Genomic DNA, 144,179 nt, shown 5'->3' with positions numbered 1-144,179 from the left:
AAACTATTTGAAAACTGTGAATACATCAGACTTCTTCTTTAACATGTAGACCCACACTTTTCTAGAGAAATCATCAATAAAAGATACAAAATATGACGATCCTCCATATGAGGTTGTAGGAGATGGACCCCAAACATCAGAATGGATATAATCAAGGATTCCCTTACTAGTATGTTTTCCATTTTTAAACTTTTGCTTGCTTTGTTTCCCAAATAGACAATGTTTGCAGAAATCTAACTTAACAGACTTTAAATTAGGAAGTAACTTACGATCAGATAAAATCTTTAAATCTCTTTCGCTCATATGGCCCAACCTTTGATGCCATAAACGAATAGAATTATTGTCGTTTTCAGATACTGTAGAAACATGATCTGACTGTGTTCTTCCTTCTAACTGAAAAAGATTTCCAACCTTCTTTGCTTTCATTACTAGTAAAATTCCTTTATCAACTTTCATTACTCCACCTTGAATAAAAGTTTTATATCCATTAGTGTCTAGTACTCCTAATGAAATGAGGTTTTTTCTTAGTTCAGGTACATGTCTTACATCAGTTAGAATTTTATTTGTCCCATCAAACATTTTAAGCTGGATGCTTCCAATTCCCACAATGTTACATGTGACATCATTTCCCATGTAAACTACTCCATCATTGATTGATTTATAAGTTTTAAACCATTCTCTATGAATGCACATGTGATTTGATGCACCAGAATCTAACAGCCAACGTTGATCATGATTAGAAAAACTAACTAATAACACTTCATCACTCATACCTGAAATGGATGCTGAACCTATATCTGTCATGTTTGCTTCTTTCTTCTCTGTCGAAGAGTCTTCTTTGGATGTTTGCTGTCTCTTCCAACAGTCCTTCTTCAAATGTCTCGATTTGCCACAAAACCAGCACTTTACCTTACTCTTCTTCCCTTTCGATTTTGAACGCGAGTTGTTGTGCTTACTGAAGCGTCTTTCTTTAGAACGACCTCTGACCATCATTGCTTCTAATGTAGAGGTTTCTGAATTTGACCTCTTCCTTGTTTCTTCGGACAACAAAGCTCCAACAACATCATCAAATTCAAGGGTTTCTGATGAACTAAGACTTATAGAAGTAACAAAATGATCCCATGACTCGGGCAACGAGCATAATAAAGTTATAGCTTTATCTTCTGATTCAAATTTTACTTCTATACTTTCTAACTGCACCAGGAGAGTATTAAAGGTATTCAAATGATCAGTAATAGATGTACCTTCCTTCATGCGCAAATTGTATAACTGTCGCTTCAGAAGAATCCTATTGGTTAAGGATTTTGTCATGTACAACTTTTCAAGCTTTGTCCACAAACCAGTAGTAGTTTTCTCTGACACGATGTTAAACAAAACATCATCCGCCAAACACAGTCGAATGCCGCTCAGTGCTCTTTCATCCAAGTCACTCCATTCATCATCTGTCATGGTGTAAGGCTGTTTTTCTTTTCCCAACAATGCCTTCGCCACGCCTTGTTGCACGAGTAGATCATACATCTTCACTTTCCAGATCTCGAAGTTGTTTTTGCCATTGAACTTCTCGATCTCAAATCGAGCACTTTGAGTTTTTGCCATGTTGTGTCACGCAGAATCTCCAATTGAAACCTTTAATAAATGAGGTTTGTATTTTAAAAAAAACTTCCTTTCATCAATACAATGCCTTTGCCTTCAAAATATCATGGCATATTACCATTTAAAAAAAAAAACAAAATCTGATATAGATATAATATCATATCTAATACAAATCCCCCCCCCTTTTTTTTTTTTTGTTTCAAACATAAAAAACAAAAACATTTCATGATAGCTGTATCAAAACTTTCAAATCGACTTTTTGTTGTAATGTTCCACGGCGACCCATGTGTAAACATTTTTTTCCCTTTTTAAAGACCAATTTCCAAACAAAAAACATTTCAAACGCTGCGCTCCTAGGTTATTATTTGGCTGTTTCAAATGACCATTTGTGTAGCCAATAGACACAGTCTCGCGTGTGACACGATTTGAGCTACTGACCAATTAGATCTTCATTCCAACTACCGATTTTTAGAAGGCCAACTAACCATGACCACATGTGGACTCACTATGCAGATTTACCATTCAACGCTGCAAAACAAACAGTGTCCACGTGAATGGTCACCAATCACGCCACAGCAGACTATTCACGCCACAATGGACTATTCACGCCACAGCAGATCGATGACAGATCTGGCCACGCAGATTGATAACAACTCTGGTCTCTTCTACCAGCGCATGGCGCAGTGTATCGAGCACATTCATGTTGGAGTAACTTGTACTCCGGAGGAGATTCAGCATTATACTAGACTTCTTCGCGAATTTCGTGATGTGTTCGCTTGGTCTTACGAAGAGATGCCCGACATTGATCCTAGTATCGTGGTGCATGAAATACCTACATATCCGGGAGCCAAACCTGTTCGGCAACGTCTATGCCCTGTGCACCCCCAAAAGGATGCAGCTATTAAAGCGGAAGTCGAAAAGCTTCTTAAGGCTAGCTTTATTTACCCTATCCCGCTCATAGATTGGTTTCCAATATTGTCCCTGTGACTAAAAAACAGGGCACTATTAGGGTATGTGTTGATTATCGCGACATTAATCGTGCCTGTCCCAAAGATAACTACCCTACACCTTTCATTGACCAGCTCATTGATGAGTGTGTTGGGAGTGAGATATATTCATTCATGGATAGCTTTTCTGGTTATAACCAGATTAATATCTCGCCTACGGATCAACACAAGACCACTTTTATCTGTCTGTGGGGTACTTTTGCTTATAAAAAGATCCCTTTCGGTTTAAAAAATGTCGGTGCTACCTTCCAGCGCGCAATGTCTTATGCGTTTCATGATATTCGACACATTGTGTAGCCTTACCTCGATGAATTTCCGTCTCATTCAGCGAAACGCCAAGACCATCCAAACCACCTTCGCAAAATTTTTCTTCACTGTCGACACTATCGTATCCGTCTTAATCTGCATAAGTGTGTCTTCTGCGTGGAATCTGGCAGACTTCTCGGGTTTATCGTCTCCCAGGAGGGTATCCATCTGGATCCCCTTAAAGTTGAAGCTTTCCTAAATCTCCCTCCCCGTGCTTCTTTGCAGCAATTGCAGAGTCTGCAGGGTAAAGCAAATTTTCTACGTCGTTTCATTCCGAATTATGCTGAAGTGGCCAAAGGCTATATGCAGTTATTAAAGCGGGACATCCATTTTCTTTGGGATACCGCTGCATAAGAGTCATTCGAGCACCTCAAGGCCCTCCTTGTTTCTGCTCCGTTGTTACGTCCGCCTGATTATCACCGCGACTACACTCTTTATTTAGCCGCCGCCGATAGCACCAATAGAATGGTTTTGGTCCAAGACGATGATGATGGTACTGAGCATGTCGTTTATTATCTCAGTCGCAATTTACTTGACATGGAAACTCGATACGCCTATGTCGAGAAGTTGGCATTCGCTGCCGTTTGCGTCGTCCAATGTTTCCGCCACTATATATTATTGCGCACCATGAAGGTGATTTCTAATTGCAACCCAATGATGTACATCTTGTCACATCAGTTACTGAGGGGCAAATATTTAAAATGGATTGTCATCCTTTAAGAGTTTGACTTGGAGTTTACTACAACCAAGTCTAAGAAGTCCCTTGTCTTCGCTGAGCTGCTTTGCTCCCTACCATCTGTTACCGTGCCCTCTCGGTTAGAGGACCATATTCTGGATGAATCTTTGTTCTTGATTAGCACCCTCGATCCTTGGTATGGGGATATTATTGTCTATCTTCAGACGTCCTCTTTTTGTCCAGATTTGTCCAAGGATGCTTGGCGACGGATTCGCCATCATTCTCAACCTTATCACATTATTGGGGACACCCTGTACCGTCTCGGCGCCGACTCTGTTCTCCGCCGATGTTTGATGTTCGAGGAAGCCGAATGAGTTCTAAATGACTGCCACTCTGGTGCCTATGGTGGTCATATGTTCGGATATGCTACTGCTCAGAAGATCCTTCGTGCTGGTCATTTTTGGCCGTCTATTTTTAAGGACTGCATTCTTATCGTCCGCTCTTGTCATGAGTGCCAAATCTACCAACGGAAGATGTGCGCGCCTCCTGCTCCTTTGCACCCTGTTGTTACTGTCAGCCCTTTTGCCAAGTGGGGCATTGATTATATGACCTGTAACCCTCACTCGCTAGGGGGCATGGGTATATCATCATTGCCGTCGATTATTTCAAAAAATGGGCCGAGGCGATTCCGACACTATCCGATGACGTTCAGACAGTGGCATAATTTTTATTCAATCATGTCATTTCACAATTCGGAGTCCCTCAGGCTATCATCACTGATCACAACAAATATTTTCATAATCACATGATGATTAAGTTAACAACCCAGCTGGTCTTGCGGCATGATAGCTCAACACCGTACTATCCTTAGGCCAATGGCCAAGTGGAAGCCGTCAGCAAAGTTTTGGTCATGATGCTTCAACGCACCATTGGCATGCACAAGTCCAACTGGCATTTGATGTTGTTTTCCACCTTATGGGCCTACCGAACTCCAGTGACAGATGCCACTGGATTCACCCCATTCCAATTGGTTTACGATCTGGAGGCTACCCTTTCGATTGAGTGTGAGATCCCTTCTCTTAAATTAGCTGTCGAATTGCTCCCAAACACTACTTTGGTAGAAGAACGTCTTCTTTACCTAGAGAAGTTAAATGAGACCCATCGACTAGCCTCTCTAGCCATTGAGGCGTAGAAGAAGAGAGTGAAGGCTCACTTCGACCAAGCCGTCAATCCTCGTTGTTTCGTTGAAGGAGACTTAGTCCTATTCTATGATCAAGCAAATGATAAGCTGGGGGCAGACAAATTTGAGCCTATGTGGCATGGGCCTTATATTGTAAAACGTGTTTTGCAAAAAGGGGCCTATGAGTTGATCGATTACGAAGGGAATCCTCTAGATAAGCCCCAAAATGGGCTTTATCTGAAAAAATATTATGCATGAATCTCATGCATCTGATTTGTACATACGTGTGTTTTCAGCAGGTGTGTTGTCAATGTGTGTTTTCATGTTTGGCTTGGTGTGTAGGCATAATTGCCGTTTATTATATCTTTTGCTTCTTCTGCAGATGTCTGGTACACCTTACATTGGTTTCGTTGATGGTGCTTGCCGCAGTACCCAGAACCTTTCTTCTACGGCATGGGTGATCTACGATCCTCATGGTGAGTTAGTAGACCTTCAAGGTGTTTGTCTGGGTTGCACCACAAATAATGTCACTGAATATAGCACTGTCATTGAATTACTGACCGAGGCTGTCAACCTCGATATTCATGCATTGGTTGTGAATCTGGATTCTCAACTTGTTGTCCACTAGCTTAACGGGCGTTATTTCGTCAGAGATCATCAGATTTTAAGGTTGTATTTACGTGTTAAATTATTGGAAAGGAATTTTGATTTTATTACATATCAACACATTCCAAGAAGATTAAACACATTAACTTATGCATTAGCAAATCATGTATTAGACAGACATTTACGCAACATGTAATCAAAACAATGTATAGAAGCATTCAAAACACAATAATGAATCATTCATATATATATATATATATGTATATATATATATATCTCGTGTGGCACACCGAGGTGCCCAAAAAATAAGTGTATATGTCAAAAATAGAGTCTGTGCTCTCCATACATCTGAGACACATGTCTCTCAAAAAATAAACAGAAAGTGAAACCTAGGTATCTACTGCGGTGGGTTCTGCTCCATATAGCAGACCACTGCTCGTGCGACTCGTCTCAAGAGTCTATGCATCCTAGGTGGCACTCCAACTGTATGTCTTTGGTACTCTACAGGGACCTCCTCGATCCCCCTGTGATCCGGGATCCCGTCTGTCAGGCCCTCAAGGTTACGGGCTACCTCCTCCACTGCATTGCCACCAGGGCAAACTAGGGCCAGCTCCATGTTGCCCTGCGGGTCCCTCCGTGCCTTGGGAGCTAGTCCTACCAGCCTCTCTGGTCCCACATCTGTAAGTAACATAAGAGACATTATTAAGACATATGCATGATAAAATCCAAAAACATCATAAAAAATCAAAACATAAATAGTGTGGTGTTTCGATCAAGTGTTTACCTCCCTCATCCCACTGCTCGCCCATAGGAAGCTGCATGTCGGGGTCTCCACGAAAATCTGTGCCTGCATATGGCTAGTCCTTGACTATGACCTTTTGCCGGTCTAGCCACTCTCGGAACAGCATCCCCCATGATACCGGTCGGCCACCACCCCCTCGTGGCATGACATGTGCCCAGCGAGTGATGTGGGTCTCTCGTGGCCCAGGTACGTATAAGTCCATGTCCTGTAGCTGGAGAATTGGTACCCACTCCAGCATGAGCGGGATCAGGATAGATCCATACCCGAACTGTTTCGCCTCCTCGCGCCGGCACCTTGTTAGCTGTCTCTTCATGTTGACAGCCACTGCCTCCGCCCAGTTATACATGGTCGGATTGAGGCACTCGAGCGCTAACCGGAGATGGGTCTTTGTGGCCTCATCTTGGGCTTGGGAGCCCACTGTCCTCGTCACTATGAACAGTACGGAGCGAAGAGTCAAGTCTTCCACTGTCAGGATTTGTAGTTTCCCTCTAGTGGATGATTTGTGTGCCCCTGGGCACACCTGTGCTATCAACGTGTCTAAAGTCTCGCCCTACACTCATTGGCTCTCTAAGATCGGCCTCTCACCACGGCGAGACAATACAGTAAGAAAATATATGTCTGTGGCATCAAATTCAATGTCTTTACCCCGAATGACGAACTTCTTGTCCGTTGGGTTCCAGGAGCGAATTATCAGCTCTAGTAGGTCAAGTTGTGCCCAGCGATGAGGAGTGAGGAAGAATCTTAGTAATCCGCACTCGAGAAAGGCTCTTCGGCACCCGACATCATTAAAAGCATGTTCATCATTGTCATCATGAGTTCTCTCTTGCCACACAAAAGCCATTTTGTCCTGCGTCAGAGGAAAAGTTGATTAGGACACTTTTCATAAGCTTAAACATACAAATTATAAAAAAATTAGACTTTATGGCGTCGTCGCTGCTGTTTTAAAAATAGCAGCGACGACTCGAGGTCAGTCGTTGTTTTTTTCGGTGACTATCGCGGGAGTACATCTATCTCCTGTAACGATCCCGATTATAGCCAGTGTTAACAATCGTGGTCGTCGCAAACCGGAGCGGATCTCGGCGACGACCGCGAGGTGAATTTGGGTTTCAAAATTCGCCCAAAAACCACCTATATACCACCAAATTGCATGAAAAAATCTTTGAAACGGAGCACAGGGGAGAGATTAATTACTTGGTGAAGACCTCGGGTGAAGTGTTGACCATCGGTGCTGGAATCGAACTCAGAAATTCACTCAGTTTTGCACTCCAAATGCCAAGGTAAAACTCACCAAGGTAAATGGTAAAAATAAACTTAGCATACCTCCTTTTGTAGTGTTTCTCTTCAAAAAATTAAAAAATTACACTATATGGTTTGGGTTTTTCCTTTTCTTTTAGGGTTTTGGTTAAAGTTTTGAGTTTGCCCTTGTATCTACACATATACTTTTTTTTATGTCGAATGGGTCTTATGTTTGAAATGTTTTGTGCAGAGCCACGGGTGGTAGGATTATGTCATACTTTGTGTATACACTTGGTCCACATTTTGTAAAAAGTCTTCTTTAATGTTCTTTTACAACTTAAAAGACGAAAATATTTCCGAGTCTTCCCTTTTGACTCGTTAAACGAAATAAAAGGCGGTCCACTTTGAGCTCTTTTCCGACCGTATAAATGTGAAAAGATCGCCGAACCTTTATCGTTTCGGGTTCGATACTGGTTACGAAATGATGTGTCTTCGATCGCTTTTCTACTTTTTCGGATCGAGGCCACTAATTACGAAAAGTACTCCTTGATCATAATGGTCAAGCGGTTCTCTCGAGTATTATTTTATATTTTTTCGGGCTCAAGAGACACAAATTTACAAAAAAGGACCCCCCTGGAGTTTTCTTTTTCGTGTCTTTTTCAAACTCTCTAAACATGAAAAAGACTCTGAGTTTTGCCTGTGTCATACTCATTAAATCCTGACAACATTGGACTCATCACCATGATGAGACTCGAGCTTCTCCTCCCTAGGGCTCGTTAAACTATCACTAGGTTGGATTCGTCCGAAGGAGGAACTTATATCATAAGCATATGCTATCCCCTTCAATCTTGTTTTCAAAAATAATTGGGGTAATCTCCAGCAATGGTGGGGGAAAATTTGGAAGTCATCATTGGTTACCTGCGGCAGCTAGTCACTCTTGAACATCGACACTTCTGATTCTTGTCGGGTTGGGTTATCCATACATCGTCATTTGGCCTTCTGGGGTTTTGGGTTGCCATTTTGCCTCATTCCATTTGATCCATGTTGTCTCCATCAAGCCTATGATCCCTTGGTACCAAAATGCTGCCACATTCCGAAGTCGTGTCGCCGATATGTTTAAGAGTATAATCCTTCTGTAGTTTACACCCTTACCTCCTCCTCTGATACTCTGTTTCACCACCTACCACTTGTTCCTTATCTCGTGTTGTTGATGTGGGAAACATTATGGCCCTCTTGCGACAGATCGTCTCCTGTCGACACCAGCTCATTATCCAGGAGATTGATCTAGAGATCCCTTTCGGTACCTTGGAGCTTGCATACCTCAATGGCAAGTTCTTTGCGCCTGACGACAGACTTTCATCATTGGTCTTTGATTAGGTGATTCCGTGAGTGTTCGACTTCAGCTCATTTTTCGCACTTAGTGGATTGTACTGGACAGTACCTTGAGAGCCATTGGCATTATTGATGGTTTCTCTTGCGCTTGTTAACGGTTTTCATCATTGACCAGTAGTCAAGTGACTTTCTATCATGCTCGACTTCAGCACATTTGTTCGCATGCTAGAATTTGTACTATGATCGGTTGGGTTTCAAGACCCCGAACTAAGATTACATATGTTTGGGCTACGTGGATTGGTTCGTGATTACATACATGACTCTTTGATGGATGGCTGCGACCATACCTGAGTCTTCATGGATGGCTGCGACCATACCTTTATCATTATCATGGTCTTATTAGCTGGGTGGCTGCGTCCATACCACAGACCAAGTTCGTATGTCTTTTGGATGGCTGTGCCCATGCCTAGACTACATGTATTTCACTATCAGAGATATCAGTTGTACTTGCGCCTGCAGGTTCTTCCAGGTGGTGTTCCAGTTGAGACAGTTTTGTAAAGCACCTAACCCCTCCCACTCTCTCGGGCTTCATGCTTTAGGGGCCATTTGTTACATAGTAGTTTGTCACTGCCTTCACCCCAGTCCTTCTACTGTGTCATGTGTCCAATAAAACATGCTCATATTAAACAAATGCTCTCTTATGTTGCCAATTGACCCTCATTTCCTAAGTTTTCTACCTCGTCGCAAGAATACATTTAATACACGCGACGGACCCTTGTCATAAACAATCCTATCGCGACCCCGTTGCGGGAGTACACCTGTTTCCCGCGACGGTCGGATTTCAAGCCCCGGCGCGAGGCTATTAGCTATCTTTAGTGATGGTCGGTCTGCATACATTGCTTCCTAGCGATGTCGGTGCTAAAGCTTAGTTAATGACTAGCGACGATCCAGATTGGGCGAATTTGTTCCAACAGTCGGCCTTTTGGATGTCTCTAGACCTGGTTGTTGGGTCAGTTTGGGTCGCCCTTCCCCCTCTGGCATGGTAGTTCTATCTTTTGTGCTACTTGCCCTGAGGATAAGCTCCCTCTCCCTCATTTCATGGAGACTCCTCCTATAAAATCACTCACCATTGCTATCATTTGCTAGTTCTTTTGGTTGTATAGTGTTGCTGCTACTTTTGAGTTTGGTAGATAGTTTTGGTGTGAGTGTGACAAGTGTGGGATTGCTACATAGTTTGCGAGAAGGTTGGGAGTTCCCTTAACCTTGTGTTAAAGCTTGTGAATGAGAGAAAGATATATATTGTTGTTTGGGAGACCCATCTTTGAGAGTGAATGCTTGAAGAAACATACTGGTTGGATTCTCTGAGAAGGCTTGCGACTTCAAGACTTGGTTGTAAGTTTTGCTCTTGTTTATCATTAATATAATCAATGATGATTTCCTATGTCTTTTATGTAATTTACTTGATATCTCATGACTTCTTGACTTTATGAGTAAATAGATCATTGTTGTTTCTCGGTTACGTGCTTTGTTGTTTCCTTGTGGTGTTTCAGGTTGATTGCTCCTTAAGGAGAAGGAAGAGAAAGTTGGGGCAGCGCAACGGAACTTCATCAACCACCGGTTTGAGGTAGGCCTCCACCGATGACTATTTAAGGGAATTAATTGTTGTTTTTTCCTTGCTGTGACTAGACCCACTCTAGGGCTAGAGGGGTTCCCTCTGTCCGCAGAGGGAACACTTTCCTGCTTCACAGGCTCTCTAGGAAAGATAAAAGTTATAGTCATGATGTCGTTGCACAATCCATATTTTTATGCCAGTAAAATTTATATTGCCATATATTTTTGAATACGACAATTACAACATTATTGTCAATATGTTATTTTTAGCATATAAAGTTTACATGATTACAATACGCTCATTCATAAATATTTGCTTTTTCTTGCTATCATATTGACAATGTTGGTGACTTCTTGAAATTAATGGCTACAATCTTATTATGCTTTGGCCTCATTTTTATGATCAATCTTTACTATGCAATAGCTATGGGCACTCACTCCCTCGTGCAATCATGTTCATGTTTACGGAGACATTACAAAGATACAAAGTGTATATATAGATGTGGTTATAAAATTTAACAACTGTGCCATAGCCCACAAAGGACACAAGGGCATGATGATTCAAATGTCACAAAGCTATTAAAATACCTACCACTTTACCAACACTCATTGTGTATTTGAGAAGGCAGCATAATTGTGCATGTGGAGCATGGAACTCATGAGCATAATGACACGGTGGGATTAAAAAGGTGATTCAACTCAATTCTAATGTTGCATATGCGAGTTGCCCAACTTTGGTTGTTCCAAACACAAAGTCGTTAGAAATTTATAACTTCATGGTTGTGTGTTCCTACATCCATAGCATGAATATGACTCGTACTCAATGTTGTCAACTTAAGATATGTTATTACAAAGACCATCGTGGCATGTATATAGCACGAAGGATTGTACGAATATCTATTAGCCATGATATAACCCTGCCAATGCTTTAATGTATATGCGAAGGTTGTTAATGATCCAATCAATTGTATGTCAAGGGCATTCCAGCAAGCCCTAGCCAACATAATTGTGACCCACTCATACAACATTACTCGCCATATATGCAAAAATAAGTTAACCAATTGTGATGTCCAAAATGAAGTTAATGCATTCGATCACATCAATATTCATAACATAAATGTTAACCAATTGTGATGTCCTCTGCCTCAAGGTTGTAAGGGGTTTTGAGAAATTATACTTCTAATCGAAAATATACAATGAATTGGAAAGTAAAGAGACTCTATGCACGTTTACTCCACCGTTCCTCAAAGAACATGATGACGTTCACAACTGAAGAAGATAGTTGAACCCATTGATCTGTCATTATGTGCCCCAAATCCCACGGAAAGGTTTAGCTTTGGAAACCATTGGAAATATTGGCCCCATGATCACAACATCTAAGTGAAACCATTGGAAACTAACGAAGTGGATTAATTATGTGGTCATAGGCATGGAGATTTTATCTGTACATTCCAGTTAATCACTTGACATGCAAATTTTAGACTTGTTGGATATGTTCTTGATCTAGGTCCAGGTGTGACAAAGGACCCTTCCAAGACCTTTTACTTTCGTGATGTGTTAAATTGAATTTTTAAAAGAACATAAATGAATACATCTGCATGTTGTAAATAAGAGGAACATGACATTCATCAACACATGAAAACATAAGCCATTGATGACGGAGTTTGTCCAGGAGGGACTACATCTTCGGGTGCCTGTGTCAAGATGGTGTAGGCTGCTGCATTAAGTGCTGTAAATAGTGATGATGTACATAAGAGTTGATGTTGCTATCATACAAGGAAAATGCCCTCACGCAGGAGTGGCTCCAAGAGATGTTTCGCTACAGGAACTCTTAGTCAAAAAGGACTCCTATCAGTATGACACAAAATCATGCATGACGATGAGAATCTCGTGAACATGGCATAAAAGGGATCTCAATGCAAACATACATGGCGACAACATGAGTATCCCATCAACATAACAACAAAGGGATCTCAAACAAAACATGACGAATCATGACAACAAGTACATCCCATAAATGATTCCATATCACATCAAGCAGGAATCATGAAAACAAGTAAGAAACCAGATCCCACATCAAACATTAAACAAGGATCTGTGCAACATAATGCATAGCAAAAGAAGTATAAGAACACACTGCATATACCTCTCATCCTGAGGCCATCTGAAGAAAAGGATGTCAAACTGCTGAACCTGATCTTACCATCAATCTCGCAGCGTCGAATCTCATGAAATGACTGCTTGCACATGAGTGCTGACACCTGCAATCCACTTTGAAAAGTGCTCAAAAAATGAAATGAGCAAATGGAAAATCTGAATGCACCATCAGATTTGTGGCGTCGAATAGTGAAAAATCGACTATCAAATTTTTGAATTATGAGAAAATGAAAATCTGGGGCTCAAGGAATCTTTTAGATTCCCCTAGATTCCTTAAATATTCCCTCCTCCAGCGCCTTTGCAAATCTGCTGCTCAAATCAGGAAATTGACTCCGCCATCAGGTTCGTGTCGCCAAGAGGTGTAAGATCAACATAAAATTTGTCCAATTTGGATACTGCAAAAATTTCACCCTTCTGAGAATTTTACCCAATCATGGTTCCACCTGCAATAACTTAATTAAAAAAATTTACATCTCGATTTCCATTCTTGCTCCTAGTTCCTTCATGCCTGGGTGCACTGATGAAAAATAAAGGTTTATATAAATTTTTTGGGCGGATTTTACCGCATGCGTTGGTTGGTGTAGTGGTAAAAATCCCGCATTATAATGAGGAGGTCGAGTGGTCAAATCCCGACCCCTCCATATTTAAATGCATTTGAGTTTTTAAGAATAATCGCATTTGTTTTTGGGGTCAGGTCCACATTGGGTGGCCTGCCCCATCATCCTCTGTAGAATTTGAATTAACATTGAATTGGCTGTTGTATTTTTGGAATGGTCATTGGCACATTAATTGGTGGATGCCGTTGCATGTTAAGTGGGATGGTTGGGCCGGCCACATGGCTAGGCGGGTTTGATTCTCGCCAGCCCAAAGTTTTCATGGCATATGTTTTAATATGGTTTGGGTGTGATGGGGGTGGCGGGGGTCATGGCCCGCCACCACTATATATATATATATATATATATATATATATATATATATATATATATATATATATATATATATATTGTTCTTGTTATAAAAGTCATTAGGAATTTTGTAGACTCAGAAAATTAATCGTAGGAGTGTTTTTATCTATTCAACAATTTCGCCCATAATCCAGCCCAGGTTGGCTAGAATCTGGTGGCCGGGTTTCGGCGAAATTGTTCCCTCCTTAAGCATGCATAGTCACCCAAGTCAACCCTGAACTTTGACTGCCTCTAACTTTCGCATACGAGCTAGGTTTGATGAACTGTTGCGATCAGGAAGATGAGATATATGCTCTAGTATTGGTTCAACATCATTCCGATCACTTTGATTTTTGACCCTTTCTGCGTCCTCTGGGACTTCTACCTATGTTTGGAGCCACCTGGATTAGTTCTACAATATGTAAGAGTTGGGCCCACCCATGGATTTCACTTTTAGTTTTCCCCTGCATCTATTTTCTTTGTCATTCTATATGCATAAGAGTTAGTGTCTAGTTTTCTTTAAAAATGTATGTAAATAGCTTATTCACTTTTACTCCTCATCGTGTAAAGGTTGGTACCTGTAGCTAGCATGGCTTTGTGGTTCCATAAGTGGTCGTTTCAAATTAGGTTCAACTATATTGATGAGTATATTCTAGCACTATGCTCGCTTTGAATGCCAATCCTTTTCTCACCCACTACATAACTCAAAATGGATTTAACCAACGTGTCTTCAAAAAATACCATTGGCTACGATACCCATTAGTCACACTCTCCTTTATGTTCACCCCACATATTGTTGATACAAAGCACTTGCATAGCTCACATGCTAAAATCCTTGGTCAAGGTAACAAATGACATGAGTCAACACAATTCTCCTTGTTTCATTACCTTTGTTGCATTATAATGCTCTACTATGACATAGAAAGCTTGGCCTAATCCCAGCTAGAACGCTTTGGTTTCACTCACCAATTTTCAAGTCACTCTATGAATTGTGTTTGATGATAAACCATATCCCAAATCATGCATAATTTTTGTAGCCATATTGTGTTGAGAAATCTAGGGAATTAGTGTTAGTTAATTTCTTGTCCATTAATGACTGCTTTTGAATGCTTTTTACTTCTTTAGATTATGATCTTCTTCACATTATATTATTAGTGCTCTTCTTCGTCAAATAGTAACCAATGCATGAACATAAATACACAAGAGACACATCATGTAGGCATGAGCCAAGGCCAAAACCTCTCACTCTTTGAGAGGAAAACCCGTACAAATTCTTCTTATAGAGATTACAATTGATGAATACCAAGACCAAGACCCTTGACCTATTAGCCACTCCAAGACCAAGACACAAGTGCTCTTTGACAGTCATATTTGTTCTTCGATTCTCTTCCACTTCAATCTTCTTCGTAAATATTGAGACCTTGCTTCTTGTGATGGCATCGAGTCCTTCTTGAGATAGCACCGAAACCGAACTGTAGTTTCCTTTTACACTAAACTATAGTATATCTATACTTGTCTAAACTGTGTAACACAAAAATTCTTATTGTCACTATCTTTGCAAATAATTCAGAATTCCCTTGACTACACCGAACTGACCGTTCTTTTCATATGACAGACCTTCACTATCCATATTCGATTTGCCTTCCTTTATGTGATCTGAATCTAGGCTTAATTGATTGTAATGAAGTCAGATTAATCTAAGCTCTAAACTCTCTTTTCTGAACTGAAACTCAAATTATTTCACTGTAATATATTCGACCTTCCTGTCTGAGGTATCCGACAGATGTTCTTTGTAATCTGGTCTAAGTTCTGATCACTGTAATTACCCACCAAAAATTGCAGAGGATCTGAATTCTTGAATTGTTCTTATGCTAAGATCTAGCAGGGTATATATAGTAGTTGGTCCGAATAAATAAGCCGACATGAGATAATGAACCGTTTTGTCTCATTAGGTGAGCCGACATGTGTTATTCCATACAGTTTGGAGGTCGACTTCAAGAGAGGACCGTGCTTGTCTTTTGGAGGGCCATTAGACACTTTGATAGACTTCATATATATATGGCACATGCTCAAGAAGAGCTCTTCCTACATGACATTGATTATTTTGACTCTAATGATAAAATCCTAAGGCTCTCAATGGGAGCCACTAATAAAATAAAATCTCTTGCTCATGAAACCCATGAAGCAAGGCATGCAAAAATAATTTTATTTCCTTTTATTTCATCATTTACAAAGATCATAATTACATGTCATTATGAAGGCCAAACCAAGTCAAATTTTACAACACTCCCTCTTAACTAGGGAGGTATTCATAATGGTACTTGGTCATTCTCAATCTGAAGAATTTCTCATAAAAAGAATTCAGATTTGTAACTCATTTGTATAACATCATACCAACCAACATTTATATAGCAAGGCCTTGACTAACAACTCTATCTCTCCATAACATCAGAGCAAAATGCTAACGAGACACATGATTTATAGACATCCTCATCATTGTCCCTCTCAAAACATACCCCACTCGGGTTATCTCAGGATATGCTCCATCAGGACTATTCTTTTCCTAGACTTCCCAATCACCAAAAGAATATTGGTCCCCCACGACTACTCTTCCATGGGATTCCTGATCTCATCCCAAAAGAGCATCGTATGCCAAATGATTACACAATCCTCCATTATGTCTTCTCAAGTGAAGCATAGAACAACATGTTTATCACTCCTTATATCAAGAGGTTTTATTCCTTTGATGTGCCCATTCTTATCACACAGGGATGTACCTAAGCTTTCGGCTTAGAAATTTCCGAGTTTCCCCCAAGTAAGAAACTTCTTCTTAGGCTCCCTCTTAACTAGGGACCTATAGAGGCTCTAGAACACTTCGCTCCATGAAGAGCTCCTTTCTTCAATGTCATGAATTTCTTTAAGGAGTCTTCAACTTTTGGGTACTTATATATATTGGGCACATATCATCCATCACTTTTTTCCATGAGTTAGGCATGTCCCTAACTCATTAGAAATAGTCTAAGAGTGTTAGCTTTCATGTCAGAAAGAAGTCCTATTATGGGACTCAACCCACGCGGAAAAAGGGAAACACTCAAACTTTCAAAAACTATGGATAGGTCCCTTCCCAATCATGAATAAAATTGGATATAATTCTTATATACTCAAGGATGATAATGATCACTTATTCTCTTCCACCACCAATGGGTCACATATCAAGGCTTATATTGAGATGGACAAAGGATGATATGTATTTTTCATTAGTCTTCTTTGTCTTTCCTTTTGACATTTTCTGTTATTGTTGTTTTTAATTTTATTTTCAACATTGTTTGGTTTCTCGGTTTCTTTCACTTTTAATTTTTTATTTTCTATCTATCAATGTTATTGAGTACAATACTATTTTCCCTGCTCAAACCTAGGCCATTTCAGATAAGATTGACAAAAGTAGCTAGTTCTAAAAATTTCATGCTAATAACTTCTTATCAGCTATATATATCATAAAGCAAGCAAAGCAATGATTTCTTATTAGTTTACAAAGTTGGCGCTATTGAACTTGATGCTTTCTCATCATCCTTTATGCTTGAAAATATAACATGTGATGTTTTGTCCCATCTTCTTGCATCCCATGCTTCTTTCCCCTATATGACAACATGCCTACCCTCTGTCGCTACTCAAAGCTCTATTTTATGTCTAACAATCATGGAAATTATGAATTATGGCTTGTATATACAACCCTGCGTGTGGAGTCGCTAGATGTGGAGACAGTTACATAAAACAAGTTTTGTGCAAATCATTGCGTTATTACTATGATTCTCCCTTCTAAAAAGAATGAATAATAAACCTAAAACAATTAAAACTTAATCTTAATAAGTAGGGTTTGTTACACAGTAATTTGTCACTGCCTTCCCCCCAGTCCTCCTACTGTGTCATGTGTCCAATAAAACATGCTCATATTAAACAAATGCTCTCTTATGTTGCCAACTGACCCTCATTTCGTAAGTTTTCTACCTCGTCGCGAGAATATATTTGATACACGCGATAGACCCCTGTCATAAACAATCATGTTGCGACCCCGTCATCAGAGTACACCTGTTTCCCGCGACGGTTGGATTTCAAGCCCCGGTGTGAGGCTATTAACTATCTTTAGTGACGGTCGGTCTGCATACATTGCTTCCTAGCGATATCGGCGCTAAAGCTTAGTTAATGAACAGTGACGATCCAGATTGGGCGAATTTGTTCCAACAATCAGCCTTTTAGATGTCTCTAGACCTGGTTGTTGGGTCAGTTTGGGTCGTCCTTCCCCCTTTGGCATGGTAGTTCCGTCTTTTGTGCTGCTTGCCCTGAGGATAAGCTCTCTCTCCCTCATTTCATGGAGACTCCTCCTATAAAATCACTCACCATTGCTATCATCTGCTAGTTATTTTGGTTGTACAGTGTTTCTGCTGCTTTTGAGTTTGGTAGATAGTTTTGGAGTGCATGTGACAAGTGTGGGATTGCTACATAGTTTGCAAGAAGGTGTGGAGTGCCCTTAACCTTGTGTTAAAGCTTGTGAATGAGATATATATATATATATTGTTGTTTGGGAGACCCATCTTTGAGAGTGAATGCTTGAAGAAACATACTGGTTGGACCCTTTGAGAAGGCTTGCGACATCAAGACTTGGTTGTAAGTTTTGCTCTTGCTTATCATTAATACAATCAATGATGATTTCCTATGTCTTGTATGTAATTTACTTGATAGCTCATGACTTCTTGACTTTATGAGTAAATAGATCATTGTTGTTTCTCGGTTACGTGCTCTGTTGTTTCCTTATGGTGTTTCAGGTTGATTGCTCGTTAAGGAGAAGGAAGAGGAAGCTGGGGCAGTGCAACGGAACTTCATCAACCACCAGTTTGAGGTAGGCCTCCAACGATGACTATTTAAGGGAATTAATTGTTGTTTTTTCGTTGCTGTGACTAGACCCACTTTAGGGCTAGAGGGGTTGCCTCTGTCCGTAGTGGGAACACTTCCTGTTTCACAAGTTGGCGACTCGGTTGGGGATCGAACCCAGAATCTCTAGTTTCCTCTATGCTATAATGCTTTGGCTGATGAGGTAGGTCTCCCCTTACAAGTTCCATGTGGTCTTGTACTGTCACTCCGACTTCGGGACCTTTTACTCCCCAGATTCACAATGTAACTGTCACGTCTGTCCCGACTATTCCAACAGTTTGTGTGGCTTCCTCAGCCCCCATTGTTAGTGCCGTCACTGCATCTTCAGTTGTGACCACTGTTGCCAGACCTTCAATAGGTCCTTCAAATAGTGGCCCTTCAGCATCCATATCTAGGGTTGTTGACCCTAGCCTTAGTGCCCCACCTTCTTCTGGTTCCATTCCAGCAGGGGGGGCATATGATCAATATCTTCAAGCTCTTTAGAATCCGGATCCACAAAATCCATTTCATTATTATGATTCTCGAGGAGCCCATATTTACCACCTTGGAACCATAGCATCTCAGCCTGTGGTTGAGGTCTCGGTTCCGTTATCTGTTGCTTGGGGTACCACGACTTATCATGGTGGCCAAGCACAGTCTTCAAATTTTCATGGTCCACCCTATCAAGGCCAATCGTCTTATGGATAACAGTCTTACGGAAAACCATACTATGGGCAACCTTATTTGGGGCAACCTGGTAGCCCACAAGGACAACCCATTCAGGGAAAACCTTCGTCCTTCAGTGGGTCTTCTTTCACATACTTTGGGCAACCTTTTAGTAACCCAGGACAACCTTACATTCAACAAGGCCAACCTGGTACCCAACAAGGCGACCCTTTTGGACAAGTTGGTCAGCGTCAAATTCAACAAGGCCAACCAATTGTTCAGCCTACTCAACCATCTGGCCAGTCTGGACAACCTTCGGTTGCGCAAGGTCAACCCAATACCCAGCAAGTTCAAACTTCTGGGCAGATGGGCCAACCTCAACCTCAACCGGGCCAACCTTCTAGCCAGATGGCTCAGCCTCAGTTTTCTCAAGGACATCTGTATGGGCCTGCTCAACCGGGCACTCAAACGCTCATTGCTTCTCAAGCTCCACCCGGTTTTCAGCCCTAGTCTGGGCTCCAGACCCAATCTGGTCTCCAAACCCAGGTTGGATCCCAAACCCAACCTGCTTATCAATGTAGCCTGGTCCCCAGGCTCAGTTTGGAGCCCAGCCACCTTATGGTTTTCAGCAATCCCAAGGGCAAACTCAATTTGTCCCATACCAAAATTATCAACAGCTGCAGGTTAATCCTTATTAGAATTTCCAACAACCATATGTTGCTCTTGCAGGCCCAGTTGGTAATCAGTGGAATGCTGGGGGTCAAATCCAGGGTCAACCGTCCAGTTACAGTTATAATCCCTATGGAAAAAATCCTTACGGACAAAACCCTTATGGGCCAAATCTGTCCGGACAAAATCAATGGGGGCAATAAGCGACTGGATGGAACTCTGGTGCTACTTCTTACCGACGTCCTCAAATGTCCTTCAACCCTCAATTACCCTTTTTGGCGACGTTGGAATTACCGAATGTGTCCAAACTGAAAAATGATCCCATTCTTCATAATCCGTACTGGCCACCGGTTCCAACCAAAATTCCAGGTGATTGTCCCAAATTTGATGGTAAAGCTAGAGAAGATCCCCAAGCTCATTTCATGACTTATCATCTATGGTGTTTGTCAAATTCATGGCTTGATGATTCAATCCGGATCCGCCTTTTTCAACGGACTCTCACTGGCTCTGCTGCAAAATGGTATATTGAGCTAGCTCGCGGATCTTTTCAGGACTTTAACTCGCTAGCTATGGCATTTTTAACTCATTTTCAGTTGCCAATTCGATATGAAACAGGCACACATCTCCTGACATCCTTAAAGCAGAACACAGCCACGCATATCTCCGATCATATCCATGAATGGAGGAGACGTCGCCATTTGATTAAGTTCTGGATTCCTGATCAACTTCTGACTGACTGGTTCACAACCTCATTTGTCAGTCCGATAGCCCAGGACATTGCTATGGGGGCATGTGTAACTAAAGAGCAAGCTATTGTGCGTGCTCAGTACCTTGACTTGGTTTACTCCCAGTCTGGTACATTATATGATTATTTGCCTGATGCTCCGCGACCTGGAACTTCTAAAGCCCCGTCAACACCATCTATTGACGGTGTCATCGGTTCTGTCAATGCGTCCTCTAAGAAATCTTCCACGAACCCTGGGAAGCAAAATCCGAACGCTTCGAATGAAAATGCTTCTCAGGCTGTATCCAATTTTGGTAACACTTTCGAATTTAACGCCGTTTAGTACACCATGGCAAAAAAAACTTCAAAAGGAAAGAAGAAGGGAAAAGGAAAGAATAAAGCTGATCAACCGAAGCAAGATTCCCCTAAACCTCCACCCGAGGAAGGTGCCAAGTGCAAGCCTAAGTATCCTTGCCTTATTTGCGACGAGGATCACTATACTAAAGACTGCCCGAGGCGGTCTGAAGTTAGTCATTTGTTAAAAGGTGCCTCTGGGACTCCTGTCGTGCTCAAAGAGCCTTTTCCCTCGTAGTAAACTCAAATGGTGGCTGATCCATCTCAATCCTCCTCTCCCTTTGGTTCTCAGGTATTTATGGCTGGGACAATTCCCATCCATATCAGTACTCGGTCAAAAGAGTATCCTTCGCCTACTGAGAAGGAAACTGAGGTCCCCTCTAGTGCTCCTTCGTCCAGCTCTGGTCCGCTCCATATCGAGTGACCTAGTACTGAGTCAGTCATCCGACCTCCTCCTAAAGGGGTACTCCGGAAGTCTTCTTACAACCCCAATGCTCGTGTTGTGCAGCACTACAACATCGTTGAGGACTTAGCTCAGGCTCCGTCAGCTATGTCCGCATTAGAAGTCCTCTAGAGATGCCCCTCTTAGAGGAAGTCATTGCTATCGGCCATTAGTGGCATTGACCCAGCCAACTTGGATTTGATCACTTTTTACGTAGACAATCATGTACCGAGGCTGCCTCACCAAATTGCCTTCCTTATTCAAGTCATCATCAATTCTAAAACTATCCACTGCACGGTCATTGATGAAGGCGCTTCTACTTGCATTATGTCTATTTCTTGTTGGAAGGCTATCGGTTCTCTGACTCTGAGCCAGTCTCCCATTACCTTGGAAGCCTTTGATGGGAGAGAGTCTCGTCCTTACGGTATACTCTCGCGTCTACCTATTACCTTGGAAGGGAAGACGGTCAAAGTAGAGGTGGAAGTTGTCGATGCCAATTTAACGTACAACCTCCTTTTAGGATGAAGCTAGACATATGCCATGCGAGCCGTGGCTTCATCCCTATTTCGTGTCATTCATTTTCCTCATCAAGGGAAGATTGTCATGGTAGACTAGTTGTCCTTCTTCACCTCTTCCTCCTCTGATGGAAATGTTCCTTTCATGGAGCATACCTCCATTCCATATGAGAGTGTGGGTGCTGGACTCTTTAAAGATCTTGCCCTTATGGGTGTTTTTTCACTCCCACCTCCCAACATCGCTCCTGTTAATATGATTTCTGTTCGCTCTGATCCATGGGTTCTTCGTCCTGTTGATCAGATAGAATCCTAGGGCGATGTGATGTTGTTGAGTCCTGCCGAGCTCAACTACGTCGAAATTGTTTCTATGTTAGCTCGGAGATGGTGCTTCTTGAGACCCTTTATAGGAAATTTTTCCTTCTGATGAAGCGATTATTGAGACTATGTCTTTTGAGGAACCCCCTTGGTCTGATCATCACCATCGTTCCTCGTTTCTCCCTACCCATCGGGAAATGCTTACTTGTCTTGAGTAGTTTGCTCCTTGTCTCCCCTCCCAACCCCTTCAGACACCCATCCAAATTCATCAAGTTTTTCTGAAGGGAACATGGGGAACATTACGCAAACTCAACCAATTGACATCTCTGTTAAACCAGGGATTGTCGAGCACATTCATGTTGGAGTAACTTGTACTCCGGAGGAGATTCAACTTTATACTAATCTTTTTTACGAATTTCGTGATGTGTTCGCTTGGTCTTACGAAGAGATGCCCGGCATCGATCCTAGCATCGTGGTGCATGAAATACCTACATATCCAGGTGCCAAACCTGTTCGACAGCATCTACACCCCGTGCACCCCTGAAAGGCTGCAGCTATTAAAGCGGAAGTCGAAAAGCTTCTTAAGGCTAGCTTTATTTACCCTATCCTGCTCACAAATTGGTTTCTAATATTGTCCCTGTGACTAAAAAACAGGGCACTATTAGGGTATGTGTTGATTATCGCGACATTAATCGTGCCTGTCCCAAAGACAACTACCCTACACCTTTCATTGACCAGCTCATTAATGAGTGTGTTGGGAGTGAGATATATTCATTCATGGATAGCTTTTCTGGTTATAACCAGATTAATATCTCACCTACGGATCAACACAAGACCGCTTTTATCTGTCCGTGGGGTACTTTCGCTTATAAAAAGCTCCCTTTCGGTTTAAAAAATGCCGGTGCTACCTTCCAGCGTGCAATGTCTTATGTGTTTCATGATATTCGACACATTGTGCAGCCTTACCTAGATGACCTTCTGGCTCATTCAGCGAAACGCCAAGACCATCCAAACCACCTTTGCAAAATTTTTCTTCGCTGTCGACACTATCGTATCCGTCTTAATCCGCATAAGTGTGTCTTCTGCGTGGAATCTGGCAGACTTCTCGGGTTTATCGTCTCCCGGGAGGGTATCCATCTGGATCCCCTTAAAGTTGAAGCCATCCTGAATCTCCCTCCCCCTGCTTCTTTGCAGCAATTGTAGAGTCTGCAGGGTAAAGCAAATTTTCTACGTTGTTTCATTCCAAATTATGCTAAAGTGGCCAAAGGCTATATGCGGTTATTAATGCGAGACATCCATTTTATTTGGGATACCGCTGCATAAGAGTCATTTAAGCACTTCAAGGCCCTCCTTGTTTCTGCTCTGTTGTTACGTCCACCTGATTATCACCGCGACTACACTCTTTATTTAGCCGCTGCTGATAGCACCATCGGCATGGTTCTGGTCCAAGACGATGATGATGGTACTGAGCATGTCGTTTGTTATCTTAGTTGATACAAAAACTTAATATGCCTATGTAGAGAAGTTGGCATTGGCTGCCGTTTGTGTCATCCAATGTTTCCGCCACTATATATTATTGCGTACCACGACGGTGATTTCTAATTGCAACCTAATGATGTACATCTTGTCACGTCAGTTACTGGGGGGAAAATATTCAAAATCGATTGTCATCCTTCAAGAGTTTGACTTGGAGTTTACTACAGCCAAGTCTAAGAAGTCCCTCGTCTTCGCTGAGCTGCTTTGCTCCCTACCATCTGTTACCGCGCCCTCTCAGTTAGAGGACCATATTCCGGATGAATCTCTGTTCTTGATTAACTCCCTCGATCCTTGGTATGGGGATATTATTGTCTATCTTCATACATCCTCTTTTCATCCAGATTTGTTCAAGGATGCTCGACGACAGATTTGCCATCATTCTCAACCTTATCGCATTATTAGGGACACCCTGTACCGTCTCAGTGGCGACGCTATTCTCCACCGATGTTTGATGTTCGAGGAAGCCGAATGAGTTCTAAATGACTGCCACTCTGGTGCTTGTGGTGGTCATATGTCTAGATATCTACTGCTCAGAAGATCCTTCGTGCTGGTTATTTTTGGCCGTCTATTTTTAAGGACTTCATTCTTGTCGTCCGCTTTTGTCATGAGTGCCAAATCTACCAACAAAAGATGTGCGCGCCACCTGCTCCTTTGCACCCTGTCGTTACTGTTGGCCCTTTTGCCAAGTGGGGCATTGATTATATAACCTGTAACCCTCGCTCGGCTAGGGGGCATGGGTATATCATCGTTGCCATCTATTATTTCATGAAATGGGCCGAGGCGATGCCGACACTATCTGATGACGATTAGACAACGACGTAATTTTTATTCAATCATGTCATTTCATGATTCAGAGTCCCTCAGGCTATCGTCACTGATCACAACAAACATTTCCATAATCACATGATGATTGAGTTAACAACCCAGCTGGGCTTGCGGCATGATAGCTCAACACTGTACTATCCTTAGGCCAATGGCCAAGTGGAAGCCGTCAGCAAAGTTTTGGTCACGATGCTTCAATGCACCATTGGCATGCACAAGTCCAACTGGCATTTGATGTTGTTTTCCGCCTTATGGGCCTACTGAACTTCAGTGATGGATGCCATCGGATTCACCCCATTCCAATTGGTTTACGGTTTGGAGGCTACCCTTCCGATTGAGTGTGAGATCCCTTCTCTTAAATTAGCCGTCGAATTTCTCCCAAACACTACTCTGGTAGAAGAACGTCTTCTTTACCTAGAGCAGTTAGACGAGACCCATCGACTAGCCTCTCTAGCCATTGAGGCGCAGAAGAAGAGAGTGAAGACTCACTTCGACCAAGCCGTCAATCCTCATTCTTTCATTGAAGGAGACTTAGTCCTATGCTATGATCAAGCAAATGATAAGCTGGGGGCAGACAAATTTGAGCCTATGTGGCATGGGCCTTATATTGTAAAACGTGTTTTGCAAAAAGGGGCCTATGAGCTGATCGATTACGAAGGGAATCCTCTAGATAAGCCCCGAAATGGGCTTTATCTGAAAAAATATTATGCATGAATCTCGTGCATCTGATTTGTACATATGTGTGTTTTCAGCAGGTGTGTTGTGAGTGTGTGTTTTCATGTTTGTCTTGGTGTGTAGGCATAATTGCCGCTTATTATATCTTTTGCTTCTTGTGCAGATGTCTGGTACACCTTACATTGGTTTCGCTGATGGTGCTTGCCGCAGTACCCGAAACCTTTCTTCTGCGGCATGGGTGATCTACGATCCTCACGGTGAGTTAGTAGACCTTCAAGGTGTTTGTCTGGGTTGCACCACAAACAATGTCGCTGAATATAGCGCTGTCATTGAATTACTGACCGAGGCTGTCAACCTTGATATTTGTGCATTGGTTGTGAATCTGGATTCTCAACTTGTTGTCCACCAGCTTAACAGGCGTTATTCCGTCAGAGATCATCAGATTTTAAGGTTGTATTTACGTGTTAAATTATTGGAAAGGAATTTTGATTTTATTACATATCAACACATTCCAAGAAGATTAAACACATTAACTGATGCATTAGCAAATCATGTATTAGACAGACATTTGCACAACATGTAATCAAAACAATGTATAGGAGCATTCGAAACACAATAATGAATCATATATATATATATATATATATATATATATATATATATATATATATATATATATATATATATATATCTCGTGTGGCACACCGAGGTGCCCAAAAAATAAGTGTATATGTCAAAAATAGAGTCTGTGCTCTCCATACATCTGAGACACATGTCTCTCAAAAAATAAATAGAAAGTGAAACCTAGGTATTTGTTCACACCTAATCTTCAACGGTTGGGTAACCTGGAACGTGAACAGTCATCAAGAAGATGAACTGATCCGTCCATTTTTGTATATAAACAATAGCTGTCTAATGAAATAATCAATCAATTTCTTCTGCCCATTTTGGAGTTACCCTGGCCTGACATGGTATCAGAGCACAGGTCCCAGGTTCTAAAAATAGTTGTAACTCCTGCCTCTGTCCTGAGCACTGCGCTGCTCTGTCCTGCGCTGCTCTGCCTCTGCCTGGTCTGACATTGATTCTCTGCGCATTGATTGCCTCTGTCCACACCTGATGCACCGGCTCTGAAATCCTTCCGTTGAGGAGATTTCAAAGGAAACGGCGTATCAGATTCAAATCTTTTCGCAAGACGCTTTCTACCAAGTATATTCCTGGTTTTCGATTTTCAAATCTTTGTTTTCGCATTGCAGTTCTTAATTGATGTACATTGTTCTTCATTACAAGCTTGATTGGGAACCGTATCTCCATAAGAGTTATATGCTCGGTGAGTAGAAACATTCAACGCCTGATTACCCAGTAAGGTGCTTTCAATCGCTGCAGAACAATTGTAATTTTTGTGGCCTTGAAACCACTGAATGGAAACCATTCTGTCGAGCCCAACATAGACAGGCGAGCAATTCCAAGTCCGGGTTCGAGGGCGACCTACACTTGGCATTCAGAGGTACCCAGATGAGCTCTCTCGTCTTGGCGAACTTCATTCTGGTCTATGGCTTGTCCTATGTCTTTTTTCATCAAATTATTCGGCAACCTCTACTGTATCTAGCTTCCCCTACTCCCATGGTTTATGAAGCCCCCGCATTGACACTATGGCAATTTACCGGTTTGATTTACTACGGAGGATTCTCTTCGTTTACATGCTCGGTATTAATTTCACATTAGAGTCAAGAAACCCCGTTGTTAAAGCTTTTAACTCCGCAGATAGCATTTTTTTCATTTAAATGCGCACTGTCCATGGTTATGCACTGTTGAATGTGCGTTTTTAGATATTGAATACGCATTGTCCTGGATATAACATTACTCTGTGTGCCCGTTTGCTGGCCTGAGGAAGAGCCGTCAAGAAGGGGCCGAACCCACGACAACAAGGATATGGTAACTGATTCAGTATTGTGCGTTTTATTCCATGTGAGTGTGAATGTCCGAATGGTAATGCTGTGAGTCAAAGTATTGCACAGTCAATATAAACAGTCTTTCAAAGCAGTCAAAGTATTGTGCAAAGCATTCAGAGTATTGCGCTGTTTTTCATCAATCAAAGTGTTTGGTATTGCACGATTTTATGTGAATGGTAATGCTGCGTTGAAGCATAAAGTAATATATTGAAGTGATATGTACATAATATTTCAATGAGATACTAATGCTTCTGTCAAACATTAGAAGGATTTGTAGAAAATATAGTGCATAAGGCTGTAAGGAAGTTTTTTTATCAAGCAGAAGTTATTTTTTACAGAATGCATTCAATCATTTCTATGGTAGGAATAGTTCTCACTGGCAAGGAGAACTATTCTGAATGGTCTCGGATGGTAAAACACACCCTCATCTACAATGAGTTGTGGAAAGGAGTGTGTGTCGGAGAAGAAGACAAAGACCCTGTGCAGCCTACATCAGATAAAGAACTTGTCATTTGGGAAAACAAGAACAGCAAAGCCTATGCATTGATCGCAACATCTGTAAATGAAGAAGTAAGTCGTCATATTTCATCCTATTCCACTGCCTTTGAAGCTTTACAAAAGCTGAAAGAACTCTATGATACACATTCTGCACTTGAAGTTGTTCAGCTCATGATTAAACTCTTCACTCTTGAACTGAAAAATAATGATCCTCTTGCTCTTGCATCTGAAATAAAGTCTATAACGCATGATATAAAATCCACTAAGGTTGAGCTGGATATCTCTCTTATTGCCTTTCTCAAAGCACTCTATCCTACCTACTCCAATTATCTTGAGTCATTACAAGCAATTGGAAATCTTAAAGATATAACCTTTGACTCTCTTGTGAAAAAGTTTGCTGAAAGAGAGAAAGCCTTTGGAAAGAAGACAATCCCTGAATCTTCTGAAGAGACTGTTTGCCTTGCTCATAAAGAAAAGCATCCTGCTCAAGATTCTACAAGAGGAAGAGGTGGACGAAGAGGAAGAGGAAGATACTTCAGAGGCAGGGGGGGCAGACATTTTCAAGCAGAAAAGGCAGATCTGCAATGCATTCGCTGCAAACGAAATGGATCACATGATGCTTCTACATGCAAGCTACCATGGGACAAAATTGAGCAGATAAGAAATCAGCAGAAAGGTAAAACTGATGACACAGACAAAGGTAAAGCACCTGAATCCGCTCACTATATTGAGGCACAATGTAACATTGGAGTAAATGAAGATTTGTTTAATGCTTCACTTGCTTCTTCGAAAAATGATTGGTTGCTTGATTCAGGAGCAACCTGTCATATGACTCATAGGAAAGATTTTTTTGAAGATTTCATTGACAATGTTGATGGAGCAGTATACTTTGCAGATTAGTCAAAAATCAAGCCATCAGGGCTTGGCACAATCCGGCTTAAACTACCTGGTCTTCCAGACTTTCTTCTGGATCATGTTCTATATCTCCCACAGCTCAAGAGAAACTTGCTGTCCCTGGTCCACATCCGCCAGTAAGGTCACTCCATTCATATGTTTGATGGAAAGCTTGAGGTAAGAAAGGCATCTGACCACTCACTTGTCATGAGGGGTATAGAAGAAGAAAGACTTCTTAAACTGCAAGGAACCTCTGCTCATGCACAACATTTCTCATATATTTCTCATCATGAAGAAGGTACACTTCCGTCAAGTTTATTATGGCATGCTAGATTTGGACATTTAAACTATGATAGTCTCCGCTTGTTGAAGAAAAATGGTGTTGCTGGTTTGCCTACAATTCCTAGAAAACATAAGCAATGTGATGCTTGCATTCTAGGAAAGCATAGCAAACAGTCTTTTCATGATTCACATGCAAGAGCACATAGGAAGCTTGAACTCATTCATTCAGATTTATGTGGTCCAATGCCTGTTCCTTCTGCAAATGGAAATAAATATATCATGACATTTATTGATGATTACACCAGAATGTGTTGGGTTTATTTATTGAAGAACAAATCTGATGCTTTTCAAACATTCAAGAATTTTCATAAGTGGATTGAAAATGATGCACAATCTCATATTGGGTCTATTCGCACTGATAATGGAAAAGAATATACATCAAATGAATTTGAAAACTATCTTCGCCAACATGGGATCAAACATCAAACAACTGTACCTTATAATCCCGAATAGAATGGTGTAGCAGAAAGAATGAATAGAACAATCTTGAATATGGTACGATCCATGCTTTTCTTCAAAAATGTAAAGATAATGTTTTGGGCTGATGCTGTTCTATGTGCTGCATATATAAAGAATAGATGTCCATCTAGTGCTATAAGAAACAAGACTCCTTATGAATTGTGGTATGGACATGTTCCTTCGGTAAAACATCTCAGGATTTTTGGTTCCACCTGTTATGCTTTAATACCAAAGGTACATAGAAACAAACTTGGTGCTAGAAGTCGTAAGTGTATCTTCCTGGGGTATTCAAACACCTCTAAAGCATACCGTCTCTATGATGAAGTAAATAAAAAGTTTGTTGTATCTAGAGATGTCATTTTTCTTGAATCATCCAAATCTGACAGTGTTGTTGAGCGGCAACTTGATCGCTTGGATAGATTCACAAAAACAAAATCATTTCAAGAGTTTGATAATCAGATTCCACATCTTGAAGTGGGGATTCCTATACTAGATCAACATGTGGAATCTTTTTCTGAAGAACAATCTCCCTTGCATGAAACTCCAACACCGGATGATCCTTTAAGTGATGTAACTGATAGAATTGGGAGACTCAATCTTGATTCAGTCCCAACTCAATCAACAGAGCAGCCTGGACCATCTCAGAAAGGTCCCCCAAAGTGGCTGACAAAGACACTTGAAAGTGTTCATCCTGATGAAATTGGAAAAACAGGAACCAGAAATACAAACCGACAAGATGGAGGTGATGTAGATGACTCTAATTCACCTGTTGATATGGATGTTACTTATGATTGTGAATTGAACTTGTCTACAGATTTTGAACCAACTTCCTTCAAAGAAGCTGCTTCTCATGATGAATGGAAAGAAGCGATGCAGAAGGAGTATGATGCCCTCATAAAGAATGGCACTTGGAAGCTGGTTGATCCTCCATTTGGAACCAAACCAATTGGCTGCAAGTGGGTCTACAAGAACAAGTACAAAGCTGATGGCTCACTTGACAAGCACAAAGCTAGGCTTGTGGCAAAAGGTTTTGCACAGAAGGAAGGGGTCGATTATGAGGAAACTTTTTCCCCCACAGCAAAATGGGCCACCATCCGGACACTCTTTGCACTAGCTGCTCAGAACGGTTAGAAAGTCCATCAAATGGATGTAAAAACTGCATTCTTGAATGGAGATCTAAAAGAGAATGTTTTTATGTCCCAGCCTGAAGGATTTGCTGTGAAAGGACATGAAAACAAAGTATGCAAACTTGTGAAGTCCTTGTATGGCCTCAAACAAGCACCACGTGCCTGGTATGAGAAACTAACTGAGCATCTTCTGAAACTCAACTTCAAACATTTTGATCTTGATGATGCAACTTTATTTGTCAAGAAAGTTGGCAAAACAGTTGTATATCTTGTGGTATATGTAGATGATCTTTTAATGACAAGGAACAATGAAAGTTATATTGCATCCATAAAGAAAGAATTAGGAAAAAGTTTTGAAATGACTGATTTGGGCTATGTTCATTACTATCTTGGCATTGAAGTAACCCAACATCCAAAATCCATATTTCTTTCTCAAAAGAAATACATTGGAGATTTGTTAAACAGATTTGGCATGACAGAGTGCAATCCTCTTTCTACTCCAATGGAACAAAACTTGAAGCTCACATCTATTGAAGGAAAGGAATTTGAGGATGCAACAAAGTATAGACAGCTTGTAGGAAGTCTCATCTACCTCACTACTACCAGACCAGACATTTCATTTGCTGTTGGAATCCTCTCCAGGTTTATGCAAAAGCCTTGTGAGGGACACTGGTCTACTGCAAAAAGAGTTCTAAGGTACTTGAAGGGAACTCAAGACCTTGGAATCAAGTATACACAGGTGGACGACTTCAGCTTGATTGGATACTCTGATTCAAACTTCGATGGAGACAAAGAAACTGGGGTATCTAATTCAGGATATGCTATGAGTCTTGGATCAGGAGCTGTCTCCTGGAGATCACGCAAACAATCAGTTCCAGCAGATTCCACAACAGAAGCAGAATACGTGGCAGCAGCTGAAGCAACGAAAGAAATTGTGTGGCTCAGGAAAATTCTTGAAGATTTGCAGGTAAAACAAGTACAATCAACTCCACTCATGATTGATAACACCTCTGCAATAAAGTTGGCCAAGAACCCAAAGTTCCATCATCGTACTAAGCACATCAATACTAAATATCATCTAATCCGACATCATGTTGAGGCCAAAACAATCCATCTCCGCCATTGTTCCACAAATGAGCAAATTGCAGACATCTTCACCAAAGCGCTTGGAAGAGAAAAGCTTGAAAGATTCAGAACGATGCTTGGACTCACCAACATCCATTCAGATTAAGGGGGGGAATGTTCACACCTAATCTTCAACGGTTGGGTAACCTGGAACGTGAACAGTCATCAAGAAGATGAACTGATCCGTCCATTTTATGTATATAAACAATAGCTGTCTAATGAAATAATCAATAAATTTCTTCTGCCCATTTTGGAGTTACCCTGGCCTGACAGTATCTACTGCGGTGGGTTCTACTCCCTATAGCAGACCACTGCTCGTGCGACTCGTCTCAAGAGCCTATGCATCCTAGGTGGCACTCCGACAGTATGTCTCTGGTACTCTACAGGGACCTCCTCGATCCCCCTGTAATCTGGGATCCCGTCCGTCAGGCCCTCAAGGTTACGGGCTACCTCCTCCACTGCATTGCCACCAGGGCGAACTAGGGCCAACTCCATGTTGCCCTGCGAGTCCCTCTGTGCCTCGGGAGCTAGTCCTACTGTCCTCTCTGGTCCCACATCTGCAAGTAACATAAGAGACATTATTAAGACATATGCATGATAAAATCCAAAAACACATAAAAAATCAAAACATAAATAGTGTGGTGTTTCGATCAAGTGTTTACCTCCCTCATCCCACTTCTCGCCCACAGGAAGCTGCATGTCGGGGTCTCCACGAAAATCTGTGCCTGCATATGGCTAGTCCTTGACTATGACCTTTTGCCGGTCTAGCCACTCTCGAAACAACATCCCCCATGATACCGGTTGGCCACCGCCCCCTCGCGACATGACATGTGCCCAACGAGTGATGCGGGTCTCTCATGGCCCAGGTACGTATAAGTCCATGTCCTGTAGCTGGAGAATCGGTACCCACTCCAGCATGAGCGGGATCAGGATAGATCCATACCCGAACTGTTTCGCCTCCCCACGCCGGCACCTTGTTAGCTGTCTCTTCATGTTGACAGCCACTGCCTCCGCCCAGTTATACATGGTCGGGTTGAGGCACTCGAGAGCTAACCAGAGATGGGTCTTTGTGGCCTCATGTTGGGCTTGGGAGCCTGCCGTCCTCGTCACCATGAACAGTACGGAGCGAAGAGTCAAGTCTTCCACTGTCAGGATTTGTAGTTTCCCGCTAGTGGATGATTTGCGTGCCCCTGGGCACACCTGTGCTATCAGCATGTCTAAAGTCTCGCCCTGCACTCATTGGCCCTCTAAGATCGGCCTCTCACCACGACGAGACAATCCAGTAAGAAAATATATGTCTGTGGCATCAAATTCAATGTCTTTACCTCGAATGATGAACTTCTTGTCCCTTGGGTTCTAGGAGCGGATTATCAGCTCTAGTAGGTCAAGTTGTGCCCAGAGATGAGGAGTGAGGAAGAATTTTAGTAATCCGCACTCGAGAAAGGCTCTTCAGCACCCGACATTATTAAGAGCTTATTCGTTATTGTCATCATGAGTTCTCTCTTGCCACACAAAAGCCATTTTGTCCTGAATCAGAGGAAAAGTTGATTAGGACACTTTTCATAAGCTTAAAACAAATTATAAAAACTTTTGACTTTACGACACTGTCGCTGCTGTTTTAAAAATAGCAGCGACGGCTCGAGGTCAGTCGTTGCTTTTTTCGGTGACTGTCATGGGAGTACATCTATCTCCCGTGACGATCTCGATTGTAGCCAGTGTTAACAATCGCGGTCGTCGCCAAACTGAGCAGATCTTCCGTGATGATCGCGAGGCGAATTTGGGTTTCAAAATTTGCCCAAAAACCACCTATCTACCACCAAATTGCATGAAAAAAGCTTTGAAATGAAGCGCAGGGGAGAGATTAATTACTTGGTGAAGACCTCGGGCGAAAGCGTTGACCATCGGTGCCGGAATCGAACTCAGAAATTCACTCAGTTTTGCACTCCAAATGCCAAGGTAAAACTCACTAAGGTAAATGGTAAAAATAAACTTACCATACCTCCTTTTATAGTGTTTTTCTTCAAAAAATTAAAAAATTACACTATATGGTTTGGGTTTTTCCTTTTATTTTAGGGTTTTGGTTAGAGTTTTGAGTTTGCCCTTGTATCCACGCATATACTTTTTTTTTTTTATGTCGAATGGGTCTTATGTTTGAAATGTTTTGTGCAGAGCTACGGGTGGCAGGATTATGTCATACTTTGTATACACTTGGTGCACATTTTGTAAAAAGTATTATTTAACATTCTTTTCCAACTTAAAAGACGAAAAGATTGCCGAGTCTTCCCTTTTGACTTTTTAAACGAAATAAAAGGCGGTCCACTTTGAGCTCTTTTCCGACCGTATAAATGTGAAAAGATCACCGAATCTTTGTCGTTTCGGGTTCGATACTGGTTACGAAATGACGTGTCTTCGATTTCTTTTCTACTTTTTCGGATCGAGGCCACTAATTACGAAAAGTACTCCTTGATCATAATGGTCAAGCGGTTCTCTCGAGTATTATTTTATACTTTTTCGGGCTCGAGAGACACAAATTTACGAAAAAGGACCCCCCTGGAGTTTTCTTTTTCGTGTCTTTTTCAAACTCTCTAAACATGAAAAAGACTCCGAGTTTTCCCTGTGTCATACTCATTAAACCCTAACAACATTGGACTCGTCACCATGACGAGACTCGAGCTTCTCCTCCCTTGGGCCCGTTAAACTATCACTAGGTTGGATTCGTCTGATGGACGAACTTATATCACAAGAATATGCTATCCCCTTCAATCTTGTTTTCAAAAATAATTGGGGTACTCGCCAGCAATGGTGGGGGAAAATTTGGAAGTCATCATTGGTTACCTGCGACAGCTAGTCACTCTTGAACATCGACACTTCTTATTCTTGTCGGGTTGGGTTATCCATACATCGTCATTTGGCCTTCTGGGGTTTTGGGTTTCCATTTTGCCTCATTCCATTTGATCTATGTTGTCTCCATCAAGGCTCCAATCCCTTGGTACCAAAATGCTGCCACATTCCGAAGTCGTGTCGCTGATATGTTCAAGAGTATAATCCTTCTGCAGTTTACAACCTTACCTCCTCCTCTGATACTCTGTTTCACCACCTACCACTTGTTCCTTATCTCGTGTCGTTGATGTGGGAAACATTATGGCCCTCCTGCGATAGATCGTCTCCTATCAACGCTGGCTCATTATCCAGGAGATTGATCTAGAGATCCCTTTCGGTACCTTGGAGCTTGCATGCCTCAATGGCAAGTTCTTCGCGCCCGACGACAGACTTTCATCATTGGTCTTCGATTAGGTGATTCCATGAGTGTTTGACTTCAGCTCATTTTTCGCACTTAGTGGATTGTAATGGACAGTACCTTGAGAGCCATTGGCATTATTGGTGGTTTCTCTCGCGCTTGTTAACTATTTTTATCATTGACCGGTAGTCAAGTGACTTTCTATCATGCTCGACTTCAGCACGTTTGTTCGCATGCTAGAATTTGTACTATGATCGGTCGGGTTTCAAGACCCCGAACTAAGATTACATATGTTTGGGCTGCGTGGATTGGTTCGTGATTACATACATGACTCTTTGATGGATGGCTGCGACCATACATGAGTCTTCATGGATGGTTGCGCCCATACCTTTATCATTATCATGGTCTTATTAGCTAGGTGGCTGCGTCCATACCACAGACCAAGTTCGTATGTCTTTTGGATGGCTGTGCCCATGCCTAGACTACATGTATTTCACTATCAGAGATATCAGTTGTACTTGCGCCTACAGGTTCTTCCAGGTGGTGTTCCAGTTCAGACAGTTTCGTAAAGCATTTCACCCCTCCCACTCTCTCGGGCTTCATGCTTTAGGGGCATCTGTTACATAGTAATTTGTCACTGCCTTCACCCCAGTCCCTCTACTGTGTCATGTGTCCAATAAAACATGCTCATATTAAACAAATGCTCTCTTATGTTGCCAATTGACCCTCATTTCCTAAGTTTTTTGCCTCGTCGCGAGAATACATTTAATACACGCGACAGACCCCTGTCATAAATAGTCCTATCGCGACCCCGTCGCGGGAGTACACCTGTTTCCCGCGACGGTCGGATTTCAAGCCTCGGCGCGAGGCTATTAGCTATCTTTAGCGACGGTCGATCTGCATACATTGCTTCCTAGCGATGTCGGCGCTAAAGCTTAGTTAATGACTAGCGACGATCTAGATTGGGCGAATTTGTTCCAACAGTCGGCCTTCTAGATGTCTCTAGACCTGGTTTTTGGGTCAGTTTAGGTCGCCCTTCCCCCTCTAGCATGGTAGTTCTGTCTTTTGTGCTGCTTGCCCTGAGGATAAGCTCTCTCTCCCTCATTTCATGGAGACTCCTTCTCCTATAAAATCACTCACCATTGCTATCATTTGCTAGTTCTTTTGGTTGTATAGTGTTGTTGCTGCTTTTGAGTTTGGTAGATAGTTTTGGTGTGAGTGTGACAAGTGTGGGATTGCTACATGGTTTGCAAGAAGGTGTGGAGTGCCCTTAACCTTGTGTTAAAACTTGTGAATGAGAGAGAGATATATATTGTTGTTAGGGAGACCCATCTTTGAGAGTGAATGCTTGAAGAAACATACTGGTTGGACCCTCTGAGAAGGCTTGTGACGACAACACTTGGTTGTAAGTTTTTCTCTTGTTTATCATTAATATAATCAATGATGATTTCCTATGTCTTGTGTGTAATTTACTTGATAGCTCATGACTTCTTGACTTTATGAGTAAATAGATCATTGTTGTTTCTCAATTACATGCTCTGTTGTTTCCTTGTGGTGTTTCAGGTTGATTGCTCATTAAGGAGAAGGAAGAGAAAGCTGGGGCAGCGCAACGGAACTTCATCAACCACTGGTTTGAGGTAGGCCTCCAACGATGACTATTTAAGGGAATTAATTGTTTTTTTGTCCTTGCTGTGACTAGACCCACTCTAGGGCTAGAGGGGTTGCCTCTGTCCAGAGAGGGAACACTCTCCTGCTTCACAGGCTCTCCAGGAAAGATAAAAGTTATAGTCATGATGTCGTTGCACAATCCACATTTTTATGCCAGTAAAATTTATATTGCCATATATTTTTGAATACGACAATTACAACATTAATGTCAATATGTTATTTTTAGCATATAAAGTTTACATGATTATAATACGCTCATTCATAAATATTTACTTTTTCTTGCTATCATATTGACAATGTTGGCGACTTCTTGAAATTAATGGCTTTAGTCTTATTATACTCCGGCCTCATTTTTATGATCAATCTTTACTATGCAATATCTGTGGGCACTCACTCCCTCAGGAAATCATGTTCATGTTTACGGAGACATTACAAAGATACAAAGTGTATATATAGATGTGGTTATAAAATTTAACAACTGTGCCATAGCCCACAAAGGACACAAGGGCATGATGATTCAAACGTCACAAAGCTATTAAACTGCCTACCACTTTACCAACACTCATCGTGTATTTGAGAAGGCGGCATAATTGTGCATGTGGAGCATGAAACTCATAAGCATAATTACACAGTGGGATTAAAAAGGTGATTCAACTCAATTCTAATGTTGCATATGCGAGTTGCCCAACTTTGGTTGTTCCAAACACAAATTCGTTGGAAATTTATAACTTCATGGTTGTGTGTTCCTACATCCATAGCATGAATATGACTCGTACTCAATGTTGTCAACTTAAGATATGTTATTACAAAGACCATCGTTGCATGTATATAGCACGAAGGATTGTACGAATATCTATTAGTCATGATATAATCCTGCCAATGCTTTAATGTATATGCAAAGGTTGTTAATGATCCAATCTATTGTATGTCAAGGGCATTCCAACAAGCCCTAGCCAACATAATTGTGACCCACTCGTACAAAATTACTCGCCATATATGCAAAAATAAGTTAACCAATTGTGATGTCCAAAACGAAGTTAATGCATTCAATCACATCAATATTCATAACATAAATGTTAACCAATTGTGATGTCCTCTGCCTCAGGGTTGTAAGGGGTTTTGAGAAATTATACTTCTAATTGAAAATATACAATGAATTGGAAAGTAAAGAGACTCTATGCACGTTTAATCCACCGTTCCTCAAAGAACATGACGACGTTCACAACTGAAGAAGATAGTTGAACCCATTGATATGTCATCATGTGCCCCAAATCCCACGGAAAGGTTTAGCTTCGGAAACCATTGGAAATATTGGCCCCATGATCACAAAGTCTGAGTGAAACCATTGGAAACTAACATAGAAGTGGATTAATTATGTGGTCATAGGCATGGAGATTTTATCTGTGCATTCCACTTTATCACTTGACATGCAAATTTTAGACTTGTTGGATATGTTCTTGATCCAGGTCTGGGTGTGACAAAGGACCCTTCCAAGACCTTTTACTTTCGTGATGTGTTAAATTGCATTTTTAAAAGAACATAAATGAATACATCTGCATGTTGTAAAGAAGAGGAACATGACATTCATCAACACATGAAAACATAAGTCGTTGATAACGGAGTTTGTCCAGGAGGGACTACGTCTCCGAGCCCCTGTGTCAAGATGGTGTAGGCTGCTGCATTAAGTGCTATAAATAGTGATGATGTACATAAGAGGTGACGTTACTATCATACAAGGAAAATTCCCGTCACGCAGGAGTGGCTCCAAGAGATGTTCCGCTACATGAACTCTTAGTAAAAAAGGACTCCTATCAGTATGACACAAACTCATGCATGATGATGATGAGCATCTCGCGAACATGGCATAAAAGGGATCTCAATGCAAACATACATGGCGACAACATGAGTATCCCATCAACATAACGACAAAGGGATCTCAAACAAAACATGACGAATCATGACAACAAGTACATCCCATAAATGATTCTGTATCACATCAAGCAGGAATTATGAAAACAAATAAGAAACCAGATCCCACATCAAACATTAAACAAGGATCTGTGCAACACAATGCATAGCAAAAGAAGTACAAGTACACACTGCATATACCTCTCATCATGAGTCCATCTGAAGAAAAGAATGTCAAACTGCTGAAGCTGATCGTACCATCAATCTCGTGGCGTCGAATCTCATGAAATGACTGCTCGCACATGAGTGCTGACACCTACAATCCACTTTGAAAAGTGCTCGAAAAATGAAATGAGCAAATGGAAAATCTGAACGTACCATCAGATTTGTGTCGTCGAATAGTGAAAAATCGACTATCAAATTTCTGAATTATGAGAAAATGAAAATCTGGGGCTCAATGAATCTTTTAGATTCCCCTAGATTCCTTAAAGATTCCCTCCCCTAGCTCCTTTGCAAATCTGCTGCTCAAATCAGGAAATTGACTTTGCCATCAGGTTCGTGTCGGCAAGAGGTGTAGGATCAACATAAAATTTGTCCAATTTGGACACTGCAAAAATTTCACCCTTATGAGAATTTTACCCAATCATGGTTCCACCTGCAATAACTTAATTAAAAAAATTTACATCTCGATTTCCATTCTTGCTCCTAGTTCCTTCATGCTTGGGTGCACTGATGAAAATAAAGGTTTATATAAATTTTTTGGGCGGATTTTTCCGCATGTGTTGGTTGGTGTAGTGGTAAAAATCCCGCATTATAATGAGGAGGTCGAGTGGTCAAATCCCGACCCCTCCATATTTAAATGCATTTGAGTTTTTAAGAATAATCGCATTTGTTTTTGGGGTCAGGTCCACATTGGGTGGCCCGCCCCATCATCCTCTGTAGAATTTGAATTAACATTGAATTGGCTGTTGTATTTTTGGAATGGTCGTTGGCACATTAATTGGTGGATGTCGTTGCGTGTTAAGTGGGATGGTTGGGCCGACCACATGGCTAAGCAGGTTCTATTCCCGCTAGCCCAAAGTTTTCATGGCATATGTTTTAATATGGTTTGGGTGTGATGGGGGTGGCGGGGGTCATGGCCCGCCACCACTATATATATATATATATATTTATTTATTTATTTTGTTTTTTGTTTTTTTTGTTCTTGTTATAAAAGTCATTAGGAATTTCGTAAACTCAGAAAATTTATCGTAGGAGTGTTTTTATCTGTTCAAAAATTTCGCCCATAATCCAGCCCAGGTTAGCTAGAATCTGGTGGCCAGGTTTCGGTGAAATTGTTCCCTCCTTAAGCATGCCTAGTCACCCAAGTCAACCTTGAACTTTGACTGCCTCTAACTTTTGCATACGAGCTAGGTTTGACGAACCGTTGCGATCAGGAAGACGAGATATATGCTCTAGTCTTGGTTCAACATCATTCCGATCACTTTGATTTTTGACCCTTTCTGAGTCCTTTGGGACTTCTACCTATGTCTGGAGCCACCTGGATTAGTTCTACAATATGTAAGAGTTGGGCCCACCCATGGATTTCACTTTTAGTTTTCCCCTGCATCTATTTTCTTTGTCATTCTATATGCATAAGATTTAGTGTCTAGTTTTCTTTAAAAATGTATGTAAATACCTTATTCACTTTTACTCCTCATCGTGTAAAGGTTGGTACCTGTAGCTAGCACGGATTTGTGGTTCCATTAGTGGTCGTTTCAAATTAGGTTCAACTATATTGACGAGTATATCCCAACACTATGCTCGCTTTGAATGCCAATTCTTTTCTCACCCACTACACAACTCAAAATGGATTTAACCAACGTGTCTTCAAAAAATACCACTAGGTACAATACCCATTAGTCACACTCTCCTTTATGTTCACCCCACATATTGTTGATACAAAGCACTTGCATAGCTCACATGCTAAAATCCTTGGTCAAGGTAACAAATGACGTGAGTCAACACAATTCTCCTTGTTTCATTATGTTTGTTGCATTATAATGCTCTACTATGACATAGAAAGCTTGGCCTAATCCCAGCGAGAAGCTTTGGTTTCACTCACCAATTTTCAAGCCACTCTATGAATTGTGTTTGATCATAAACCATATCCCAAATCATGCATAATTTTTGTAGCCATATTGTGTTGAGAAATCTAGGGCATTAGTGTTAGTTAATTTCTCGTCCACTAATGACTGCTTGTGAATGCTTTTTACTTCTTTAGATTATGATCTTCTTCACATTATATTATTAGTGTTCTTCTTCATCAAATAGTAACCAATGCATGAACATAAATACACAAGAGACACATCATGTAGGCATGAGCCAAGGCCAAAACCTCTCACTCTTTGAGAGGAAAACCCGTACAAATTCTTCTTATAGAGATTACAATTGATGAATACCAAGACCAAGACCCTTGACCTATTAGCCACTCCAAGACCAAGACACAAGTGCTCTTTGACAATCATATTTCTTCTTCGATTCTCTTCCACTTCAATCTTCTTCGTAAATACCGAGACCTTGCTTCTTGTGATGGCATCGAGTCCTTCTTGAGATAGCACCGAAACCAAACTGTAGTTTCCTTTTACACTGAACTATAGTATATCTATACTTGTCCAAACTGTGTAACACAAAAATTCTTATTGTCACTTTCTTTGCAAATAATTCAGAATTCCCTTGACTACACCGAACTGCCCTTCCTTTTCATATGACAGACCTTCGCTATCCTTATTCGGTTTGCCTTCCTTTATGTGATCTGAATCTAGGCTTAATTGATTGTAATGAAGTCAGAGTAATTTGAGCTCTAAACTCTGTTTTCTGAACTGAAACTCGAATTATTTCACTGTAATAAATCCGGCCTTCCTGTCTGAGGTATCCGAAAGATGTTCTTTGTAATCTGGTCTAAGTTCTGATCACTGTAATTACCCACCAAAAATTGCAGAGGATCTGAATTCTTGAATTGTTCTTATGCTAAGATCTAGCAGGGTATATATAGTAGTTGGTCCGAATATATAAGCCGACATGAGATAATGAACCGTTTTGTCTCATTAGGTGAGCCAACATGTGTTATTCCATACAGTTTGGAGGTCGACTTCAAGAGAGGACCGTGCTTGTCTTTTGGAAGGCCATTAGACACTTTGATAGACTTTATATATATATGACACATGCTCAAGAAGAGCTCTTCCTACATGACAGTAATTATTTTGACTCTAATGATAAAATCCTAAGGCTCTCAATGGGAGCCACTAATAAAATAAAATCTCTTGCTCATGAAACCCATGAAGCAAGGCATGCAAAAATAATTTTATTTCCTTTTATTTCATCATTTACAAAGATCATAATTACATGTCATTATGAAGGCCGAACCAGGTTAAATTTTACAACACTCCCTCTTAACTAGGGAGGTATTCATAATGGTACTTGGTCATTCTCAATCTGAAGAATTTCTCATAAAAAGAATTCAGATTGTAACTCATTTGTATAACATCATACCAACCAACATTTATATAGCAAGGCCTTGACTAACAACTCTATATCTCCATAACATCAGAGAAAAATGCTAACGAGACACATGATTTATAGACATCCTCATCATTGTCCCTCTCAAAACATACCCCACTCGGGTTATCTCAGGATATGCTCCATGGGGACTATTCTTTTCCTGGACTTCCCAATCCCCAAAAGAATATTGGTCCCCCACGACTACTCTTCCATGGGATTCCTGATCTCATCCCAAAAGAGCATCCTATGCCAAATGATTACACAATCCTCCATTATGTCTTCTCAGGTGAAGCATAGAACAACATGTTTATCACTCCTTCTTATACCAAGAGGTTTTATTCGTTTGATGTACCCATTCTTATCCCACAGGGACGTACCTAAGCTTTTGGCTTAGAAATTTCCGAGTTTTCTCCAAGTAAGAAACTTCTTCTTAGGCTCCCTCTTAACCAGGGACCTATATAAGCTCTACAACACTTCGCTGCATGAAGAGCTCCTTTCTTCAATGTCATGAATTTCTTTAAGGAGTCTTCAACTTTTGGGTACTTATATATATTGGGCACATATCATCCATTAGTTTTTTCCATGAGTTAGGCACGTCCCTAACTCATTAGAAAGTGATGCATCAATTTTTCCATCTAGCTTTGCTTCATGTCATTCTACTTTCGTGCCATATTTCTCGGAAGGACATTACATCCTTCTATATAGTATGCTTGGAAGTCATTCACATATCTTCCCTTTTACAGTCCTACATAAGCCCACCCAGATGTTAGTTAAAAAATAATCACTAGACACTTTAAATCATATTTACCTTTGGTGATGATGTTTCACCATGACATCTTCCTGTAAGGATTAACATCTTGCATGCATATTGACACATCTCCCGCAGATGTTTAATGTCAAGGCTCTCTATATTTTTTTCGAATTCCATTAGAGTTTTCACATCCTTCCGGGAGATATTCTAGTCAAATCTTCTTAGACTTGGGATGTTGACTGCCTTCTACCTTCATTGCATATTATCACAATCTCTTCTTATCTTTTCACACTCTTCATTCCCATGGTCTTCCAATCAGAGTTCCTCAATCGTAATCAACCACCTCATACTTCATATCAGGACATATTATGTTGATTTAATCTAGTGTGACTCATGCCTTCTGACATTCTTTCATAGGAGGAGATTCCTTTGCTTTGATCATGCTTCTCAAAATAGAAGTACTGATCCTTGTTACCTGCAACCATACGAAATGACTTTATAATATTAAATACCAACATACATACCTCATTTTACCTTTAGGTCATCTAGGCTTCTTTCAACAGTTTCCTTGATTGAAAATATCTTCAACCCCTTGATCTTCTTCACCTCTCATATCATCATACCATCATCCCATGAACTACACTTGTTGGAGGTCCTGATGAAACACTTGCTTCCTCTTTAGATCGGTGAAAACTCCACTGAGGATTCCATCTTGCATATCCTTATTCAACATATGTTTCCCTTTTAAACTGATGTATGATGAGACTTGTCCTAGATGAATTCTTCCTTTGATCTTCCAATGAGGTCACCAAGAGCTATATCTTCCAAAGTTGACTACCATAGATTTTGTTCCAACGGTCCTTCATGTTTCCTTATGGTGATGTCATGAGCTCTTGTTTCTAATGCTTCTCTTCCTTAGACTTCCTTCTTGCATCTTTCTCCACTTCTTTGGTGAAATGGACTTCTTCTCTGTTGTCCTTCTTAAGCTAAGGACAATCTTTCTTGTAATGTTCATAGTTTTTGCATTCATAACATTGAATCTCAACTATGCTCTTCTTTCAGAATTTTCCAAACTTCCTTTCCTTCTAGCAAATATTTGAGTTCTTAACCTTCAACACTTTTGCCTTCAATTTGTCATTCTTCTATCTTGCATATAAATTGCAAGTTGTTGAATGAGGTAACATTCTTATCCCATGGATATTTGTTACCATGATTATTAGTTAGTGTATTATAGATCAATGATGATTATCTTCTTTCCTAGATCTTTAAGATGAGATCTTATGAAGATATCCTTCATTTTTTTATATCTTTACTCTTTTCTAGATCACATGTGACCTTATTTATTGTACCTTCAGAGAATGAGTTTATCATATGCATCTCTTTGATGTCTCCGATATTGCTATATGGGGGGATCTTTGATAAGTATCCTTTTCCATGAATTCAGAGGAGACCTTTTGATATGTTCAATGACTTCAACTTCTTAGAGGACTATGCTTATCCTCCTTTTTCATGCAAGGGATTTTGATGACCCAATCAGCTTATAGATCTCCTTGCAAACACGAAGCCATTTTACCAAATTTATTTAACTAATGAAAAATACTTACTTGACAAGTGAAGATGAAATATTCACCTTGATCACTTTGATGATGTTGAAGAGAGATTCCATACAGGCTTGAAGAGTATTTAATTAATGGAAAAACCTGTGAGCAATTTTGAAACCAACGTTTCGGACTAGCTAGGTGAGTCCATCATCAGGGTAATGAGATCTGCATTTTGAGAAAGAGAGAGTCAAGAAAATGAGAACCTATTAATAGAAGGATGGATAGATAACCTAGGTTTGGAGAGGTCGGCTAGATTTCAACACTTTATTAATAAATGGATAAATAAATTTTTAATTTTGATTTTAAATTTTAATTTAATTAATAATTTTAACCTATATTAAAAGTAATTTTTTTAATAGTAGATTGATTTGATCTAATATTAAAAATAAGATTAATATAAACTAAATAAAATCAATTTAATGAATTAATTTAATTAATTAATTAAATAAATTGGTTTTACATTTAAAAGTATATTAATTAATTAATTTTTAAATTTAGTTTAATTAATAAATTTAAATTTTTTTTTTTTTTTTTTTTTAATAAAATAACTTCACTTAAATTAATTTGGCCTAATTTAAAAATAAAATTAATATAAACTCAATGGATTAAATAAATTTTAATTTTGTTATAAATTTTAATCTAATTAATAAATTTAAGAGTAATTTTTGACCTAAATAAAAATAAATTAATATAAACTAAATTTAACGAAAGATTAATTTAATTAATTAATTAATTAAATTAATTTTAAATTTGGTTTAATTAATCAATTTAAAACTATGTTGATTAATTCATTAATTAATTAATTTTTAAATTTAAATTAATTAATAATGATTTTTTTTGAATAAAATTAATTCACTTAAATTAATTTGGCCTAAATTACAATAAACTTAGATTGAACTAAATTTAAAATAAAATCAATTTTAATTAATTAATTAATTAATTAAATTAATTTTAAATTTAGTTAATTTTTTTATTTAATTAATTAATAGAATTTGGTTATTAATTTATGCAATTATAATTATATATATATATATATATATATATGTTAATTGTAATTTATTTATTTATTTGAGCTGTAAATGCTGTCTTAAGGGAGAATTTGTATAACTTAAAGTTACTTTATTTTGTTTAACAAGGGTTTCCATGTATTACTTAGTTTAAGACCATCATCCCTATTCATATTATTAGAGGATTTTTCAATTTCTATTGTCTCTTTAATTCTTCTTTTTAAATAGTGGTCTTCCTTGTGGATTAATTTAGCTTGTTCCATGCATATATAGTGTGAGGAGGAACAAGCATGCTCTGCAAGACCTGATTTATCAGACCTATTTCTAGTAATATCACTAATGTGCTCTTTTAATCTTACTCCAAAGGATCTTCCTGTTTCCCCTATGTAAACTTTACCACAAGAACAGGGAATCGAATAAACGCCTTTGTGACATTTTGGGTCAATTGCATCTTTTGCAGATTCAAGCATGTTTTTTATGGTGTTAGGGGGGGTGAAAGCCACCATAATGTTATGCTTAGCGAGAACTTTGGCAATTTTATCAGTGATTCCTTTGATATAGGGAAGGGATATTCTAGGGTTATCAAATGATTTCTTTTTGTTTTGTTTATTGGTTAAGGAATTTTTAATAATTTTGCTGATGGTGTGATGTTGATAGCCATTGTTTACAAAAACTTCATGGAGATGGATAAGTTCTTCCTCTAGATGTTCTGGGTCGGAGATTCTGGAGGCTCTCGTGGTTAGGGTTTTGATGACACCCATTTTTTGCTTAGGATGGTGGTGGGAGTTTGCATGAAGATACTTGTCAGTGTGTGTTTTCTTCCTGAAGACCTGGTGGCTTAACTTGCCTTCTTTCTTGGTGAGGAGGACATCTAAGAAGGGGAGCTGGTTGTCTTGCTCAATTTCAATGGTGAATTTTATGTGTTGGGAGAGGCTATTTATATGGGATAAGAATTCCTTGAGCCTATCTAAGCCATGGCTCCATTTAGCAAAGATATCATCTACAAACCGTTTCCACTCTTCAGGTGTGAAGGGGAAAGACCTAAGAGCCATTTTCTCAAAGTGTTCCATGTAAAGATTGGCAATCAATGGGGATAATGGGGAACCCATTGCAACACCATGGGTTTGCTCATAAATTTTACCTTTAAAACTGAAGTATGAGGATTTAAGGCAAATTCTTATAAGTTCCACAGTTTCTAAGTCAGTAATATTTTTTAGCACTTCTAAGGCTTCATCTACAGGAATCATGGTGTATAGAGACACTACGTCGAAGCTAACCATTAGGTCATTGTCATTAAATTCTAGGTTTTTGATCCATTCTATGAAGGAAGAGGAATCTTTGATATATGAGGGAGTGTTCCCAGCTAAAGGTCTGAGTTTGCTTGCTAGATATTTAGCTAGCCAATAAGTGGGGGATCCTATAGTGTTCACTATAGGTCTTAATGGAACACCAGATTTATGGATTTTTGGCACACCATAAATTCTAGGGATGATGGCACTATTAGGGATTAATTTTTTCTTAATGGAGGTATCAAGGGAGGAGTTTTTAATTTTATCACTAACTTGGCGAAGAATTTTGCTGGTAGGGTCTTTGTTTAGAACTTTATAACAACCACTGTTTATTAAGTGTTCTTCCATTTTGAGCTCATAGTCAGTCCTATTCATGATTACAGTGGCATTACCCTTGTCCGCTTTTAAGATTATAATGTTTTTGTTATTTTTGATGTTTTTTAGGGCTTTGGCTTCTTCTTTGGATATATTGCTGGGGGGAGGTCTAGCATTTCTAAGAATTCTGGACACATCTTGCCTTATTTCTTCTGCTTTGTTTTGGTCAGTGTTTTTTATACTGACTTCAATGTTACTTATGATGTCATATATAGGAATTTTGGCTGGGGATATTGCAAAGTTTAAGCCTTTTTCAAGAAGAAGTTTTAGATTGTTATCTAACACTAGCTGAGAGAGGTTTACTACAGTAGAGTTATTGCTGAGGAGGTGAGGAGAATTTGAGGAGTTATTACTATGGTTACAGTCCACTGCTTGAAAGGCTTTCTTATTTAGCTGAGAAGAGTTAATAGAAGGTGCGCTGGAATTATAGTGGTCTGCTACATCTTTTACTGTTTCAACAGATTCTAAAGATTCTTTGTTAGGCAGATGTTCAGTATTGTGCTGCGAGGAGGCCAACTGTGTTTTGTTCGGTATATGTTTAATATTGTGCTGCGTGGGGGTTAGATCCTTTTGCGTGGAGACATCAATCAACTGCGTGGGAACAGCAACACAGTTAATTCGCGCTAGATCTTCAGACTTTTTAAACTGTGAAGAAGGTTGACCAGCGTAATATTCCTTAGGGTACGTATCATTCATCTGCGAGGGTGTATTAGGAAGTTTCTGCGTATTATTTATGATGGGACTCACTTCATTGCTAGATGCGTTAAAATACTCCGGGTTGCTGGATGTGCTTATCTCCTGGTTTGATTTTAGGTGCAGCACTTTATTTCCTTCATGGGTGCGAGAACTGGGAAGGGCGCTAGGTATTTGGTGATATGGGGAGTGAACTGAATTGTAAATGGGGTTTAAGTTTTTCAGCGAATTTAGTTTTCTGGTTTTATTGGCTAGAGTAAAATTGAGAAATTTCTCAGCTTTGCCATGAGTGAGGGCGTCTAGCTTTTGCCAAAGATCAGAGCTAAGAGATGAAGACAGTAAGAGGTGTAAACCCAGAAGATTTTTAGAGATTTTAATGAACTGAAATCTAACAAATTTAATTTCATGCTTTATGAGGCTTTTGCTCAGATTATTAAACAGAGAAATGTTATGACCACGATTAAGAGGATGGCTGCATTTAGCGAACTTCGGAGTGATGATGGTTGAAGAAGATGTATTAATGGTCCCTCTTGGATGATCTTCTTCCAAATGATAAATCCTTTCTTCAATAGAGAAGGTTGCTTCTTTTGATGAGGATGACTTATTTCTTCCTTGGATGAACTTCTTCAAGGGCGAGGAGAGAATTGTTGCTTGCTTTATAAATTTGAAAATTATGACAATGCCTTCTTGCCTTCAACATACTTTAACTTCTCTTGTAGTGTATATTAGAAATGCTTCTAGGGTTTCAGATTTTTCCAAGATGATGTGATCTTCATCTTTAAAAGTCCTTAAAACTTATCTTGCCTCGTAGAAAACTTGATGAGGGTCTTTGCGGCCTTTTAATGATGACTATAGAAACAAGGGATCTTCTTGTTGTAGTCTGCTTCTTCGATCTAGGGTCTGGATCTTTAATGTAGATCTTGATCTTTTGCTTTGATAATATTCAACTTGCTTTGACCTTTCCTTGAAACTTGATCCTTGAATGCCTCTTTGATTAGATACCCTTCCTTTGACTTCAACACCTTAGCTCTGATTCCATGTTGAGAAATATATGGCATTAGTGTTAGTTGATTTCTCTTCAAACAGTGACTGCTTGTGAATGCTTTCTACTTCTTTAGATTAGGATCTTCTTCACATTAGATTATTAGTGTTATTCTTCATCAAACAGTAACCAATGCATGAACATAAATACACAAGAGACACATCATGTAGGCATGATCCAGGGCCAAACCTCTCACTCTTTGAGAGGAAAACCCGTACAAATTCTTCTTATTGAGATTCCAATTGACAAATACCAAGACCAATACCCTTTACCTATTAGCCACTCCAAGACTAAGACACAAGTCCTCTTTGATAATCGCCCTTGTTCTTCGTTTCTCTTGCACTTCGATCTTCTTCGTAAATATTGAGACCTTGCTTCTTATGATGGCACAAAGTCCTTCTTGAGATAGCACCGAAATCGAACTGTAGTTTCCTTTTGTACCGAATTGTAGTATATCTATACTTGTCCAAACTATGTAACAGAAAAATTCTTATTGTCACTATGTTTGCAAAGAATTTTGAATTCCCTTGGCTACACAAAACTGTCCTTCCTTTTCATATGACATACTTTCGTAATCCTTATCGGAGTTGCCTTTCTTTCTGTGATCCAAATCCAGGCTTAATTGATGTAATGAACTTAGAGTAACCCGAGCTCTAGAATTTGTTTTCTGAACTAAAACCTGAATTATTTAACTGTAATATATCCTAACTTCCTATCTGAGGTCATCTGAAACATGTTCTCTGTAATCTAGTCCGAGTTATGATCATTGTAATTACCCACCGAAAATTGCAGTGGATCTAAATTCCTGAACTGTTCTTATGCGAAGATCTAGCAAGGTATATATAGTAGTTGGTCTAAATGTATAAGCCGATGTGAGATAGTGAACCGTTGTGTCTCATTAGGTAAGCCGACATGTGTTTTTCCAAACCGTGTGGAGGCCGACTTCAAGAGAGACTGTGCTTGTCTTTTGAAGGGCTGTTAGACACTTTGATAGACTTCATATATATATGACACATGCTTAAGAAGATCTCTTCATACATGACATTAATTCTTTTGACTGTAATGATAAAATCCCAAGGCTCTCAATGGGAGCCACTAATAAAATAAGATCTCTTGCTCGTGAAACCCATGAAGCAAGGCATGCAAAAATAATTTTATTTCCTTTTATTTCATCATTTACAAAGATCATAATTACATGTCATTATGAAGACTGAACCTAATTACATTTTACAACATATTGGGACCATGTGGAGTCGATTTTTAGTGGAGGGTTTGTCATTTGATAATAGTGCAACCCATGTCTTGGTTTTGCTCTACCATGCACTGTAAGCTTTAATTTTGGGATACATTCACTTAGGGCTTAGATACAAAATTGTAAAAAGCAGTCCTTAGCCCTTAGGCAAGTAGTCACATATCTTATTTGATCATTCATATTTCATATGATTTTCTTTCGCTTCACATTTGAACTATGCCCTACCCCCTTAGTGGCCCAACGCACAAAAAATAAAAAGGCGGAGGTTTCTTTTAATCTTATATAGACCATATTCTATTTGTTGAAGCCATCTTATCCTTTGGTTTATTACATATTAATATCAATAAAAAAATCATATCCAATGAAGCCAAAACAACTTTGTACCAAACAAGAATATTTACATTCCATTCTTCACTCTTGACAACTCCCACGTTGTGGCAGTTTTACCTACGTTCAACGATTCTTAAAAAACACTTAGAATAAAATGTTGGGCTTTTCATGGAGATTATCTATAAGTAGGTCATCATATATACATTTTTCATTACAGTCCATTTTTGCACATGTATGTCATCATTATAAAGAAAAAGGATAAAAACTCAGAGTATTATTGTCACTCCTGCTCGAATGCAAAAATGTTTATGAATTTCCCTTCCAGTCTGTAAGATACATTTGTTATGTTCATCAACTATGCTTCAATTTATGTCATAGACAATGAAGAATGGTTTGCTTTGCTAGTAAATTACAATCCCTTCACATTACTTTCGCACTAAGCTCGATATTGTGTTCATGGGAAGTTCATACACGTAGTTCATATGGACATTGAAATGTTTTATTCCTTCTATAGTATCTATCATAGCAACATCCATATTCACATTACGCTTGTCTTAAATGCATGCCTGTAAAATCCCCTCTATCATATTTATATATTCCCCTTATGTGTGTATACAAAATACTCTAACATCTATGTGAAACATGACTCTGAACAATCTTATAGTTTGCTATTTTATAATAAAAAAATTAATGGTTGCATTACAAATTGTCTTATTACAACACAATATGAGAATTTTTATCAAAGGTTCATGAGGAAATAGAAGAGGACAAACCAAAAGGACTAATATGACATGGAGAGAAAATAGAAATAAGAAAATCTAAATTTCCATTCATTTTGACATAGATTTTGAGGAATTTAACCAGTTAACTCAAACTAGTCAAGTACACCTTGGAGATCCTTCTCCCTCTCCTCTTACTGCACATGTATCTTGCCTTTTCCTCACCCGAGTATAATGGAATTTTCTAAACCTCATGCACCCTAGCAATAGGCAATTCAAAACGATGGATGGGAGGCCAATCGTGTTAGGCCCACCTCTACATTTTCTCATTGCCCCACCATTTCACATCACTTTGTGCATTTGGTCATTTCTCCCCCTCAGATACCCTCTTGTTTATATCATGCTATTTCATTTAATGTCCAACACCCCTGGGCTCCTCTACACAATTGGCATTGGGTAAATTCCATGAATATACCATGCTCGTATACTCTCCTTTTGAGGCTACTTCGACTCATACTCACTCTGAAATAACTACATCTAAAGGAGGAGGGAAATTTCTTTCATTGATATGCATCTAGAGATAAAGGAGAGAAAAGAAAGAAGTAGGAGAATAGACCCTTCTACATGGCTAGTCTAGGTAGATATCTGGAGCTGACATTAGTATACTTTTATTTTATAGTACTTTATCTTGATCATGGGTACATGTGTTGATGATGATGACATATGGGAGACACAAGATGGTTTTATATGCTTTATTATACATATTCATGGATGTTGGGCTCACTATATACATGTGATTATCACGATGGTGGTGTTATCAATAATGTTGTATTCTATATGTTTTATTATGGAGTTACAAGGCTAATATGAATACTTTATGGACATAGTCGAGGACCCCACCTACTTTATAAAATCGATTAATTAAAAAAATGTGTTAAAATTGGGCAGCGTTGGGACAAATTTCCCCTAAGGGAAACCCTAAGCCCCATATGAAGCCCATCTCGCCAAAGGAAGAATTATAAAATAAAACATTTTGGGCAAATATTTATAAGAGGGTTCAGAGATATAATATTAAATAGTTTGAGCAAAATTCAAAATTTGAAAATTAAGGATTTCCCTCGATAGTATAAAGTCGATTTTAGTAAAATGAAAGGGTTTCAATTAATATATATATATATGGATCAATGAAAGTTAATTCAAGATCATAAGATAAGATATTCTCTTATGAGGTTCGTATATTCAAATGTCTCTGAGATTTCAGGTGTCACTTATGAGTTTCGCAAAAGGGTTATGACAGGTCTCCTCTCGCTCTACCTTAGTCAAATGACCTTGCTTTGCCTAAGTCACATATTCTCATTATGCATTAGCTATGGATTCATACTCTCGCCATCATAGAATGACTATATGTCTTCACATTGGTTACAAGCTTCTCATTATAGGACTCTCAGTGGAGATTATACTTTCATTTCTCCATAGCAACCCCTCATTGACTATATGCTCTCGATAATGATGCTCTACCTCAAGATATTATATTCTTGGCTACAAGACTCCATCTACTAGACTATACTATGCTTCACATCAGGACATACAATTATTGGTCTCGTTCTTAATGATCTCGCTTTGCCTCACCATAAATACAATTATTCTCATGGTCTCTCTCTTAGCACAAGTTTATATTCTCACTCTCTTTGATGGTGTATAGATGTAATGCTGATAGATTTGGTTTGACACTCGCTATCTAACTGTGGCCCGCACATTATGGTTTTCCATTTGCACTATGACTGTGTAGTCTATCTCTTGCTACAAATCTTTCTACACTGTCTCACATTTCAGGCTTGTCACAGTCTCGTTTCTATTCATTAACTCACATTGGTTTGGCATCAATTCAAGTGCTCTGCAATAACACACACACACACACACACACACCTACAAACATGCACACACACACATACACACACACACATACACACACACGCACCCACAAACACGCACACACACACACACACAGATGACACACTACACGGGCACTCATATGTATGTGACATGTATGGCGCCAACACACATTTATATGACATGATTCTTTGCAATACTGTTGGGTCTATACACAATTATGTATGGTATCAGCTCATAGTCTTCTGCAATTAGATATAGTTTCTCTACGCTCATCTATGAATAATATTGGCATGGTAGTGTTGGTATGGTTGACATAATTGTTGTTCCTATGTCGTATGTATGGTATCTGTTGTGGAGTACTAAAAAGGTATGTTTTTGATGATCATTTCAGTGGCTTTTCAGTGGAACTTGTGAACCTTTTTGCATCATGAACGTGGAAAACAATAAAGAATTATAACAAAACATGTGGGATTAGTATGCAAGACTTAACCGCTGATAGTTGTCATTCTCCTGTGCAGGAAGGGGTGAAAACGAGGAGCTGCTGTTCCAAAGAAAAAGACAAGAACAGGGTAACTGCTGTCCCTTTGACGGAGGACCGAGTGCAAACAAGGCTAAGCAGATTGAAGCAAACTGGTCCAGAAAAGGAGGAGAAGACACCAACTCGGCGGAGGAGAAAAGAAGTGATTAAGGATTAACAGTTTGGTGAATCCCTCAGGATCTTTGATCCTGAGGGATCGCTACTTTATTTATCTTGTTACTTAGACATCTCCGCTGTCACCCTTATATAAAGGGACGACACTGTTAGCTTTGGGGGGTTATGCTTTTATGTAACTTTCTGTTAAAGATCGAACTTTGATCATCGAGTCTCGTTGAAACTGGTTCATTGTACTTTGTTTTATGCACTAATATAAACTTGGTGATTATCTTATCTCTGCGTCTGGATTAACTTAAAGCGGTGTACCCTTGGAGGCTAAGGGTCGGGCCCCGGAGGACACTCGCTTCTGTATCACTACGATTTGATTTCTGCGTGGTTTGCTTATCATCGTTATTTGGTAATCTGATATGCTTTATAAGTTTACATCACATGCTCTGTTAAGATTCATTCATTAAGGTTTTTACAGACATAACTGTTGTATTGACTCTGCATTATATTACTGATCTGTTCAGAGTTGATTGAAGATTATTAGTCTTGACCGAATATTGTTACTATTTTGTTACACAGCTCTTATGCTATACATTCATGTTATAGAATTTATCTGAAATTTGTGTTCTTTACGATTCAGGAGTAATGTTGTTCCATTTTGAAACACAATTGTATTCTTGTTAATGAAGATTGATGCTAGATCAGATTACTCTTCAAGCGTGTTGTGCATGTGTATGATTTCCAAACGCTGTTCCATAACTTATTAGTAATTAATGCTGTTCCATTAGTGTGTGCTGCTTGATTTGCCTTGAGAATGAAAGATTGCTGTTTGATTACAATGAGTGCATTTGAGTTAGTAGATTAAGTTTGGTTACTACTCGCGAGACTTAGTTGTTTGATTGCTGTTCCATTTCAGAATTGTTGTTCCATTTTAGCATTGCTGTTCCATTCCAGATTTGCTGTTCAATTTCTTATTTGCTGTTCCATTTTTCTACCTGCCGTTTCATTTACTCGCATTTGTTGTTTTGGTGTGAGAGACGATCTGTGGCTGTAGTGAGCCTCGGCATTTACTGTCTAGCTCCCAGACCCGTGGTCCATGCTCTAATTTCCTTTCCATCAGTTTCCAAAGGGATGGGTTATCGCTGCCGAACCCTTGACTGATAAGTTGCCTAGTTTTCTGAGTGTGTGATTTATTCCTTTGAAGTAACTTAGACATAGACAAGCATCCGTTTACTCTTGTATTTTTGAACGCTGTACTACTAGCATTACTCTAACAAATGATAGCCTCAGACTGAGTCACTCTTTGAAATAACAAAACGCTCCCGGATTGACATATTAATGTGAGGTAATTAGAGGTGAAAGAGACCCTTTTTATAGCTCTACATTTTGGCGCCGTTGCCGGGGAAAGAGTGTAGCCATTTGTCTTTTTCAGAGTAGTGTACGAACCTGCTAGGGAAGAGTTGGATCTTAAAAATGGAAGGTAAGAACCTGCGTGCGGAGCATGTAAAAGCCCTGCTCCACTGTCTGCTTTCCTAACATATTTGTTGTTGCTTTGTTTGAATAGAATTTAGTAGTTCATTTGAGTGCATGACTAAGCAGAAAAAACCAGAAAAGAATATCAAACCTCCATCCAAACCTGAAAAAGCTAAGGGGCCGGTGACCCTTGGCTGAACGACCTTCATAGATGAAATCTATAAGAAAACAGAATCTCAACCATCAGTAGGCCCCAAGAAAATCGTTTCTAAACAGCCTACCAGTTCCCTTCAAGCCACAGGATCACTATCTGTAGCCTTTGCTGAGGTGCATAGTCAAACTGAAGAGCAGGACTTTCAAGAAATTGAAAATTCTACTCCAGAACCATTGCAGGAAGGGAATTTCAGCAACTTTTGTGAAGGAGAAGGAGAAACGGGGGAAACCGAGGAACCAAAATCTCCTATTGGAACAAATCAGCCATTAAATAGCCCAGATAAGGGGAGCACTGCAAAAATCATTGTTGAAGGAATCCAATCTCCTCAGACATCAGGTATTCCCATTATCCCAGATAAAGGAAGTGCTATTAAAACTATCCTTGTCAAAACCGTTCCCTCTCAACCTAGGAATACCCTCCTAGATATCCCAGAAGGTTATTGGCATATATTCGATCCTATGGCTCAGAACCAGCCAAATACTCAAACCTCTACATTACAATATCCTATAGTGGATTCTGCAGCAAATGCGCCCATGAAAGCTATCCCTCTTCAACATATCCCTACATTTCACGGTCTCACATCAGAAGATCCGGATGCTTTTTTATTCGAATTCGATGTGTTGTGCAGGGGATATGATTACACCACCGATCCCCAGAAATTAAAATTATTCCCCTCTATATTAAAAGGGGCTGCTTTAAGATGGTTTATGGGACTAGGTGGTGGGGTCATCAACAATTGGGATCAAATGAAAGAATCTTTCTTAAAAAAATATCAGGACTATTGTAGGTCTAGAGAATTAAAGGATGAAATATTCCAAATGACAGCCAAACCGAATGAAACATTAGAGGAGTATGTGGAACGTTTTCAGTACAATCTACAAAGATCTCCTTATGCTTCACTACCTTTACCTGATAATGTGTTAAAATCTGCATTGATAAGGGGCATGAAGGAACAATGGATTGAAACATTAAACATCATGGGAAAAGGGGATATTTATCAAGAGAATTTTGCTGACATCATTGATTTATGTATCAGGAGTTCGAGAGGCAGCACAAGAGTAAAACCGACAGAATATGATCGGTTTACAAGAGACAACAAAATATCAACAGAAGGAGTAACACGTGTAGATATTGGAAATTTATTAGAAAATTTTAAAACTGATATTCTGGGGACACTAACTACACAACTTGATATTATGCAGGCTAAACAGAAGTAGATGGAGGCAGAATAGAATTTGGCGATCTTCTGTCCCCGATGCAGGAAAAAGCATAGTCACAAGGAGTGTCCACTGGATACAGTCCAAACATGTGCCATCTGTACAAAATATCACCTTACGGAAAGCTGCCCCTCACTTCCTGGATTAAAAGCAGTATATAAGGAAGCGGAAGAAGAACCAGAATCGGTGTACTTGATCAACCAGTGCCGCCAGTGGCAGCCAAGACAATCTGGTATGTTTCCAGACCCAACTTCTTCTTTTCAGCCTCCACAGTATAATGCTCAACAATATAGTATGTGGCATAGTCAGTCCTAACCCCCATTTTCAAACTGGTCACCACCGTCGTTTCCTTCTTCAAACCTGTGGCTGAATCAGGCAAGCCAATCTGGTTGGCCGAATTTCCCCTACACTCCACCATATTGGCAAAATAGCCCATATCCTCCACAATGGACTCCCCCGACTTCACAAAGTTCACCCTGGCAGACAAACTGGCAAAGACCAATGCACCAGCCAGTAGGAACTATTTCGCTCCCTCAACCTACTCTGCCAGCCTTACAACAAAATCCCTAGTCTAATATGAGACCGCAACTCCCAGCCCAACCCAACCCCAATCCAAATAACAGACCGGTCCAATCTCTTCAAATCATAGAATCACCAGAAATAGGACCCGACATGAGGGAGTGTAACGATATTCAGTTACGATCTGGACGTATTATTGAAGCTGAGGGAGATAAAACAGTTCATATTGAAGATCAGTTACCAAGAGAACGTCAGTTGCAACAAGAGGATGTAAATAAGCAGCAGACTCATAACCAAGCAACCACATCCTCCCCTCCGTTCCCAGAACGATTAGTCATACCTTGACCTTTACAGTATCCTGACTTCGACCTTCTGGGAGAATTACAAAATCTGTACATAAAAATCCCATTCCTCCAAGCCATTCAAGACATTCCTATATACGCAAAAACTATCAAAGAATTGTGCATAAAGAAACCAAGGAGGAATATAACAACTAATCCAAAAGTCCAAGTAGTCGGTACTTTATCTAATTTACTATCCGGGAAAGAAACACCCATTAAATATGAAGACCCAGGGAATCCAATTGTAACTGTTCAAATTTATGGTCAGACCCTGTCTAATGCCTTAGTTGATCTAGGAGCTGCAATTAATATTTTAACAACCACTACTTGCCAAAAGCTCAGCATTACATTTGTAGAACCCACCTCTACTTTGTTAGAATTGGTTGACCGATCTGTGGTCAGACCAGAGGGTACTCTACATGATGTCATGGTCTTTGTAGATTCCTGGAATATCCAACAGATTTCCTGATAATTAATCCAAAAACCCGACTTGATGGACACCCGCTAATCCTAGGTAGACCTTGGCTTGCCACTGCCGATGCTTACATTGGTTGCCGGCAAGGAAATATGACCATAACCAAAGGACCAAATATCAAGAATTTATTTCTATACCCTCCAGCACAGCCAAGTGTCACAATAATTAAAACTAACAAACACCCTGTATCATATCTTACAGATAACATTAGATCTCCATTGACAATACAAGAGGCACTTGATTTTAAAGATCAAACAGAAGATGATGCCATTAACAACTTCATTAGTCAAACTGAATCAGGATCCTGCACGCAGTGTCACATGATAGAAGCAGCATTTGACAATGAATTAGAAGAAGATCCTCTGAAAGATACGCATGACCAAACAATACCCGTTACTGCTGTTGCAAATAGTAAAATTGTGGAAATTGAACCGGGAAAAACTTTAAATATCAATGCCAATCTCACACCTGAACAAGAAACGAAGCTCATCCATCTGTTAAGAAAATATCAAGAAGCATTCTCATGGGATTACCCTGATATGAAAGGAATCAATCCCCAATTGTGTACACACCACATTTATATAGAAAAAGATGCTAGACCTATTCGTCAACCGCAAAGAAGACTTAATCCTCATCTAAAGGATGTGGTAAAAGCTGAACTTCAGAAACTTTTAGATGTCAATTTTATCTATCCTATTTCTGATAGTAAATGGGTCTCTCCGCTTGTGGTGGTACCAAAAAAGAATGGGAAATGGAGAATTTGTGTGGATTACAGGGAACTCAATAAAGCAACACAAAAAGACCACTTTCCTCTCCCATTCATAGACCAAGTACTAGATACTTTAGCAGGAAATAAATTCTTTTCTTTCCTGGATGGCTTCAGTGGATACAATCAGATTCAGATTGCCCCTCAAGACCAGGACAAAACTACTTTTACTTGTCCTTGGGGAACATTTGCCTATCCAGTTCTACCTTTTGGCCTATGTAATGCTCCTGCCACATTCCAAAGGGCTATCCTTAGCATTTTTGCAGATTTAATAAATGATGGACTTGAAGTATATATGGATGACTTTACACCATATGGAGATGATTTTGATCCAGCACTAGACACCCTAGAGAAAGTCCTACAACGCTGCATAGCTACCAGGCTTTGCTTAAGTCACGAAAAATGTTACATGATGATGACTGAAGGACTTATCCTAGGACACTATGTTTCAGTAGCCGGCATTCAGGTAGACTCGGCCAAAATCCAAATACTTTTGCTTATTCCCACTCCTACTACTCAAACAGAGGTACACAACTTTCTTGGATTTTCTGGTTATTATAGACGATTTATAGAACATTATTCGCACATTGCTGCACCTTTATATGCACTAACAGGTAATGTTGATTTTCTTTGGACAGAAAAATGTGAGCGTGCTTTCAAGGATTTAAAGAAGCTCGTATCCACAGCTCCAGTCCTTCGAGGACCAAACTGGGATTTGCCATTTCAGATATCATCTGATGCCTCAGATACAAGCATTGGCGCAGTCCTTGGGTAGGAAGAAGATAAAAAACCATATGCTATCTATTACATTAGCAAAAATTTATCCCCTGCTGAATTAAATTACACTGTTACTGAAAAAGAATTCCTAGCTCTAATACATGCTGTCAATAATTTTAGACATTATATTACAGGCTATCCTGTTATCTTATATACAGATCATTCTGCTATAAAATATTTAGCAAATAAGCCTGTCACAAATGCCAGAATAACTAGATGGTTGATTTTATTGCAGGAATTCGATATCACAATCAAGGATCGACCTAGCAAAGAAAACCCTATAGCCGATTTTCTCTCAAGAATGCCAAAGCCAATCGATGCAGCAGCAGTTGAAGATTAGTTTCCGGACGAACATCTTTTTGCTGTTGTCGTTCAAACACCCTGGTATGTAGATGTTGCCAATTACCTCGTAGTAGGTAAACTACCAAAACACCTAACCCCTAATGAATGAAAACAGATTGTTCAGAAGAGTACTCGGTTCTCGTGGATTGGGGGCTATTTGTTTCACACAGGGGCAGACATGCATATCCGGAGATGTGTTCGAGAAGATGAAATCTTTGACATCCTAAAAGCCTGTCATCATGGACCATGTGGTGGACACTTCGCTGAGCGTAGAATTGGACATAAAGTATTGCAGACAGGATATTATTGGCCCACGATTTTCAGAGATGCAAAGAAATTTGTCCAAGCCTGTGACAGCTGCCAGCGAGCAGGACGTCCTGGTCAAGCTGACGAGATGCCTCTGAAACCACAGTTAGTCATTGAACCATTCGAGCGATGGGCTCTTGATTTCGTTGGACCCATCAACCCATCATCAAATCAGAAAACATATATCTTGGTGGCAACAGAATATGTCACCAAATGGGTTGAAGCAGAAGTGTTGCCAAGAGCCACAGGGGACTTTGTCATACAGTTCCTGTTCCATTTATTTGTACGTTATGGTCTTCCAAGGGAAATAATTACAGACGAAGGACCACAATTTGCTGGGAATAGATTAGCTGCAACACTCAACAATTATCACGTCCAGCATAAAATCACTACTCTATACCACCCACAGGCGAATGGACAAGTAGAAAGCAACAATAAGGTAATAGAATCAATCCTAACGAAAACCATTGCGTCACATAGGCGTGATTGGGCTGCCAGACTACCTGAAGCACTCTGGGCCTATAGAACAACATGGAGAAGCACCACTGGTTACTCACCTTATCAATTAGTGTTTGGAAAACAACCCATTTTTCCTATAGAATTTGAAATCTAAACATTACGAACAACACAGGAAGTTGGCTTAGATCTAAGCGAGGCACAGATTAATCAACTACAGCAGATCAATGAATTGGATGAAATTAGGCTATCTGCATTACAAAGTACAGCACTGATTCAACAGTAGCGAACCAAATGGCATGATACGCTCATCAAAAACAAAGTTTTCCACGAGGGAGACTGGGCTTTGTTGTACGATTCTTGGTTTCAGGACTTCCCTGGGAAACTCCAGACTCGTTGGTTGGGACCATACGAAATCCAGAAGGTACGTGACAATGGGACCCTTACTTTAATCACCATTGACGGTTCTGGATATGCCTTCAAAGTAAATGGCCACTGAGTTCGTCTCTATCGTAAACCACTCACTTGGGAATCCTTCTGCTAGCAGCTACGCCGAGACACTGATATGGAGATTTTAGGAGAGGAAGAGAAGTCTTCCTCACCTGTAATTCATTAGGGAATTCATTTCTTTTTACAATTTGTACATAAGTTCTTTTCTTTAAAGTCCTTGTACATATGCTTGGACTAATGCTTTCCTATCATTTTTTTGCTGTTCCTTTTCTTTCTCAAAATTTCGATTTTTGCCGTTCCGTTTCTAAAAGAATGGCATTTGCATGTTTTTGCTGTTCCTTTTCAAAAGGAACAACATTCTTGATTTTCTGCTGTTCCTTTTTCAAAGGAACAACATTCTTGATTTTTTTGCTGTTCCTTTTCAAAAGGAACATCATTCTTGATTTTCTGTTGTTCCTTTTCAAAAGGAACATCATTTTTCTGCTGTTTCTTTTCAAAAGGAACAACATTCTTGATTTTCTGCTGTTCCTTTTTCAAAGGAACGACATTTGCTTGTTTCGCTGTTCCTTTTCTAAAAGGAACAACATTTTGATTTTTTGCTGTTCCTTTTTCAAAAGGAACGACACTGCGGAGTGTTTGCTGTCCCTTTTCCAAGGCGAAGCATATTTTTGATTTCTGCTATTCCTTTTTCAAAAGGAACGGCATTTTTGCATCTTTTGCTGTTCCTTTTTCAAAGGAACAACATTTTTCATGGCTGTTGTTCATTTTTCAAAAGGAACGTCATTTCGAGTGTTTTGCTATCTTTTTCTAAGGAAATAGCATTTTTTTAATTTCTACTGTTCCTTTTTCAAAGGAACGACATTGGTGTGTTCTGCTGTTCCTTTTTCAAAAGGAACGGCATTTGCACTTTTGAGATCTATGCTCCTTTGTTGTTCCTCTTTCCAAAAGGAACACTTCTAGCATACTTTTTCTCTCCTTGTGAAACAGCTTATCCCTTTTGCTGATCTAAATTGAGGATTCTCCTTGCTCCTATTCCTTCAAAGTCTTTAAGAGACAGATATGCACTTATGCAATGAACACAAAATCACAACATACTGAAATCCGCAAATTATAAATCGCTATCTTTATAAAGCTTTGTATTGGTAAGAGGACAAAAGGAAGGACACACTTATTCATCATCTTTTGTTGTCATTGTCTTACTAATTTTGCTTTGATTGGTTATCTTTATCATGACATTCCCTTTAATCCTCTTTGATTATTACTTAGGAATAAGAGCAAAGGGTTTATATCTTCCTATTGAGATGATAAGACTTCTTCCACCATTCCCACTCTTAAGGAGTGTTGAACCACCCTTTGTGTATAAATAAGGAAAAGTGCTTTATGAAAAAGAAAAAGTAAAAAAGATGAATTATAAATTGTCAAATGCAGGATAGGGGGTCTCATCAAGAGCCAGCCTACCATGATCATGAGGATGGAAGTGAAGTGGCATTCCCACTATGGCCACCACACCAGGGATATGGTCCAAAAGGTATATCAAATAAACAAACCATGGAACATGAGGTCTCATCACGAGCCGGCCTGCCCACTTTTCGCTCCTTCCTCGTGAATGGAATTATGGCTAACTGGTTACCAAGCCAGCATAATGGCCTACACTTTGACATTACATTCCTTAATATGCACATAAAGGATCATGGTTCCAAGGGTGAAATAAACAACTCTGCCAAGGTTATGGACACCTGTCGGTAGCAAAGCACTGTTAATGGTATTGAAGTCACATTGGTTACACCAATAGGTAAGATACTAATACTCTTTTGTTTCTTATATCCTAGGAACTAATCATACATTATCTCCCAACTCATATATCGCATGAACATTTATTACCACCAATCATGGCAAAGGAGGTGACAATGACCACTTGAGATTTGGCAAGTATGACAGACGTCCTATCCCCCAGCCTCGCATCATATCACAGCAGCCTCTTACGTAATACGCGATCCAACTTTATGCCTCGATTTCAGTAATTCGTTGTTTTTCTAAACATGGCATATTTTCATACGCTGTTCCTTTATGACTCTGTTGCAGATCGGGTGCTGCTCCTTTCTTTGACGGCTGGGACAGCCTATCACATTGTGGGGGGGGGAGGTTAACCTCATTATTCCCCGGATTATGTGTCAGCTCACTATTCGGGAAAGATAGTGTACTAGGGTATGGCACGGCTTAACAACATGATATTTCTATTTTTTACACAAGTTGCTGTTCATAAGCCATTTTTGTTGCATACTCTGTGTTTTTTCGAAATCCTGCGATTATTACCCACTCTGTGTTTCAAACAGCACAAGCAGTTGCTGTTCCATTGAGAATCCACAGTGAAACCATGGGAGGAAGGGCAATTCGAAGGGAACCTCACGAGTTGACAGTCTCCACTGCTGCCCGAGAGATCCTGGAAAGAGCAGGGTGGATGACTTATCTCAGCCGCTTGCAGGAGTCTAATGAAACAGTGGCGATTGAATTCCTGCAGAATCTGCAGGAGGATCACTCCATAGTAAGGGGGAAGCAGATAGCGGTCACCGACGATATAATCGTAGAAGTCTCGGGACTACCAGCCACCGGACCTGTATGGACACTAAAGAAGGAAAGATTACAGAAGATCATGGAAATCTTCCAGGACGAAGGCTAGAGCTTGATGATTAAAGGGAAGGGAGTTCTGCCAGCAACACTAGGAGAGCCCTGGGCAGAATTAGCAAGAACCATGCAAAGCTACATCACCTGCGAGGGGAGAAAAGACGTGGTAAGACCACGACATCTTAAACTCTTAGCTGTTCTAAAGCAGAAATGCTCTGTAAATCTGCCTGCACTTTTGAATTCATTACTTCATGACGTCGCACGAAGCTTAAAAAAGGCACAACACGTAGAGTCAGTTGTCAGTCACCATGGGTTAATTCGATTAATTGTTAGTCATAGCCTCACCTAGCAGCAAAGCAGCTGGGAAGAGCTAATTGCAATAATTGAGGGAAGGGCGACAACACCATCCCCAAAACGTAAACATACTACCAGCACACCAGAACGTCCGGAAAAACGCAGAGAATTCGTAAAACAAAAACATGTTGCTAGTACATCTGAACGTCCAGAAACACGCTAGGAATCGGCAAAGCGTAAGCATGCCACCGGTACACCCGAACAGCCAGAGAAACACAGAAAATCAGTCCGGTTAGCTCAGATACGAGGAAGGCTGGAAAAGCTCCAGGAAAGCACCAGCTAGCCAGTGGAAATTGAGGACGAGCAATCCTCACGGCCAGAAGTAGAAGTAGAGCAAGCTGAAGGAGAAAAGAAAGGAGAGGCCGAGGAGGCCGAGCAATCTGAAGAGGAAAATGAGGAAGAAGCTGAGCATTCTGAAACAAAAGCTGAGCATTCTGGAACAGAAGCTGAGCATTCTGAGGCAGAAGTTGAACAATCCAAGTAGGAGGAGGAAATGGGACAGCAGGAAGGTAGCCCACCACAGGACCCAGTGGGAGAAGATGAATTGGCCGTAGTTTTGGCCAATATGAGTGAGTATGGCCAACCTTCCAATCCAACAAACCTCCACGACAAACCCCAAGAGGAAACTGCATATGAAAAACCACATGCAGAGGAGGTAGAAGAAGGAAATCTGCCTGTTCATGATGAAGAGGAGATAAGAGATACTGAGCGGGAACAATCCGTTCCCAAGACACTAGAGGAAATTCCGGAGGAAGTAGGAGTAGAAGAAGAAGTTTCCCAGGAAGTGACGAAACCAGTTAAGGTTCCTACCCCAGAACAACCAGAACAAAACAGCAAAGAAGCACCCCAGGAGAAAGATCTAGGGACTAGTCACGGCCCAAAACGCAGCAGACAGCCTGTTGTTCCTTCTAATAAAACGTTGGAAATTAGGGAATTGCGAAAGGAACAACAGAGATTATTGAGCATAATAGCCCAGCTCCACCAGCAGATCAGGATCCTGAAAGCAAGGCAGAGGGTAAGGAAGACCGCAGGGAAGAAAAAGGTGACCACTGCAGTAAAATTCCGCAAGATAAAAAGGCGGAGGACCAAAAATCGCCCTGCTGTTCAAAACCCTGCTGAAAATCCAGCTGCTGTTCCAAATGATGCTGAGGAACAGACTGCTGTTCCATTTGAAAAGGAACAGCAGCAAGCTGATATTCGTGTTAAAAAAGAAACGGATAACAAGAAAATTCAGACAGAGGCACCACCCTCAGGGGTGATAAGGGTTCTGAACTCGAAACAACGCAATAAGAAAGTTCAGGTAAAACTCCCGGCCTCCACTGCTGCATGGAGAAGAGATCCAAAGACAGTGACCTTGTGCAAAGGATTGAAACAGGCTCAGCAAGAAGCAGAAAAGCTTAGAGAGCAAACAGTCCCTCGCGAGAAGTATGAAGAACTACAACAGCAACTAAGGAACGTCAATCAATCCGAAAGCCAGGCCTTTGAAGGTTGGTGAAAGGAACAAGAAAAAGTTGCAAAGGTAACTCGTAGGCTAGATACTGTTATCAAGCAGATGGATACCTTGTGTTCTTTATACAATGACGTTTTAGCATGTAGGGCCCCTGCCAAAAACTATGCTCTATTTTTACTGGAACGGTACTTACAATTAAAAATAAAAGCTGTTAAAGCAGGCGCCCCTATACAAATTAACACTGTCAATGACTTTATAGACTGTTGTAAACATTATGGGGTGAAGGTCCAGAGATTGCTGTGTGAATTCTATTTACATAACCTCGTGCTAGATCAGGAGACTGAGCTGAACCCTGGCCCTTTTGTTGGAGACATCCAATTGCAAGCATTCATCTCATTCGGGGTTAATCAGATTAAATGGCTCAAAGCCTATAATACTTTCCAGAGGCAGGAAAATGGCCTAGACTTGTGGGTAAGGGCTGAGCCTAGGGACCCAGTGCAGTTGTGGAAAGCACATAGAAACCTCATGAGAACTCCGAGTGTCATTGAAACGTTAGGACCCATGCACGAGGCACTCATTCGACAAAGTTTAGAATATTTTCTTTCTATCAAAGACCTCGCCATTGATGCAGCCAAATTTCGGTACCGAATCTCTAATCCAAACATCCAGCTCAGGGAGCCATTTAAGTATGAGAATTTTGAATTAGCTGCCAACCGTTTGAACCTCTATGGCAAAAGTATTTTGAGGGCAGGGCCATCCTGGTTAGGATATAGATTCCGCAGTCCAATTATCTGGCACCCTGCACCCAGATATCAAGCCCTATATGAGATGCCTGAGGGTCAAACAGGCCAGTTCTTTGACTACCTAGTCACTCACCACGGCTGTAGGCCTCCGCATGAGATTCCTTCTCTAGCCTATTCTCTCACTACCTTGCATGTCAACTACAACGTTTTCATGAGGGCATGAAATAGGGTAAGCAAGGGGGTGTGTGGAGTACTAAAAAGGTATGTTTTTGATGATCATTTCAGTGGATTTTCAGTGGAACTTGTGAACCTTTTTGCATCATGAACGTGGAAAACAATAAAGAATTATAACAAAACATGTGGGATTAGTATGCAAGACTTAACCGCTGATAGTTGTCATTCTCCTGTGCAGGAAGGGGTGAAAACGAGGAGCTGCTGTTCCAAAGAAAAAGACAAGAACAGGGTAACTGCTTTCCGTTTGACGGAGGACCGAGTGCAAACAAGGCTAAGCAGATTGAAGCAAACTGGTCAGGAAAAGGAGGAGAAGACACCAGCTCGGCGGAGGAGAAAAGAAGTGATTAAGGATTAACACTTTGGCGAATCCCTCAGGATCTTTGATCCTGAGGAATCGCTGCTTTATTTATCTTGTTACTTAGACATCTCCGCCGTCATCCTTATATAAAGGGATGACACTGTTAGCTTTGGGGGGTTATGCTTTTATGTAACTTTCTGTTAAAGATCGGACTTTGATCATCGAGTCTCGTTGAAACTGGTTCATTGTACTTTGTTTTATGCACTAATATAAACTTGGTGATTATCTTATCTCTGCGTCTGGATTAACTTAAAGCGGTGTACCCTTGGAGGCTAAGGGCCCGGCCCCGGAGGACACTTGCTTTTGTATCACTATGATTTGATTTCTACGTGGTTTGCTTATCATCGTTATTTGGTAATCTGATATGCTTTATAAGTTTACATCACATGCTTTGTTAAGATTCATTCATTAAGGTTTTTACAGACAGAACTGTTGTATTGACTCTGCATTATATTACTGATCTGTTCAGAGTTGATTGAATATTATTAGTCTTGACCGAATATTGTTACTATTTTGTTACAGAGCTCTTATGCTGTACATTCATGTTATAGAATTTATCTGAAAGTTGTGTTCTTTACGATTCAGGAGTAATGTTGTTCCATTTTGAAACGCAGTTGTATTCTTGTTAATGAAGATTGATGCTAGATCATATTACTCTTCAAGCGTGTTGTGCGTGTGTATGATTTCCAAATGCTGTTCCATAACTTATTAGTAATTAATGCTGTTCCATTAGTGTGTGCTGCTTGATTTGCCTTGAGAATGAAAGATTGCTGTTTGATTACAATGAGTGCATTTGAGTTAGTAGATTAAGTTTGGTTAGTACTCGCGAGACTTAGTTGTTTGATTGCTGTTCCATTTCAGAGTTGCTGTTCCCTTTTAGCATCGCTGTTCCATTCCAGATTTGCTGTTCGATTTCTTATTTGTTGTTCCATTTTTCTACCTGCCGTTTCATTTACTCGCATTTGTTGTTTTGGTGTGAGAGACGATCTGTGGCTGTAGTGAGCCTCGACATTTACTGTCTAGCTCCCAGACCCGTGGTCTATGCTCTAATTTCCTTTCCATCAGTTTCCAAAGGGATGGGTTATCGCTGCCAAACCCTTGATTGATAGTTGCCTAGTTTTCTGAGTGTGTGATTTATTCCTTTGAAGTAACTTAGACATAGACAAGCATCCGTGTACTCTTGTATTTTTGAACGTTGTACTACTAGCATTGCTCTGAGAAATGATAGCCTCAGACTGAGTCACTCTTTGAAATAACAAAACGCTCCCGGATTGACATATTAATGTGAGGTAATAAGAGGTGAAAGAGACCCTTTTTATAGCTCTACATCTGTGCATGGTCTGATCCAGGTGATATTGGTGGTCACCTGCCAAGTCCACTTGGAACCCCACCATTGTTTCTTTTAGCTTTTCAGTTTCCTTAATTGTAGCACAGTTTACTATTTTTAGCATTTTTCAGGTCCTAAACTTCCAGAGCCATTTTGAGGCCCTAAACGACGTTTTTTGGGAAAACTGGGAGCAACATGGGTCCATGGACCGATGTTTCTCTTCTCAAAGTTGTAGTTCTCGGATAGATATTTCTAACGAGATATTGTGCGTGTCAAACAGAGATCGTATGCCAAAGTTACGACCCCGGGAAGTTGATGTACCAATTTACCCAAATGGGGCCCACAGTTTGGCGTTTCATCTTCTAGGGTTAGGTTTTTGGATGTTTAGGGTTTTCTATTGTTTCTCAACAATAAATAGGCCTTCGAGCCTCATTATAACATAGTTCAGAGGCATGTAGTAGCCACATCTCTTTTTAGAGATAAGCTACCATCACCCTAGCTAGTTTATTTCCATTTCTATTTGTAAGCATATTTCAGTATTTCACATTAATGAAATGGAGTACTATTTCCGCTACATCCCTGTGTTTATGGTTATCTCTGTAATTTTTTGCGTTCCTGTTTAAATCCGGATCAGTGTTATCAGATTGGTCTGCTTTTTCTCTGTTTTTCTTTGCATGTCCCCAACGAGGTCGGGATATAAGGAGTTAGGACTTGAACTGGTTGAACCTTTGCAAGACCAACCTCGCAAATCCCAACGGCCTCCCATGGCGGATGAAAATAAAGACCGGGGGGCAAGAGATCCTATCAAAATCTTGCTCGAAGAAGCCTTCGAGCGACAAAGGAACGCGATGATGGACAACTTCACCCAGATCCTTTAGCGGCTACCCAGGGGCGATGCATCAGCTTCCAACAGCTACTCTAGAAACGCCACACTGTTTAAGGTACAAGTTAATTTTGAAATCCTCATATTCGAGGGTAAGATAGATGCAGATGTCATCGATAAATGGTTAAATCTGCTAGAGGGTTATTTTTCTATTCATGATTTTTCCAGTCGGGAAAAGATTATTTTCTCTCTTCTGAAAGCAGCCCCCACGTCAAGGAGTGGTGGGAAACCTACTGCAAGCAGAAGGATGAAAGTATAGGCTCACTATTTTTAGCTTCACCCACTTGGAATTCATTCCAGGATGCCATCAAGGAGCAGTACCACCCTATTGAAAGTTATGAGGATCAAACATAAAGTGGACCATGCTGCGACAGGGAAGGGACCAAGACGTGCTAGAGTTTACCAATATTTTCCATACCCTTCGAACAAAGTTGGGTATTTGGAGTAGCTTTTGGTACTCAAATACCGCGACTGCCTGCACAAGTACATCCAGGAAGAAATATAATTCCTGAACATCTCCTCGCTCAGCACGGCATACTGATATGCCGTCAAGGTTGAGCAAACGTTTAAACAGAAGAAGTGAGACTTTGGATTTGCGAATCCGAAGCAAGGGACAGATGCACCTAAACCGCAAAACAAAGAACAAAGCCAAGGCGGGGCGGCCTAAGACAACCCACCAAAGCTGCAAGCAAAGAACAACACCGCGAAGCTGAAAAAGGACACGGGAAAGTGGTGTGAATTCCATAAGAGCTCTACTCACAACACAAGCGAGTGTCGGGCCAAGTAGTCATTAGTGACCAAGCTAAAGGTTTCAAAATCAGATGCATGTTCTGACTCTGAGTCAGAACCTGACAAGGGGAATGACAAAGGGAAGCAAATTATCGATGCGGAGCCCAATGCCACTGTTGCCACCATGAAGATCCAGAAGGAGGAACCCGAAGATCCATAAGAGGAGGAGCATCTCTTCCACTCCTAGATGTGGGTAAAGGGCTCCCCGCTACAGTTCATTATCGATAGAGGGAGCCAAAAGAACCTCATTACGGTAGAGGTCTTGAAGCGGCTGGGCTTGCTAACCCCAACACATCCACAACTGTACACCATCGGGTGGCTTCACCAAGGATGGGATCTTCGCGTGAGCTAGCAGTGTTGCCTTCCATACAACATCAAGCCCTTCACGGATGAGGTATTGTGTGACACTGCTCCCCTTGAAGTTTGTGATGTATTATTAGGACAACCATACTTGTGGAAGCAACATGCTGTGTATGAATCAAGGCCCCATGCTGTTATTATTACTTTGGGAAATAAGTTTTACAGGATAGCGGAGGTAGCACCTCCTACCACCATCTCTTTGGTTACTGCAAAACAATGCAGTAAGCTCATTTCCAAAACCAGGAAATTTGTTTTCCTGATGATACGGCCTCAAGGAAAGAAGAAGATGGTGGGCATGACCTCCAGACAGGGCCCCTCCACATGACAACTACAGATGGACAAGGTCGTGGAGGAGTACGAGGACATCTTTACCTCCCCCGTAGGGGTTCCTCTGCACTATTAGTTCAAGCACTCCATCGAGCCGACCCCCAGTGCGCGTATGTCCAATGGACTAATCTATCGGTGCTCCGTTCTGGAGAATGATGAAATCAAGAGGCAAATTCAGGAGCTGCTACAGAAAGGTCACATCCGTCCGAGTTCATCGCCCTATGGTAGCCCAATCGTGTTGGTACAGAAGAAGGATGGGACTTGGAGACTCTGTATTGACTATCCGACGCTAAACAAGATCACTGTCCATAATAGGTATCCGGTCCCATAGATTGATGACCTCCTGGACCAACTAAAGGGGGAAAAGTATTTCAACAAGATCGATTTGAAGTCAGGATATCACCAGGTACTAATCGAACCCTATGATGTGTGGAAGACTGCCTTCAAAGTCAAGGCGGGCCTTTTCGAATGGTTGGGTTATGCCTTTCGGATTGACGAATGCTCCTGCAACCTTAATGAGGCTAATGGATGACATCTTGCTGCCATTCACCAACTCATTGGTAGTGGTATACTTGGATGACATCTTGATCTTCAGCCAGAGTTGGGAAGAGCACCTCCACCACATCCGACAGGTTCTCCAAACACTGCGGCAACACAAGTTATGTGCCAATTTGGAGAATTGCACTTTTGGCATGCCCCAGGTTCAGTATCTGGGATACATTATTGATGAACAGGGGGTGCATGTGGATCTAACCGAAATCCAAGTCATTCGGGATTGGCCATCTCCAACCACTCTGACAGAGCTCCGCAACTTTCTAGGTCTTGCCAACTTCTACCGTAGGTTCGTGATGGGATTTTCTCATATCACTTGGCCCTTGAGTCAAGTCACCAAGGGAGGAGCGAAGGAAAAATTATTTTGGTCTGAACCTCAACAGAAGGCATTCATAGAGTTGAAAGATCACCTCTGCTCGACACCAGTGCTCGCATTACCATACTTGCAACAACCATTTGAGGTCAAGACAGATGCCTCTGACTATGCTATTGGGGCAGTCCTTACTCAACATGGGCATCTAGTGGCATATCATAGTGAGACACTTTCAGAAACAGTCTGGAAGTATCGCACTTATGACAAAGAGATGTATTCCGTTGTGTAAGCATGCCGACAATGTAAGCATTACATTTTGGGGAAGGAAACGATCATCCACATAGACCACCGACCCCTGCAGTTCATAAAGACCCAAGGGGAATTGTAGAATGATCGCTATCAGAAGTGGTCAACACACCTACAACAGTTCCATTTGAATATCAAGTATAAGAAGGACAACACCAATAATGTTGCAGGTTGCCTCAGTCTACCACTAATCATGGTGTTAACCACCGTGCTCAACTCTTGTGGGCACGAGACTTCTGATTGGCCATTTCTCTACAAAAGCGACCCAGAATTCGGCCACACATACCAGACACTCTTGGAGGGTCAGCATGTCCCAGCTTTTCACCTCCAGGATGCCCTGTTATGCCACCTGGGTCACCTTTGTTTTCCTTCAAGTGAGCATGCCAAGATGATTTGGGAAGCACACTATAGTCGGGCTGTTGGGCATTATGGGGTTGAGAAAATGGTGGCAGTACTATAGAAGTATTTCTATTGGCCGAATCTTCGACAGGATGTCGGGAAGTACATTAGATCATGCATTTCCTGCGCCATTGCCAAACCGACCATCAAGAAGCAAGGTCTCTATACCCCGCTGCCTACCCCTAGTCGACCTTGGGAATCCATCTCCATGGATTACATGTCAGGCCTTCCTTCCACTAAGCATGGAAACGACTGTGTTTTTGTGGTCGTCGATAGGTTCTCAAAGATGGCCATTATGACGGCTTGCAAGAAGAATATCATAGTAGAAGCCACTACTAAACTCTTCTGTGAATGAGTGTGGGTACACTTTGGAATCCCATAGTCTATCATCTCAGATCGGGACAACAGGTTCCTCAGTACATTTTGGTCCAGTCTTTGGTTGATGCTGGACACTAAACTCACTAAGTCCACAACCTTCCATCCTTAAACTGATGGCCAGACAGAGGTTGTCAATAGGATGATCATACACATTCTGCGCATGTACAACTCAAAGCATCCACGCACATGGGACGAGAGCCTCCCCTATGTTTAGCACAGCTACAACCGGGCTCTCCACAGCTTGACTGGCCACAACCATTTTCAGGTGGGCTTGGGATTCCAGCCTCTATGTCCCATTGATGTGGCCATGTCATTTGCAGCTACTCACACAAGTTCAGCTCATGTCTAGTCCAAAACAGATAAGGCAAACAACTTCATTGAGCACATCCAACATATTCGCCAACAGGTCCATGACATTCTGGAGAAATGAAATGCCAAGTACAAGCAGCGACATGATCAACATCGGGTGCCACAAAAGTTTCAGGTGGGCGACAAAGTCTGGTTGCATTTGCAAAAGGAACACCTTACCAGAGCCTACGGGAAACTCAGACCCCTCCGATATGGTCCTTACACCATTACCAAGGTTGTGGGAGATAATGAATTTGAGCTCAACATTCCCCCATTCCTTGGCTTGCACCCAGTGTTCAATGTGGACCGCCTTCGGCCATACTTTCCACCATTAGTAGACACATCCAACATTGCAGAATAGCTCACACACACAGAGTTAAATCCAGATTGCATGGAACAAGCTGCAACTGATCAGATCATGGACACACAGATTAAGCACACTTGCCAACAAAATATCCATCTGTATCGAGTTGTCAAAGTAGGCCAACTCCTTCACCAGGGCAAGTGGCTCACCAGGGACGAAGTTCAACAGAAGTTTCCTCATCTCTTGGAGGAACTCAATGCAATGGGGATCATTGCTTCCTAAGGGGGGGGGAATGATCTAGGTGGATATTGGTGGCCACCCGCCAAGTCCACTTGGACCCCCACCATTATTTCTTTCAACTTTTCAGTTTCCTTAATTGTAGCACAATTTACTATTTTTAGTAGTTTTTTGGGTCCTGAACTTCCAAAGCCGTTTTGAGGCCCTAAATGATGTTTTTTTTTTGCGAAAACTGGGAGCAGCATGGGTCCATGGATCGATGTTACTCTTTCCAAAGTTGTATTTCTCAGATAGATCTTTCTAACAAGACATTGTGCGTGTCAAACGAAGATCATATGCCAAAGTTACGACCCCGGGAAGTTGATGTACCAATTTACCCAAACGGGGCCCACAGTTTGGCGTTTCATCTTCTAGGGTTAGGTTTTTGGATGTTTAGGGTTTTCCATTGTTCTCAACAATAAATAGGCCATCAAGCCTCATTGTAACACAGTTCAGAGGCATGTAGCCGCCACATCTCTCCTCAGAGATAAGCTACCATCGCCCTAGCTGGTTTATTTCCATTTCTATTTGTAAGCATATTTCAGTATTTCACATTAATGAAATGGAGTATTATTTCCGTTGCATCTCTGTGTTTATGGTTATCTCTGTAATTTGCTGCACTCTTGTTTAAATCCGGATAATGGTCAGTAATAACATTATTGTTATGAGTGAGTTACGTGACAATGATGTATATGCAATGGTTGTAGGTCCAAGAAATATATAAAAGTGTTGACAATATTGAAATGACCTAACTTGGACACAATTGATATGATAGAGATAGAATTGACAACATTGGCATGACAGAGATAACAATATTGATATGGCGGGTGTGAATTTATGATAGTTTCTCTTTTATATTTGTTTCATTCAGTTCACAAATGAAATTGTGAACTGACATAACTCAAGGAGGCCTGATATGACTTATGATGTCTCATGATGACGTACTCTGTATCTTAGCTGAACTATTGATGAAATCTGATAGAAGAAGAGGAATAGAATCTGGGTTTTCCTCATTGTGGGGTTTTTCCTTAGTCTTTGACCAAATTCTGGCGTCCCCTTTTTGTGCATGCTTTTCTTTTGATGTTCCTTTTATTATTCTACTGCATTGTTGATGATGTTGTTATTTCTAGATAATTTCTAATGGTGTGATGATGTTAAGGGCTGACTTTTATTATTCTACTGCATTGTTGATAATGCTGTTCTTTCTACATAATTGTTAATGATGTGATGATGTTAAGGGGTGAATGCATATGTAAATAATGAAAAGTATAAATGAAATTATCAAAAGCAAAGAACAATACAACCTTAAGAGAAATTAACAAAATGATCCCTTCTAAATGCCTTCTCTCAATTAAAAGAAAAATACATGTATTAAATACACAATTAGTTAATAGACAATTTTTCCCTCCAACTACCTAAGGGAGGTATAAAACTAAAGCAAAAGCAAGGAAGGGAGGAACGAAAATGCTAGTGAAGAGAGGTGTGTATAAGCTCTGAAAGTCGTCATTTTTCCTTTCTAGAGTACTAAAACTTACCTATCTTGGTAAAACCATAAATCCTTTTAGGAGTGACAAGGAGAAAATTGAGATCATTTAATTTTTGGTTCTTAATTTCTTAAGAGATTTTTGTCTATTTCTTGCATCAATTACTTATGTTAGAAGGTCTGATATATCTTTCATATCAATGCTAACTGGTATGATTTTTGTATAAAACATCATTGTCTAATCTTATCGAAGGAGTCCACACTGCCCAAAATTTCATCGTGCTTGATTATTTGCCATTCTTAGTGTCTATGTATGGATTTTGTTACATCTTAGACATTTAAAAGTGATTTCCGGTCCTTATTTTCACAGAATTCAGTTGAAGCAGTATGTTGTACTCTCATTTTGTCAATAAGATCAATATTTTTGATAGTCGATATTTCAGGCATATTTTATCCAATGAATTTGCTTTATGTTTTTTTTTTGAGGCAAATTTGTCTGATATAAATAGAAAATAATTATTACTAAATTCATATCAGATTTTCTATACATACATGTAGAGTCTTATGGTTGGAAGGGTATGATTTTTTAGAAATTAGCTTGTAAAGTGACTAATTAATTTGTTGTTAGTTTGCTTTAATTTCAATTTGTTAACTTCAAGCAAAATAGATGATTGCTTATTTATTTTCTTCCCATTTAATCACTATAAACAATTTTCTTTGATTTTGTTGTACAAACCTACCATAAATAGTTTTCATTTGTTCAATTGTAAAGAGTTATTATAAATAATTGTATCATAATTTTGGGCTTTAAACCCAAGGCCTTGTTCCATTATCTCGCTAGCCCTGTTACACGTCATTTTGTTACATTAGGGAAATGACCATCGATTTGGATCTCTCGCTATCCACACATGTGTTCCGGAGCATTACCTTGCAAAGTTTGAAACTAAATTATCCCAAAGAAAGTGGAATTTCTAGATCCTTTGGTACAAAACCATGATTTTGGCTATATTCACAGTTTCCTAGCTAATTTCTGCGCATACGTAGAGGAGACCATTATTAGTTGCACATAAGTACGCACTGTCTTCCACTATGACCTTCGAACATGACTTGAAGTGCATAAAAATAAAAATAAAAGTAAAGTATAGAAGCATTGTTAGTAGCATCTATTCCAACTAACAAGCTTCGAATAAGTGCCTATTCATTGTTGATCCCTCTCATCATGGATTAACTCCCCTTCCTTTGTGGTACCTCTATCCCACAAATAGTGGATCTCATCCCTTGGAGAATGGATCCTTAACTTCCCATTATTGGCCTATAAAGCCACTATAGGTCTGAGAATTGATAGGACTGTTGGAAGTAGGTTTATGATGTTGAGACTGGGTTGTAAGGCTTTTCTTACAAGGGAGAGGGTTGGAGGTTGTAGAAGGGACTTGCAACATCAAGGCTATATGGTTGTAAGTATTTTCTCAACTTTTATGAATATAAAAGCATTTGTTCTTTCTCAAATACATCTTCATTGATTTAATTTGTAGGATTCCTTGATCACCTATATGGATTTTGGTTGTATATTTATTAGTTTATGATATATATTGGTTAATTAGTCCACTTACCTCTTTGATTATATGTTGTATGATTTGATGTCTTGTTTGTCTATGTATTTGCATATATCTTTCAAGATAGCATGGAGAATATTTCAGGAGCAACGAGAGGACATCTAGAGCATCAAGGAGCGAATGATCGAAAGCTTTGAGGGACTTCATCAATCATTTCATCAAATCGATAAGAGGTCTCTATCATTTTGTTTTATTTCACTCAATCAGAGTCTAGGAAAAGGTAACAAATCCTATTTGTTTGTTACTAGGGTTCTTTGAAGTCTAGGGAGATCACTCTTGTCTGCAAGAGGGATTTGTCCACATAACAAATTGGCGACTCCACTAGGGATTCATTTCAATCTCCATAGTTTCCCTTGTTTGACCTTTCCAACCAACCACAAAAGCCTTTTTAGAGTGTTTGGAAATTTTAGAAATTTGGATTTTTGATTGGATTTGATTTATTTTTACTTTTTCCTTGAATTTCCCCGCTGTGTGCACTTTTACTTTAGGAAAACTGCACTTCTGTGCATATTCCCTTTAGCAACAGAATGAATTCACACTAGTTTATTCTAGAGCCTGCGCACATGACTGAAACTTTGGAAAAACTCAGTTTTGTCCTCTTGAAAAACAAACTTTTGATTTTTCCCTGTTGTTTCACACTTGTTTGAACCTCCTATGAGTAATTGTCAATTTGGCTTAGTGTTATGAAGATTTTTGCTTGTGATTACCTTCTTTTTGCAAATTAGGGTAAGGTATTATCCTGTCAATGGTTGATTTATCAAAAGAGAGGTTTGTTAGTCTTGTTGTCTTGGTTGTCTATCTTTCTTCTGTCGATTGTATCAGGTTATGAGTCCAGTTTACTATTCTGTAAAAGTTTGATTTGTGTGTCAAAATCATGATTTGCAAAATTAGGTATTGTTTGTGAAAAATACTTATTGTGCTTGTTTTGAAACGAAGAATAATTTCTTCTTTTTGTTATTGAAGTGTTCATGAACTGTACTTTTGCTGCAAGTAAATTCATAAGAAAATTTATTTTTAGTCATTATTGGTTTCTTGTTGCATTTGTCAAATTTCTGAGTGCTTGTATGAAAAGAGAGATTTATTGTTTACTTGTGTTATTAGGAAAAGTGAAAAATTGAAATTGTTTTCAATATTCGGGATGAAATTGGTTATTTGCATTTTAGGAAAAGGGTTATAGTGGGGTTTAGAGTTTGGTTTATATTTCAGTTGAAAAAGTGAAAGAATATTTCCTTGCTTTAGATAGATTTTCATTGAAACAAAAGATTATATTAACATTTTCGTTTGCATTAGGATTGCGTCAAGTCATAATTTCATCAAGTTTCACATCCATTACCTTTCCATAACAACAACTATTAAAATCAACTCTAATTAATAATCAATCTAGAAATTTTTATTCTTAGGGCTCTTTTCCACCTATAATAGATTAAGTTGTAGGGTTTTGAAATGGGGAAGTGAGTAAACTTTCCAAAGTTGTAGACGAACACTAGAATCTTGCGATGGGGAGATAAATCCAGTTATTTTAATTTTTCTCTGGGAAGCTCCCCTTAGAAAGGAGTCAAGAACGAGAATATATCAGACTTGGTGAAGTGATTGTACCCACTTCATTGGCTATGGTAAAGTGATTTACACGTATTACAATGGTGTTGAAAGGTACTTAGGGTCACTTGAAAGTAAACCTCCAATTAACCATATTGAGGAGCTTTCAAGGGGATTGAACTTTGTTACTCTGCCCTTGCGTGTACGTCTAATCTATGACTGTCCCCACAGGTAGAATTATTGTAGTTGGTAACCTTAGTGACCATAATCCTAGGGCTTTTACCCAAGGTGACGATAGAGGGAAGGTTCTGTTGTACTTGGAACAAACGTTGGCTAGACTCACTTGGACTTTTTGGAGGTTAATATTCACTCGAGATGGCATAATTGAAGTTACTTGCACCTGATTTTTTAACTAAGCAGATTGTCATTATAACTGGTTCCACTCACTCATATCTAGAACCACTTTTTAGTTTGATTTTTGCGATGTTGGATTTCATTTGCAACCAGTGATTTGATTGTGAAAAGCTTGTTTGTATGGTTTAAATCCTTAGATTTTTTTAGCGTGTGTTAATTGTTTGTTTTTACTTTTTAGAGACTTTAGGATTGGATATTGAATATTATTTGATTTTGTGATAAATTTTACTCCTCGTTAAATCACCAAGGAAATCACGTAGAATGCAAGGTAAACCTCCTGAATACACACCAAGTAAGTTGGAAAAGATAAAAACAGAAAGGTCTAAGTCACAGGATCAAAAGCCTAAGAAGAACCTGAAACATCACTAGTTTTACAATTTGAGGCAGTAGACGCTGAAGTGAATCCAATGCAAGAAGTAGAATCAAGATTAACTTACTCTGGTCTAGAGATTATCGAAGTAGTTCACACAGAATTTAACACTAGTGAAGTTTCAGATATTGAACTTACCAAACCAGACGTAGAACATCCAAAATTTGAAGTTTCTCAACTCGAATCACCTTAGTGTATTTTAGCTCCTACTCCTGAGCCACCTTCACCTCCAAGGAAGCTAATAGTAACGACTGAATTACCTCTTGGGTTAATTAGCATTGAAGACGTTACCGAAGAAACATAGACACCTCATTCTCCATTTACCGGTACTTAAAGTTTTGACCTAAGAGTTCATTTCTCTCCTTTCCCACATGACCCTTGGTATTCTACAACTTTGAGTTTTTTAGGTCAGAATTTGTCACCGCCATGCAATCCTTTTCATTCACCATAAAGAACTATGTCATAAATTTCTACTGGGAGCGAATCTATTGATTCATCCATGTTTATCAGCTCCCAGGAATCACTATTATATGGTGGTTCATCAGTTCCTCATGGAAATGAGTCACTTACTGGAACTTTTTCAAGAGCTTCTTCTTCTCCCCAACCTTCTACTTGGTCATCTGGTTTATCTACGTCTACTATTTAGAGCATGAATTCCATGCCTGATGTGTTTATGACATCAAATCAACATATTTACATGGGTTTTGGTAATTCTAGTAACCCTCAAGTAACCTCGACATGAGTTTATTACTAGCCTGGGGGGCAACCACGTTATGCTCCACCTAGAGGACAACCTATTGTTGGGGTCAACCTTTTGCCGGACCTTATAGTCAGATACCTCAGCCCGGCCTAGTTCAACCTGCTATAAATCAATCTTTCCTCGGTAATCCTTATCCTGGGACGAACACTATTTGGAATCATGCTTTTAATCAACGGTATGGTCCAGGTTCTCCATAAGTGCCACTTTATCAACCTGTTCAACCTACTGGACAATATATTCCTCAAATACATGTTCTAGATATTGTTGTACTTGTCGAGAAGCCTGTTCAAGGGATTCCTCAAATAATTGTCCAACAACCTATTCAAGGAATTCCTCAAAAACCTATTCAACAACTGATTCAATGACCTGTTCAGAGTTCACCACAGACCCCTGTTCAAATAATTGTTTCACAGCTGGTTCCAAGTTCTCCTCAACCACGTATTCTAGGAGTATCACAAATGACTGTTTCAGTAGCCCCTCAAATATCTGTTCCTCAGACTACTCAGGCAATCCCAAAGACTTCTTCTGATCAAATTGTTCCTATGGTCTAGTCTATACCACATATTCCTATTAGGAAACCCATTGTTGGAACAATGCAAACACCTTTTCAAGACCAAACGTTCCAAAGCCCACTTTTTCATGGTTCCATCTTTTCAAGGGGAAGTTTTTCAAAGTCCTCCTTTCCAAGGTCAAACTTTCCAAAACCCACCTTTTCAAGGTCAATTTGGTCAGGGTCAACATTTGCAAGTGCAACCTGTATAGGGGCAATATTACTTAGGTAAAATGGGTCAAGCTCAACCTTTTCAGAGTCAATCATACCTTGACCATACTTATCAAGTCCCTGTTCAACCTCAACTTGATATGGTTCACCCTGGTTACCTTGGTGGAATTCAAATTCCAATTGCACAACCTATTCCAGAATATCTCGGGTATTAGCCTTCATGGGTTTGTCTTAGCCCTCAAGGTTATCAATATTTACCACAAGACCCTAACCAACAATTACCATTCATTGCAACCATAGATCTACCAGATTTATCTCCGTTAACCAATGATTCTATTTATTATTATCCTTATTGGCCGACAAGTCCTACCAAGTTACCGAGTGAAATACCCAAATTTGAAGGCAAATTGGGAGAAGACCCATCAAATCATGTGATGACATATCATCTTTGGTGTGCATCAAATTCTTTAATCGATGATTCCATTCATCTTCACATTTTCCAACAAACTTTAACCGATTTGACAGCCAAATGGTACATTGAGCTACCCCGCGCTTCTTTTCATAAGTTTAATTCCCTGGCAACAAATTTTTTGACCCACGTTAGTTATCGATCCGTTATGATATTGGTAATGAACTATTGAATTCATTAAAACAATCAAAATCAACTCACATTTCTGATCATATTCATGAATGGAGACGTAGAAGTCGCTTAGTCAAGGTTTTTATTTTAGATCAGATTTTATCTGAGTGGTTTACAAAGTCATTTCTTCCTGTCATTACGAAAGCACAAAAGAGTAGGTAATTGCTTGTGCCCAATACTTAGACTTAGTCTACACTCAATCTGCCACTTTGTACGAAAAATCTTGAATTTACCATGCCCTATGGATGAACCAATCATCACGTCTCCTATAGGTTCAAGATCTAATGTTGTTGATGGTGTTATAGGTTATGTTAGCCAATAGGCTAAGGGGAAAAAGAAAAATTCTAAAAATACTCAGACTTTGGCCATACAAGATACACAATTTGAAAGCCTTCCTCCAAAAACTATTTTTGAGATTAATGTTGTAGAATCATCTAGTGGCAAGGCAGAATCAACCAGAAATAAAAAGAACGGGAAAGGTAAATTGAAACAAAATGCTTCTTCAAAGGAGAAACTTGCTAAAAACAAGCTCACTGACGAAAAATGAAAACCTTGCTATCCTTGCCTTATTTGCAATGAGGATCATTATACGAAGGAATGCCCACATCGGGAAAGAGTTTCTAAATTCATTAAAGGTTCTCCAACTCTCGCTATTTTGAAGGATCCATTTCCTTCTCAAGACAACACAATGGTTTCTCCTAACACTTCTTCCTATTCCACATCGCAAGATATCATGATGATGTCTTTGCAAGAAGTTATGGTACCATAAAATAACACATGCCACTCGTCGTAGTAAACAACTAATAGGACCAGGAACTCCTACAATATGCCTTTGTTAGCGAAGAGGCAAATCATCTATAGCAACATCTGGAATATCCAGCATCAATCTCTCAAGGATGTGCTCTATCTCTATCAGTATCTTTGTTGCCTCAGGGTTTTGTAATATGGGAGCAATTGTCTGCTCACCATGCCGATCATATCTACGCAATCTGACTAGTCTCACAGGGGCCACATTTGCATGATCATTTCGGATAATTAGCTTTGTATGCCAAAAATAACAAAAAAAATAAACCAAAATGTGAAGTTTTACCTATAGCACCCCACTGCATCCGAGGAGGAAGTGGCATGTCCGGATCCTATGTAGTCCATCCTTGCATATGGAAAATCTTCGATCATGATGATCTGATTTTCCAACCACTTGAACAATTCAGGGGTAGATCAGATGGTTGGTCCCTCACAACCTCCATGGCATGTCATAAGTGTAACCCATTTCAACATGCGTGGGTCACGTGGCCCTCCTCTCTCTACAGATACCTTTGGAGCCAGAAGAGGAATTCGCTCCAAAGAAAATGAAATAACAAAGGAACCATAAACAAAGTTTTTGAGTTTTCCTGTTCTGAACCATGTTAGTTGTCCCTTTAGATTGGCAACTACAACCTTGCTCTAGTTAAAAATGGTGCCTTGAAATCAATCCATAACGGTTTGCATATGAGCCCTTGTCAGCAAATGAAAAGCTGCGCTACCACACAACCATGAAAGAGTAAACCGATGTCTTTCAAAGGAATTTGTGCAATAGTTTTGATGTCAAACTGACCATATTTGAGTGTTGCTCCATTGGTACAATATTGTATCAAATAAGTAGCATTGGTATCGCCACCTAGACTATGCCCATACAGGTTAATTTCCTCACCACAACATGAAAGTCCACTTAGTAAGTAAATGTCATCAACATCGATGACAAGTCTGGGTACCTTCGCTTTTTCAGATTAGTTACCCCATTCATGTTAGTGGCCCAGTCAATTCCTAGGAGCGCGGGGTAGGGATTGCTGTCATCAACAATATTTATCACTTCAAAATCAACCAGCGCACTCACTCCCTCGAAAAAGAACATTGTGGAGTTTACTCCCTAAAATTGAAAAACATCGAGCTTTACTTTCTCCATGCTTGTTAAAATTTGATGGTAAAAGTACTGAACGAGTTTCCTTTTCGTGTCTTTTCAAACTCTTTAAACATGAAAACGACATTGAAATACTCCTTTACTGGACTCATAAAAATTAAATTGTATAGGACTCGTTAAGCATGATGAGATCGAACCACTCCATCATAGGGTTTGTTAAAAATACTTTGAAGGAATCATCCAAAGGATGAGCTTACAAGACAAGCATATGTTATCCACCTCAAGCTTGTAAAAAATAAAGAGGTACTTGCTAGTAATGGTGAGGGAAAAGTGAGAAAGAATCTTTGTTTTGCATTTGTAAAAGGTAGTATGTCGCTCTTGAACATGACACTCCATGACTTTTATGTCCAAGTTGGGAAATCCATTTGCCTCTTAATTGACCATACCTCATTGAAAGTCTTTAGTTGGTTTGGGTTTTATTTTGTAGTCAAATGCTACCAAGTCATTTTGTCATGTTGTTGAAATATGGCAACAAGAATATTCCAATTTAATTTTTCCTTGAATTAAATTGTGAATTAAATTGAATTTAGACTTCACAACTACTTGGAAATAATTAATTAATTTATTTTAAATTAATTAGTTGGAGAAATTCAAGTTAGAAGTCTTTATGAAGTCATGCAAGAGTTATCCCTTAAATTAAGAAAATAAGATTGAGTTATATTTGAGTTGTAATTAGTTAACTCAGTTTACTGAGTTAAGTCCAGTTAAATTAGTTCCAAACTGTTTGAGGAACTAATAGTGAGTTAATAGTCAGTTGATCCATTAATGCACTCAACTAGTGCTAGTCCAGTTAACTGAAGATTCCCTCATCAGAAACTCATGCATGTCTATTCTAAGAAAGACCCAGTTGAGATTAATGTTCAAGGATAGTGTACTATCAGTTGCATGTTTTTTCTCATGGATAAAACTCATGCATGCAATCAAGGATAAATCCTTGAGGATTGCGCAATTTTGGAGGTAGGGTTTTCCACTTGGTAATTGGAAATCATCCACAAGGAACAACGCACGGAAATAGGAGCTTGGACCACAAAGAGGAAGGCTCGAGAGAAGCCAAGATTGCCTGTGAGCATCTGTGAGGATTGTACTGAGAGCTGGCAAGCTGTGAGAGCTAAGGCTTTGTATAATTCCTATGTATTTCCACCATGTATGATAATATAATAGTGTGGGGTTTTTAGCTGAGGCTTTCCCAAAAGTATTTTCATGTGTATTGTGCCATTGATTCTTCTTCTTCTGGTTATATTGTTTAGCTCGATCTTTAAGCTTCCACAAATTCATAGTAGAAGCAGGTTATAGTATTCTGCTTTGATTTATATTGCATTATCGGGTTAACCTACCATCAGATTTTCTACATGGTATCACAACTAGATTTGTAGATTTTCTACATGTTATTAGAGCTGTGAACATTATACTGAGAAGAGAATTAGAAGTTTGAAGTTCGGGGTTGTAGATGCAAATCGAATTCATATCATACTTCAAGGTTGGCTAATGGCATTCTATGGTTTGAGACTCGAGTATGCCTTGGAAGGTAGCTCGAATTACGTAGCATGGAAAGATAAAATGGAGGTTGTATTAGAAGACAATGGCTTGAAGGAATTCATTGATCAAGAAATCCCAAAGCCAGCTTCAACTAGTGCACAAGAGTTGGCTGAGTGGAAGAAGTGTGTGGTGAAGGTGAGACGGATCATCCTTGAGGGAGTTTGAGATCATATTGTCTCGAGTTTCCATGGGAAGGATACTCCATTTTCAATATGGAAGACGTTGAAGGACCTCTACCAGAACAGTAGCAACCATAGGAAATTGGCACTCAGGGATAAGCTTCGAAGAATCAAGATGGAGAAGGGCGATACTATTTCCACATATCTGAACAAGCTCACCACCTGCAAAGATGAGCTTGGCAGTGTGAGAATAATTACTGATGATGATGATATGGTGAGTCTCGCTCTCCTTGGCCTTCTAAAGAGTTGGAATAAATACCAAGACTCTGTGAATGGAAGGGAGAAATTGCCGTATTGGGAACGACTGTGGTTGGATCTTATGCAGGAGGAGATCAGGAGGAGCACATGAGATGGTTCTTCATCCAAGAATGACGATGAAGAAAATCTGGCCTTAGTAAGTAAGGCAAGGAAAGGGAAGGGGAAGGCTTCCCATTTCAAATCGAATTCTTCTCATGGAGGGAAGAAGGGTGACATGTCTAAAGTAAGATGCTTTAATTGTCACAAGATGGGACATTATGCGACTAATTTCCCATCGAAGAAGTCCAAGAAGGGATCCTCGGAAGGATTGGAAGGTGAGGCATTAGCCTCTCAGTTCGAAATGGACTTTAACCTTGTCACATGCATGGTGTCATCGATGATGGGTTGTGTCTGGTATCTTCACAGTGGAGCCTCATTCCACATGACCGATGATAAAAATTTATTCAGTTCCTTGGAGGAGAAAGACCTCAATATGTGCATAGAGATGGGTGATGATGGAAGGTATCGTGTTTCAGGAGTGGGCACGGTTGCTTTTCAGAGGGAGCATGGAGCTCATCTCACCTTGACAAATGTGATGTATGTGCTTGGATTGAAGAAGAACTTGATATCGGTCACGATGTTGGAGGATAAAGGCTACGATGTTGTGTTCTGTAAAGGAAAGGCATTCCTAAGACACATAGACACGGGTCAGACCAAGAGGATAGGGATTTGGGTGAAGAATCTCTGTAAACTAGAGGTAGATGACTGTGCAACATTGAGTACAAAAGTAGAATTGGTGCAAAGCCAAGACATTAGTGAGTTGTGGCACAGGCGGTTGGGCCATTTGCATCATGGGGCTTTGAAGATAATGTAGCAGATATCTACAGGACTTCCCAAAGGTAAACTTGAGCAAGTTGACACATGCAAAGGTTGTACCTTAGGAAAGTACACCAAGTATTCCTTTCATGATCGAGACAATTGAGCAGAGGCTATCTTAGAGTGAGTTCATACTAATTTGTGTGGACCATTCTCGATGGCATCCACAACGAAGCAAAGGTATTATGTGATTTTCATGATGACTATTCTCGTAAATGATGGATTTATTTCATGCAGAAGAAGGACCCAACCTTCACAAAGTTTTGTGAATACAAAGCTTTGGTCAAGAAAGAGTCAGGGAAGAAGATCAAGGCCTTGAGAAGCGACAACGGTGGAGAATATGTCTCTCAAGAGTTTAAGGACTTCTATGCAGTGGAAGGAATTAAGCGAGAGTTGACGACACCTCATAACCCACATCAGAATGGGGTGGTCAAGAGGAAGAACAGAACTACTGTAGGGGCAACACGGGAAATGCTACATGACCAAGGCCTTCCACTTCACTTGTGGGCTGAGGCATGCAACACAATAGTCTATTTGCAGAATAGAAGCCCGCATCACATACTTGGGATGAAGACACTAGAGGAAGCTTTCTTCGGTAAGACACCAGATGTGGGTCACTTCAGGATCTTTGGCTCATCAATATATTGCCATGTGACAAAGGATGCACGGAAGAAGCTTGAGCCAACAGTAGAGTTGGGGATATTTGTGGGGTACACTGATACACCTCACAACTATCGGGTGTACTTGCTTACTAGTCGGAGGATAGTGGTTCGTAGATATCTCAAGGTTGATGAGAAAAAAGCCATGCAAGTTTCCCTTGAGAGGGAGCTCTAACTACAGGCTGTGGAGGAACTGTTGGTTCCTAAGGAGGAGGAGCCTCAGATTGATGCGGAGTAGCCACATGCAGAGTTTCCAGGAGTGGAGACATCCTCTCAAGAAAAGTCTTCCAGAGATGGACAAAAGCGCACAAGAGAAGCTGACAGATCGTTGGAGGATGTGAGAGAGAATGTGGGAGCACCATCTTCTCACCACAGACAGAGGAGGTCACCTGAGAGGTGCACTGGATACATGGCCCTTGCTAGGGAATGTGTTGAGACTAAGCCATCTTCCATTGAGGAAGTAGTGTAGCAGTCGATTTGGGTTGATGCTACGGTGGAGGAGTATGACTCCATAGTTCGTAACAATGTTTGGGACATGGTTCTGAGACCGAAGAACAAGTTAGTTGTGAGTTCCCATTGGCTTTACAAGGTAAAGCAAGCCGCTAATGGTAGTGTGGAGAAGCATAAGGCAAGATTTCTTGCTCGTTGCTTTTCACAGGTCGAGAGGATCATGTTGCTACAATATATTTCGACAGAGGAGCAAGATGCCAACATTTTGACAAAGGCATTGTCAAAGTGTAAATTCGAGTTCCATAGAGATAGGATCGGGGTGGCAGATAATCCCTTTCTTATTGAGAGGGAGTGTTGAAATATGGCAACAAGAATATACCAATTTAATTTGTCCTTGAATTAAATTGTGAATTAAAATTGACTTTAGTCTTAACAACTACTTGGAAATAATTAATTAATTTATTTTAAATTAATTAGTTGGAGAAATTCAAGTTAGAAGTCTTTCTGAAGTCATGCAAGAGTTATCCCTTAAATTAAGGAGATAAGATTGAGCTATATTTGAGTTGTAATTAGTTAAATCATTTTAATGAGTTAAGTCTAGTTAAATTAGTTCCAAATTATTTGAGGAACTAATAGTGAGTTAACAGTCAGTTGATGCATTAATGCACTCAACTAGTGCTACTCCAGTTAACTGAAGATTCCCTCATCAGAAACTCATGCATGTCTATTCTAAGAAAGACCCAGTTGATATTAATGTTCATGGAGAAAACTCATGCATGCAGTCAAGGATAAGGATTGTGCAGTTTTGGAGGTAGGGTTTTCCACTTGGTAATTGGAAATCATCCACAAGGAACAACGCAAGGAAATAGGAGCTTGGAGGGTAGAGAGGAAGGCTGGAGAGAAGCCAAGATTTCCTGTGAGCATGTGTGAGGATTGTGCTGAGAGCTGGCTAGCTGTGAGAGCTAAGGCTTTGTATAATTCCTATGTATTTCCACCATGTATGATAATACAATAGTGTGGGGTTTTTAGTTGAGGCTTTCCCCAAAGTATTTTCATGTGTATTGTGCCATTGGTTCTTCTTCTTATGGTTATATTGTTCAGCTCAATCTTTAAGCTTCCGCAAATTCATAGTAGAAGTAGGTTATAGTATTCTGCTTTGATTTATATTTCATTATCAGGTTAACCTACCATCAGATATTCTACACGTGTCTCTGATATGTTCAAGAGAAGTTCACCCTCAGTCAAATTAATTTGTCAGTCTTAGTCTTCAGTTGCGTTGACCATCCCCGAGTCAGTCCTGAATTACTCTAAACTAATGTTCTTCAAAACTTGACATTAGTTTCGTGTCGTAGGCCCTCCTGCAACGAATCACTTCCTATCGACTTCAACTCATTATCTAGGAGGTTGATCTCGAAACCTTTAGTACCTTGAAGCCTACTTGCCGTAATGGTAGGTTTCTCGCCTTTATTGTAGTTTAAATGATATGATTTAGAATATTAGATTGATGTGCTAAGATCCTCCTCAAATTAGAAGCAAAATGCTTTCATTGCGCTTAAGGATTCATGAATTTTTGCAAGTGAAATGATGACTTTTTATGTTATTTTTATGAGCAATTTAACATAAATAAGAGATTGAACAACAGCATAAACATGTACAAAACATCATCAAAAGCACATTAAAACAGGAACATGATAAAGGAGTTCACCCCTCTTGGGCTACGTCTCCTTGGTCCAACTTTCAATGGCTTGGGCCTCCCTATTATGCTCAAAAGTGTAAAAGCATGTGTTTACAATGCCCCAATGCTTCTGAAACCTGCTCCAATGAGTCCATAATGTTCAAAATGGCTACCTAGCCTCTTTTTTCATCCCATTTGGTCAATAAATAAAGAAGTTATGACCTCTCATAGTTTTCCCAATATTCGCTCCACAAATTGCACCATTTCCGGCATGATCCTACAATTTTGCTCTAAAAATGCCCTAACTGGGCGAAAATTTCGCCGCGAGGTGGCCATAAATTATAGTCACCAACAGATCCATTGCAAATTGGAATCGGTGAGTCTTATGGTTTGTGAATGCGGTCGTGGGCGATGTGTGATTGCGATAAGCGACGGACCCGATGGAACTATCAACTGCAGTATAATTTGTATCGCATTCAGAATATATCGCAATTGGTAGAGCTAGGGTAAACATATAATGGGACTTTTCACTTTGCGATATCGCAATCACAATTGCAACTTGATCCTGTCGAGGTCAATTCTGTAACCTTTCCCTATTGCGATGTGCGATTGTGATTATCACATCGCACCCTGGCTTTGCTCTGGGGCAAATTCTTTAATCGTCGAGCCACCTGCGATATGTTAGTTAAGAAACAATATGTGGCGTGGCGGTAAAGCTTGGTGTTGATATGGGTGAACCCCACATAAAATTTTATTTGACCTTTGAGAGGGCACGTGGCAGCCTCTGGGTTTGCCACGGTCACCCTCCCATTGGTCCACCTGTATAACCTTCAACCAATAGCATCCTGCCAACTCATGCTTGTACGAATGTGCCACATGGAACTCAACCATTCACTGATGAGATTATGATGCCACCTCATATTCACAGTCAGCGCCAACTGGTTAGCCTAGTCAGCAGTACAGACTGCTGACGAGGATGTCTCCCCCCTTTTTTCAAAAAATTACATGTTTGCCAAAGTGACCAGAACGCGTTTCTGAAGTCATATGGTGTTTATTTCATGCGAAACAAGTTGCCCCAGATTCAGGATGACGAGCACTACGCGGTTGTTCAGGTTCCACACCATTCTGACAACTTTTATTTTTGAGCATAATTTTGAGCACCTAATCACTCCTCCCCACTGGAAGCCTTTTGGACCCCAAAAGATCACTTTCAATTGTCCAATAGGTGAGGGTACAGTTCCCTCACCTTTCCAACCTCTATCCATTTGGATTTTAAAGGATTTGTACCCTTGATCCCCACTCAAAGATAATTGACACTTCCCCTTTTTGATGTCCTTGTTCTTTTGTCAAGTATAGTGTATTGTTGAAACTCATCAAGGAATTATGGAGAAAAGTCTTCAATAGATGGAATATAAATATTCTCTCCTTGATCTTCAATCAAACGAGGCTCATACAACCTTAAATTCTCAACATTAACAACAACATAAATTTGCATATATGAAGGCAAATCCAGCTTGAAGGAATGGACCATATCTAATTGGTTTTAGTTTTTTACCTTCTCCTTGGAGCCTCTCTTTGTTAATGTGAAGCCAAACTTCATCACCAACTTGGAACTTGTGATCTTGACAATGCTTGTCATGCCTTGCTTTGTACTTGCCTTGGCTTTTCTCAAGTTGTTCTTGAACCTTTTGGTGTACTAATTGGATTTGTTCAATGAACTTTCTTGCTTTGTCTATGTCGCTATGACCTTCAATAGCAACATATTTGCCAAAAATAAAATCTAAATGAGATTTAGGGAAGTATCCCAAGCATGCCTCAAATGGCGAAGTTTGAGTTGAAGAGTGCTTGGCTCAGTTGTAAGCATGTTGAATATAGTACAAATGTTCATCCCACAACTTAGGATGCTTGTTGCAATACCCACGAAGAAGATGTATCACTGTTCTGTTCACCACTTCTGTTTGACCATCTGTTTGTGGATGAAAAGTTGTACTCTTTTTCAATTTGGTGTCCATGAATCCCCACAAGCTTGACAAAAAAGTCCCAACAAATCGATAATCTTGATCACTAACAATGGATGTGCGCAATCCAAAATGCACCCAAACATTATGAAAGAATAACTGAGCAGTTTGTTCAGCGGTAACTTACTTTTTACATGGCATCAAAATACACATTTTGCTGAACCTATCCACAGATACATACAAATAATCATGATCTTTTTTTGACAATGGAAGACCTCCTACTAAATCCATAGAAACACTCTCCCATGGTCGTGAAGGAACGGGAATTGGTGTGTACAATCCTAACTTCCCATTGCTAGGCTTAGTGATTGCACATAATGAACATCCTTTAATAAAACGAGACACACTTTCAAGCATACGAGGCCAATAACAATACCTCTGTAGATGTGCCACCGTCTTACTTACACCAAAATGACCAACAATAAGAGAAGTATGTGCCTCTCTTATGATGTTAACTCTTTCTCCTCGTGGAATACAAAGCTTGCTAAGATGGTACAACAAGTTATCATGTAAATGAAAATCCAATTTCTCTACTTGGTTACCTTGACTCAAGCTTGTTTAAACATCTTGAAAGTCATTATCTAAAGTTAATCAACGCCCCATTAAAAGTTTTCGAATGAAAACCGATAGGCTTACCATGTTGCATGAGGACTGCACCCATAGCGTAGTCACTAACATCAGTCTATATCTCAAATGACTGTCTCAAGTTTGGAAGTGCAAGTATTGGAGCTATACTGATCTTTTCCTTCAATGCATCAAAGGCATTTTTCTATTTGCCTCCCCACTGAAAAACCTTTTTCACACTTGTCAATGCATGCAAAGGAGCAACTATAAGAGAAAAATTAGCAATGAATTTCCTCCAATATTGTGATGATCCAAAAAAATGTCTTACCTCAGTAACTGTCTTGGGCCTTGGCCAATTCATAATGACATCAACCTTGGAAGGATGTATTTTCAACTCAACTCCTCCAACAATATGACCCAAGTAAACTAAAGAAGTTTTTCCAAACTCACACTTTGACATCTTAAGATACAACTGTTCTTTTTTCAAGACATCAAGTACATTTCTTACATGCATGACATGTTCATCACGAGATTTACTTGAAACTAAGATGTCATCTAAGTAGACTATGAAAAAATGATCAAGAAATGGCCTCAACACATCATTCATCACACGCATGAATGTAGCAGGGGCATTACATAAACCAAACGGCATAACTAGCCATTCAAACAAACCTTGTTTTGTTTTGAATGTTGTCTTCCAAATGTCTCCTTCAACTATTCTAATTTGATGGTAGCCACTCCTTAAGTCCAGCTTAGTAAAATACTTTTCATCTTTCAATTGATCAAGTAAATAATCTATTCTAGGTAGTGGGTAATGGTTATTTACCGTAATTTTGTTCAATGCATGAAAGTCCACACACATGCGCCATGTTCCATCCTTCTTTGACACCAAAACGATAGGTGAACCACATGGCGAGGAAGATGGTCTGATGATCCCTTTATTCAACAACTCTTGAATTTTATTCTTAATTTATGCGCATTCCATCATTGACATCCTGTACATGCCAATGTTAGGAAGAGGACAATCTTGCTGCAACTGTATCTCATGTTGGATTCATCTCTTGGGAGGTAATCCCTTTGGTTCTTGAAACATCTCATCATATTGATTAACTACGTCAACCAATTCAGATTTCAAATTTGAATCACAACCTTTAAAAGCTTCATTATCAACATCGTTCTTGGGTTTGATCATTAGAAGCACACAATTCTTTCTCGAATTCACTAGTGTTTTCATCTGCCCTGCATTAATAAGCAAAAGATTTATTTTCTTGCTATGAGCTCTCATGATATATTATACTCCATCTTTGAATAAATGATATTTGTTTTCATGTTTATGGAAGATATCTTTTCTGTCATAAAGGTATAGCTGCCCAAAACTATGCCACAAATATCTAATGACACAACATTAAGCTCCACTTCATCTATGAAATTTGCAGTAATGGCGAATTTCAGTTTACGCTTTTTAGTAACCTGCAATTGCGCATTGTCACACCCATCCAAGTGAATATTGTTTATGATGTGGAATAGTTTCCAAGTTTAAACTTTTGACAATGTTTTCAGAGTTAAGATTGGCCTGAGAGCCACTATTGAAAAGTGTATCAATCTTGTTTTGTTTTGAGATCACCCTTATGTGAAAAAGTTATATTCTCCTCTTTTCATTTGGAGTTTCATTTTGTGAGTTTGAAGAACTAATGATAGGAATGGATTCTTTTCCTTTTAACCCCATGGATGTGATTTTAGTTTCATCGCTTGAATCGGATCCCAAATCATGTTGAGTGGTTGCAGTTGTCTTTTACTTTCCCTAGTTGTTGTTTCTTTTTGGTCTCATTTTAGGATGAAGCTTCCAATAATGAGCTTCATCGTGACCCTCTCTAGAACAATGTTTGCATGTTACTTTCTATCCTTATTTTTTGATAGACAATTTTTTTTTTGCCTTCCCTTTAAAGCCTTTTCCTTTCCTTTACTCTTAAATGGATTTTTACTACCTTCTTCTTGGGTTTTTTTCCCTCTTGCCTCAAGATGAGTGGCTTGCACACACACATTGTTTAGATTATTGGTATTAAACATTTAGATAGTATGCCTAAGGTAACTGTGTAAACCTCCAATGTACTTCAACAATGTTTCCCGTGATTTCAAATCTACACCTAACATCAAAGACCTTTTTCTGAATTCTTGGGTGTAATGTTTCACATTTTGACCTTTAAGCTATCTAAAGTTCTGCCACTTCATAATGGCTTTCTACATATAAGCTAGAGGGTAGAATTATCTTTTTATTGCAGCAATGAAATCATTCCAAGAAATTGAGATCTTACATTTTTTTTAATCTCCTCTTGGGTTTTTGATTCCCACCATACTAGTGTTGCACCCTCCATTCTCAAGGAAGCTAACTGAATCTTTACGTCATCCTCTTAAAGGTTTTGAATCCTGCAATAGATCTCCAACTGACGAATCCAATTATCAAGCTTCTCTACATTCACTTCACCATTACACATGGGTAGCTCAAATTTAACATCAAGTTTTAAAAAAGGTGATTTACTCGTTCCTTTTGAAGTATGATGATGAGTATGAGTAAGGGTTGTGTTAGTGGAAGAGGGTGAAGATGCTTGTGAAGAAGAAGATGAAGAAGATGGTGGAGAGGGTGGAGATTTGTATTCATTTCCATTACCTCCTTCTGAAGAGCCTTCTCCTTTGGGAGGTTTGGAACTTTCCCCTTGCAACCTAGTATTCCTCTCTTCATAGAGGACCTTTACCATCTCTGTCATATCAAAGAAAGCCTTTATGAAGGTCTTCTCATCTTCTGTCATGTTTGTAGGTTCTCCTTCATGAGACATGATCTCTAGAGTCTCAACTGCAACTCGAGGTTGAACTGGTGTTGGAGATTGTGGCAACCTTGCTCTCCTTCCCCTTGACCCAACTTCAGGGCTTCCAACCAACTTCCCTTCTCCTCTTTTGAGTTTTAACCTTGTAAGCATGACATAAAATTGCAAACAATTAAATCCTTCTTTCACAAAGAAAAACTAGTGCTATGATACCAAAATGATCTGATTTAGAATATTAGATTTTTGTGCTAAGATCCTCTTCAGATTAGAAACAAAATTCTTTCATTGTGCTTAAGGATTCTTGGATTTTTGCAAGTGAAATGATGACTTTTTATGTTAATTTTATGAACAATTTAACATAAATAAGAGACTAAACAAGAGCATAAACATGTACAAAACATCATAAAAAACACATTATAACAGGAACATGATAAAGGAGTTCACCCCTCTTAGGTTACATCTCCTTAGTCTAACTTCCAATGGCTTGGGCCTCTCTATTATGCTCAAAAGTGTAAAAAGATGTGTTTACAATGCTCCAATGCTTCTGAAACCTGCTCCAATGAGTCTAGAATGTTAAAAAATGGCTAACTAGCCTATTTTTGGATCCCATTTGTTAAAAAATTGAAGAAGTTATGACCTCTCCTAGTTTTCCCAATATTCGCTCCACAAATTGCACCATTTCCGGCATGATCCTACAATTTCGCTCTAAAAATGCGCTAAATGGGCGAAAATTTCGCCACACGGTAGCCATATTTTATCGGCACCGACAGCTCCATCACAATTCACAATCGGCGGGTCTTATGGTTTGTGAATGCAGTCGTGGGCGATGTGCGATTGCGATAAGCGGCAAACCCACGGAACTATCAACTGCAGTATAATATGTATCGCATCTGGAATATATCACAATCAACGAAGCTAGGGTAAACATATAATGGGACTTTGCAATTTGCGATATGTGATTGAGATATCACAATCGCAACCTAATCCCATCGAGGCTGATTTTGTAACTTTTCCCTGTTGCAATGTGCAATTGCGATTATTGGATCGCACCTTGGCTTTGCTCTAGGGCTGATTCTTTAATCGCTAACCCGCCTACGATATGTTAGTTAAGAAATAATCTGTGGGTGTGGCAGTAAAGGTTGTTGTTGATATGGGTGAGGTTGCGGGTTTGACCCCAACCTCCCCACATAAAATTTTATTCGACCTTTGATAGGGCACATAGCGGCCTTCGGGTTTGCCACGTGTCACCCTCTCATTGGTCCACCTGTATAACCTTCAACCAATAACATCCTGCCAACTCATGCCTATATGAATGTGCCACATGGCACTCAACCATTCGCTGATGAGATTACGGTGCCACCTCAGCTGCACAGTCAGTGCCAACTGGGCAGCCTAGTTAGCAGTACAGACTGTTGATTGGGCTGTCCCCCCTTTTTTTTCAAAAATTTACCTATTTTCCAAAGTGAACATAAAACGTTTTTGAAGCCATACAGTGTCCATTTCATGTGAAATGAGTTGTGCAAGATTCAGGATGACGAGCACTACACGGTCATTCAGGTTCCACACCATTCTAACAACTTTGATTTTTGAGCATAATTTTGAGCACCTGATCACTTTAAGGCATACCTTTGTTTCTTGACAAACCTTATCTTGGGTGGATTTCTTCCATACTCCTTGAGGTCATGGCAGATGTCTTCCTAATTAAGACAATAGAGGGAGAATGGTGATTAATATTTAATATAATCAAAACTAAATGAGTACATGAAACTAAAGACTGAAAGGAAATAAGATACTTATCTTTGGGAGTTGTTGGGGGCTCCCTCCAAAGCTCGAGGGATACCTACAAAACTAATAAAACAAAATAAAATTTCTTTTCCAAAAACACGTTAAAACCTATAAATTCTAAACATAAAAAACACAAAATAGAATATCTAAGACTAGAAGCAATGGACTTAATAGTGTAAGTCCCTTATATCAGATTCTTCGGGTTTGGCTTTCTTTAGGTCTTCTTCTTCAACAACATTGGCTTGATCTCAATCTCTCTTCTTGTTTCTTGGATTTTTGGGACAATCACTCTTGTAGTGACCCTTCTTATGACATTGATAGCATTCTACCTTGGACATGTTAACTTTATTCCTTGGTCCTTTCGATTTCTTTCCTTTGTATTGAGAAGTGTAGGCATTAAATACTTCTTTAGGATTGGCAACTAGAGATCCTCAATTATTTTTTACTGCAGGCAATCCATAGTTCTTCAAAACTGGGAGCTTCCGTCCAACTGTTAAGACCTACAACAAATGCACCCCAAGTAGGTGGCAATCCTAATAGAGTAGTAATCACAAGTTTTTTGTCTGGAACAATTTCATCAATGGCCAAAAGATCATCTATGTTTCTTGATATCTTCACAAAGAAGGAGACCATTGTATCTTCTTTAGTCATATTTGTGGTCCTTAGTTCATTCTTCAACCTTGCCACTTAACCAATGTTCTTAATAGTGAATAACTTTGACAATGCTTCATAAATTTCCTGAGCATGATTGATGTTGGCTATAAATGGGACAATATTGTCCTTTATCACTTCTACCATTAGAGTCATGGCCACCAATTCTAATTCTCTAAATTTTACTTTGCCAACATCAATAGAGTCATCTATAGGATTCTTTACTTTTCCTTTGACCAAGTCTAGCACCTTGTTCTTTTCAAGAATGTTGTCAATCCTCTTCTTCCAAGACCTGTAGTTTGAGGCTCCTTAAAGTTTGTTCTCTTCCTTGATTGTCTTAGAAATCTTACTTGGATATAGTAGACTCCTTCCCTGAGATAATAATTTTGAATGGTTCCTTGATCAAGTGCTTGAGACTGCCTTTTTTTCTTTCTTCACCAAAGCTCTGATACCATGTTATAAAATCAGAAAATCAGAAAGGTAGAAATATTTTCTTATACTTGATAATTACTTGTGATGTTCTTGACTTCTTATTAGGTTTCAAATCTTCTTTCTTTTATTTCATCAAGCAATTACCAAAGAAAAAGCACATAAAACAATAGACACTAGATATAGGCACTATGCCAGGCAAAAACCCCCCTCGAGGGAAAAACCCAGTCAAAATTCTCTTCCTTTCAATAGTATTATTTGAGTCTCTTCACCCCAAACAAATACCAAACCTTCCCTCCACAACAATTCAACCTCCCATATCTTCGACCTCTCTTTCAGCAACTTCAACTATCTAGTAGCTTTTGCCCTGAGGCACCTTCTATCATTAGGAAAACTTGGAAGACTTTGATCTCCCAAACTAGGGCACGGAACAAAGAGAGAGAGGCACCAAAATTTTGTTTTTATTCTTCTCCTTAGACTCCACCCAAATTGCACTTTCTTTGGCTTCCTTAGACCCACTTAGCACTTTTCCGGCTTCCTTAGAGATATCAAACTTGCTTGAGATGAGATGCTCCAAATGAATTCAACTTTCTTCTATTTATAGGCTTAAAGGGAGGTCAAATTGATGTCCTTAGGCTGATTTGGTATCTTCTAGGCCGACTTGATGTGGAGGATACATAAATTATATTTAACTCAATACTAAACCTTTTTACATGATTCAAAAGCCCAGAAGGGTCTCTTTAAAAGTATAATGACTCTATTGGCTCAAAATAAATCCTAGAACTCCTAAATGGGGACTTTGACCTAAAATATGATGACTCAAGCATGAAACCCATGCTTTAATAAGCCATAATAATAATAATATAAATTATTTTATTTATTCTTTTAACAAGTACGTTACAAGATGAATTGAATACATTTAATGAAGGCTAAACCTAGCTACATTTTGCAACAGGCATAAGAGTCAATGTTTAGTTTTCTTTTAGAACACATGTAAATTTCTGGTTCGCCTTTACTCATCACTGTAAACTTTGTTTCCTTTAGCCAACATGATTTTGTGGTTCAATAACTGGTTGTATCAATTGAGAGCATAAGTCATACGCTTCTCCTTGTTTAATTATATTTTTGTGTTATATTTCCTGACCATGACTAACAAAGAAAGCTTGGCCCAATCCTAGCTAGCTCGCATGGGTTTCACTTGCCAAATTTGAAGCCATTTTAGGACTCATGTTTAGTCATAAACCATATCCCATACCATGCATCATTTTTTGTAGCCATACCAGGATTGTGCGGAGTTGGATTTTATTGGAGGGTTTGTAATTTACTAATAGTGCAACACCCGTCTAGGTTTCGCTCCGCCACCCACTGTAAGCTTTAATCTTGGGATACATCCACTCAAGGATTCGATAAATAATTGTAAAATGTAGTTCTTAGCCCAAAGGCAGACAATCACATATATTATTTGATCATTCATATTTCATATCCTTTTCTTTGGCTTTATGTTTCAACTATACCCTACCCCCTCAGTTGCCCACTGTGCAAATAATAAAAAGGGGGAGGCTATTTTTTTACTTATATAAACCATATTCTATTTGTTGAAGTCAACTTAGCCTTTGGTTCATCATATATTAATATTTGAAAAAAATATTCATAGAATCCAAAATAAAGTTTGTACCCAACAGGCATATTTACATTCCATACTTAATAATTGTCAACTCCCTTCTTGTGGCAACATTTCATACGTTCAACCATTCTAAAAAAAACATTCATAATAATATGTTTGGTTTGTTGTGAATATTATCTATAAACAAGTCGCCATGTTCAAACATATATTTGTTTATTACAATCCATTTTTGCACTTGTGTGTTGTCACTATAAAGCAAAATAATTAAAACTTAGAGTATTACTATCACTTCTACTCAAATGAAAAAATGTGCATGAATTTACCTTCCATTTTGAAAGATACATTTGGTATGTTCATCATCTATACTTTAATTTATGTCATAGACAATGAACACTGGTTTACTTTACTAGTTAATTACAACCCCTTCACATTACTTTTGCACTCAACTACCTATTGTCTTCATGGGCAGTTCATATGGGCATTGAAATGTTTTATTCCTTCCTCCATATCTATGATAGCAACGTCCATATTTTCATTGTACTTTGATTAAATGCATGCATGGAAGGTTCTCTCCCTCTTACTTATATATTCCCTTTGTGCGTGTACATGAAATACTCTAACATCTATGTGAAACATGGATTTGAACACTCTTCTATTTTGCTATTTGATAATAAATTTTTTTATGGTTGCATAATAAATCATCTTCATTGCAACACATTGTGAGTTTTTTTAGCATAGGTTCACAGATAAATGGAAGAGGACAAAACAAAAGGGCTGATATGACATAAAGGGAAAATTGAAATAAGAAAATCAAATTTTCTATTCATTTTGATGTAGATTCTAAGGAATTTAACTAGTTAACTCAAATTGGTCATTTGTGCCTTGGCTCCTCCTACTCCACATGCATCTCAAAACATGTCTCTTCCTCACCCAAGTATAATGGAATTTTCTAAACCTCAAGCACCCCAACAACAACCAATCCAAGGCGATGGATGGTAGGCCAATCCTATCAAGGTTGCCTCTAGATTTGCTCATTGGCCCACCATTTCACATCACTTTGTGCTTCCTATCATTGTTTCTCCTTAGATACCCTTTGCTCTATCTCATGCTACACCATTTCATGCCCAACAACACACTGACTCCACTACACAAGTGGCATTTGGAAAATTTCATGCATATGCTATGCTTGTATACTCTCATTTTGAGGCTACCTCATCTCATACTCGCTGTGAAATCCCTACAGTTGAAGGAGTAGGGAGGAGGGGAATTTTTTTCATTTATATGCATTTGGAGATACAAGGAAAGAAAAGAAAGGAGGAGGAGAAGAGACCCTCCTATGTGGCTAGTCCAACCAGAGATCTAGTGCTGACTTGAATATTTATGATAGTATGGGTTTTTACTTTATTTTACTTGCAAATTATTTCAAACTTTGGCATTGGTATATTTTATTTGGGACAACACTTTATATTGATCATGGTACATATGGTAGACACAAGTTGGTTTTATATGCCTTATTATACATTTCTAATGGATGTTGGCTCACTTTATACATGTGATTATCTTGATGGTGGTGTCATTAATAATGGCATGTTCTATATTATTTACTATGGAGTTACAAGGTTAATATGAATACTTTATGGACATAGTCAAGGACCCCACCTACTTTTTAAAATTAATTAATTAAAAAAATGATACCTCCTAAATGCCTTCATCATAATACATAATTAGTTAATAGACAATTTTTCCCTCCAACTACCTAAGGGAGGTATAACACTGAATAGAAGGCAAGGAAGGGAGGATGGAAAATGGTAGTGAGGAGAGGCATGCATAAGCTCTCAAAGTCGTCAACTTTCCTCTAATTCATTATTTCTAAAGTACTAGAGCTTACATGTTTTGGTGACAACAAAAATCCTTTTAGGAGTGACAAGGAGAAAAGTGAGCTCATCTAATTTATGGTGCTTTCTTAAAAGGTTGTTGTTTATTTCTTACATCAATCACTATTGTTAGAAGGTTTGATATTTCTTTCATATCAACACTAACTATTATAATATTTGTAGAAAACATCATTGTACAATCTTATCGAAAGTGTCAATGTTGTCCAACCTTTCATCTTGCTTGATTATTTGCCATTCTTCGTGTTTATGTATGAATTTTCTTACATCCTATATATTTAAAAGTGATTTATGGTCCCGATTTCACAAAAATCCGTTGAAAGAATACATTTCACTCTCATTTTGTCAATAAAATCAACATTTTTGACAACTAATATTTCTGGCGTATTTTCCCCAATGAATTTTCTCTATGTTTTTTTGTTTTGTCTGAGGCAGAATTCTCTTATATAAATAACATAAAATTATTATTAAATTCATATCATGTTTTATATACATGTGCAGTCTTATGGCAAGTATGGTATGCTTTTTTAGAAATGTACCTGTAAAGTGACTCATTAATTTGTTGTTAGTTTGCTTTTATTTCAGTTTGTTAACTTCCAACAATATCTATGAATTTTTTTTATTTCTTTTATGCTTATTCAATCATTGTAAACAGTTTTCTTTGATTTTGTTGTACAAATATGTCATAATTTGTTTTCCTTTGTTTAATTGCAAAGAGTTGTTGTACATAATTTTATCATAATTTTGGGTATTAAACCTTGGGCCTTGTCCCATTAACTCACCAACCCAGTGAGATTCAAGGGTGTCAGAAGTGAAAACAAAAATTTCACTTATCAACATACTTTTGGCAACCATACTAGGGACAAAAATTGATTCATACATCCTTGGTTATAAATCTTTTTGTTTACATGACCGTTCATTATGCAAATCAGCCAGATCTTCCAAATCAATTGAATGATCAAAGGAGTATTTCACATTCATTACTCAATGATAACTCTCACACTCTTGGTGAATTAGAACAAGCTTGGGTATTTACAATTTGATATATTGAATTGCAAGAAAGAATAGAAGCCATAGAAAGGCGCCTCAAAGATTGTGCCAATCATAGATAGTTGGCTTATGCGCCGTGAACCTCATGATTCTAGAAGAATCAATGAATCAAGCCCTGAATATAAACCCTTGGACAAAGTCCAAAGATGAAAGACAATCCTTTCCCAAGCTGATCTCCAATTTTATCAAGAATTTGTCTGTTCTTTTAAGACTACTTCCCCGTCTCGAAGAATCATGTCAGGAACACAAGAATCCTCTCTTCCTCACAATCTTCATTGACTACATCATCTTCTATTCAAATTAGTAGTCTTTATTGATCATTCAATCCAGTTCAATCTACAACAAACCTTACAAAAGTAATCAGGAAGTATGGATTGTTTCAGTTCGAGGAGGACTTGAATGCCACTCCTTGACATGTAGCTTCTCCATAAAATCTAACGTCGGAAAACACTCCTTTGCATAAATTTAAAGATCACCTCCCTAAGTTCTCAATTGATGGCATCATCACGACTAATGAACACTTAGGTTACATTTTCTAATGCATGCCACAACATTGGTGCCAACAATAATGATACATGCATGTAGTTGTTTGTGAATTCCTTGGAAGGAAAAGTAGCAACAGATTTTTTCAAACTCCCACCCAAATCCTTCTCTACCTGGATAGAGCTTTGATATTGGTTTAAAAACATTTATGACCAACCTCAAAACCTTGTGATTCTCCTTCGTGTTAGGATCGCAAGGTACAAAGAGAAGTGGTGGTGTCTAAAGACAATGTTGCTTGATCCCACTAGCCAGTAGAACAATTTAATATGACTTTGTTTGACCTCTAAAGAGGATACAATGAAGATGAATACCATAGGAAAAGCCATGGGTTGTCATATACCTAGAGCATGAAAACCATGAGAAACTTGACTTAATCAAGTTTACCTAAATCACCCTTACAATCCCCCGCTTAAACTCAACTCAAGGAGATTGACCTAGTCCCAATTATTCATCAACCATCTCACACTTGAGATCTCACATTCCCCCTCCTCAAGCCATGGTATTAGTACACCTGTCACCCTGGTACCTCTCCAAGTGGTCGATTCCACAACTTGATGATACTTTGTGCCACTGAACCACATGTATGTTTGAGCAAACACTTAAGACGTTAGAACAATGTGTGCTCCTGCGCAACATGTTTTCCTGAACATCAGGTCTTATAACTTCCTACAGGAATATAACTACTGATGACAAGATTTCACAACTTGGACTAAAACTCTTTAGGTTTTCACACATCACACACTCGTTGCTTCACTCTATACCACTCCATCTTCATTCTTTCTCATCCATACGAACACTCTCTCAACTTATTTATCTAACTTGATCCATACCTTGATTTGTCATTTCAACACTTCTCGCACTCGCCCAGTCCATGAAATTTCCCATCAACCCAAATCACATCCTTTTAGAGGAGTTCATTTACTTTGCCACAACCACCACACTTCACATATGCAAGCTTTTTCCTACTTCACATATTCATACATCACACCACAACGCACTTCTCAAACAACACTTCACTATTTGTTCAACACTCCACTAGTATTTACTTCATAGGTCCTACACTCCATGGATCACTACACTTTAGGTTACAAGCTTATCATAGTAGAAACACAACACCATATTTAGTCCAATACTTGTCGAAGTTTCCAAGGAAGGTAGTTACATTTTCCTCAAGAGGAAGTACTCCACACTTCTTCCCTCGAATCTCTACTTTAGCGAGTTCCTTCACATCACACTTCACTTCCTTTTCAAGCCCTCCAACAAAGATCTATTGTTTCATTCTCTTTTGCCACTTTGATGTCAACATTGAGTTCTATAGTTTAGAATACTAATTCATTGCATTAGCATTGAGAACCTTTGCTTCATTCCCAACATCATCCTTATTTTCATCCTTTGCAGGCTTTGCATCTGCATTGTGATCAATGTTTTCTTCTAAATTTTTAGTGCTTTGTTTCTCTTCTTCTTGATCCTTTTCCATTTTTTTTGTTGAAACTAAATCTCCAATGCTTTATTCTGCAACCTTGACCTCCACCATATTTGTAGCATCTTCAACCTTACCTCCCAATATTTCAGCTTGAGAATCTTCTGGAACATTTTCATCTTCCAAGCTCTCTCTAATCGAGGGATTTTCATCCTCATATTTCAAAACATTTTTCCTCTTCATCGACATTACTCTTCTCAAACCTTAAGCAATTTCATGTCCATAGGCATTGATTTTTGGGCTTTGGCAAGCGATTCTCCATTGAGACTTCAGAGGATAACCAAGCTTTGGGTGTAGTGTCCTGGGTAGCCTTGGCAGGTGTTGTCTTCTTGGTAGGCGTTGAGGCTACAGTTTTATTAGTTTCTCATAACTATACAGGCCCTAGTGGCATGTTTTATTTAATTGTTCATAGTGGTAACATGTAAATTATACTTGGGGTTTTCATCATGATGTCACTGGTTGCACCTTGCCCTGATCCTTTATGTCGCGATTCTCTACACTGCCGAGAAAATCACAACCTATGTTATATAATTTTTCACAAGATATTTCCTCATGATTTTCCTTTAGAGTTATTGACATTTGGCCTTAATACGTCACCTTCTACTTTTACCATCCGCGTCATTCCAAGTCATTTACGCTTCACACTTTGCTTCAACTATGATATTCACTAGGCTCTAATACTTCCCACACAGGATCCAATATTTAGATATCTCAATCCACCATCGAATCTAATACTAGATGTTAGGATCATATAGTACCGAGAGAAGTGATGGTGTATAAAGACACTTTTGCTTAATCCCAATGGGCAGTAGGACGATTTAACGCGACTTTGACTAACCTTTAAATAAAGTACATAGGAGATGAATACCATGGGCAAAAATATGGGTTGTCATATAATTGGAGCCTAAAAGCCATGATGAACTTGATGGAGTTAAGTTTACATGAACCAACCTGACACTTTGTGAAGACAATAATATTTCCTATGCCAAAGGTGAAACCATCAAATCTTTTAATCTTTGTTTCATGAAATTATATAATCGAATCTTGGAGATCATCAAACCTCAAAACCAAGCGACAATGATGCATTGTTACGGTACCTTTCCTTCCGCATACTGTCACAATTTATAGGAGAAAAATGCAAATAAATTTGGGCTTGCCTTACATATATGCTTGGAAAACAAAGAAAAATTACGTGGCATTGGTCTTCTGCTTGATGATTCAGTATATCATTCTGACTTATCTCTTGTTCTTCAACTCATGCAAAACACAAACAATTTATTGATTTCTTTTGAGAAGAAAGTCACGACGCCACCACTTCTCGAAGCTTCTACTTCAACCCCTACTAGAAACCCTTCCCAGGCATATCATCCAAATGCCCTTCTTTCCCAACAATGGTGTAACTTCTATGAAGAATAGCACGAGAAAGAGATGTGGGAGGTTAATAAGAGTGCATAGGAGAGAATATTTGGTAAGAGAAGCGATCCCATGGTTGTAACCTTGAATTGGGAATATGGTAATGGAGTGATAATGGCTGAAACAAGGAGCACTTCCAGAGCTTGAAATGCTAGAAATCAACCCTCCAGGGAGGCTAATAGCCAAAAAACCTTAGGTGTTGCCTCATTGATCGAAATGTAAATTCTTCCACCTCTTCCTCTTCGATTGCTTCTCAATTTTTTTTTTAAAAGAAAATGGCCAACGTCAAGGCTGATGCCACATTACTTGATATGGCCATTATTCTTGAGCAACAAGAACACTTGAGAAACTTTCTTGAAGGAGAAATACCTGCTCCTAATTTTATTGAGAACCATACCGAAGACAAAGTCTTTGCTATAAATAATTCCAGGAATTTTGTTAAAAATCCTTATTTCTATGTCTCGATGAAGGTATGTGATAAAATCACCCATTATTGTGTGGTTGACGATGCATCGAGACCCAATGTCATGCCAAAAATTATTATGGAGGAGTTAGGTCTACAATGTTATGAAGAGAAACCCAAGAAAATGGTGGCTTATAATAATTCTTAGCAAATAACCATAGGTGAAATTAAAGATGTTACATTGGTATTATTTGCTCACCCTAAAATCAAACATCCTGTAATATCTAGTAATAGATATGCCAATAAGCAACTATTTGATTATTCTTGGTAGATTCTCGAAAACTAGGATATGTGGATATATGTCATTGGATGGCACACACATGACCTTTCGTAAACATGGAAATAATATAATTGTCTTAAGGGAGGGAACAATCTCGCCTTTCATTGAAAATTTGTTGCAACCCCATGTTAATTACATAGAAGAAGATTGGGTGTTTAGTTTCTTTTTACTAAATAATAATCTCCTCCTCCTTCCCCCATCAACCAAGGTGATCGAGTTTGCCACACACAATTAAATTATGCATCTTCTAATGAAGGAAATGATGCTAGTGTTGTGTTATACTCACCTCTTGGTAAGATACACCAGTTTTCCTTTAGACTTGAATTCAAATGTACAAATAACATTGTTGAATTCAAAGCCTTATTTTTAGGCATTGAACAAGCCATCATTCACGGTTGTAAGCATTTGACTACTTTTGGTGTTTTTCAAATTATTGTTAGGTTAATCAAGAGGGTCCATTCTTCTTCTAACAAATTGATCAAGAGATATACTCAAGTTGTCTGGTAAAAAAAATATGAATTTCTTTCTTTTAATACCGCTCACATTCGTAGGGAAATAAATGCCTTATCAAATTCCTTGGTTGTATATGCTTCTAGTCCCTAAAGGAAACTTCTGTCTAAGAGGCTTGATTTTTTTACAATTGTTATATCAGCCTCATCTGCCTAAAAGTGAAGAGGATTGGTAGGTTTTCTTGAATGATGAGAACATTTTCTCATTCAACCAAGGGAAACCCTCTGGTAAGAAGGAGATTATTTCACTCAAGGACAATATATACCCAAAGGGGATTTCTCCTCTCGAAAACTCTTTTTCCCCAAGAGATGTGTCTAATAATAGAGAGGGACTTGAGGATGAACCAAAAAGAAAGACATGAGAAATTATACTTGTGAATATTGGGACAACTAAGGAGCCAAATATTTTACAAATTGGAGCCCAATGTTTAAAACAAAAAAAGAGAAGGTTCTTGGACCTTTTTTGAGAGTTTAGTGATGTCTTTTCCAGGTCATAAAAGGATTTATATGGCTTTGATCCTGGTGTGATTCAACATGCTATTATGATTAAACAAGATGCCAAGCGTATTAGGAAAAGGCAGAGACAAGTTAATCTTGCTCTTGAAGCCACGATTAGAAAAGAACTTGAGAAGCTATTGGTTGCTCATATCATTTTTCCCATAAATATTTTGATTGGGTGGCCAATTTGGTCCCTGTTCGAAAGAAAATAGGTGACATCTATTTATGTGTGGACTATTGGCTTTAAATAAAGGAAGTGTAAAGGACAATTTCCCATTTCCCGACATGTATTCAATTTTACAACAACTTATGGGGTCTCAGATGATGTCCCTTCTAGATGGTTTCATTGGTTATAACTAGATACATCTCAAGAAGATGGACAAATATAAAACCAAATTTTACGACGAGGTGGGGCACCTTTGCTTATGAACGCATGCCTTTTGGGCTTATCAACATGGTTGCCACATTTCAAAGGGCTATGCAAAAAGTCTTTGATGACCTGGTTGGGAAAAACATCTAGATTTATCTTGATGATTTAACTAATTATTCTAAGTGTTGAAAATAACACTTTGATTATTTTCGATAGGTATTTCAAAGGTGCATGGAATACAATATGTCCTTAAATCCCAAGAAATCCAATTTTGGTGTCACCGCTAGTAAATTCCTCAAACATATTGTCTGTGTAAATGGGATCAACATTGACCTGAAAAGGAACAAAGTAATTAAGAATTTGTCAGCCCCCAAATCTAAGAAATAAATTCAATCCTTTATGGGCAATTAACTATGTCTGAGGATTTCCCATGGGGCATACAATAGATGGTGATGGGGGGTACTTTTAAGTCACCCCGTGATATGAAGGTCATTGGTTCGAAACTCTGTGGGAAAAAATCCAACCATGTTAAGGGCTGGTATGGCCTAGTTCAGGGGCGATCCTCAGGTGATTTTGATGGCTTAGATGCCCTTGGGTTTTAGTTTCTCAAGCCACAAGTCAATCTTGAAGTCAAACTCGGAAAACTTGACAAAAAAAATACCTATGTCTCATGATTTATTAGTGATTTTGTCAAAATAATCAATCCCATTCATAATCCATTAAAGCGTGACGTAGAATTTCAATGGGATGATGTTATTCAAAAATATTTTGTAACAATTAAAGAAGCCATGGCTTCAATCCTTGTCTTTGAATTACACCTTAAGCTATCTAACCATATTGAGCCAGCGCTGTGGTCCAAAATAGACACATGCGCAACCCTGAAATCTCTTAAAACTGAAGAACGTAAAAACATCAAACTAACCCTAAAATTTGAAAAAATGGGAAAGAAATCTAGCATTTCTAGGACAGCATATAACAAACCTCAAACTCTATCCTGAATTAAACCCACGTAGATAACCTTTCTTAATTCACTTATAACGAAAGAAAATATTCCTAAGTCAAACCACAACACAGTGAAACATAATTCTAACGCTGGTCCTAGAAAGAACAGTTTAGCTACATCATTTGGGGATTACGTGATTCAAAATATAGGTCATAATGCCTCCCTCAGAAACATTTCTGGAACCATTTTGACTAACGCAGGTCCTCCTGGGATGGAACAATCCGCAAAACAGAGATTGGACAGTGTGAATATGGAGGATGGAACAAATTTGAGCAACTATGTTATGAAGAATGGATCCACGTGTGATGGGAACACTAATATGGAAAAGAAATATAGTAATTCCGGGACAACATCTAACAAACCCAGCACATAAAAGAATAGTTTAGCTACACCGTTTGGGGATTCCGTGAATCAGAATATAGGTCATAATGCCTCCCTCAGAAATGTTGCTGGAACCATTTTGACTAACCCAGGTCCTCCTGGGATGGAACAATCCACAAAACAGAGATTGAACAACATACATATGGAGGATGGAATAGATTTGAACAACTATATTATGAAGAACGGATCTACATGTGATGGGAACACTGACAAAAACATTTTGAATACAACAAATATTGAGCTTAAAACAATTGTTTTGACTAACGCAGGTGAGATGGAGCAATCCACAACACAGAAATCAAGCTTAAATGTGGTGGACAACGTGATTATGGAAAAAGAAACAGATCTACCACACATTCGATTACCTATGTTGCTGAACAACGAGAAAAATGGTACTGTAGATACGTATGATGATACCACTGACAAGGATGTTAAACTTACAACAAAAATTGGAATCAAAACAGCTAACAATGAGCTTGAAACAACGAAGTTGGAACCTGTGAATGAAAGGACTACTATGAAGTGCGATGAGACCGATGGCACTAGGCTCACATCCACTGAAATAGAAATCGAAGGGATTGAAACAGATGAAACAACCACTGATCGAATGTTGAACAGTGGGAACAATAACCCCAATAACACTAAATTCACTTTCCAATGTTGGGAAGGTAAGTATCATAAATCTCTCTAATACCCAGATTGACCAAGTCACTTTAGGTTTGCTTGAAAGAGGATTAAATTTTGCTATTTCCCCACGCACCATCCCCAGAGAAGACATTTTATGCAACATTGAGTATGGGATCAAGAATTTACCTGACAATATCAAAGAGACCATTAGACAGGATTGTTCCATCATCCTCAGAAAAGCTAAACCTCCTAGGTCTGAAATCTATAAAAGATCCCATTGATCCTAGGCACCACAAAGGGGTTTATTTGGTTCCGTGTTCATGTGGAAAATCCTACATTGGTGAGACTGGTCGTTCGATATTAACTAGGATTCAAGAACATGCCGCTGACATCAAACATAACCGCTCCAAAACCTCAGCATTGGCCGAGCACTCTAATAAAACCAATCATCGAAAACTCCAGTGTTTTGGCCAAAATTGATCATTATCACCATAGAAAATTTAGAGAAGCTATAGAAATAGGAAAACACCCCAATAACCTTAACCGTGATGATGGTTGGAAAATTAGTGACAATTGGATTCCTACACTAACGAGGGATTCTACTGTCCCCTAGGTACCCCTGGCCCCTTTATCTCTTAATGGTTCACCTATCCCTAAAATCATTAAACTAATATTTTAATTAGTTTATTCAAACCTAATTAACCGAATCAAGCAACATTATTAATATAATAAACATTATAAATATTTAACCAGAAACCTTTAGACCTTTATAGATCAATACATAATATTAATCTAACTTCAGAACCTAGGAACTTCCTCAACAATAAAATTTAGATGTTGAATGTTAAAACTAAATAAATTTAACATCAATAATGCAACAAATTAATTAATATTGAAACTTTTAGTTAAACATTAGAGTATTTGAAATATTATAACATCATAATTATCACACCATATAATATTCGAATAAATAACATTAAGTATTAATTATTGTCGACTAAAATAATTAATACAAAAACTGTTGGGTTAATAACATCACAATATTTGAATAAATAACATCATAATAGTTGAATTAATAATATTAATCAAGAACCCTTTAAAATAATAATAGTAATAATAATTAAATTTATGACGATTTTATTAAAATTACATACAAATAATTTTATGAAGATTTCATTAAAATTACATTCAAATAATTTTAATTTTATATAAGCTTTAGTTTCCCTATCAAGTAATTAATAAAAACAATAAATATCATGATAATATAAACATACAAATATAAAAAATATTAATAATTAATTAAGTAAATTAAATTTATTTCTGAGCATTAGCAAACTTGTCGGCTCCATTCATTATCTTCCCAATCCTATCCTCTATTCATTGGTCCATTATTCACTGAATTTTTCACACATCTGATCCTGATGATGAACCACAGAGGTTGGTTCGAAACGTCGATACAATAAAATCATGAATGCGATGACTTCGAAAAATAACACTACACAAAATGAAGATCACAGAAGCCTCAAATCTACAATTATATTTTTCTATATAGCATATAGACCATAAGTTTTCGAATGAGGTAACTTTAGTGAATTTAAGAACAATGATGATTATCTTCTTATCATCTCTCCTAGATCTCCCAATTGAGATCTTATAAAGATATCCCTACATTATTTGATATCTTCAATTTTGTGTAGATCAGGTCTAATTGAAATGACCTTCTTTATTGCATTTTCAGAGAATATATCTTCTAGCATTTCATATATCTCTTTGATGTCTCCTCTGCTACATAGGGATGAGAGGACCTTTGGATGATTTCATAAGAATCGTATGAGTCCCTTGATCGTTTTACATGCATTCAAACAATACTTGACATTCAGAGACATTTCCATAGATATCAATGACTTCTCTTTCGGGGACTATATCTATCCTCCTTTTTTATGCAAGGAATTTCGATGACCCAACCAATTTATAGATCTCCTTGCAAACATGAAGTCGTTTAACCAAACTTTATTATAGAATGAAAGATACTTACTTGGAAAGTGAAGATGAAATCTTCTACTTGATCACTTTGATGATGGTTGAAGAAGATGTATTAGAGCTTCCTCTTGGATGATCTTCTTTCAAATGAAAAATCCTTTCTCCAATAGAAAAAGGTTACTCCTTTTGATGAGGATGATTTTCTGCTTCCTTAGAAGATATTCTTCTAGGGCAAGGAGATGATCCTTTCTTGTTTTATAACCTTGAATATGACGACAACTCCTTCTCGCCTTCAATATGCTTTTACTTCTTTTGTAGTGTAGATCATAACTGCTTCTAAGATTTCAACTTTCTCCAAGATGATGTGATCTTCATTTTTAATGTCCTTCGAGCTACCTTGATTTGTAGACAACTTGATGAGGGTCTTGGTGGCCTTTTGATGATGACTATGGAAACAAATGCTCTTGTTGTTGTAAACTGGTTCTTCGATCTAGGGTTTGATCAAAATCAGGGTTCGATTCTTCAATGTAGATCTTGATCCTTTTATCTAATAACCTTCAACTTGCTTTGATGCCCTTCTTGAAACTTGATCCTTGAATGTCTCTTTTCTACCCTTCCTTTGACTGCAACACCTTAGCTCTGATGATAACTATTTGTGAGGTACTTTTTATTTTCTTGTTAGCACAATCTTCTACTTGAAATTATTAGAGTGTGTTTTCTTACTTCATCAAATAGTTACCAAAACAAAAGAGACAAGAACACAAGATATTGGCTTTCTTCCATGGCCAAAACCTCTCACTCTTTGAGAGGAAAACCCGCACAAATTCTTCTTATAGAGACTCAAATTGGTGAATACCAAGACCATGACCCTTGAACTATTTGTCCACTCCAAGACCAAGACACCAATCCTCTTCTTTGTCATTGCTAAGATCATCATCACTGCTACTGAAGTCATCACTGTTGCAACACCGAGGCCATCACTACTGCACCACCAAGATCATTATTGCTGCACCATTGTTGCACCTTCACCGAGATCTTCACCATAACAATGATATATCTATACTAAGATATGTATATATATATATATATATATATATATATATATATATATATATATATATATATATATATATATATATATATGACAACTACACTTAGATTCACCGAGATCATGACCTTGTAACTATGTCTTCATCAAGATCATGATGCTATCTATGCTGAGACCATGATTACATCTATGTCGATATTATGACTACAATAAGAATGTATGCCGAGACAAAGTGTGTCACTGTGGGATCACCAAGATCCTCCTCACCACAAATATGCCGAGACTCTGTTCTCATTTTTATGATCAATCTTTACTATGCAATAGCTATGTATACTCACTTCCTAGGGAAATCATGTCCATGTTTATGGAAACATTACAAAGATACAAAGTGTATATATAGATGTGGTTATAAAATTTAATAAATATGCCATAGCCCACAAAGGACACAAGCGCATGATGATTCAAATGTCACAAAGTTATTAAAAATCCTACCACTTTACCAACACTCATCGTGTATTTGAGAAGGGGGCATAATTGTGCATGAAACTCATGAGCATAATTACACAGTGGGATTAAAAATATTATTCAACTCAATTCTAAATATGCGAGTTGCCCAACTTTGGTTGTTCCAGACACAAAGTCGTTGGGATCAATTTTTTTTTTAACACTAAGCATGCTTGGAAACTTATAACTTCATGGTTGTATGTTCCTACATCTAGAGCATGAATATGACTTGTGCTCAATGTTATCAACTTAAGATATGTTATTTCAAAGAACATCGTGGCATGTATATAGCACAAAGGATTGTACACAATATCTATTAGCCATGATACAATACTGCCAATGCTTTAACATATATGCAAAGGTTGTTAATGATCAAATCCACTATATGTCAAGGGAATTCCGACAAACCCTGGAAAACATAGAAGTGATCCACTCCTAACAACATTACTCACCATGTATGCAAAACAAAGTTAATGCATTTGATCACATCAATATTCATAACATAAATGTTAACCAATTGTGATGTCCTCTGCGTCGGGGTTGTAAGGGGTTTTGAGAAATTATACTTGTAATGGAAAATATACAATGAATTGGCAAGTAAGAGACTATATGCACATTTACTCCAATGTTGCTCAAAGAACATGTCGAGGTTCACAACTAAAGAAGATAGCTGAACCCATCGACCTTTCGTTATGTGCCCTAAATCCCATGGAGAGGTTTAGCTTTGGAAACCACTGGAATATTGGCCCCATGATCACAATGTCTGAGTGAAACCATTGGAAACTAACATAGAACTGGATTAAGCATGTGGTCACAGGCATAAAGATTTTATCTGTGCATTCCACTTTATCGCTTGACATGCAAATTTTAGATTTGTTCGATATGTTCTACATTATGTAAGAGTTAGGCCCACCCATGGATTTCACTTTTAGTTTTCCCCTGTATCTATTTTCTTTGACATCCTATATGCATAAGAGTTAGTGTATAGTTTTCTTTAAAAATGTATGTAAATATCTTATTTGCTTTTACTCCTCACCGTGTAAAGGTTGCTACTTGTAGCTAGCATGGCTTTGCGGTTCCATAATTGGTCGTTTCAACTTAGGTTCAACTATATTGATGAGTATATCCTAGCATAAAAATAAGCACTACGCTCACCTTGCATGCCAATTCTTTTCTAACCCACTACATAACTCAAAATGGGATTTAACCAATGTGTCCTCAAAAAATACTAGTGGGTATGATACCCATCAGTGACACTCTCCTTTATGTTCACCCCATATATTGTTGATACAAAGAACTTGCATAACCCACATGCTAAAATCCTTGGTCAAGGTAACAAATGATGCGAGTCAACACAATTCCTTGTTTCATTATGCTTGTTGCATTATAATGCTCTACCATGACTAACGTAGAAAGCTTGGCCCAATCCCAGCTAGACCGCTTTGGTTTCACTCACAAATTTTCAAGAGAGTCTAGGAATTATGTTTGATCATAAACCATATCCCAGACCATGCATAATTTTTTGTAGCAATATTGTGTTGAGAAATCTAGGGTATTAGTGTTAGTTGATTTCTCTTCCATTAGTGATTGCTTGTGAATGATTTTTACTTCTTTATATTAGGATCTTCTTCACGTTAGATTATTAGTGTTCTGCTTCATCAAACAATAACCAATGCATGAACATAAATACACAAGAGACACATCACATAGGCATGAGCCAGGGCCAAAACCTCTCACTCTTTGAGATGAAAGCCCATACAAATTATTCTTATAGATATTCCAATTGACAAAAACCAAGATCAAGACCCTTGATGTATTAGCCACTCCAAGGCCAAGACACAAGTCCTCTTTGACAATCATACTTTTTCTTCGATTCTCTTCCACTTCGATATTCTTCGTGAACACTGAGACCTTGCTTCTTGTGATGGCACCGAGTCCTTCTTGAGATAGCAGCGAAACCGAACTGTAGTTTCCTTTTGCACTGAACTGTAGTATATCTATACTTGTCCAAACTATGTAACACAAAAATTCTTGTTGTCACTGGATTTGCAAAGAATTCTGAATTCTCTTGACTACACTGAAATGTCCTTCCTTTTCATATGACAGACCTTCGTTATCCTTATTCGAGTTTCCTTCCTTTCTGTGATCTGAATCTAGGCTTAATTGATTGTAATGAACTCAGAGTAATCCGAGCTCTAAACTTTATTTTTTGAACTGAAACTAGAAATATTTAACTGTAATATATTTGAGCTTCATGTCTGAGGTCATCCGAAACATGTTCTCTATAATCTAGTCCAAGTTCTGATCACTGTAATTACCCACGAAAAATTGCAGAGGATCCGAATTCCTAAATTGTTCTTATGCGAAGATCTAGCAGGGTATATATAGTAGTTGGTCTGAATATATAAGCTGACATCAGATAGTAAACCATTATGTCTCATTAGGTGAGCCGACATTTGTTATTCCATACAGTTTGGAGGCCGACTTCAAGAGAGGATTGTGCTTGTATTTTGGAGGGTTGTTATAAATTTTGATAGACTTCTTATATATACGACACATGCTCAAGAAGGGCTCTTCATACCTGATGTTAATTCTTTTGACTCTAATGAGAAAATCCTAAGACTCTCAATGGGAGCCACTAATAAAATAAAATCTCTTGTTCATGAAACCCATGAAGAAAGGCATGCAAAAATAATTTTATTTCCTTTTATTTCATCATTTACAAAGATCATAATTACATGTCATTATGAAGACTGAACCTAGTTACATTTTACAACACTCCCTCTTAACTATGGAGGTATTCATAATGGTACTTGGTCATTCTCAATCTGAAGAATTTCCCATAAGAATAATTCAGATTTGTAACTCATTTATATAGCATCCTACCAACAAAAATTTATATTGCAAGGCCTTGACTAACAACTCTATCTCTCCATAAGATCAGAGAAAAATGACGTTGAGGCAAATGATTTATTGACATCCTCATCATTGTCCCTCCCAGAACATACCCCACCCGCGTTCTCTCAAGATATGCTCCATGAGGACTATTCTTTTCTTGGACTCCCTAGTCCCCAAAAGAATAGCAGTCCTGCATGACTAGTCTTCCAGGGGATTCCCTATCTCATCCCACAAGAGGATCGAATGCCAAATGATTACACAATCCTCCATTCTGTCTTCTCAGCTAAAGAATAGAATAACATGTCTATCACTCCTCCTTATACCAAGACGTTTTATTCATTGGATGTACCCATGCTATCACAGAGGAATGTACCTAATATTTCGGCTTAGAAATTTCCGAGTTTCCTCCAAGTAAGAAAATTCTTCTCAGACACCCTTTTCACTAGGGACCTATAGCAGCTCTAGAAAACTTAGCGGCATGAAGAGCTCCTTTCTTCAATGCCATGAATTTCTTTGAGGAGTCTTCAAATTTTTGGAACTTATATATATAGGGCACATATCATCCATCAATTTTGTCCATGAGTTAGGCATGTCCCTAACTCATTAGAAAGTGATCCATCAAACTTTCCATATGGATTTGCATCATGTCATTAAGCTTTCATGCCATATTTCTCGGAATGAAATTACATCCTTCTATATAGTCTGCTTGAAAGCCATTCACATATATTCCCTTTCACAATCCTACATAAGCCCAACCACTGAACACTTTAAATCATATTTACCTTTGTGATGATCTTTCAACATGACATCTTGATGTAAGGATCAACATCCTGCATGTAGAGTGACACATCTCCCACATATGTTCAGTTTCAAGTGTCTCTATCTTTTTCCGACTTCCATCAAAGTCTTCACATCCTTTCGGGATACCTTCTAGTCAAATCTTCTTGGAATTCAGATGTTGAATTCCTTCTACCTTCATTGTATATTATCACAATCTCTTCCTATCTTTTTACACACTTCATTCCCATGGTCTTCCAATCAGAGTTCCTCAATCGTAGTCAACCACCTCATACTTAATATGAGGACATATTATGTTTATTTTATCTAGTGTGACTCATGCCTTCCGAAATTCTTTCATAGGAAGACATTCCTTTCCTTTGATCATGCTTCTCTCTTTAGATCGGTGAATCCCCCATTAAGGATTCCATCTCACATATCCTTATTTAGTAGATGTTTCCCTTTTAAAATGATGTATGATGAGACTTGTCCTGGATGACTTCTTCCTTCGATATTCCAATGAGGTCACCAAGAGCTATATCTTCCAAAGTTGAATACCATAGATTTTTTTTCTAGCGGTCCTTCATGTTTCCGTATGGTGATGTCACGAGCTCTTGCTTCTAATGCTTCTCTTCCTTGGACTTCCTTCTTTCAACTTTCTCCACTTCTTTGGTGAAATGGAATTCTTCTCTATTTTCCTTCTTAAGCAAAGGACAATCTTTCCTTTAATTTTCATAGTCTTTGCATTCATAGCATTGAATCTAAACTATGCTCTTCTTTCAGAATTTTCCAAACTTCCTTTCCTTCCAACGAATGTTTGAGTTCTTAACCTTCAACACTTTTGCTTTCAATTTGTGATTCTTCTATCATGCATAGAAATCACAAGTTGTTGAATGAGGTAACATTCTTATCCCATGGATATTTGTTACCTTGATTATTAGTTAGTGCATTATATATCAATGATGATTATCTTCTTTCCTAGATCTTGAAGATGAGATCTTATGAAGGTATCCTTCATCCTTTAATACATTTACTTTTGTGTAGATCAGATGTGACCTTCTTTATTGTATCTTCAAAGAATTATTTTATCATATGCATCTATTTGATGTCTCAAATATTGCTATATGAGGGGATCTTTGATAAGTATCATTTTCCATGAATTTAGAGGAGACAATTTTATATGTTCAATGACTTCAACTTCTTAGAGGATTATGTCTATCCTCCTTTTTCATGTAAGGAATTTTGATGACCCAACCAACTTATAGATATTCTTGCAAACACGAAGTCATTTTACCAAATTGATTTAAAAAATGAAAGATACTTACACGACAAGTTAAAGTTGAATATTCACCTTGATCACTTTGATGATGGTTGAAGAAGATGTATTAATGATCCCTCTTGGATTATCTTCTTCCAAATGAAAAATCCATTCTTCAATAGAGAAGGTCACTTATTTTGATGAGGATGATTTGTTGCTTCCTTGGATGAACTTCTGTAAGGGTGAGGAGAGAATCATTTCTTGCTTTATAACTTTGAAAATTATGACAATGCCTTCTTGCCTTCAACATACTTCGACTTCTCTTGTAGTGTAGATCATAAATGCTTCTAGGGTTTTGAATTTTTCCAAGATGCTGTGAAATCATATTTAAAAGTCCTTAGAACTTATCTTGCCTTGTAGACGAATTGATGAGGGTCTTTGTGGCCTTCTGATGATGACTATAGAAACAAAGGCTCTTGCTATTGTAGACTGCTTCTTCAATCTAGGGTATGGTTCTTAAATGCAGATCTTGATCTTTTTCTTTCATAATATTCGACTTGTTTTGATGCCTTTCCTTGAAACTTGATCCTTGAATGTCTCTTTGATTAGACGCCCTTCCTTTGACTTCATCACCTTAGCTCTGATTCCATGTTGAGAAATCTAGTGCATTAGTGTTAGTTGATTTCTCTTCCATCAATGACTGCTTGTGAATGATTTTTACTTATTTAGATTAGGATCTTCTTTACATTAGATTATTAGTGTTCTTCTTCATCAAATAGTAACCAACACATGAACATAAATACACAAGAGACACATCATGTAGGCATGAGCCAGGGCCAAGACCTCTGGCTCTTTGAGAGGAAAACCCATAGAAATTCTTCTTATAGAGATTCCAATTGATGAATACCAAGACCAAGACCCTTGAAATATTAGCCACTCTAAGACCAAGACACAAGTCCTCTTTGACAATTAGACTTCTTCTTCGATTCTCTTCCACTTTGATCATCTTCGTAAATAGTGAGACCTTACTTCATATGATGGCACCGAGTCCTTCTTGAGATAGCACCAAAATCGAACTGTAGTTTCCTTTTGCACTGAACTGTAGTATATCTATACTTGTCCAAACTGTGTAACACAAAAATTATTGATGTCACTGTGTTTGCAAAGAATTCTGAATTCCCTTGACTACATTGAACTATCCTTCCTTTTCATATGACAGACCTTCGCTATCCTTATCCTAGTTGCCCTCCTTTCTGTGATCTGAATCCAGGCTTAATTGACTATAATGAACTCAGAGTAATCCAAGCTCTAAACTCTGTTTTCTGAACTAAAACCTGAATTATTTAATTGTAATATATCCAAGTTTCCTGTATGAGGTCATCTGAAACATGTTCTCTATAATCTAGTATGAGTTCTGATCACTGTAATTACCCACCGAAATTTGCAGAGGATCCGAATTCCTGGACTATTCTTATGCGAAGATCTAGCAGGGTATATATAGTAGTTGGTTCAAATATATAAGCCGGCGTGAGATAATGAACTGTTGTGTCTCATTAGGTGAGTCGACATGTGTTATTCCATACAGTTTGGAGGCTGACTTCAAGAGAGGATTGTGCTTGTCTTTTGGTGGGATATTAGACATTTTGATAGACTTCATATATATATGACACATGCTCAAGAAGAGCTCTTCATACATGACATTAATTCTTTTGTCTCTAATCATAAAATCCCAAGGCTCTCAATGGGAGCCACTTATAAAATAAAATTTCTTTCTCATGAAACCCATGAAGCAAGGCATCTGATTTTTTTTTTCCCTTTTATTTCATCATTTACAAAGATCATAATTACATGTCATTATGAAGGTCAAACCTAGTTACATTTTACAACATATTGGGACCATGAAGGGTTGATTTTTGGTGTAGGGTTTGTCATTTAATAATAGTGCAACCCTTGTCCTGGTTTTCCTCCGCCATGCACTGTAAGATTTAATCTTGGGATACATTCACTTAGGGCTTAGATATAAAATTGTAAAAAGCGATCCTTAGCCCTTTGGCAAGTAGTCACATATCTTATTTGATGATTCATATTTCATATGATTTTCTTTGGCTTCATTTTTGAACTATGCCCTACCCCCTTAGTGGCCCACCATGCAAATAATAAAAAGGCGAAGGTTTCTTTTAATCTTATATAAACTGTATTCTATTTGTTGAAGTCATCTTATCCTTTGGTTCATTATATATTAATATGAATAAAAAACTCATATCCAATGAAGCCAAAACAACTTTGTACCCAACAAGAATATTTACATTCAATTCTTCACTCTTGACAACTCCCAAGTTGTGGCAGTTTTACCTATGTTCAATAATTCACAAAAAACAATTAGAATAAAATGTTGGGCTTTTTATGGAGATTATCTATATGTAGGTCGTCATATATACATTTTTCATTGCAGTCCATTTTTTCACCTATATGTCATCATTATAAAGCAAAAGGATAAAAACTCAGAGTATTATTGTTCCTGCTTGAATGAAAAAATGTTTAGGAATTTCCCTTCCATTTTGTAAGATACATTTGTTATGTTCATGAACTATGCTTTAATTTGTGTCATAGACAATGAAGAATGGTTTAATTTACTAGTAAATTACAATCCCTTCACGTTACTTTCGCACTTAGCTCCATATTGTCTTCATGGGAAATTCATACAGGTAGTTCATATGGGCATTGGAATGTTTTATCCCTTCTATAGTATCTATCATAACAACATCCATATTTACATTATGCTTGTCTTAAATTCATGCATGGAAAACCCCCTCTATCTTACTTATATATTCCCCTTATGCGTGTATACAAAATACCCTAACATCTATGTGAAACATAACTTTGAACAATCTTATATTTTGCTATTTTATAATAAAAATATTAATGGTTGCATAACAAATTGTCTTATTACAACACAATATGAGATTTTTTAGCAAAGGTTCATGAGGAAATAGAAGATGACAAACCAAAAGGACTAATATGACACAAAGAGAAAATAGAAATAAGAAAATCAAAATTTCCATTCATTTTGACATAAATTTTGAGGAATTTAACTAGTTAACTCAAACTAGTCAATTACACCTTGGAGATCCTCCTCTCTCTCCTCTTACTGCACATGCATCTTGCCTCTTCCTCACTGGAGTATAATGGAATTTTCAAAACCTCATGTACCCTAACAATAGGCAATTCAAAATGATGGATGGGAGACCAACCGTGTCAGGCCCACCTTTGGATTTTCTCATTGGCCCACCATTTCACATCACTTTGTGCATCCGATCATTTCTCCTCCTCAGATACCCTCTTCTTTATCTCATGCTATGTCATTTCATGTCCAACACCCTCTGACTCCTCTACACAGTTGGCATTGGATAAATTCCATGCATATATTATGCTTGTATACTCTCCTTCTGAGGCTACTTCGACTCATACTCACTCTGAAATCCCTACATCGGAAGGAGGAGGGAGGAGGGAAATTTCTTTCATTGATATGCATCTAGAGATAAAGGAGAGAAAAGAAAGAAGTAGGAGAAGATATACTTCTACATGGCTAGTCCAAGCAGATATCTCGAGGTGACTTGAATATTTTTGTTATTATGGATTTTTACTTTATTTTACTTATAGTTATTTTAGACTTTGACATTGGTATATATATATATATATATATTTATAGTACCCTATCTTAATCATGGATACATGTTTTTGATGATGATGACATATGGGAGACACAAGATGGTTTTATATGCTTTATTATACATATTCATGAATGTTGGCTCACTATATACATGTGATTATCATGATGGTGGTGTTATCGATAATGTTGTATAGTTACATGGCTAATATGAATACTTTATGGACATAGTCTAGGACCCCACCTACTTTACAACATTGATTAATTAAGAAAATGTGTTAAAATTGGGCATTGTCAGGACAAATTTCCCCTAAGGAAACCCTAAGACCCATATGAAGCCCATCTCGCCAAAGGAAGAATTATAAAATAAAACTTTTAGGGGAAATATTTATAAGAGGGTTCGGATATATAAAATTAAATAGTTTGAGAAAAAATCAAAATTTGAAAATTGAGGATTTCCCTATATATTATAAAGTCAACTTTAGTAAAATGAAAGGGTTTCAATTAATATATATAGAGATCAATGAAAGTTAATTCGAGATCATCGAATAAGTTATTCTCTTATGAGGTTCATATATTCAAATGGCCCTAAGATTTTAGGTGTCAATTATGGGTTTCGCAAAGGGTTATGATAGGTCTCCTCTCGCTCTGCCTTAGTCAAATGATCTTGCTCTGGCTAAGTCACATATTCTCATTATGCATTAGCTATGAATTCATACTCTCGCCATCATCAAATGATTGTATGTCTTCACATTGGTTACAAGCTTCTCATTACAGGAATCTCACTGGAGATTATACTTTCATTTCTCTATAACAAACCCTCATTGACTATATGCTCTCGATGATGATGCTGTACCTTAGGATCCTATATTCTTGGCTACAAGACTCCATCTACTAGACTATACTATGCTTCATATCAGGACATACACTTATTGGTCTCGTTCTTAGTGATCTCGCTTTGGCTCACCATAAATACAATTATTCTCATGGTCTCACTATTGGCGCAAGTTTATATTCTCGCTCTCTCCGATGGTGTATAGATGTAATGATGATAGATTTGGTTTAGAACTCGCTCTCTAACTGTGGCCCATGCATTATGGTTTGCCATTCACATAATGACTATGTGGTCTATCTCTTGCTACAACCTTTCTACACTGTATCACATTTCAGGCTTGTCACAGTCTCGCTTCTATTCATCATCTCACATTGGTTTGGCATCAATTCAAGTGCTCTGTAATAACACACACACACGCGCACGCACAAACACACACACACACACACACACACACACACTCACACACACACACACGCACACACAAACACACACACATGGCACACTACATGGGCACTCATATGTATGTGACATGTATGGCACCAACACATGTTTATATGACATGATTCTCTGCAATATAGTGTGCATCTATGCACAATTATGTATGGTATCAATTCATAGTCCTATGCAATTAGATATAGTTTCTCTGCGCTCATCTATGAATACTATTGGCATGACAATGTTGGTATCCTTGACATCATTATTGTTCCTATGTGGTATGTATGGTATTTGTGCATGGTCAATAATATAAATATTGTTATGATTCAATTATGTGACAATGATGTATATGCACTCGTTTTATGTCAAAGAAATATATAAAAGTGATGACAATATTGAAATGGCCTAACTTAGATACCCTAGATATGAATGAGAAACAATTGACACCATTGGCATGACAAAGATAACAACATTGATATGGAAGGTGTGAAGTTACGATAGTTGCACTTTTGTATTTGTTTCATTCAGTTCAAAAATGAAATTGTGAACTGACTTAACTCAAGGAGGCCTAATATGACTTATGATGTCTCATGATGATGTACTTTGTATCTCAGCTAAATTATTGATGAAATGTGATAGAAGAAGAAGAATAGAATCTGGGTTTTCCCCTTTGTGGGGTTTTGCCTTAGTCTCTAACCAAATTATGGTGTCCCCTTTTTGTGTATGCTTTTCTTTTGATGTTCCTTTTATTATTCTACTGCATTGTTGATGATGTTGTTCTTTCTACATAATTTCTAATGATGTGATGATGTTAAGGGGTGACTTTTATTATTGTATTGCATTGTTGATGATGTTGTTCTTTCTACATAATTGCTAATGATGTGATGATGTTAAGGGGTGACTTTTATTATTCTACTGCATTGTTGATGATGTTGTTATTTCTACATAATTGCTAATGATGTGATGATGTTAAGGGGTGACTTTTATTATTCCACTGCATTGTTGATGATGTTGTTTTTTCTACATAATTGCTAATGATATGATGATGTTGTTATTTCTACATAATTGCTAATGACGTGATGATGTTAAGGGGTGAATGCATATGTAAATAATGAAAAGTATAAATGCAATTATCAAAAGTAAAGAACAATACAACCCTAAGAGAAATTAACAAAATGAGTGCTCCTAAATGCCTTCTCTCAATTAAAAGGAAAATACATGTTTAAATACACAATTAGTTAATAGACAATTTTGCCCTCCAACGACCTAAGGGAGGTATAAAACTAAAGCAAAAGCAAGGAAGGGAGGAACGAAAATTCTAGTGAAGAGAGGTGTGTATAAGCTTTGAAAGTTGTCATTTTTCCTCTGACTTATTATTTCTAGAGTACTAAAGCTTACCTATTTTGGTAACAACATAAATCCTTTTGGGAGTGACAAGGAGAAAAGTGAGATCATTTAATTTTTGGTTCTTAATTTCTTAAGAGGCTGTTGTCTATTTCTTGCATCAATTACTTATGTTAGAAGGTCTCATATTTCTTTCATATCAGTGCTAACTTGTATGATTTTTGTAGAAAACATCATTGTTTAGTCTTATCGAAGGAGCCGATACTACCCAACATTTCATCTTGCTTGATTCTTTTCCATTCTTAGTGTCTATGTATGGATTTTGTTACATATTAGACATTTAAAAGTGATTTCTGATCCTAATTTGCACAGAATTCGGTTGAAACAGTATGTTGTACTCTCATTTTGTCAATAAGATCAATATTTTTGATAGCTGATATTTCAAGCATATTTTATCCAATGAATTTGATTTATGTTTTTTATTTTATTTTTGAGGCAGATTTGTCTGATATAAATAGAAAATAATTATTACTAAGTTCATATAAGATTTTATGTACATACATGTAGAGTCTTTTGGTTAGAAGAGTATGATTTTTAGAATTAGCTTGTAAAATGACTAATTAATTAATGTTGTTAGTTTGATTTAATTTCAATTTGTTAACTTCAAGCAATATATATGATTTATTTATTTATTTTCTTCTTATTTAATCACTATAACAAATTTTCTTTGATTTTGTTGTACAAATCTACCATAAATAATTTTCCTTTGTTCAATTGTAAAGAGTTATTATAAATAATTGTATCATAAGTTTGGGCATTAAACCCGAGACCTGGTCCCATTATCTCACTAGCCCTGTTACACGCCATTTTGTCACATTAGGTATATTACCATCAGTTTGGATCTCTCGCTATCCACACATGTGTTCCAGAGCATTACCCTGCAAAGTTTGAAACTAAATTATCCCAAAGAAAGTTGAATTTCTAGATCCTAATGTACAAAACCCTAATTTTGGCTATATTCATAGTTTCCTAGCTATTTTTGTGCATATGTAGAGGAGACTATTATTAATTTCGCATAAGTATGCACTGTCTTCCACTATGACCTTCGAACATGACTTGAAGTATGTAAAAATAAAAAACTAAAGTCTAGAAGCAATGTTAATAGCATCTATCCCAACCAATAAGCTTCGAATGAGTGCTTATTCAGTGCTAATCCCTCCCATCATAGAGTAACTCCCCTTCCTTTGTGGTACCTCTATCCAACAAATAATGGATCTCATGCCTTGGATAATGGATCCATAACTTCCCATTCTTGGCCTATAAAGCCACTACAAGTCTGAGAATTGGAAGGACGGTTGGAAGTAGGTTTATGCTGTTGAGATTAGGTTGTAAGGATTTTCTTAAGAGGGAGAGGGTTGGAGATTGTAGAAGGGACTTGCAACATCAAAGCTATATGGTTGTAAGGATTTTCTCCAGTTTTATAAATATAGAAGCATTTGTTATTTCTCAATTACATCTTCATTGATTTAATTTGTAGGATTCCTTGATCACCTACATGGATTTTGGTTGTATATTGATCAGTTTATGATATATAATTGGTTAATTAGTCCATTTATCTCTTTGATTATATGTTGTATGCTTTGATCTCTTGTTTGTCTCTGTCTTTGCATATCTCTTTCAAGATAGTATGGAGAAGCTGTCAGGAGCAACGAGAGGACATCTAGAGCATCAAGGAGTGAATGGTCGAAAGCTTTGAGGGACTTCATCAATCATTTCGTCAAATTGGTAAGAGGCCTCTATCATTCTATTTGCTTTCACTCAATTAGAGTCTAGGGAAAGGTAGCAAATCTTGTTTGTTTGTTACTAGGGTTCTTTGAAGTCTAGGGAGATCACTCTTGTCCGCAAGAGGGATTTTTCCACATAACAAATTGGCGACTCGACTGGGGATTCGTTTCAATCTCCATAGTTTCCCTTGTTTGACCTTTTCAACGAACTACACAAGCCTTTTTATAGTGTGTTGGAATTTTATAATTTTGGACTTTTGATTGTATTTGATTTATTTTTATTTTTTTCTTGAATTTCCCTGCTGTGTGCACTTTTACTTTAGGCAAAATGCGTACTTCTGCACATATTCCCTTTAGCAACATAGAGAATTCACACTCATTTATTCTAGAGCCTCCACACATGCCTAAAACTTTAAAAAAACTTAGTTTTGTCCTCTTGAAATCCAAACTTTTGATTTTTTCCTGTTGTTTCACACTTGTTTGAACCTACCTGTGAGTGATTGTCAGTTTGGCTTAGTGTTATGAATAGTTTTGTTTGTGATTACCTTCTTTTTGAAAATTAGGGTAAGGCCTTTTTTTTTTGAGGAAAAAGCGTAATTTTCATTAAAAGTTTAAGAAAATTACATGTTGTATGCCAGCATATATGAAAAATTCTTTCACTATCCATAAAATTAATAGTCCCAGAGTCATGTGCAAAAAATATTTACAGATCATCCTTTTTAACAGTAGGATCGATGGCAAACCAGGGCCATAAGTCTAAAAACTAGCTAAGCTTAAAAAAAACTAGTAATAACTACAAAAAGTAAAATCATAAAGAATGATCTCATAGATCATTCCTGGTGGATTCCTGCCCCTTCAATGAAGGGCCTATGGTAGATCTGGAAGAAAGCCCCATCCCTGAACTCATGTATCAACCAATGTCCTCTGATTAGCTGCGCGACTTCTTTGGAAAGAAGATCAGCGACTTCATTCCTTTCCCTATATACGTGAAAGCAGACAAAAAACTCAAACTAAGGTTTTAAATATAAAGCATCCTCCAACAAATCCCCGAGTGTGTGCAAGTGACAGAGATAGATCCCATTGATCCAAATTATGATAAGCCGAGAGTCCCCGAAAAATTGAATTTTGTGGTAGTTTTGTTCTCTTGCAAAAAGGAGGAGGTGCATAAGGCTGTTTAATTCAGCACAGTTATTTATTCCTCGCCCGATAACCACTTTTCTTTTGAAGAAAACATAATCATTTAAATGAAAAACAACCCCCCCTCCACAGCCATCAGGGTGCGCTGAACCATCAAAATAGGCCCAAGGCTGATTTCTGTCTATGATTTCTGGGTTGATGACTCTGATGGGATGCTGAATCGGGTCCTCAGGTATCGGATTGTAAATGAATAGCATATGATTGCATAACGCTGCCCCAGAGATGTTTTTTTCCTGAAAAATCCAGTGATTTAGGATAGCCAAATGCCCCAGAAAAAATGAGAGACATGCTTTTGATTTTTCGAGTGGCAGCACTCGACCACCAGCCCTGCCAAGCATCGTTTACATTATGTCGAGCCCAGTGGGAGTCAATTGAGAGGGCCATGATTATGTGTTTCCAAATTTCAGTCGAGGCCGGACAATGAAGGAAAAGGTGGCCAGTATCCTCCGAATCCGCATTACATAGGCAACAACAAGAGGGGCCATGAAGCATACGCTTTCTCAAATTTAAATCAGTGGGAATCTTGTTTGAGAGTATGCCCCACATGAAAGGTGATATTTGTGAGGGGCCTTCAGCATCCAAAGATGTCTCCACCACCAACAATTGTCACCCATTGCCCGAGCTTTCATGATCGCAGCAAAACCAACTTTTGGGGAGTATCTACCAGTGGGGGCCTTTGCCCAAATAATTTCATTTTCCCTGTTAGAAACTTGGACGTTAGCTTCCTCCAAAGCCCCCACAAACCACAACCAGGACTTGATCCATCTTTCCTCTATTCCCATGTTCTCAAAAGCAAGCCACTGCAGGTTTGGCCAAACAGGATGCCCTACTGCCGCAATGTCAGCTAGCCATGTGATTCCCACCGCCAACAGGTCCTGTCACATTTCTCTAGGAAGGACATGAGCATTCCCACTACTAGCATAGGCATCAGATCCAATTCTTATCTGCGAACCATCCCCAACTTTCCAAGCCAGGCCTTCCTTTATAATGCCAAAGGAGTGGGAAATGGCTTTCCAAATGCTCGAAGCCCTCGGGATGTAGTGATAGGGACTACGGATCCAGTCAACAATTGATAGGGGGTGGATGTATTTGCTGTATACAACTTCCTTCCACAGGCTGTTTGTGGTTATGATTTGCCATCCCATCTTTGCCCCAAGGGATTTTGTGAAATCCAGGGGTTCCTTCAGCCCCCATCCTCCCCATTTTTTGGGCTTTGCATTACTTTCCCATTTAACCCAAGCAAAAGTGTTTGTCGCATTTTGACCCCACCAAAGAAATCTGTAGCAAATATGTTGTATTATATGAAGAATTCCTTTAGGGATACATGCCAAGGACATCTAGTATACTGGGATTGACTCTAACATTGATTTTATTAGGGTGAGCCTACTGGCATGAGAGAGCCATTTTTGCTGCCAGATGTTGATATGGTTTTGAATTTTTGCTAACAGCCATGACCAGTCAACAATACGGTAACCGTTTGGCTTTAGCCTGAGACCCAAATACTTCAGACCTAAACCCAGCTCCTGCCTGATGAAATTGAAATGCTGAGAAGCAAATCTTTGTTCATTTGGAAGACAAGAATTAAAAATGATAGTTGATTTGTCATAATTCGACTCCATACCTGTGGCTTTACAAAATATAGATAGAATTGACTTGAAACGCGAGGAATCACGAAAAGAGAAATTTAAGAAAATAATAAAATCATCTACAAATAAAAGATGTGAGAGAACAATCCTATCAGTGATTGCAACCCCTCCTGGGTTTCCATCTGATCTCGCCTTTTTTAATAACCTACTTAGGCCTTCCATAATCATAAGAAATAACAAAGGAGAGAGGGGTCAGCCTTGTCTAAGACATCTCTCAGCATGGAAGAAAGTCAAAGCCACCCCATTAATTAGAACACTAAATGAAACAGAGGTAAAACAACACAAAATCCAGTTGATGAACTGGTGAGGGAAACCAATGTGGGTAAGCATGAGCTGTAAATAGGTCCAACTCACTCTATCAAATGCCTTGGATAGGTCGATCTTGAGGATAACAACCTTCTTGGAAAGAGTTTTAATCGAGTGGAGCGCTTCTTGGGCAGTGCTGATAGCTTCATGGATTTGACGGTGGCTGAGGAAAGCAAACTGTTCCTTTGAGATCATCCTAGAGAGGATTGGCTTAATACGAAGGGCGATGATCTTGGAGGTAATTTTATAAACACAATTGCAAAGGGAGATGGGCCTAAAGTCATCAAGAGTTTGGGGATTGTCCACCTTAGGGATGAGGGCAAGGAAAGTAGAATTGAAAGCCTCAGACATCCTTCCTGATATCTGGCAGTCCTCAATGGCAAGTAGCAAGTGCTTCCCAATTAGCTCAAAAAAAGTAATGTAGACTCCGATTGGTCAACCATCAGGGCCCGAGCTTTTGTCTTTGCTGAAACCTTTCATAGCAACTTCCAACTCCCCCAATGCAACAGGTCGATTTAGAAACTCCATTTCCTCTTCCTCAACAAACCGAGGCATAGCTTCTGCAACACGGAGGATTTCGGCGATATTGGTTCCCCTTGGGTCCTTATAAATGTTTGAGAAGTGCCTAACTCCCATGTCAGCAAGCTGGGAGAAAGAGCTGGCCTCTCTACCTATATGGTCTTTTAGTTCCCAGATCGTATTAATAGATTTTCTACCCCTGGCGAACTGTTGAAAGAATTTTGTATTTTCATCACCCGACTTCAACCATAAAGCTCTGCATTTTAGTCGCCAAGTCTCCTCAATCCTTCACAACAAATTGATCTTCTCTTTCTCCAGGTTTATGAGATGATCTTTTGCTTGAAGGGAGGCGAAACTAGATAGTCCCAATGATTCAAGATGCTTTAGCTCTTTTTCAATCCTGTTTAGCTCCTCGCCCTCCCTTTTCTGCTTGGCTTTAGCCCAGCTGATAGTTTTTTCCTTCAAGCAGGCTAGGTTGTTTGATATGACTGTCGTTGGGGGGGATCAGAATCCTGATTATAGTAAGTCCAACATTCCTTGACTATAACATGAAATTCATCCTCGATGAGCCATGTAGCATTAAATTTAAAGGGGGATCCAGGTTTGAGGTTTGCATCCTCAATTTCCAGATAAATCGGTGAATGATCCGAGCACTCCCCCGAACCAACCCATTGACGTATGTGTGCAAGGCAGTTTAATAATGGGGATTTTATTAGGAAACGGTCAAGCCTTCGAGCTAGGGCATCCTCCCCCATTCTGCGATTCCTCCAGGTCAGCATGATACGAGTTGAATCAATGCTTATTAGGTCATGGCCATCCAACAAGTTTTCAAAAAACCATATTAAGAAATCTGACTGGGCTCTGTGGCCCTAGGATTCTGCGAGCCCAAGAGAGAAATTGAGATCACCCCCAATGATCAGGTTCTCAACTTGCATAAAATCCACTTGAAGCAGATTCTCCTAGAATACCTCTCTATTCTGGCACGACCCATATATGTTAATAATCCTCAGGGGGATATTCAGTGAGATGGAGATGAAATATGCTCCCAAAAAACCCTTACCACCCCAGGCATTTAAGATCCTGATTGATTTTTTATTGAAACCAAGGGCACAGCCCCCCGATCGCCCTCTCACATCCAAGAAGAAGAAATCCCAATTTAGCAGGAAGGATTTTAGGGTTTTATTTACAAGGGGACCATCACCTAGGGTTTCTTGTAGTAATAGAAAATCCAGTTTTTCTGACAAACACATTCTTATTAGCGCTAATTTTTTATCCAGGCTCGCCAAACCCCTGCAGTTAAATGAGATGCCTTTCATGGGTCAACCTTTGCAAGGTTCCCCTTTTCTCTAAGGACCTGATTTATGGGAGTCTGGATATCTGAAGCCACCTCAAGGTTGGCCCTTTTGATGGCTTTTGAAAGACGAGATTGTCTACCCCGAGGGGCCTTGGGATGAAGGGGTGGGTGTGGATCCTCATTCAGTCCAAAAGCATGGAGGGAGAACAGAGTGGAGCGCAAATTATATCGATGGGAAGTGCCGAAGATCGCATCCCCAGAGGGGTCTTGAGAAAGGTCATTTTTGACTATAGTGTAGGGGGCACTGAGGAGGGGTGCAAGGGCAGAGGCCACGGGACAAATAACAGGGCTCAACTTACCGGGTTTAGATACAATATTCGACATACAATTTGAAGATGTAGAAACAGATAACATGCAATCATTTGTAAAATGAGGATGGGGGGGAGAAGAGGTACCAGAAAAAACAATGTTCTCCCTAGCGCACGCTTTGGTTATTAGGGCTTCCATGGTCCGAGCGTCTGACTTAGACCTCACAGAAATTGGCCCGCCTTGACCCTGCCTCAATCCACCTTGAAACATAGCGAGATCCTCCATCCCCAGCTCTGTTTGAGTGCATGCTGCAGCAAAACATTTCGGAGGGCTCGACCTTTTCCTAATGACCAAGGGGCAAGTTTTGTAAAGGTGGCCAACCTCATGGCATCTCCGACACCTGAAGGGGATGCCCTCATAATCCAACTCCTACCATCAGATAATGTCACCCATCTGAAAGTGATAACTCTCCACCAGGCCATCTCTTGTGTCCAGATGGACTAGAATTCTGGCCATGCCAGACAACCCGAGTCCATATATGATCTGTCATGTTCAAGGTATGTGCCCAAATCATCACCTATCACCCGAAAAATGTCTTCGGACTAGAATTGCAGTTGGAGCCCTGGCAGACGGACCCATATCGACCCTGCACCCAGGTTTTCCTTCTTCGGGTTGAAAATAGGTGTCCATCGTTTAAGCAGGATGAGGATCATTTCCAGATGCCAATAGCACTTTAGCACCCAGTTAACCTGTTCTGGCTCTGAAAAGATAAGGGCAAACCAGCCCATGGACATTGACAGAACTGTAGGAAGTTGTTCCAACACATTTCCCCATACCTCCATTGTTGATCTCTTCAACTGACCCAGTGAGTAGTTCCTACCCCGAACCCTGCCCACCAACATTGTGCTTTCTGTCAAAGCCGCTTTTTCCATGCCAATGCCTTCCCAAAAAACTAGCAGTCGGTCCATCTCTCTTGATTTGGAGAGCTTTGATTTCTTGTCAGCCTTCTCCTTTGGGCCAAGGCCTGAGAATTGCTGCCGTTCGGCCCATAGCGGGTTATCCTCCAAGTCTGAGGCATGGGCCTCACCTACCTCAATGTCCTTGTTCACTATACTGTCGAAAAAACTAGAGGGTAGAGCGTTGCTTCTTGATGATATGTTTGTAAAACCTTCCACGTAGATTTCCGGCCTGCTACCAGGAATGTTGGCTGCCTCATGAAACTCCACCAGAACATTTGCGCCAAGTCCCATCCCCTCCATCCCTATCATTGGAAAACCTTCGCTATTTTGAACACCTTCAGCACGGTGGTTTTTCTCACTCCACATTAGCAGTTCCAATGGCAATAGTATTGAGATAAAAGGAGAGCTTGTGCCTTCACCAAGGTTTATAAACCCCTCCAAAACTGTTGCGGCCAGTTGTGCAAGGTCCAGGCCCTGCAAAGACTCTTCCATCTCAGCCATACTTGACCCTAAATCTCTTACCCGATCTTATGGTGGAGGGGGTGAGGGGGTGATGCGGGTCTAAGCCCAACTCGTGACAACGCGCTGACTCCACACAGATGTCCGAATGCGTTAGACTGTCCGAGGAGTAATAGACTAATTCCTCCTCAAAATCCTCATCCATTCATGCAAACCACTCTAACCACAACTTAATTGAGGTAAAGGATCGCTTTGTCTTGGGAAAACGTGTGATACCCAAGTCAAACCCCGTAAAAAACTACCTTGGAACCCTTCTCAATAACTCCAGTTCCCCCGCTTAGACCGCCACGGCCAGCACGAGAGCCTCTGCCATCAAGGGATTCGCACTAGCAAACTATTATGGTAAGTGGAAGAAACCGTTCAAGCAAAGGTAAAAAAATCTCTGTCCGGTGCAAGCGTAAACCCTCAAAACTAAGTATGTCGACACCTTAACAAAAAAAACCATTACAAGGCTTTCCCCGCTAACCCAAAAGCAACGAAGAGTGCACAGAGTCATCGGTCCCATACCCCATGGGAGTCCTTAACTAGAACTCGGTCAACTGAAGATTTCTCCTGGTAAAAACCTAGGTTCCAAGTCGAAACCCCTTACCATCATTTTTTGAGAAAAAAAATCGCGAGAGCCAAAATTCCGCGTTCCCATCACACTTTTTCTCCAATTAGGATAAGGTCTTATCCTGTCAATGGTCGATTTATCAAAAGAGAGGTTTGTTAGTCTTGTTGTCTTGACTGTCTATCTTTCTTCTGTCGATTACATCAGGTTATGAGTCTAGTTTTCTATTTTGTAAAAGTTTGATTTGTGTGTCAAAATCAATGATTTGTGAAATTAGGTATTGCTTGTGAAAAATACTTCTTGTGCTTGTTTTGAAATGGAAAATCATTTATCCTTTCTATTATTGAGTGTTCATGAACTATAATTTTGCTGCAAGTAAATTCATAACATTCCATTAAAGAAAATTCATTTTTAGTCATTATTGGTTTCTTGTTGCATTTGTCGAATTTCTGAGTGCTTGTATGAAAAGAGAGATTTCTTGTTTACTTGTGTTATTGGGCAAAGTGAAAATTTGAAATTGTTTTCAATATTCGGGTGATTTGAAATTGGTTATTTGCATTTTAGGAAAATGGTTATAGTGGGGTTTAGAGTTGGTTTATATTTCAGTTGAAAAAGTGAAAGACTCTTTCCTTGCTTTAGATAGATTTTCATTGAAACAAAATATTATATCATCATTTTCGTTTGCATTAGGATTGTTTCAAGTCATAATTTCATCAAGTTTCACATCCATTACCTTTGCGTAACAACAACTATTAAAATCAACGCTAATTAAAAATCAATCTAGAAATTTTTATTCTTAGGGCTCTTTTCCACCTACAGTAGATTAAGTTGTAGGGCTTTGGAATAGGGAAGTGAGTAAACTTTCCAAAGTTGCAGACAAACACTAGAATCTTGCGATAGGGAGATAAATCCAGTTATTTCAATTTTTCTATGGGAAGCTCCCCTTACAAAGGAGTCAAGCACGAGATCATATCAGACTTGGTGAAGTGATCATACCCACTTCATTGGCTATGGTAGAGTGATTTAAATGTATTACAATGGTGCCGAAAGGTACTTAGGGTCACTTGAAAGTAAACCTTGAATTAATCATGTTGAGGAGCTTTCAAGGGGATTGAGCTTTGTTACTCTACCCTTGCGTGTACGTCCGATCTGCGACTGTCCCCCTAGGTAGAATTGTTGTAGTTGGTAACCTTAGTGACCATAATCCTAGGGCTATTACTCGAGGTGACGACAGAGGGAAGGTCCTATTGTACCTGGAACAAACATTGACTAGACTCACTTGGACTTTTTGGAGGGTAATCTTCACTCGAGATGGCATAAGTGAAGTTACTTGCCCCAAATTGTTTTATTAAGGAGGTTGTCATTGTAATTGGTTCCACTCGCTCATATCTATAACCACTTTTGACTTTGATTTTTGTGACATTGGATTTCATTAGCAACTAGTGATTTGATTGTGAAAAGCTTGTTTGCATGGTTTGAATCCTTATATATATATATTTTTTAGCACATGTTAATTGTTTGTTTTTACTTTTTAGAGACTTTAGGATTGAATTGTGAATATTATTTGATTTTGTGATAAATTTTAATCTTCGCTGAATCACTAAGGCTATCACGTAGAATGCAAGGTAAACCTCCTGAATACACAGCAAGTCAGACGGAAAAGATAAAAATAGAAAGGTCTAAGTCAATAGGATCAAATTCCTCAAAAGAACCTGAAACATCACTAGTTTTACAATCCGAGACAGTAGAAACCGATATGAATCCAACGCAAGAAGTAGAATCAAGATTAGCTTACTCTGGTGTTGAGATTACCAAAGTAGTTCACACTAAATCTGACACTAGTGAAATTTTAGACATTGAACTTACCGAACTAGACGTAGAACATCCTGAATATGAAGTTTCTCAACCCGAACCACCTTCGGCTATTTTAGCTCCTACTCTTGAGCCACCTTCACCTCGAAGGAAGCTGATAGTAACGACTGAATTACCTCCTGGGTTAATTAGCATTGAATACATTACCGATGAACCATAGACACCTCATTCTCCATTTACTGGTATTGAAAGTTTTGACCCAAGAGTTCCTTTCTCTCCTTTTCGACCTTACCCTTGGTATTCTACAACTAAGTTTTTTAGGTCAGAATTTGTCACCGCCACGCATTTTTTTTCATTCACCATAAATAACTATGTCATAAATTTCTACTCGGAGCGAATCTATTGATTCATCCATGTTTACTAGCTCCCTGAAATTACTATTGTATGGTGGTCCATCAGTTCATCTTAGATACCAGTCACTTACTTGGAATTTTTTAGGAGCTACTTCTTCTCCCCAAGCTTCTACTTGGTCATCTGGTTTATCTACGTCTACTGTTCAGAGCATGAATTCCATGCCTTAAGCGTTTACGACATCATATCAACATATTTACATGGTTTCTAGTAATTCAAATAACCCTCAAGTAACCTCAACTGGCGTTTATTACCAACCTACGGGGAAACCACGTTATTCTCCACTCGAAGGACAACCTATTGCTAGGGGTCAAACTTTTACCGAAACTTGTGGTTAGATACCTCAACTCGGCCCAAGCCAACCTGATGTAAATCAACCTTTACTTGGTACTCCTTATCCTGGGACGAACACTATTTGGAATCCTACCTTTAATAAATAGTATGGTCCAAATGCTCCACAAGTGCCACTTTATCAACCTGTTCAACCTACTAGACAAACTATTCCTCAAATACCTGTTCCAGGTATTGTTGTTCTTGTCAAGCAACTTGTTCAAGGGATTCTTCAAATAGTTGTCCAACAACCTATTCAAGGAATTCCTCAAACACCTGTTCAACAACCGATTCAACAATCTATTTAGAGTTCACCACAAACCCCTGATCAAACAACCGTTTCACAGTCGGTTCCAATTTCACCTCAGCCACCTATTCCAGGAGTATCACAAACGACTGTTCTAGTAACCCCTCAAATATTTGTTCCTCAGACTACTCAGACAATCCCACATGCTTTTTCTTATCAAACTGGTCCTATGGTCCATCCTATACCACATATTCCTATCAGGCAACCCATTGTCGGAATAGTGCAAACACCTTTTCAAGGTTAAGATTTTGAAAGCCCGCCTTTTCAAGGGCAAGTTTTTCAAAGTCCTCCTTTCCAAGGTAAAAATTTACAAAACCCACCTTTTGAAGGTCAATTTGTTCAAAGTCAATTTCTTCAAGGTCAACCTTTGCAAGTGAAACCTGTATAGGGGCAATATTACTTAGGTCAAATGGGTCAAGCTCAACCTTTTCAGAGTTAACTGTACCCTGGTCATACTTATCAAGTCCCCGTTCAACCTTAACCCGATATGGTTCACCCTATTTACCCTGGTGGAATTCAAATTCCAATTGCACATGCTATACCAGGATATCTTGGGTATCCACCTCCACGGGTTAGTCTTAGCCCTCAAGGTTACCAATCTTTATTACAAGACCCTAACCAACAGTTACCGTTCATTGCAACCCTAGATCTACTAGATTTATCTCGGTTAACCAACGATCCTATTTATTATTATCCTTATTGGCCGACGATTCCTACCAAGTTACTGAGTGACATACCCAAATTTGAAGGCAAATTGGGAGAATACACATCCAATCATGTGACAACATATCATCTTTGGTGTGCATCAAATTCTTTAATCGATGATTCCATCTGTCTTTGCCTTTTCCAATGAACTTTAATCGGTTCGACAACCAAATGGTACATTGAGCTACCCCACACTTCTTTTCATAACTTTAATTCCTTGGAAACAACATTTTTGACTCACATTCAGTTGTCAATCCATTATGATACTGGTACTGGACAATTGACTTCATTAAAACAATCAAAATCGACTCACATTTCCGATCATATTCATGAATGGAGACGTAGATGTCACTTAGTCAAGGTTTTTATTCAAGTTGAAATTTTAGCTGAGTGGTTTACAAAGTCACTTCTTCTCATCATTATGAAAGATGTTTCCAAGGGAGGTGTCGTCACGAAAGAGAAGGTAATTTCTCATGCCGAGTACTTAGACTTATTCTACACTCAATCTGCCACTTTGTACGAAAAAATCCTAAATTTACCGCGCCTGATGGGTTAACCAATCATCACGTCTCCTACATGATCAAGATCTAATGTCGTTGATGGTATTAAATCTTTTGTTAACCAACACTCTAAGGGGAAAAATAAAAATTCTAAAATTACTCAGGCTTTGGTCATATAAAATACACCATCTGAAAGCCTTCCTCCAGAAACTATTTTCGAGGTCAATGTTGTAGAATCATCTAGTGACAAGATGAAATCGACTGGAAATAAAAATAAGGGGAAAGGTAAATCGAAACAAAATGATTCTTCAAAGGATAAACCTGCTGAAAATGAGCCTACTGACAAAACATGAAAACCTTGCTATCCATGCCTTATTTTCAATGAGGATCATTATATGAAAGATGCCCACAGAAGGTAGAAGTTTCTAAATTCGTTAAAGGTTCTCCAACTCCCACTATTTTGAATGATCCCTTTCCTTCTCATGAAAACACAATGGTTTCTCATAACACTTCTTCCTCTTCCACATTGCAAGATATCTTGATGATGTCTTCACAATAAGTTATGGTAGCATACAATAACATGTGCTACTCATTGTAGAAAACGACTAATAGGACCAGGAACTCCTGTAGTATGCCTCTGGTAGCGGAGAGGAAAATCATCTATAGTGACATTTGGAATGTCTAGAGTCAACCTCTCAAGGTTGTGCTTTATCTCTATCAGTATATCTGCTGCCTCATGGTTTTGTACTATGGGAGCATTTGGCTTCTCACTACACCGATCATATCTACGCAATTCAGCTAGTTTCGCAAGGGCCACATCTGCATGATCATTTCAGATAATTAGCTTTGGATGCCAAAAATAACAAAAAAAATTCAAAAATTCAAAAATCAACCAAAATGTGAAGTTTTACCTATAGCATCCCACTACATCCCAAGAGGTAGTGGCATGTATGGATATCCTATGTAGTCCATCCCTGCATATGGAAAATCTTCGATCATGATGATCTGGTTTTCCAACCACTCGAAGAAGTCAGGGGTAAATCTAATGGTTGGTCCCTCACGACCTCCATGGTGTGTCATAAGTGTAACCCATTTCAACATGCGTGGGGCACGTGGCCCTCCTCTCTTTACATATACCTGTGGAGCCAGAAGATGAATCTGCTCCAAAGAAAACTAAATAAGACCCATGTTTTGACCCATGTTAGTTGCACCTTCAGATTTGCAACTACAACCTCGCTCCAATTAAAAATGGTACATTGAAAGAAATCCACAGTGGTTTGCATATTATTCATCAGCAAATGCAAAGCTACAATACTACAAGACAGTGTAATAGTAAACCCGATGGCTTTCAAAGGAATTTGTCCAGTAGTTTTGATGTCAATCCCGCCATCTTTGAGTGCTGCTCCTCTGGTACAATATTGTATCAAATAGGTAGCATTGGTCTCGCCACCTCACCTATGCCCATATAAGTTGATTTCCTCACCACGAAGTGGAAATCCACTAAGAAACTAAATGTCATCAGCATCAATGACAAGTATGTGGTCCCCGATTATGAAACATTTCTCTTGAACATTCCACTTGCCTACTATCCATTCTAGCAAGTCCAAATGGGACTGCATGCCCAAAATGGTAAAAAAACTTGTACAAACCAAAGTTTGTCAAGACCTGCATGGTTGTTGGATAATTTAGAGCAACTATAGCTTGTTCTTCGTGCTCATGTTCTCTCTATTCCATGTTTATGGTTCAAAAGCCTTCAATTAAAACAAAAAGATCATTAGAATCAATTTTGGAGAGATTTAGCAAATGATTTGGGGTGTTTTCATTTTATTTTTCTTGCCCTCGGTGCTATGCGAAATTGACTTTGAAAAACAATGCACATGTGCGCAGTTTCTTTCCTCTAAATTGTGCACATAACGTTAAAATATAAGTCAGTGTGTGCATGCCCGATAAGGGGTACCTGCACACATCGAGGGTGAAAAACACTTCAAAAACCCTTCCCCAATAAACCTAAATTTGCAGTGAAAAGCTAAATAAATGGCATGAAAATGAAGAGCTTAGATAGACCGCTTGCGATTTTGTCCAACGGTTTGCCTGGAATCAACTTCAAAAGTTTCTTTTAAAAAATGACTTCTATCACTCTCAAAAGGGTAAAAACTCAAATGGTGTAAACTTTTTACTATTTGAGATTTTTATAAGTTTTTAGGGCTAATTAAATAATATTTTTTTCCTATTAACTTTTAAAAACCATTTTTTAAATTTTTTTTTTAATGATGTTTTCACATTATTTTTTGAGCAGAGATAATTATTTCAAGTTTAAATGTGTAGATTACATGTTTATTTACAAAAACATATCATTTTGGTATTGATTATATTTTTATCACTTTTTTGAACTCGTTAAAACTTACAAAAAAGTGAAAACATGGAGTTCTCTTTACACCCTTTTCAGATTCCTTAAAAAATGAAAAGATCACTGAGTACTTAATTGTTCGAACTCGTAAAAATAAATGAACAACCATCTATTCAATATACATTTACCCCTTTTATGGACTGAACAAAATTATTTACGAAAAAGGTATACATTGACTAATCATGGTCAATAGAGTTCTCTCTTGCATTATTTTATCCTTTTTCAGGCTTGAGATATTAAACTTATGAAAAAGAACATTGTGGAGTTTACTTATGTTTTTTTCTTGACTCCCTAAAACAGAAAAACATCGAGCTTTACTTTCTCCAGGCTCGTTAAAATTTTACTGTAAAAGAACTGAACGAGTTTCCTTTTAGTGTCTTTAAAACTCTTTAAACATGAAAATGAAATTGAAATACTCCTTTATTAGACTCATAAAAATTAAACAGTATAGGACTCGTTAAACATGATGAGATCGAAGCACTCCTTCTTAGGGTTCAATAAAAATACTTCGAAGGACTCATCCAAAGAATGTTCTTATAGGACAAGCATGTGTTATACTCCTCAAGATTGTAAAAAATAAAGAGGTACTTGCTAGTAATGGTGAGGGAAAAGTGAGAAAGAATCTTTGTTTTGAATTTGTAAAAGGTAGTATGTCGCTCTTGAACATGACACTCCGTCACTTTTATGTCCGGGTTGGGAAATCCATTTGCCTCTCAGTGGACCATACCTCATTGAAAGTCTTCATTTGGTTTGGGTTTTATTTTTAATCAAATGCTATCAAGTCACTTTGTCGTGTCTATGATATGTTCAAGAGAAGTTCAACCTTAGTAAAATTGCTTTGTCAGTCTTAGCCTTCATTTGCGTTGACCATCCCCGAGTCAATCTTGAATTACTCTAAACTATTATTCTTCAAAACTTGACACGAGTTTCGTGTCGTAGATCCTCCTGCGATGAATCCTTCCTATCGACTTCAGGTCATTATCTAGGAAGTTGATCTAGTAACCTTCAGTACCTTGAAGCCTGCATACCTTAATGGCAGGTTTCTCGCCTTCGATGACAATTTCTCATCATTGGCCTTCGATCAAATGATTCTATGAATATTCGACATAAAATCATATATTCACACTTCATAGATTGTACTGGAAGTACCTTGAGAGCCATTTCCATTATTGGTGGTTTCTCTCGCGCTTGTTGATGGTTCACATCATTGATCGCTAATCAAGTGGTATCTACCATGTTCGACTTTGAGACATTCACTCACATGGCTAGATTTGTACTACGGATCAAGAGATGGAGATCAAGATCCTAGATCTAGTTTCATCCATCCATGCTATGCTGAGTTATTAAATATTCATGATTGTAAACACAGATCCATTGGTGGCTACATCCATACTATGTCGTCTTTTGACATGGATCTTCAGATGTCTTTTCATATTGTGCTTTGAGACATTTATGTTATGAGTATGGGAATGCCTACCTCACTAATGATATTATGTATTGCATTTTAACATTGGTTTGATTGTTTTGGGTCTCCAACTGTAGTCCCTAACCCAAACCTTCGCATGATAAAGCATTTCAGTCATCAAAATATTTCTTTTTACTTTTCACTTTAGGGGGTAATCTGTTACATTTCATTTCATCACATTAAGAAAATGAATATTGGTTTGGATCTCTTTCTATCCACACATGTGTTTCGAAGCATTACCCTGCAAAGTTTGAAACTAAATTATCCCAAAGAAAGTGGAATTTGTAGATCCTATGGTACAAAACCCTAATTTTGGCTACATTTGCAGTTTCCTAGCTAATTTATGCGCACACGTAGAGGAGACCATTATTATCTTCGCATAAGTATGCACTGTCTTCCACTATTACCTGCAAACATGACTTAAAGTACGTAAAAGTAAAAATTAAAGTCTAGAAGCATTGTTGGTAGCATCTATCCCAACCAACAAGCTTCGAATCAGTGCCTATTCAGTGCTGATCCCTCCCATCATGGAGTAACTCCCCTTCATTTGGTACCTTTATCCCACTAATAGTGAATTTCATCCTTTGGAGAATGGATCCATAAATTCCGATTATTGGACTATAAAGCCACTACAGGTCTGAGAATTGGAAGGACTGTTGGAAGTAGGTTTATGCTGTTGAGATTAGGTTGGAAGGCTTTTCTTACAAGGGAGAGGGTTGGAGATTGTAGAAGGGACTTGCAACATTAAGTCTATATGGTTGTAAGGCTTTTCTCCAGTTTTATGAATATAAAAGCATTTTTTCTTTCTCAATTACATCTTCATTGATTTAATTTGTAGGTTTCCTTGATCACCTACATGGATTTTGGTTGTCTATTGATCAGTTTATGATATATGATTGGTTAATTAGTCCATTTATCTCTTTGATTATATGTTATATGCTTTGATCTCTTGGTTGTCTCTGTCTTTGCAGATCTCTTTCAAGATAGTATGGAGAAGTTGTTAGGAGCAATAAGAGGACATCTAGGGCATCAAGGAGTGAATGGTTGAAATATTTGAGGGACTTCATCAATCATTTCGTCAAACTAGTAAGAGGCTCTATCATTCTATTTTCTTCACTTAATCAGAGTCTAGAGAAAGGTAGCGAACCCTGTTTGTTTGTTACTAGGGTTCTTTGAAGTCTATGGAGATCACTCTTGTCCACAAGAGGGATTTGTTGACATAACAAGCCTAGTGAGATTTGAGGGTGTTAGGAGCAAAACACAAAAACGTTGCTTGTCAGCATAAGATTTTTTCTAATTCAAGACAAATGAGATGCTTGTTGGCTACTAATGGTTGGGCTATTATTTGCAAATGGATACATTAATATCAATGAAGTTTCTTATTTTTTCTTAAATATATGATACAATTGTGAATATGTACCTATGAAAACCTTATTGTCATTTGATTTTGAATGTGGCCGCTACATCTTATTGTCAAAATATTCATAGTTGTTCATGTTATTAAAAGAGGGATACACAAGAAACATTTTTATGTTGTTCCATTGTTGGTTGATGTTTTTAGTGGATTTATTGCCATAGTTCAAGCTCACCCGATTTTTGATTTTGACTTGGCCAAGCTTGTTTGTGATCAAAGCATGGTTGAGAATCTAGTTGATGATGCATTGAATAAGATTATGTTGTTGTTGGTTGATATTTCTATTGGCGCAAGTGCCATAGCCATATTCTACCTTTTTTTAACATTTGTTAAAATCAAATTTGTTAGTGTCACATTTACTTGTTATTCCTTCTTCGATCTCGACAATCCCTCAACCCTCCCTTATTTATTGCTCTTTGTGCCACACACGAAAAGAAAACTCCCAGTCTTAAGAGCCATCCAATCCAAGGAAAAAGTGCTATAAGACATTCAATTTTGTTACATAAGTTGTCACAAATTCTCATGCCAATTCAATTTTTCTAAGTGAGAGAGAGATGTATGAGAGAATAATAGATGAGAGAAAAACTGAAAGCTTAATAACCAAGAAGAAAAAGCGCTTGATTACTCTTCTCTCTTATTTTTATAATCACACCTCGACCCTTCGTCTTCCCAACCTTTCAACTTCTTAGGAAGACTAACCATCACATCAAAGGGAAATATTCCCTGAAGGTATATTTATCCTCTTAACTCAAGTACCCCCCCCATGCCAAAAGGCATCATAATTTGTTGGTTGTCTTTTTTTTTCAACTCTAACATTTTTATTCACAAAAATAAACATTACATCATATACTATTGTTTGAGATCATAACATCAATGTTGAATACCCAATATTATATGTTCTTTTTTACATTACAAAATTCGGGGTAATGAAAGGGGTTTCACAATCCCCTCCTTTAAGGAACACTACCCTCACTGTTCTATTATTTGTAGGACCATTTTATGCAGAAAAAAGGGATATGCCACTTTCATATCAACAACATTTTCCATGTCCTTAGTTGCTAATTTGAGCAATGTCATTAATTTTTCACGGTCTAGTTACCTATAGACCTCCTATAATTCCATCACATTCCTGCATGGTTGTCCTTTCCTTCACAAGGTTTCCACATGGACAAGTTTAACTCATTTTTTTCTCCAACAGACCCAATGCATTCACGATTCAAATAGGTATGTACATGACTCTTTGAAAACCAATTCATTCAAGTTTCCCCTTCCTTGTAATCACAAATCTTCTAAGTTCAGACATCCCCTTCTCTCCCTCCCCAATCCCTTAGGTGTCCCATTTCTTGATAAGTATTCCTTACATAGGAAGAGTCTTCAAACTTATGGAGTCTTAAAACCAAGTAATCCCTCTGGCTTGCTCTAAATAGCAGAACACATTTTCATAACACAACTCTTGGTTATAAATGTATGTCATAGGGCTCTTGTGTCATCACAATGGCCTTGTCCCTAGGATTTTCAACTTCACAACCATCATTGATCCTTCTTAGATAGATCATAATTTTACATGTATTATAAGCATACAATTTCCATGAGATTAATAATAATAATTTAAATCATATATTCTTCATTTTTCTTTTATTTTCTAAACTTGCTTCATATAGGAATAAGATTTCATAAATATGAGATTCTTCTTGTTATCTTTGACTCTTGCATATAGTAGTACTCAACCTTGACTATCAATACCAAGGCCATTTAACTGTAATATGTACTTTCAATCAACCAAATAGTGGTAAGTGTTCATACATAAAATATTTTCATTGCAATATTTACAACATCCCTGAAGTGATCTCATAATTATTATACCCATAATAATTCAATAATTTTCAATTAATTTAAAAATAAAACGAAATAAAGCTATAATTGCATTATTTATTTGCATCACAATCATTCCAAGAATTCCATAATGCATTCAAACATTTATTCCAACAACCAAAGGGTCAAAACTAAAAGATACGTATCTCTAAATTCACGAGTAATCAACTTCCACTTTGCATTCAACAATTCCTCAAAACTATCAGAAGTTTTTTTCTTTTCATGACATTCAATCATGCAATTAATTATCTCATACAAGCATGCATACAATCAATTCACCAAGCATATGTCCTATCATGAGTGTCATGACAAAATAATGCCATGGTAACTCATGGATGCATCACAAATATTCTTGAAATCTTTACACATTGAATGTTTCTTACCTTTGTACTAACCCACTAGGTATTAATGATAAACTTGCTTTATCAATAATTCCATACAATTTTCACACTAACTAGGGAAAGCAAATCCTTCAATCACATGTTTCTTTGAATTGAGGCTTCTATGATCCATATTGTGTATATTTTGTACATGTTTCTTACCAACA

The sequence above is a fragment of the Pinus tabuliformis genome, chromosome X (genome assembly GCF_031772625.1).
Source record: "Pinus tabuliformis cultivar Carrire ecotype Pingquan chromosome X, CPIR1, whole genome shotgun sequence".
Taxonomy (NCBI): domain Eukaryota; kingdom Viridiplantae; phylum Streptophyta; class Pinopsida; order Pinales; family Pinaceae; genus Pinus; species Pinus tabuliformis.
This window is presented reverse-complemented; position numbering follows the sequence as displayed.